This window comes from Tiliqua scincoides, chromosome 1, assembly GCF_035046505.1.
Source record: "Tiliqua scincoides isolate rTilSci1 chromosome 1, rTilSci1.hap2, whole genome shotgun sequence".
In the NCBI taxonomy this organism is placed as follows: domain Eukaryota; kingdom Metazoa; phylum Chordata; class Lepidosauria; order Squamata; family Scincidae; genus Tiliqua; species Tiliqua scincoides.
Window position 1 is genome coordinate 110777246 of NC_089821.1, and position 144179 is coordinate 110921424.

General features: G+C 43.2%; 1 protein-coding gene and 1 long non-coding RNA gene across 3 annotated transcripts; one reads left to right on the top strand and one right to left on the bottom strand.

Moving 5' to 3' along the window:
- Window positions 1-17681: 17681 nt before the first annotated feature.
- Window positions 17682-59087, bottom strand: CWC22 (CWC22 spliceosome associated protein homolog). 2 transcript variants are annotated; one of them, XM_066612358.1, is made up of 20 exons: window positions 59025-59087; window positions 54169-54293; window positions 52490-52557; window positions 51257-51373; window positions 50812-51042; window positions 49354-49482; window positions 43985-44153; window positions 42298-42351; window positions 41143-41278; window positions 40848-41054; window positions 39434-39496; window positions 38859-38963; window positions 34520-34601; window positions 33387-33447; window positions 27272-27349; window positions 25371-25523; window positions 24837-24964; window positions 22465-22566; window positions 21314-21489; window positions 17682-18415 (listed from the first exon to the last, which is right to left on the bottom strand). In XM_066612358.1, the coding sequence occupies exons 2-20, from the start codon at window positions 54193-54195 to the stop codon at window positions 17859-17861; spliced, it is 2643 nt and encodes an 880-aa protein (XP_066468455.1). In that variant the 5' UTR covers window positions 54196-54293; window positions 59025-59087; the 3' UTR covers window positions 17682-17858. The 2 variants fall into 2 exon arrangements, with proteins under 2 accessions (XP_066468455.1, XP_066468454.1); XM_066612357.1 differs by having other exon boundaries at window positions 21293-21489.
- An 8277-nt stretch (window positions 59088-67364) lies between these two features.
- LOC136639109 (uncharacterized) lies at window positions 67365-68549 on the top strand. Its single transcript, XR_010793649.1, has 3 exons — window positions 67365-67433; window positions 67750-67815; window positions 68436-68549. It is a non-coding gene; the product is annotated as an uncharacterized lncRNA (long non-coding RNA).
- Window positions 68550-144179: the final 75630 nt, after the last annotated feature.

Genomic DNA, 144179 nt, shown 5'->3' on the forward strand with positions numbered 1-144179 from the left:
TAGGGAGATGCTCTTTACACTCTCACATAATACCAGAACCAGGGGACATCCACTAAAATTGAGTGTTGGGCGGGTTAGGACAGACAAAAGAAAATATTTCTTTACTCAGCGCGTGGTCGGTCTGTGGAACTCCTTGCCACAGCATGTGGTGCTGGAGTCTAGCCTAGACGCCTTTAAAAGGGGATTGGACAAGTTTCTGGAGGAAAAATCCATTATGGGGTACAAGCCATGATGTGTATGCGCAACCTCCTGATTTTAGGAATGGGTTAAGTCAGAATGCCAGATGTAGGGGAGAGCACCAGGATGAGGTCTCTTGTTATCTGGTGTGCTCCCTGGGGCATTTGGTGGGCCGCTGTGAGATACAGGAAGCTGGACTAGATGGGCCTATGGCCTGATCCAGTGGGGCTGTTCTTATGTTCTTATGTTCTACCTTTCAGAACGGCAACCATCAGCCATTTTGTCCACCAGCAGCAGTTATCACAGCTTTAACGTCAAACTAAACCTTATTCTGTCATTAGTCAAAGCTACACCTCTTTTTACTAAGATGTTTATGTAAAGGTAATAACAAAGCTATTCAGGCTTTTAAAAAGTCTCCCTGTTCCCATAGCTTTGACTGATTCTATCCTGTTCCATCAGAAACCTTTTCTGATCCCAAGGCTTTCATCAGGCCCTTAAAGGACCTCCCTGAATTCACCAAGAAAATGATTTTCTGATCCCATTCTGCTGCATCAAAAAATTTCTCTTGATCCCATGGTTTAAATTCATCAGGAAAAAGATTTTTTTATCCCATTCTGTTTCATCAGAAAATGATTTTCTGGTCTCATTCTGTTCCATCAGAATCCCATAGTTTTAATCAAGCCCTTAAGGCCTTTCTGTTTTTATATACAAGTGACTAGCAGATAATAATATTTTAAATTAGTTGTAGTGGTTTAACTATATCAGAAAGGTTTACACAAAGTTATTTCCAGTTCAAAGTTCAGATTCTCACAGAGAGTGCAAAAAATAGCAGTTTAGCAACAGTTATGTTGCATTTCAAAGGCCAAAGGAAGTCATACAATAGTTATAAGAAATGAAGTCATTGTAATTAAAAGTGCAATGCCATTTGCTGACTGCAGGGAGTATGTGAATTGTATGTGAATTGTATGTGTAACAACAGAACAACAGAATTGTTTCCAGTAAAAAATGTATGTGTTTCAAGAAGAGAACCCCACATTATAATAACACACATACAAGCTTTTCTCTTCTTCTCACTTCTGATAATGTGCTTTCACCCCCCATGTGCTTTTACAGATAATTGCCGGACCCAGAGTAAAAAGGCAAGCTTCATTAATAACTTAGCAGCAAGATTCTGCTATTCTGTTTATTTTCACAGAAATGTTTTAAGTGTCAGCACAGTGCATGAAGATGCGTGGCACTAAAGTTTCCTGAAGACATCCAGTGAACCAAGAACCCCTAATAAAAAGTTCAATGTTGTTGTTCTTATGTTTGTTTTTGCTTTTTATAATTGCGTTAAAAGATAGTCATTTAGCACCCCCCTTAAGGGAGTGCATAGTATGTAACCAAGTTTTTAAACTTTCCCAATGTTTGCATAGCTCATGATGTATTGTCTTATAATGTAAATGTAATTCATGGTGAAATCCCAATGTCCATTTTGCATGGTGTCAAATGACCCCACAATGCCAAATGCTATCTCAAATTTAAATAAATAAAAAGGGGGACAATGTGGTGTTTTTAAGTGCTTAAGCAGAAGCACACAGAAAGCCTTGGTGATATGGCAACAGGCAAACCCTCCCTTGTTATGGCATGCCGACAGGGATGCTAGTTCCCAGGCTGAAGTGTGACAATAGCTGATACAGCACTCTGAGAGAAGAAGCACCCATTGTTCTCACCCCTGTATGAGATTCTAATGTGGCCTTATCTGATAACTGAATGTAGCTGTTAATGTGGCAAGTACAATAAAAACCCAAGAGGAGGCTAGTAGAATCAGCTTTCCTCTCTCTCTGCTTTGAATCTAAAAGTCTGTCTCTCGTCTCTTCCTTGGCTCCTTGATTCTTTCCTGCACTTATCCAGCAACCTAGCCTGGGGGCTTGGTTGCTCCCCCAAGGGTCACTGCAACAGAAAAGGCTTAGTGAACGAGAATGGGGTGATGGAATACAAACAACCAGATTGTGTACTTGGGATCAAAGGCAAAGATTAAAAAAAAAAAGGAACCAACTTCTGACTCAACTACCGTCTTGCAAGGTCATGTATGTCATACATGATATGACTGTATGATCAAGATGACTCAGCTTACTGCTCTCTTGGGTTGAGGGGGAGGGCACCTCAGGAATCAACCATGTCCTTTATGGACAGTGTGGAGTTTTTCCTGAGCTGACAGGAATTCTCCCACTCTGACCTCAAGTGGTTCCATTTGTCCCATTTTGAGCGAGGATGGCTCAGATCTCTCAACAAAGCAACCTGGTTTAAACTTTACAGACCCCCACATTTTCCTGCTTCCATGTCAGGAGGGTTGACTCTTAGTTCAGAGATAATGTGAGAATTAAATGCCATATGTTCAAGGTCAAATAGACTGATGTTCCTGCTACACATTCTAGGTAAAGCCTACCTTTGATAGGCGCAGCAGATATGTGCCGGCACAATGGTGAAAGTGAGAGGATGACTCAGAGTATGCTTATATTAGGTTGTCATTTAGGAGCTGGGTGCCTGAGAACCACGCAAAGCAATTTTTAAACTGCATGGAAGTCAATGTCAGGATTATTCTTAAGTACCAATGCTATGTAGTGTAGAACTGTTTGGAAAATGCTTATATCTATTTTGCAATAAAAAGGGTTATTAGGCTGCACTCCTATTCACATTTACCTGAGGTTAAGCCCCACTGAACACTGTGGGACTTACTTCTGAGTAAATTTGTATAGGATTGTACTGTTAAATTGTTACATTAAAAATCACTTTATTTTCTTTAGGAAATAAAAGTGAAAACCAGCATAGAAGGTGAACAAAGGTATTTATTATTTGGTCAATAAATACTATGCAAAATTTCTAATCGAAGTATTTGAACAGGATCTCAAACTAACTGCGTGACTAACAGGCTATTTAAGCTGCTGTTCTTGCATTTAAGCAGTTGTGTTGCACTGACTTCAGCAGAGCTAAGTATCTCTAAGCACAAATACTCCAGATGAAATAATTTGTGTATTGCTGACCTATAGTCTGATCCTGAAGAGCTGCTGTTGAAGCACATATTTCTTATAATAACCACTGCACCAATACTATGTTTACAGAACAGAAAGTTTCTGTAGCTCCGCAGTGGTGATGTTTAGAGACCTGTGAAGATGTGCTTCTTATAAGGGTGCAAGGTCCCAATATTCATGGCGCTGTGTGTGTTCAAAGAGTCTTATCTAGGTACGTATGTCACAATGATCTCAGTAAGTGTACATACAGGAGGTCTGCAGCATTGAAGTTAGTCCAGTTTAATGCTATTATATATGTCTGTCATACATTTATATATTTCTGTCATACAACAGTGGTGTAAGAGTTGAAATCTTGTCCTCACCCAACTGGAATGACTAGGGGCTAGGATTGCATTTAATGTTTTTTCTTCCATATTTAGCATTTTAATTAAGTTTTCAAGATACTGCACATTGTCTGACTTTGGAAATTCACCTGTTTACTCTGTAAGCCATTGTTTCTCAAACTGTGGGTCGGGACCTATAGGTGGGTTGTGAGCCAATTTCAGGTGGGTCCCCATTCATTTCAATATTTTATTTTTAGCATATTAGACTTGATGCCAACATAGCATGTGACTGCATTTGGGGAGATATGTACTATCAGCAGGTTACAGTGTATATATGCTTTTAACAATGATAGTGGGGCTTACTCCTGCATAAGTGTGGATAGGTCTGTTAAAAATTTTTCCTGGCTTGATGATGTCACTTCTGGCCATGGCATCACTTCCGGCGGGTCCCAACAAATTCACATTCTAAAAAGTGGGTCCTGGGCTAAAACGTTTGAGAACTACTGGTAAGCTATCCAGACTTTATTCCAGCTGTGAAGAGAGGGAGGTTTTCTCACACACACATACACAAAAGATGGTGATGGATCTCAGAAAACAGTAATTTTACAGGAGTGCTCTTTCAAGCAAAATCTAGGGACTATGCAAGGCACAGAGTTGAACACAATTAGACTCCAAACTGGAATTAAACTAGCCAGACAAATATCTAAGCTGTCTAGAGGATGCAGTTCTAAATGACAGGGAAAGAAGTACCATGCTTAATCCATTTTTGTTGTTGCTCAGCAGCAGAAAAGAAAAACACTTTAGCATTGATTGGATAACACCTCCATTGTACTTCAGTCTGTGCTCTTGGAAGATTGTAGTTCTACTTAATAGCATGAAAAATTACATCACTTGCTGTTTACAGTTCCATTTATAGCATGACATAAAAATCCCTCTTGCTTAAAGTTTATGGTGAAATATTTTATATGTTTGGCCTCCCTTCTGTTCTAAATTGAGATATAGCATTCTCACCCATTATATCCCCCTCCGCTGAAGCAATTGTGGTGTTGAAGATGGGGTATTGGTTTTGAATGCAAGAGACAGATGCTCAAATCCGCATTTTAGCCATGAAGCACATGGGTGGCCTTGCTCAAATCCCTTAGTCTAACCCTCTTCTTCAGATTATTGTGGAAAAAAATGAGATAATATATATAATAGACCACACTGATCACCAGCGGGGGGAGGAGGAGAGCATTCAGACACTGTCAATGTTAAGCAACCATGTGCTTTACTACCTGCAAACCTAAGAATGGTACCACTAACCCCTTATGGTTACTAGTGTATGAATGTTTTATAACCTTTGTGAGAAAAACACTACTGTAGTTGGTTACTTACCAATTCTTTTTTTCTTAGAATATTTAAAATACGTATTAGAAAGTCTACTTATGTTCATTATTCATTCAAAAGCACATACCTGACTGATATTTAGGCATATTTGACCTCCTTTGAGTTATTCTGTGTTTAAGTGTTATGCATGCAAGTTTAATGTATAAGTTGTGCAGGATCGAAAACCTGCATAACTGATTGGCCCAGTCTTATGGCTGGCCAATTGGGAAGTGGACTGAGATCCTACCCATCCAATTGGCCCTCTAGTTTAGCCTTGCCAATCAGGTGAACTGAGACTGATTCAACAGCACCAATAGTGGGGAATCTGGGTGGAGCTAAGGGATATAAAGCAAGGGGTGTTTGCCTTGTGTATTCATTGCTAGGTTCTGTTCTGAGGATGAAATAAATGTGTTGAGCTGTTATCTCTTGGCCTTCATTTATTAGCATGAACCCACTATTTAACATAAGTGTATTAACATTCCTTGTTTCTCCTTCATTGAATCTACAAAGATAAACTTACTGACAGCCCAGTCCTAACCTGCTCTGGCCCAGCGGGGCCATGGGGCCCTTGCTATATTTGGTGCCAGTTTGGAGAAAGCTGGAGGTCTCCTTGGGGTAAGGGGATATTTTCCCCATTAGGCCATGTAAAACTCCATCTGCTTTGAAAGCTAGCAATAAAAAGGAACATAAACTGCGGCAAAAGAAATGTAAGAAGGTGATAGGGGAGGCCAAGCGAGACTATGAGGAACGCATGGCCAGCAACATTAAGGGGAATAATAAAAGCTTCTTCAAATATGTTAGAAGCAGGAAACCCGCCAGAGAAGCGGTTGGCCCTCTGGATGGTGAGGGAGGGAAAGGGGAGATAAAAGGAGACTTAGAGATGGCAGAGAAATTAAATGAGTTCTTTGCATCTGTCTTCACGGCAGAAGACCTCGGGCAGATACCGCTGCCCGAACGGCCCCTCCTAACCGAGGAGTTAAGTCAGATAGAGGTTAAAAGAGAAGATGTTTCAGACCTCATTGATAAATTAAAGATCAATAAGTCACCGGGCCCTGATGGCATACACCCAAGGGTTATTAAGGAATTGAAGAATGAAGTTGCAGATCTCTTGACTAAGGTATGCAACTTGTCCCTCAAAACAGCCACGGTACCAGAAGATTGGAGGATAGCAAATGTCACGCCTATTTTTAAAAAGGTAAAGAGGGGGGACCCGGGAAACTATAGGCCGGTCAGCCTAACATCCATACCGGGTAAGATGGTGGAATGCCTCATCAAAGATAGGATCTCAAAACACATAGACGAACAGGCCTTGCTGAGGGAGAGTCAGCATGGCTTCTGTAAGGGTAAGTCTTGCCTCACAAACCTTATAGAATTCTTTGAAAAGGTCAACAGGCATGTGGATGCGGGAGAACCCGTGGACATTATATATCTGGACTTTCAGAAGGCGTTTGACACGGTCCCTCACCAAAGGCTACTGAAAAAACTCCACAGTCAGGGAATTAGAGGACAGGTCCTCTCCTGGATTGAGAACTGGTTGGAGGCCAGGAAGCAGAGAGTGGGTGTCAATGGGCAATTTTCACAATGGAGAGAGGTGAAAAGCGGTGTGCCCCAAGGATCTGTCCTGGGACCGGTGCTTTTCAACCTCTTCATAAATGACCTGGAGACAGGGTTGAGCAGTGAAGTGGCTAAGTTTGCAGACGACACCAAACTTTTCCAAGTGGTAAAGACCAGAAGTGATTGTGAGGAGCTCCAGAAGGATCTCTCCAGACTGGCAGAATGGGCAGCAAAATGGCAGATGCGCTTCAATGTCAGTAAGTGTAAAGTCATGCACATTGGGGCAAAAAATCAAAACTTTAGATATAGGCTGATGGGTTCTGAGCTGTCTGTGACAGATCAGGAGAGAGATCTTGGGGTGGTGGTGGACAGGTCGATGAAAGTGTCGACCCAATGTGCGGCGGCAGTGAAGAAGGCCAATTCTATGCTTGGGATCATTAGGAAGGGTATTGAGAACAAAACGGTTAGTATTATAATGCCGTTGTACAAATCTATGGTAAGGCCACACCTGGAGTATTGTGTCCAGTTCTGGTCGCCGCATCTCAAAAAAGACATAGTGGAAATGGAAAAGGTGCAAAAGAGAGCGACTAAGATGATTACGGGGCTGGGGCACCTTCCTTATGAGGAAAGGCTACGGCGTTTGGGCCTCTTCAGCCTAGAAAAGAGACGCTTGAGGGGGGACATGATTGAGACATACGAAATTATGCAGGGGATGGACAGAGTGGATAGGGAGATGCTCTTTACACTCTCACATAATACCAGAACCAGGGGACATCCACTAAAATTGAGTGTTGGGCGGGTTAGGACAGACAAAAGAAAATATTTCTTTACTCAGCGCGTGGTCGGTCTGTGGAACTCCTTGCCACAGGATGTGGTGCTGGCGTCTAGCCTAGACGCCTTTAAAAGGGGATTGGACAAGTTTCTGGAGGAAAAATCCATTATGGGGTACAAGCCATGATGTGTATGCGCAACCTCCTGATTTTAGGAATGGGTTAAGTCAGAATGCCAGATGTAGGGGAGAGCACCAGGATGAGGTCTCTTGTTATCTGGTGTGCTCCCTGGGGCATTTGGTGGGCCGCTGTGAGATACAGGAAGCTGGACTAGATGGGCCTATGGCCTGATCCAGTGGGGCTGTTCTTATGTTCTTATGTTAACCATTGTACTGATTTCTTGAGAAATGGCCCTTCTGTCCTGGTTGTTATTTATACAGTATTGTCAGTGTACACAATCCCCCACACAGGGTTGCACAGGCAAATTAAATAGGTCTGTCCCTGCATTCAAGCAGCTTACAATTGAAGACAGACAACAGGGCGAACAATGGGGGGGGGAATTCAGGTAACTGTAATTACATATGATTAAAGATTGCTTACAGTTCAAAATGATTACTAAGAGATAAACTATAGGCCACTTGGAATAGGAGGTTTTGAGGAGAGATTTGAAGGGAGAGACAGAGGTGGCACCATATGCATGTTCAAAGATGGAGTTTAATGCACACAGGGCAGTAAAGGAGGACCACCATTTAAGAAATTACTCCATCCATTTTAACCATGACCAAGCACAGAAGGCTATAACCTAATTCAGGACCACAGTGCAGGGGAAGTGTGTGTGTGTGTGTGTGGGGGGGGGGGGTAATCTCTTCACCCTTGCTATGATCTTGATGAAAATCACTCCACCAAAGCTGCTAGGGGAGGGACACTGCGATTGGCACAAATGATAGCACCCTATTCCACTAAGGCTGCAATTCTAATTTACTTGAAAATAAGGTGTGCTGTAACCAATGGAGCTCATCTCCAAATGAATGTCTTCATACCAGGATATCAGTTCATCTCTACATTCCACTTTTAAACCCATTGTTTCCTCTTCTGGTAGGGAAAAATGAACCTCAAAGATAGATAAAAATTTTATATACAATTTTTAATTTAGTGCACCAATTAATTTCTGCTCTCATTTGCACAAGCCTTTTACAAAACAGATTCCTAGCTTTTCTCCTTCTTTGTTCGCCTCTAACTCCTTTGTGAAGTAGGCCCTTTTCATTTGTTACATGCACATAGAAAGATGAAGAGTAGATAGGAGTGCCAGAAGGGCAGCAAGATCTGCACCCCATGCACTCATTCTCTGAAGTAATATTACGGTACATGTTCAAGTGAACAGGCACCGAGCTTTTCAGCCACCACCACAACCTATGCCCCCTCCTGAGCTGCGGAGCCCTGCATGAGCCTCCTCAGTTCTGCACCAGCTCAAATGACTTACTTGTCTGAAAACATACATATAATTGGGTTGCATACAGCAGCCAAATACCAGTAGATCCATGAGCTCAAGACATGGACATCTTAACTGTACATCCTTTGCAGAACGAGATTCAGCAGTTTGAGGATATGGCAGCACCATCTAAGTGGCTGCACTGCTACCTTTAGCACCCTTTTAGGCCACAAATAACACCAATGTTACCCTAGCTTTGTGCAGCTCTTAAACACATGTGTGTGCAAACATGTCTCAACACCAGTGCTGACATCACCATAGTATTATGTATTCTTGTTTTGCAGTAGAGTGCTGGTGCAATATTTGATATGCTGTGTAAAGATTTTGATTAGATTGGTGTACTACACTTGATTGCATCTCAGTAGATTTCTCTACTTCGCTTCCATCAGCTTTTGCTACTCAGGATTTTTTTTACTGCTGTGGGGGCAGAAAAAAGTGTTTTTTTCCTGAATGAATCTGAAACTGTTTTTGTAGAATACACAATTTTAAGATTGCTTCATTCCAATGTTGCTTCAGGTATACATTCAGAGCACATTCACTCCATCTCTTGCAGTGGAAAATACAAGCTTGTGGATAACAAGGGGTGAGTGTGGTTGCCCTGTCTATAGAAATGAATGGGCAACCTAATTGCAGGAGGCTCAGTGGACCCATGAGATTATGTACCAAATTTAGCAAATGTCCTATACCAGCGTTCCTCAGTGTTTGCCCCTTGCTGTACCACTTTGCATAGTCCACCTACTGAAAGTACCACCAGAAGCAAGTAATTGCCAGTTACTTCTGGATTGGGAGGCTAGTCATGATGTAACAAACACGGGTAAGATGCTCAGGGGAGATAGGAGAGTGCAAAAAACGCACGCTGGAGCTGCCCCTCCAAGTCTCCTCCTGTTACATTGCGTTACTGGTCTTGCTGCCAGGTGGCAGGGGTCTGAGAGTCCCTCATGTACCACTGGCCACCATCTTGAGCACCACTGGTTGAGAAATTCTGGTCTATACCATTCTCTAAACCTTATTTGATTCATTATGTTATCTACAGTCTGTTCAACCTTGTTCCCAACAGCAATGCTTATGCATACGTCTCTAGTTTCTACGTAGCAGTGATCACTTTACAAAGTTTCACTTGTTTCCAAACTTTTATTGTCATGGGCACCTGAAGCCTGATCTAGCTGATAATGCAGCTGATCTAGCTGATAATGCAAAAATGTAGTTTTTGATGAAGATTTGCCTTCCCCATCCACATTAAAAGATGCACTCATGCAGTTCACTGCGGCCTGGATAAGCATCAATATATGAAGAAGCATAAATGTATTCACATTATAACACATGCAAAAGTCAGGTTTTTTTTGCTGATTTGATGTGCACGTATAGAATCTCAACTCAAACGTGCAGATTTTGGCTCTTGGGTATTTTTTAAATAACCAGATGTCCTGGTAGTGTTGAGATTTCCAAGGATTTTTACCAGCATTAAAGAAACAACCTGCCAAATCTCCATCAGTTTCTGCTATAAATCTGGCTATATCAGTTCATCTATATTCTTGCCTAAGATATAATCTGGTACTTTAGATAGAACAATTTTTTCAAAACTCTAAGTAAAGCAATGATTTGTATTGATTTTTTTTGTGTGGATGTGATTTATGGTCTCGCATTCAGCTCTTAACTATCGTCCCTGTGCTCCAATTGATCTCCAGTAGATGAACTATTTGCTTCATTATTCTCTTTAACCAATTTAGAGGTATCATCTTATGCATTTGTGTTCAGTAGCTAGAACTGGACAAATTATTCATCGTTCATAATCCCCAATAGGGTAGTTAAAGTCAGCAGGCTGGGACTACACAAGAGTAAAGTCTGGTCCACACGCAACCCTTGTAAAACATGAGAAAGCACTGAAAAATCCTCCATGTGCCTGCCTCTGCTGCTCCCACTGCTATGTTTTGAACCGTGATCGTAATTAAGGTCTCCTGCGCATGTCTTGAGAACGATTGTGCCGGCACAAAACCAAATATTAGAAAGGTTTGCCGTCATGTTCATGTTGCAACTACGCTACAAATGTCAGCCAGGTTTAGATTACAGCAGCTTTAGCAGACAGGTTTTTCCCCATGTATGTAGTCATTTTGGGAAAGTGCTGACAACTATTATAAGTACTAGTAGTAGTGCAGGGTCATTGAGAATAAACTATGCAGGGTTAGTAGTGCAGGGTTGTTAATAAACTATGACACTTAAAAGTTCAGTTTCTCAGAACTAGATGATCACATAGCCATTTTAAAAAAACGTGTCTCGGTAAAGGGAGGGAGGCCGCTATATGCAAACAGCACGTACTGGGTTTGATTATTTAACATTTCACTACAAAAACAGAGCAATTGACACAATACACCTTGCTCCAAGCTGAATGCCATAGGTGGTGGTGGCTGCATGCAAATTTAAGCAGGCTTTTCAAGCTGTTCTCACACATGCCTGATGGTTGTGAGAATTGGCGCTCAGTGGGAGTGTAGCTATTCCTTCTTCAAACCAGCAACTATAGTACTTAGTTTCAAGCTATGATAAAAACACAGCAATATGATGAATTTATATCATTTGGATCACACACCTCCTCCAGTGTTTTTAGCCTAGAAATACTGAATGGTAAGAGATTCGGCTGGTAGAGACTTGCCCAAAGCTACCTAAGTGAGCTTCATGGTGACTGGACCTGGTCAGCCCCCTGTCCAAGCTCAGCGCTTGAACCATTGCACCACCCTGATGCAGGAAAATGAAAATAGCTGTTTGGGCATCAGTGAAGGAAAACTAAATTATAGGTTGAATCCGGTTGATGATATTCCATGACTTCTAGGGCTTGACTCATGGCTATGAGGTAGAAATAGTGTACTATTTCTGGCTGAACTTTTTTAGTTTTCTTCCAGATACAATGATCTGGCCAATGTCCTGCGACAGAACTATTTACCTCCAAGAGTTGGCTAATAAACAAACTAAAGCAATTGGTATTTAGTTTATGAAGTAGTTTATGAAGTTTAGTAGTTTATGAAGTAGTTTAGTTTATGAAGTAGTTTATGAAGCCTGGAAGGGAACCCCATTGCTTATAGGAGCGGTCCTGTTAATTTAGTTTAATTGTTTGTGGGCTTGTGCCAAATGGGCTATGTGTAAGTGAGGCTTGGCTACATACTTAACAGTTTTTAAGTGCCTCAGAGGAATGACACAGACCTTAAGATTGCATTGTGATTTGCTCAGGAACATGGCATCATGCTTCTCAGTTTGTTCGTCAATGAGACCAGTGCAGTGAGTTATGTTCACAGAACATGTCCAATGTTTGTTCTCAGGTTCAGTTTAAATGGTATGGCATGTGTGGAGAGCACCAATAAGCCCTACCCATCTCTGAGGTAAACGTAAGGAAACTTTTGAACATTATTTAGCAGTAACACGAGTTGCCCCAAGTTACACAAAGGACCTGCACACTGGTGTCCATATGGATATGAAGTCCTTTCATACAGATCACGTGACTGGGCAATGTATGGAATAAGGAGCATTTAAACCTTAGTATTTATATACCACTTTTCAGCAGAGTTCACAAAGCGGTTTACAGAGAAAATCAAATAACTAATGGAGCTAATGGCTCTTACCACTTACTTACACCTTCTGCTACTATGGACATTTCAATGACTCAAATGGAGTCATAAGACTAAAGTCAGCCATAAGTGCTCTTATGGCTGAGGAGAAGTGTCTTTGAATAAATTGAGACTGCATAAACCTAACAGCATCTTTGCAAAACATAACTATTAGTCTGTGTTAACTATGACATTTTAAACATGGTGCCATGTGTGGCATGACACAAATTGAACTTTTCAGACATATGGGCAGGAACTTGGTATGTTGGACCTATGCCAAAGACATTGCTGTATGGCTTTCTCCATGACAAAACTGCTAAGATCACCTCACGCCAAGGAAAACATGGCTGAAGACCAATGGAGATATTGTATTTAGGCCAGGGGGGCAGGAGCAATATTTGAAACACTGCCACTTTCATCAACAGATTCTGGCAGTGGAGGGAGTGTAAAATATTCTTGCTTATTCAGGTCCCATTCAGTTTAAAGAACAGGGGCAGGGTTGGAAGAGAAAGCCTGGCCTCATACTTCCTTGCTCTACCTGTGCCAACGCTTTCAATAGTGAATGGGAAGTGATGACTAGGAAATGTCTAGAACAGGGGTGTCAAACCCATTTCATATAATGGACTGAATAGCATTCATGGGACCTGCTGAGGGCTGTGACATCATTAAGGAGGAAGTGATGTCATTAAGCAGATGATGGCCAGAAATAAGAACTTTGTTCTGACATAGGAACTCATTAGCTGCAAATGACCGAAGAGAAATTGTGAAAATCATATTTTCAAGATATGAGCCCAATTATCATGCAGGCCACCCTTTTAGCTGTGCCGCTTCTTCTGCAGTAGCACTTTGTAGCTCGGCACTTTGAGAGGTGCTCTGCAAAGTGATGCCTAAACAGAAGCAGCACCGCTGAAAGGGTGACCGACATAATTAGGTTTTCCAAGCACCTTGGCTGTGCCTCCTTCTCTCATCCCTCTTGATCTGCCTGTTCCTCCATAGTGTTCCTTGCCTTCTGAGACCTCTTTCCATCTCTCCCTTCCAGAGCCTCAGCAGAAGTGGTGCTGCTGAAAGGGAGAGTTCAGTTATCATGGGGGCTGGATAAAGAGCTTCTGAGGGCTAGATGTGGCCTATGGGCCTTATGCTTGACACCCCTGGACTAGAATGTTCCATCCCTACCCAATCCATCAAACTTAATGGGCGATTAGAGAGATAGTAAAGAGTGCATAAAGTCATAGACAAGAATATATCCTAACCACTGAGTAACTCAACAAGAGCATCCATCTATATGGACCATGGTGTTAAGGTCTCCATGCATATTTTGCCTTGGTACTTCTTATTTTAGAAACAAATATACAGAAATAGTTTCTTCTTTGGAAGTTCTGGCCAGAGTTAAAGGTTGGCACTAATCTTACCCTTCCATAAATTAAATGACTATATGGATGACCTTGAAATTACTGCATTTCCACAGTGGCATACCATACAGCTAAATTCAACAATTTCTTCTTGTGCATGCATTTTCTTTTGCACAAAACTACAGCCACCGCAATTATGGAAATAAGGACTACTATAAATAGTGTGAAATTGAGACCAATTTAAATGACATAGGTACTCAAAATGAAGTAACCTCTAGTTATAATTTTCTGCCCTTTATACCCAAACCAATCATTACCTCTACCACGTTTGTGATTTTAAAAAAAGGTGGATTTACAGAATGCGACATACATCACTGTGGATACATGGGAGGCTAAACCTCATCTCAACGTGTACATCCACCTCCAATTAACTGTAGTCTTAGATTACTCCTGGACAGCACATAAAAATATCCGAAGGTAGCCAGAGACCACAGAGAGACAAATGCATTCTTTGCAAAAAGGCAACGTTATTATAAAGCCTCCCAAGCACTACAGCTGTCACTTAAAAACTGTTTTCCACTGCAATTACTTTCAGCACCACACTTTTAGGGCTACTCACAACTGTTCAGCTTTGGCTAACAGATATCAAAGCACATGGACCATTTGCAGAGTGCCTGGATACAAAAGCACGAAGTTCTGTATTTTTAAACATGGAATGCACCTAATCCCAAGTATCTAACTTAGATGAATGAAGTTAGCGGAGAATACACTTTCCTTTTTTTAAAAGTTTTCCCTACGTGCCAATCATATACATATCTGAAAGCAAACACTATCAATCCAACCATATAATACTAAAACCCAAAGCCACTTCCACATACAATGTCAAGGTTCAACATTTTTAAGCCTCTATGAAAACTGTGTTTACACCAAATCTTTCTAATTGAAGATAAATGAAGTGTGTTATAATGCCATTTAAAGGCTTGCTTGAAAATAAATTTCATTGAATAGAACTTTTTTCCAAACAATTTACAATCAGGAGCGCACATAGTAAACAGGCACTCATTTAACTAGATTAAAAGCACTTCCAAACATCCTGATAGAAAGTTTAGGCTAGTCACAATTGACATATAATGAACTCAGCTGATTCCTGAGTTTTGGGTGTAGTCACCCATAAAAGCAAGGAGAGTTAGCTGGAACAAGACAAGAACAATGCATCTGAAGAGGTCAAGAACTGGCACCATGGAATCAGGTTTGATGAAAAATGTGAACTCTGATTTTTTAAAAATGCCCTTAAATATGTGAACTACTGGTAAAAACAAAATCCAGTAAACATTATTTTGAACACCCACAACCTGACCAGCATTTTATCATCAAATGATTACATTGCAATTCCTATTGTAACTAGCTGAAGTCTGCTCCACATAGACTAGCAGCACAATCCTAGGCATGTCTACTCAGAAGTAAGCCCCATTGTGTACACTCACAAGTATGCATAGGATTGGAGTGTAAGCTGTAAGGAAGGGACTATGTCTCACCACCTACAAGTTATTTTGTATATAGTGTGGCGTTCTGCTCTGAGTCAGGCAGAAACCCAGATATTTACAACAGATCTTTAGAGATCGGAGATAGAACAAGAATTATACACCATGTATAAGAGGGAGGGGTTTGAGAACTCCCCTTCTATAGAAGAGAAGAGAGTTCAAAGATGCAATCACTGTCAAGATCATAGCACAACAAGCTATTTGAAAGAGGGCACACAGAACCTAACACTGGAACAAATGAAACTTGCTGATTCAGAGTCAGATAATTTTGCTTAATATTGTTAAATGGCAGCAGTTCTCTAGGGTTTCAGCAATTCTCTAGGGTTTCAGACAGGCATCTTTCTCTGCCCCACACAGAGATACCAGGGACTGAATGTGGGACCTTCTGCATGCAAAGCATGTTCTCTATCACTGAGCTACATTCCCTTCATAGGTCTGGCAAAGGTCTGTGATAGATCCTGCCATGGAAAAAGACAGTGGATGTTCCTATTAATTTTTCGTTGTGATAACATACAGAGTAAATAGAGGGAAATTACCCAGCAGCTGAAGTAGCAAAAGCTGAAAGGTTCTATAAGGAGACAAGAAATCTAACTGATTCCGTTGTGCAACACCAAACTTTGCGTTAAATTGTGAAACTGAAGTCTTAAACATGCTTACTTCCAAGTAAGTTCCAACAGCGATGCCAGAATCAATGCCCTGACAAATATTTTATATTCAACTGTAGGCATTAAAATAGTGGCTTTGACAAAGATAAAATAGTGGCTTTGACAAAGAGAAAGTCCAAGGTTGTACACAATTCACTTAGGAAAATTATAAACCTATAGTCCTTTGCTCAGGTTACACTTCATAACTGGAGTTAAGCCAATTTCATCCAACTGAATTGGAGCAATACGGTTGGACACCATTTAATAAGCACAAAACTCAAATACGGGCTGTTTCACAGATTTCACTCTTTCAAACTTCTACACTAAGGTTAGTTGCAGATTTTATAATGGAACTAATGAAATGCCCATCATTGGGGTCTAATATCAGAAATGATATCCTTCTAAACCAGGTGCGGTTACTTGAAATTCTTGTTCAGTGAATTAGAAATAAGGTCTATTTTGAGGCACAGTTGGCACATCAGGTACGTTCTACCTCCTTTGAGATATTTCCTCACAATGTGTTTTATAAAATCTATACATGGTTTTATTTTTTAAAGCAGAGAACTGAAACAATCCACAAGCTAGAAATAAATGATTATATTTGAAGAATCAGATTTTGAACAACTTAGTTGTATTCAACAGAAGCAAGCAAATAGCTGTTTCCAAGATGGCTTCAGTTTTGTCCTAACTCCGAAGTTGCTGAGTTAGAATTTGTACAGGTTGCACATGCGTTGATTCAACAAAACAGCCCATTATTTAGAGAAATTATAGAGCAATACCACTATTTGCATGGCCACCTGCCAGTTTTTCACTACTTTTAAAACATTTTTAAATTATGATTTTGATGCAATGGGTTCAAGTGCTTAGCCAAGCCCCATTAATAAAGGCAAAATGCAAAAACATGGGGTGTATGATCTTAATAAAGGAAGCACTGATAATATCAAGCCCTGAAAAAACAGTAGTTTTAAAGTACTGCCTGAAATCCAGTCTCATACATATAGATTTAAATACTTGTTTTGGGCAGAGGTGAGACAATTCTATAGAAAAACAGCTGTCAGGTTCTTTGCCAACACACTTTTTGAATGACTGCTAGCCATAAAATGGGCTAAGCTGGCAATCTTTGGTTCCTTCAGCTCCTATGCAAGCTAGGAGGGACATTTCCAATATCGTTTGTTTTCCTTTTGAAAGTGTAAGCATTTTATAAGAGCATTCTTGAAGTTATTGTCTCACCTAGAAGGGAACACTGATAGCTGCAACCACTGGGTTGCAGATTTTTAAAGCTCTGAAGAACACTGTAGATTTTATCAGTTCCATGGGTCACTTTATTATTGACAGCTGTTCACAACTGCTTTCAACCAAACTTGATCTATAAGCAAACATTCCACAGAGTTTATGCATTTCCTGCTTATCTTTCTAAGAACTGAAGCCTTGCATCAGATTTTTATTAAATTTATCTTCTCCAAACTTCAACAAAATTAAGTAGGAATTTGATATAACCAATACAATAATACTGTGGTAGACATCTGTAAAGATTTCAGTCCCAATCCGTAGTTCTCAGTGTTCCCTTCAAATTAAAAAAAAATAAGAAAACTATTTTCCTGCAACACTGTTCTTGTTCAGGCAATTATACAGTATTTATAATTTATGAAGGGAAACCTTTGAATAGCTGCACTGAATTCTCACTGTTCTGATATTCGAGTAGCAAACAAAAAATTAAGGAATGCTGAGCACTGCAAGAATATAAATAATATTTACAAAGGTATTTGTGATGATCCAGAATTCCTTGAAACACAAGTGTTCAACTGTTTTACTGACAAAACAAAAAGGATTTGATTCCCCTTGAATTCAAACACACTGAAGCATAGTAAAAGGCGTCAACATTTAATATTCATAAAAATACATGGTACTGAAAGCCTTGAAAGGTCCAAGGAAGTTTACAAATAAGCGCTTTGTACAAAAAGTCCTGCTAAAAATGGTTTAGTATGTTGTAAAAACAACGTTTTCACCAAAAGGGAAAAAATATGCATACTCCAGAAACCTGTCTACTAGCGTCCTTTGCGTCCATAGGGGGAGTCATCCCGGTGTCGTCGCTTGCCTTCCTCTTTCCTTGATTCTTTAAACTGGTCATTATACCGGCCCTGCTCCTCATCTTCTCTGGGACTGGGATAATTACGGGGTCTCTCTCTGGATTTTGACCTGTCCTTTCTTCTTCTGTGAAGTTCACTATCTTTAGTCCAATGCCTGTCCTTTCCTTCATTATCAGAACAAGAATTTCTTCTCTCTGCTCTTTTCTTTTTAGAATGACTAGTTTTGCTTTCCAAAGTCATGTTTCTATCCTGATCCCTGTCCTTTCCACTCCAGTAGTTGTTTTTGTCACTGGAATAATCTCTGTCATAAGAGGATTTCTTTGAGGCATCATCCCTCCTGCTCGGGTCTTTTGACTTTCTGTCAGCATTCCGCTCAGAGTCTCTCTCAGCACCGTTTTCCCTCTCAGACTGTCGTCTCCTCTCTTTCTTTTCAAGTTCTTTCTTTTTACTTGCTTGCCTTCTCTTTGTATCTTTGTCTGATGTTTTCTTCTTTTGTGGCTTCCTCCTTTTCATATCTGAAAGTAACAAAAACAGTTTTTAAAAAATTTAATGTATTCACTTTCCTTAACTTACACTTTGGCAGGGATCCAAAGATCATGTTGCGTGAGTAGAAGGATTTCCCCTCATGTCTCCTTAAAAAACTGTTGTGGAGGGTTTCCTGACCCTCAGGAACACCTCTCAGGGAAAAGGCTGCAGATCAAAAAACCAGCAGTCATGGCACTACAGCTGTGTGGAGCAGAAATGCTTTCCTGTATTGGACACAGAGACAACTAGTCTGACAAAACAAAAATCTGAGCAATACCAACATTGCTCTCACTATCACCTCCTACAGACTTCACTGCATGATTAAATCCTTCCAGCTGATAGCTGGACATTTCAACAGGCAGCAACTCGGCCCCCTTTAACTTTCAAGTAAGTTACTCTTCACCTCACTGAAAAGAATGTATGCACAGAACAGTTAAACAGATCTGATGCTAAATTAAGGGAATTAAACTTAACAACTTGTTCAGCACTGACAGCCAAATTAGAGTCACTTCATGGCAAGTCTCAGGTAATCTGCATATTGTACATAATTCACAGTTTGCATATCACTCTCTTGCACTCTGGACAAGGTCAAAATATAGTTGATGGCTAGTTCGAAACATTCTTAGGGTTGACTTCAAATTAAATTCCACCTATCAATTTGGCAGCAGTTCTCATCCCTAACACTGCAAACAAACAGAAGCTGACTCTTAATCACTTAAGCTGCACTTAATCACTTTAGTAATATTTGTTTGTGAAATCAAATTTTTTTTAAGAAGTATAGGTTAATTTACTTTGAGAACCTTTATTGGCATAAAAGACAGACATCTAGAAACAAACTAAAACAGTATAGTGCTGTCTCTATCAAAATGCCTCTTTACAGAATCTATTTTTCAATGAGGAAAGTACAAAAGTTAGACTAGAATGTACTAAATTAAAAACACACAGAATAAAATAAAATAAAAAATGTCATGCTCACACTAGCAGATTACAGACTCAGGTAAATTTGTCACCAAGAACTTGCCTCTTAGGTTCCCATCTAATCGCAGCTGTCTGTGCATAAGCCATCTGGGCTCTCTGCTGAAATGCCACATCTCTGACCCTGTTCCAGCATATCTTCCTTTAGTGATTGATTTGGTGTTACTGATGTATTAGATTTATAGTTAGAGGCAACACAAAGCAAATTTTCAATGGATTACAGAAGGCCTCTTTTTATCCTAATCTGCAGTATTTTTGTGAATCAGAAGACACTTGCTCTTTAAAGCACCATTTCATAAAATGTAATCAGCATGCTACCTAAATGCAGAAGGTCATGCTGGGTTATCATCTGCTCTCCAAACTGGACTAGCAGGCACCATTGGATTAACAATAATTTATTGTATTCATAAAAAAATATTTTTAAAATATTGACTCGTACTCAAGAACACTGATTTTAAATACAAAAATCATTGCATACTGTGCTACCAGCAAAAGAAACATGGATAGTACAGATGAAGCACAAAACAAGTTGAATTACAACCACATTATACTACTACTTAATATTCCTGCACCAGGAATCAGATATAAAGCGAAAGAGAAAGATGAGCATGTTCACACGACAAACACACAAGCAATGACTGAGGGGGATTTCTGTGGGATAGAACCTCTAGATGTTTTTGCTACATACACAACTTTGCTCACGATTATATCAGTATCTCACTGCTATACAGTTTACAACTTCCAAATTTAATCTCTTTTTACATACTCAAGGTATATGGCCATGTTATGGCTTTTGGTTACTTATTATCATGCTGGGCTGATACATGGAAACAACTGGGTGGAATTGGGGAATATCTCAGGTACCTCCTCCCCCTTTTCAGTTATTTAGTGTAAACGGAGAGTCTTCAGCCTTAACTTATTTCAAGATGAAAAGGTAGACTAAGGAGACCCATTTACGCAAGAGCTCTTACATCAGTGTGATTAATCCCCTAGTGGGGAAACAAGCCAAGAATAAATTAGATTAGGACTGTCAATTTAGCTACTCAAACAAGTAAGGGAAGATTTATGTGTCCTTAAACTGAGGTGATACAGATCATTCAGGGGATTGCACCTCATCACTTTTTACAAGTGGGGAACCATCTGAAAGCAACGTCACAGGTAAATTGCACCTTATGTGAAAAATGCAAATCAGAAAAAAGGCTAGTTTTGAAGATTTCTTTCTACCATGTACTCTTTTCAATTTCAAGCCAACAACTCTGCATGTGAAAACTCACAGTTCCTCATGTGAAGAACATGCCAAATCAATTAAGTATGTACAAATCTACTCTCCAGAAAGATGACCTTATTTACTCACATAATACTGGCCCAAAGTAAATTTGAAAACATTGGTGTTTGCCTAAATTAATAATCCATTTTATACAAATGATTCTAACTAAAATTATACAAATATTCCTGAAAGGAGGCATGCGCAAGCATTTATTATAACTGCAGACTGATCAATGATTGATTATTTTGTCAGCCTGCATTGTACGTGAGGGGTTATGTTCTTTTGTAAGTGTGTAAATTTAAAATTGTGTACAGTCGAAACACCCTTAAATTCCACAAATGCGTACTGTCTCTTTAAGAACTAAAAGCACCGTACAAGAGAAACAAGAGGGGACTGAAGGAACAGCAGCTTCATTCTCTCATTTCAGGAATGGAGGGCGGAATCATTTGCACTATTTTCACTTTTTTCAATGCCTTCGGAAAACGAGTGCGTATAATTGAATTCATGCAAGTCTGTCGTGTGTAAGGTGTGGGTCGACTGTATGTGATTAAATAACCAGCACTCTTTTTTTTTTTTGCATGCAGAGCACATTTTAAAAAAATGAGTTATAACTGGAGCTTAATACCCGAGTCAGCGCTGTGCTCACTATGAGAAGATGATTCACTCCCGCTGGAGGACCCTGAGCTTCCATTGCTGCTGGAGGCATCGTCCGACCCAGATGACTCTGACTCTGAAGATGAATCTGAATCCGATGATTCCACATCTTGTTTCTGTGTCATGATCATTTTTGGTGCATTTTTCAGATGTTCACGTAGCTCATCCCTAATTAAACAAATTTGACAGGTCTCAGTATGGTAGAAAACAAATATTAATTCAATTACTAGGATGAGGAGTTGAGTTTACCTTCTCTAAATTACATACCAAACCACAGTCTCAAAGAAAACAGTCTCAACCAATAGCCACTGAGCCAGTCTACATCTGCACTCTAAACTCCATTTTTCTGCAAGACTCAGGTGTGATACTAGAGAGCATAAGCAGATGCCTACACCAGATATGGCCCACATGCATGGTGGTGAGAATGTGGCTTTTCCCCCTCATCCAATCTAAAGCATGCCTGCTTCACCACCAATGTTTTGGGACAGCCACATGTCACTGTGACTCTCAACTGCGGCCTATGTACAAAGAATCATATTATGCAGGACCATATTTTTTCTTGCATATTAACTTTAGGATATGGATCTAGGTGCATGGGATTTTATGTTCACAGGCCATGCTTGAATATTACACCCCCAGTGTGGACATCTAGGGATGGAGATGGCTGTAAGGGTGTGGAAGGAAAATGTGCATTGAATTCCCACCACACACATCCGCCACAATTATGGATCTCCCTACAGGGGAATTAAGATCTACCCCCTCCCTCACGGTGTTTCAACAAGGGCTCAAAGCCTTTTTGTTTCATTTGGTATTTGGGGTCTGCCTCCTGTGCTTCCATTAACACTAATAGTTTTCCCACCTCCAAGTTGGTTTTTATTTTATTTATTTTTGAGTTTATTCATAGTTTTTAACAATTGTATTTATTTATTTATTCATTCTTTTCTTTTCTTTTCTTTAAATTGTAAGCCACCTTGGGCATCTGCTCCGGCAGAGGAATGGCAGGAGAAAAATCTTTTAAATTAAAAAGCAAAACAAAAAGAACAAAAAAAACCCACATCAAATTATGGACCATAATCAGTCATTTTGACCCTGCGACAAAACCCCAGTTCTGGTCTTTATGTATAACAAAATAGGTTTCCTTACGTCAGTCCTCCAAGACCAATAGAAGTGAAGAAATTGATTGCAAATCTAGTATTCCTTGGATTATCCCGAGGTAACAATCCTTCAAAGAATGGTAGCAGAGTTCTGTTAAAAGCAAACATAGTAATTATACCTTGATCTACAGATTGTAACAATAAAAGTAGATTCAGAATTACAAAATATACCTGTAAAAATTCTTCCAAACCATCTTAATACTGGTAGGAAACCAGAACAGGATGATTTACGTTGTCTAACCTCTGTTGATCCACGGATTATACATCCATGGCTATGGCTTAGCACGGGTCCCCAGGACTTGCACTGAGCCAGACTCAGCTCCACCTGAGTCCTCTGAACTGGACAGGAACCTACAGAGGGCTTTTGGAAGCCCAGAGAGGTGCAAAAATGCCTTCCAGGAGCTTCCCCCGGCCTTAGAATGCCTTAAAAGGCGAGAAAACATCACTTCTGCCTTCCTGCAGGAAACCAGAAGTGGCTTTTTTTGCCACTCTGGGCCATTCTGAAGCCTGGAGGAGCAGCGCGTGGACGCGTGCTGCCTCTCTGGGTCCGGGTGCAGCTCCAGTTCCCTTTGGAGGGGTTAATGGGACAAAGATCACAGATTTAAGTGTCCATGAAATTACGTATCAGTGGGGGGGGGTGTCAGAGAACAGATTCCCTGTGGATACTGAGGCCCCACCTATATTAGTATATTGAAAAATATTCATCTTTCTATAAATGGTTCAATAAATGATGATTCCTTATATATTTTGCCTCACTTTCTGGGACTAACAGTGTCAACAATGTTGTTAAAACATTATGAATCTATGACACTTTTAAAAAGACATCTTCATAATGAGCTCCTCCATGGTTATGCAATGATAATTTTGGATTATTGAGAATCTAGAGGGGAGGTGTGGACAGAGGAGAAGGAACTGAAAAACCAGATGATGGCATAGCAGGCAGGGTATGGTATGGGAGTGACAGGGTGGAGGGGGAGAAAGATGCTGTCATTTAACACAAGTTCAGTGGTAAACATCAACTACTTGTGATTTTAATTAAGGATGAAGCCAGTTTGAAGTCCTGCTGTGTCAGTGCTTATTCACTATCTGGCCATGGAGATGGCGAGCCAGCTGTAATATAATTTAGACATTGCTAGATTTTCATGATTAAGCACAAGATCATTATGGTTGGTATGGTTTGTGGCTCCTTCTCAAGTTGTTGTTGGTTCTCGGATGAAACCGATTTGGGAAGGGGGGCATAGTTTAATAGTATGAGTTCAATATATTGGTTCCAGTTTGATTCAAGGAATTATTTTCCATATATCACTACACATTATTTCATGATACCGAAGGACAGAAATGAGGAAGACTATTTTGCTGTGTCTGTTTTTTGACTAACAGAAGTATTTAGAGATTCAAATAGATCCACTGAGAAAAAATGACTAAGTCATTTCATTTTTTTTTTTTTTTGCATTACAGATAGGTAATTCAAGAAGTGTCAAAAAAAACCTGTCAAGATTTTTTGACTATCAAGATTTTACTCTTTTTTTGGACACTGGAAAATCCACAACACATTTAAATGATAACTACCCCACCAAAAGAGGTATACAGGTCCAGCCTATTTATACACGGATTTGACTCAACACGAATGGCCCCCTGCAAATGAGAAGGAATGTGCTGATCCCTGGAGAAGGGGAAAAATGCATCCCTTTAAAATCAGTTTAAAAAACTCAACAGTCCATTAATAATAGCCTCCTTAATGAGAGAGAGGGGGGGCAGCTGGCTGACAATCCATCAATCTTCTCTCCAGTGGACCCCTCCCCTCCCCTTCAGGTGAAAGAAAGGTGATCACTTTGCATTGGTAAAGGGAGAGGCTGAGTGAAGTGCCTTTCTAAGCCCGCTTAGAGGAGGACTGATTGATGGATTGTCTTCTTAAGGACTCTTATCTTACATCACAAAGGTCAGCAAGGCTGTTTTTAAATCACTGGAGCAAAGGAACTTAGTTTTTTTAATTGATTTGCTAAAGTGCGTTTTTTGCCATCCACGTGAGTGCTTGGAATGGAACTCACGCAAATAATGAGGCTCAACCTGTATTATGTGTGGACCTAATACACTGATATAACCAAAAGATAATTTAAAATGAGAGCAGAGTGGTAGTTTCTATTCACATGTACATAACAAAACACACACAGAGTCACAACTGACATTGTACATAGGCACACATATACTTGGCACTGTAAAACTGTGTTCAGAATGTGCAAAGAAGAATTAGTACATCATTTTAATTAGCAGCCTGAACATGAATAGGAAAATCAAATGACAAGACAGATGTGCTCAAATAAAAAAGGCACTGTAAAGCTAATTTGCAATACAGTTACTCACTCATCTTTCAACCTTGCATTAAGGTTAGGAAGTCCCATATATTCACTAAGCTCCTGGAAGAATATTTTAACAAAAATCCTACTGGAGGATGTTGTCGTTTCTTCGCTCAGTGTTATGCACTCAAGGACCTACAAATAGAAGTGACAGATTAATATCCAAACCCCACCTTTTCCCTTCAAAAGAATAAAATTTATTCTTTGACTCCAAAATAACATATGGGTTGTTTTAATTGTGACAAATTCATGCAAGTATCAAATGGGCTTAGTAACTACCATCTCAAAGCTTTTACTTAACTTAAAAGCAAAAGGCCAGAACATGAACAGTTTGTCTGAACTTGTTCTATTCCAAGGTCCAGCTGTCCGCTTCAAATTTCACGGCCCTTCTCAAGGCCAAAATTTCATGCTCATGAAATGTTTCATCTGATGCCATCTACCCTTTAAATATTTCAAAATTTTTTTAAAATGACAGATTTCATGCTTTTTGCCTTTTCTGAAACTAAATGCAGAATGCAAGGTTAGAAACTTTTCTACTTACACTCCATGGAAGCGAGTCTGTGTACAGAAGATGCGCAAACATCTTGGCAACATTCCTCAGCTTGTTTGTTTCCAACCGGTGTATAGTATCATACTGCTCTTTGAAAATGGCTTCAAATGATTCCATATATTCTTTTTTTAACATACAGAAGCGCTGGAAAAATCAGGGCACAGTTAAGAAACACATGTTAATCCATTTCCACTCAGCCCATAGGTGTACACATTTGATCCCTGTTGCCTATATGCAATGTTGAGCAGAAATGGTTTAAGAAAACCAAAATAAAGAAATGCTCGAGAATTAAGAATGTAAGACTCTGCTGAGTCAGACCAAAGGCCCATCAGGTCCAGCTTTCTGAATCTCACAGTGGTCCACCAGATGCCTCAGGGAGCACACAAGACAACAAGAGACCTGCATCCTGGTGCCACGCCCTTGCACCTGGCATTCTGAGGTAGCCTACTTTTAAACCAGGAGACTGCATATACCCATAACAGCTTGTAATCTGATGGAGTTTTCTTCCACAATTCTGTCTAAACCCTTTTTAAAGGCATCTAAGCCAGATGCCATTACCACATCCTGTGGCAAGGAGCTCCACAGACTAACTACACATGGAAACGTGGCAGAGAGTGCTTCCTCATTCAAGGTTACTCATTTCCTATTTTAGAAGGAGGCGGCCCTCACGCTCCTGAATGCTGCTCACAACCTGATGGTGTGGTCTTTGAGAGGTGGCATGCAGTATGCAGAGACTCCATACTCTTGCAACCTTTTGAATACTGGCTGTTATATTTTCTGGGCAACAATTAAAGAATGCAAATGAAGAGTGCCACTCCAGCTGTTTTGTTTCTTGTTCTGGACTCAATCTACACATTATTATTATTATTATTATACAAAAGGAGGTGGCAGAATTATGGACTGCTCCATTTCAGATCAGAATGCAGGTGAGGAGTGATATTTTAAAATGATTTTCCATGCAAAATCCCATCACACATTGTATGCAGCCACTTGAGCATAAGTCAATCTCACAGATAAGTAGAGGGCAGGGTTTGAACCCGAATCACGGAATTTTTTTATGACTCTCGTATAAGTCGGATAAACTTGGGGGGGGGGTATAGTTTTGTCTTATTTTAGCCGAGGTCAGATCCTAAAAAATAACCTACCAGTAATTGTTATCTAAGAACTGTACAGTCTCTAATTTATTAAAAGTAAAGTACAAGATCATAAGACACATTTTTATTCGTTAACTTTTTAAATGCTGGTCTTTATAACCTTTTTGTAAACACTAACAGAGTACGTGCACTGTAAAAACATACCAGTAGGACCATTAATCAAACCCTTCTTTAAGGTCCCTGATGTGTTAAGCCAGAGGCTCAAAGTATAACAACATATAAGGTTGCCCTGGAGACTAATTGCCCTCTTGCTCTCTTCTGGGCTTTTCCTGGCTACCGAAGTGCCTGATCAGCCCTGACCTCAAGTGATTTCGCAGATAAGGCAAGGAAATGATCTACATTTGATTTCACCTTACCAGTGAGTATCTATAAGTGAACATGCGCACTGAAGGCAAGTTTTAGGGAAGACCTCCCCCCTCGCCCAATATGCTGGCTTACTACATGCACAGTGTTTTTTGCATGCAGGAGAATTAAAACATACAAATCCCCACCTTTAGTCTGAAGTCAAACAGTCCAGAATTCTACTGCTTTACTCTTTGCAATGTGTAGATTGATTCACATAGGTGCCAACATTGCTTGATGACTATTCACTGAACGTGTGGGCTATTGAAAAGCTTTGACTGAGGTAACGAGGAATGTCATGAAAGTTTGTATGTAGCAGTGCCTCAGTCCAAGGTTAGACAGAATCACCCTCATGCTGAATAGGCATTTGTGAACCGGCCTTAGAAAGTCACTCACCCCTGCCAGCAAACCAAAGAATTTTTCATACGTTCTCTGTTGAGCACAACAGTCGAGAATCATGTTACACAGTTCTTTCTGTTAAGAGAAGAGTAAAGTCCATAAGAAAGATTTTGTATCAGTTGGTGTTAACTCTTCATCTTCTAGAATATAAAAATCTTTCACACTATGCATAGAAAATTTAATCATGGATTTACTTAGCATTAAAAAAAACTGGAAATTAGGTGAAACAGCTAAGAAAAATATACCATAAGCAATAAATTCAAAAGGTGAAATAAAGAAATTATGAAAAGGTATGTTTCAGATTCACCAGACACACGCAATGGCAGCCTACTGGTCCCGTATCCTTATTGACTAGTATCTTTTCAAGGACTGAAGCTCTTGTCCTAATCATACACACTGCCGACTCATGTAAGATTTTTTTGAAGTTATTTGTAACTTCACTTTGGCTACAGTGTAATCCATTTCCAAAAGGGGTTACTGTATTTGTCTATACATAGCAAAAACAAGAGTCCTGTGGTGCCTTAAAGACTAGCACTTATTTCAGCATACGCTTTTGTGGACTACAGTCTATGTCATCAGATGAAATCCTCAGCAGGCAGGCAAGGGTTACGCATAAACCCATCTTTAGATGAAAAAAACTTTGAAAAACAGATGAATTAAGGAGGAAATGAAGCAAGGCTGATCTGTAACAAGCTTAAAATTATGCAAGATAAGCACAGTGACAACTCACAATTAGTGATAACCATACAGCAATGTTAAAACCATTAACTCTAATTTGATAAGAATAGCAATTCGGATCCCCTTTTGTGATGGTGCCAAGTTTTATTATAAATTCTAATTCAGCTTCAGCACAATATGTGATCAAACACAAACCACAATAATTAGAGTAAACTTTTAAAGCCTGATGAACTTGGGGCAAGCATATTTACACCTTCTTCTGTATAATCTGGCTTGTCCTTTCTGGTTTTCAGAGAAGGCCATCTAAGATGTGCTACCCTCTGTGGAGTTAGAAGAATGGTGGCAAGAAATAAGGCCTTCTCTGTAGTGGCACCAACTTTATGGAATTTCTGCCCTTTTAGCTGATGAATTGTTCCACATTTAGAAGCTTTCTGTCGTGGCCTAAAAATGTTTGTTTTTAGATTAGCCTTCTGATTTTATTATGGTCATTTTAATACTGGATGTATTGCAGGTTTTATTGGTATGTTGAACGGTTATGCTTTATGTGGGGCTGCCCCTGAAGACGGTTCGGAAACTGCAATTAGTGCAGAATGCGGCGGCCCGTGTGGTCACTGGAGCTAGGCGGTTTGACTCTGTCAGTCCACTTCTCCGGGGGCTACATTGGCTGCCCATTCGTTTCCGGGCCCAATTCAAGGTGCTGGTCTTGACCTTTAAAGCCCTATACTGCTCTGGGCCAGGCTATCTTAGAGATCGCCTACTCCCATACAATCCGGCTCGTCCTCTCAGGTCATCAGAGAAGGCCTTTTTGCATGTGCCGCCGCCTAAAGAGGTACGTGGGGCGGCGGCAAGAAATAGGGCCTTCTCAGTAGTGGCCCCAATGTTATGGAACTCCCTTCCCCTTGACTTGAGAATGGCTCCCTCCCTTGAGACCTTTCGGCGAGGCCTGAAGACCGTGTTGTTTACACAAGCCTTCTGACTCTATGGCCTTTTTAACATCTTTTAGTTTCTTACAGGCGTGATTCCTCCTTGAACTGCTGTTTTATGCTCTTTTATTTCTGACTTTTATCTGATTACTGTTTTTATGGTTTCTCTTAATGTGTTTTTAATGTTTTTATCTGTTAAATTATGTTTTAATCTGTTGTTTTTTGTTTTTGTTTTTTTAATATGTTGTAAGCCGCCCTGGGTCCCTTTGGGGAGAAGGGCGGGATAAAAATAAAGTTTTATTATTATTTTTATTATTATTATGCATTTTATAGGTTTTGCCCTTCTACACATTACAGGGTGACTGCTGCTGCTTGTGTTTTAATTATTCATTATGTTTTGTTTTAATTGTTTTTAGTTATTTATAAATTGTTCTTATATGTGACTGTAAGTCACTTTCAGTGCCATCTGAGAGAAAAGCAGGATACAAACAGAACTTTAAAATTTTTTATTCAGGATGGAAAACAGTCAAGAAAAACCCTAATAACCAATATCTGTGCCTCCTTTATTACATTAGTTTGATGTATTAAAATGTATATTAACTTTTTATATGGTTCTATTATAAAAATGCTGCAGTCAATCAGTTTTCATACGAAGTGCTGATGCTGTAGCTAATGAAGGCAGCATGACTTGCAACACAATTTGCTTTTTGCCCTCTTCACTGAAGTTACAGTATTTTAATAATCCCCAGGGGTTAAAGTAATTAAATATTTTAGTATTACAGTGATTTCCAGCAGGCTATCTTGAGGAACCATGTGAAGGCAAACAGATTTGCCCATAAAAACACTCTTGCTGGTTTTTTTGAACAAGCAGATGTTAGACCTAGAAGCGTCTATTTCTAAACATTTAAAAGTTTAATTATTTTCTATAGCATATAGAACAGAAAACAAACAGCAGTTTTAACTGTGAACTGCCGCTTTGAAGCTCAATTGTATCCTTTGTTTCACTTGCTAAACCTTTTTGTCTGCACACGCTTTACTGAATCACTGGCAGAGCTGCATGCACTTTGAGTTAGAAATTTTTCTGACTTATGCCAAGGTAAACCACGTTCTGCTGTCTGCATAAAAACGATACAAATACATTTGCTGATGCTGCACAGTTTACTTCTGCTGGTCACACATAAAAGACAAAGAGCTATCTTTCAAAGTGCTCTCTTGCCATCCACCCCAAAAGCCAGACATTTCCACTTGGATTTCACTTTTTCTTCTGAGATTTCACAGACATTGCACATACTCTTTCAAGTCTATCTTGAAAACTTGCTTTAAAAAGAAAAAGAAAAAACCCAAGAGACATGAAAGCTGAGATCTTCAAGTCGGATGGAAATCTCTGGGCTTGTGTGGCAAAACTGCGGAGCACCCTGGTCACTGTCTGATATTTATATTTTCACAGACGGGTTATACAAAGAGATACTGCACCTGAGAAACTACTGGTTTCAGGGCAGACATGCTTCAGACTTTTCCCCCTGTACCACAAAGATGACAAGAGAAAAGGAAGCAAAGCAGTGAACACTAAGCCAAGTGTAGCCACTAGCTAGGGAAATCATTTCTATTTGCTTCTCCTCTTAGCGATACGTTTAGCAATTTAGCACTTGGAAGGATAAGCAACAATCTAACGGAGATTTCTTTTAGCTTCAGTCCCAGAGTGCAGCATCTTATACACCCAGCAGGCATAATGCTCCTAATCGCTAACCATAATTAAAAGATTGGGAATGAACCATGGATTGGGGACTATATTTTCTGTCCAAATTCCACTCTAACTGCTTCAAATGCTAACCAAGTCTCTTTTTAAAAATTCACAGTGGGAACCTTAGTGTTAATAGTGGTACAGATGTCAACTTTAATCATGATTAAAGTTATTGGGAGAGAAGCAGAAAGGAAATTTGAGCAGGAGAGGAAAAGGAACATGCAATCCCATAGTCCACTCTCACACTCTTAACCACACTGAGCTACATCTGTAGCTCTGCATTTTGCATCACAGCATACATTTTGCATTACAGCATTGCATCTGTACTGGACCACAAGTATGGTACCTTATCAGTCCACCCGAGAGGCGAGTATTGTACAGGCGTCTTCCCCGTATCTGCGGGGGATACCCTGTGGATACTGAAACAGTGGATAAAAGTGAACCCTATACTTACAGTGGTATACTCTATACCAAGCACTTGGTATAGGTATACCCTATACCAAGCACTCATCTCTCTCTTCCTTTGCAGCCTGTTACTGAGGAGGAATGCAAGAAGCAGTCAGCCAGAACTAATGGATGGTGACTAAGAAAATGCTAACCAGAAGCAGGAAGCTTCCTGGCTGACTGCTGTTTACATTTCTCCTATAGAGTCCTATACTAGACTGCAAAGGAAGAGAGATGAGTGCTTGGCGCCACAGTAAAGGAAAACAGTTAAGTAATGGGCACAGAGTCGGAGAACCGTGGGTAAGTGAACAGGCGGATGCCTGTAGTTGCTACATATGGATAAAAGTAAAATAAAATAAAAAAAAGAGGACTAGTCACTGAAACAGGTCCTTCATCTTAATGTAAATGACACTGAAACATCTAGGGAAGGAATACATTCTGAAAGACAGCGAGAAGAAATAAAGAATGTTTCAAAATTACTGATCTCTTGCTCTTTAATTTTTCTCCTTTAAACGAAAACCACCACCAACAGCTTCTCTTTACCCCAAAGCATTCAACCACCAGATCACTGGGCCTCTCAAAGCAGTAAGGATGCTCCTCAGATTAAAAGCAGATAAAAGTGTTGAAGATAGCATCTGGTTCCTTTACAGTGTTTGGCAGCTACTATGTTAGCATACCCTACTAACATACACTAGTAGTGTTAGTAGTGTATGCATACACTAGTAGCATACACTACTTCAGGGACTATCATGTGCTTCTTTCTGGAAACCATTCTCTTATAATACCATGCTTACTTAGAAGTAATTTTTATCTTTCTAATCTAATTTTGTATTTCAGACTAATTAGTGAAGAAAAGAACCTCCTTTCTTGTAACTGCAAGTCAGTCCTCTCATTTAGTAATTTAACAGGAGAATTATCTTTCATTTTGTTCAATCCAGAGTGGCAATACATTGTGGCTATATGAAAGCATTTTATTTACAGCATTCATATTTGAAATGTAAAGGAGAGGCAGAATCCTAACTGGCCACACTTATGCCCACAGAAAGGCACTGCTGAGAGCGTCACTTGTTTTATACTGGAGACAGTCTCAAGTTCAGACTATTTGTAAGTTTCAGAACTGCAAACATGTGACACAGCTATAGATTATCAAAATATTCAACATGTCCACCACTGTGGAACGTACTCCCAAAGAGAAGCAGAACATACGCAATTCCTTTCAACTTCCACCACATTACACACAAAAAAAGTTTTCCAGCTGCCACTTCACAGCTACGGTTATGCAATGGAACCTGCCACAGTTCTGGCAGCACTTGCTCTCTTCTGACCTTAACATCAGAAGAGCAAGCATCTGAGAACATATAATAATGCTTCATTATGCCGCCTGCCAGTTTTTGCTATCACTTTTCCAATATCAGCTCAAGACAAAGAGGACACAACCACCACAAAGTTGCTGCCAGCCAAGAAATTGGAGCACAGATGTATGGTGATGGTACACAAACCAGGCTCTGTGCCACCCTCTTCATCCATGAGGAGACAGTGTGCCTTTTCACTCGGTGGCCATTGTGCTTTAAGTGATAGAGTGCAAGAAGGTACTGACTATATTGGAAAAAGTGATTTTAAAAGCTTCCTTAAAAGAAAAAATGGTATAAATGGAAATGAGAAAAGTGAAAAGAAAGATTTCACACTGTCTGATCTCACTCACACACTCAAAAGGTCATATGGCCAAGGAAATACCATGCACTCCTCCTTTGTTAAACGGAAGGAGATGAACTTTCAAAGCTCCTGCTTTCATGCATAAACATGGCTCCCCTGTACTCCGGGGAAAGGAAAGACTAAGTGTGGACATGCTTCCACAGTGGAACTTTAAAAACTTTTGGTCAAAGACTTTTTTCACCAGGCAGGTGACTGTTTTGTAGCACCATTTAATACCAGCGTCAGCAGCACACGTAGCTTTCTGGCAAGGTTTTCCTTTGGCCTCCAAACTAGAATTGCTCAGCCTCAGTGTTTTTTTCACTTGTTACAAAACTATTTCAGCAGAGCAAACATTTTTAAACTCAGAGACACTGCATCATCTTCCAATATGCTATTTTGAGGACATGTTCCCGTAAGACCAAAAATCCACGAACACTATTTGATTTACTACTTTATTTTTTTTTAAAAGCATCATTCTGGAAATGATACAGCTCTAATTACAATCAAACTGATGTGCTGTGTATTAACCCATATACTACGTAATAAGATTAATTTTGTTACATTTTCTGTGTAAAAAAAGAAAAGATACCACTTCCAGAAAAAGAAAAGCAAAGTAGGAATTAGGGAGAATTACCGTTTGACTTTCAGGAAAATCCATCTTCAGCAATTTGTGAGCACATTCTTCAAAGTCTAAACTGTAAAGAAGGAAAAAAGTATATCTAGAACAGATTTTCAGCCACAACAGCTTAAGACACTCCAATGCTGACAACAATATTTTTAGAATTAGAAAGACAAAATGTTGAGGGACTGAAACAGACTTTGCTGAAATATACAAACACAGTCAGTTTTAGCTATGCTGCTAGACAAAGGGGAATTTAAATCAGCGATGTTCCAATGTCTCCGATGCTCAGATTTGCGAATTCCTTTTTTTAAAGCATGGGAACCCACCAAATCTCTCTCCACTCAGATTTCCCCACTGTACTTATCTGACATAAGCCCAGCACATTATCGCTACTTGATGAACTTTAAGGTCTGCTACAGTAAGCAATAAGCTCACATGGGCACTATTGCAAGAAGTTCATTAAGGAAAAAAAAAAAACCCCTACATAAATCAATACTGCCACTGCAGTTAATTGAAAATCCACCACAGTATTTTCATCTGACATTTCATTAAAAAGCATAAATAATTTAACAGGTTTTTTATAAAACCATGTTGAACAACAATTCCAAACAACATCTTTGCCATTTAACATCTACGGCCAAAACCAATAGATTTTCAGACAGACTAAAAACAAGATGACTGCCATTTATGAGTCACTATTGCTACAACATCATATTAAACAGAAACGTACAAAGTTGAGTAACTAAACAAATTAGAACATTATGCCTCCCTGCAAAATCTTAAATCTTGTTTCAGAATGTTTTCCCATGGAAAGTATTATCATCCATTACAAAGGAGACAATAAAACCTTTTAGAGAATTAACCGACTTTTTAAAAATCAAGCCTTTTGGTTCACTGTTCTTATAGCCACCCCCTCTCAGGATCACACCCTGTCACATTTCCCCCTCCACATCCTTTTCAACACCTAGGAATTCCTTTTAACAGCATTCCTAAGAGAGTAAGAGAAATTACACTTGCTGCTAAGGATTTAGAGCTAAGGATTTAAGTAAAATCAGAAATCAATTCATTTCATGCACTGGCTAGATTGTAAGGGTACTTGTAGTCATAGTGCAAGAGAATCTTGTAAATTACATATTTCATTTTACCTTGATTGGATTGCAAGGTAAATGGTTCGCCGAAATGAGACCAAGTTAATTTCTGTTTTATCATGGATGGTCACTTTTTGTCCTTCGAGAGGAAAAGAAGAATGGAATATTATAATAAAGCATTCAGAACTAGGTCAATATACAAAAGGTGCAATATACAAAAGATGCCTTAGTTGTAAGGTCATCTATGGTAAATCACTTTAATACCAATCTTTGCATAATTTCAAATTATAAAAGACATGTTAAGAAACTGAAGCACAATAGGCAAGCTTACCCACTGTCCCATCACAGACAATGTGTACAAGTATATCCTTTGTCATTCACAGAAACAAATATGCTACCACTGCAGCAGCCTGATGTTCACAGTTCATGGATAATCGTGTTAGTCATTTGTGCCCCCAGAAAGGAAAAAGAAGTCAAATCTATGCAATCTGCCAGGCTAGCAGTTAGCAATTTAAGCATGAACTGAGAACACCACACTGCCACGAATACTCTATGACCTGCATCAAGATGTTATGTCTTATCCCCAGCCTTTAACAGAAGTGCTTCTGGGCAGGGAGCCAGCTAGCCTTAGAAACAGCAGTTTGTGGCACTGTTTGGGGCTCACTGAAGATACTTTTCCCACCCTTCCCTTGTTGAGCTGAAAGGTGAAAAATGGCTCATAATCACTTTTTTGCTACATTGTGAGAGATGGCATTAACCATCCACCTCCATGTCACTTCTTATAACCTGTAAGAGGCTCAAGCACTCCAATGCTCTCCTGTTCCCCCTCTCCCCCCAAATACCCTCAACATTCTGTGGCTCAACTGTGCTTAGTGCTCCATAGGTTCTAGAAGCTCACACACCTTTGTTTGGTCATGTGCTCAATACACTGATAATTTAATTTACTAATGAATATACCATAGATACTCCCCTATAAGGCGAAAGATTCATGCCTTAAAATCCAGTGTGGATTGCCTCTTCGTCTTATCTCCGGGTCACTAATGAGCTTGGGAAGTTTAAGGGTATCGCAGCAGCTATCAGAAACCCAAAGGAGCTTCCCTCTGGCTTGCAGCACTCCTCCGTTTGCTGCTGTGCTTCTTTGGCTGCTAGAAACTGCAGCCTGTACTTGTGGGCATGACGGAAGCAAGTCATGGAGTCATGGAGCACTCTCTTTTGTTCTGCAAAAGAAACATGCTGCAGCCCCAACATGGACGCAAGCTGCAAAGCCTTGCTTTGCAAGACTTTGCAGGAGCGTGGGACTGGGAGCCCTGGGGGCTGGGGACAAGAATAGGCCCTCAGTTTGTCTGTACTTGTCGTAACAGGTGACTAAACAGCCACCAGGCAGATGAGGCTCGTCAGCCTGGGAAGGCAGCTCATCTGAGAGAAGGAAAACTCTGATCCCAAACCTCCACTGCCTTGTGGCTACATCCAGTTATGGAAAAGGCTTCAGGAGACAACCTCGAGGCAAAATCTGGAGCCAGAGTTCCTGAGGCAGTTCGCGGCTGTATACAGTCACGCTCTGGCAACTCCTACAATGCCGCTGGAACCAACCGTATTGGCCTCTGCCTTTCCATTGGACCATTTCAGCGACATGGAGAGGGAGGATTTGCTGCATGGGTAACAGTCTATCCTCCATATCTACATTACCCAGGCTACTCTGTTCCAGAACCACCATTCAGAGCGCGATACCATAGTCTTCCGAGACTGAAGGATGCCAACAGAGAGAGGGACTGGGAGCACCATGTGGACAGGCTTGCCTAAGGAGAAAGTGAGGAGCTACACATGGTAGCAGCAGTGGCTGCATTACAAATCTCTCCAATTTGTGCTTTCAGCTTGGAAGGCAGGGTATGGCAATCCCTTTTCCTTCCACTCAGTGTTCCTCCCTTGTGCTTTTGTTCTGGTTATTTGCACTGTAAAGATAAGATAAAGTCTATCTGCATTTTAAAGAGGTACATACCTATACTTTCCTGGGAGTAAGCCCCATTGACTATAATGGGACTTACTTCTGAGTAGACATACATAGGATTAGGCTCCAAGGGCCTTTGCACTGGTGTTGCTATGATGTTTATATATAGAGATCTTCCCTCCCCCACACCTTCCCCGTTTTTGCACTAGTATGTATGGAGATAACAACAACAACAACAACATTATTTTTACCCCGCCTTTCTCCCTGTAGGGACTCAAGGCGGCTTACAACATATTAAAAACATAATTTAAAAACAAATAAAAACATATTAACACATCATAAAAAACAGCAGTCAGAGTAAAAAATAGGTAAAAAGAGCATAGAGCAGCAGCAAGTCATAAAAGAATCAGGCCTGTAAAAAATATTAAAAGATGTTAAAAGATGTTAAAAGGCCGAGAACTCAGAAGGCTTGTTTAAACAGAAGGGTCTTCAGGCCTCGCCGAAAGGTCTCAAGAGAGGGAGCCATTCTTAAGTCAAGGGGAAGGGAGTTCCATAGCATTGGTGCCACTACTGAGAAGGCCCTATTTCTTGCAGCCGCCCCATGTACCTCCCTAGGCGGCGACACTTGTAAAAAGGCCTTCTCTGATGACCTAAGAGGACGAGCCGGATTGTACGGGAGTAGGCGATCTCTAAGATACCCTGGTCCAGAGCAGTACAGGGCAGATCTGCCCCCCCCACTTCCATTTGTTGGTTCTGAGTGTGCATGGGCTTTTGCCCTGGTGTTGCTGTGATGTCTATATAGAGATCTTCCTTCCTCCACACCTTCCCCATGTTTTTGCACTGGTCTGTATGGCGATCTGCCCCCCCCCTTCCATCTGTTGGTTCTGTGTGCAAGGGCTTTTGCACTGGTGTTGCTGTGATGTATATAGAGATCTTCCCTCCCCCACACCTTCTCCCTGTTTTTGCACTGGTCTGTATAGAGATCTGCCTCCCCCCACTTCCATGTACACAAATGTATTTTATGATCTTTTATTTTATTTTTAATAAATTAGATGGTACAGTTCTTAGATAACAATTACTGGGACATTTTTCAGGATCTGGCCTTGGGTAAAATCAGACAAAATTATAGTCAGACACCTCCCTAAGTTAACCCCCGGACTTATCCGAGGGTCATAGCAAATTCCATGATTTTGGGCTCAAAACCTGCCCTCATCTTATCTGTGAGATCGACTTATAGGCGGGAGTGTGCAGTACTTCTATTTGCTAAGGATGTCCTACAAATACCTAGGAGCCACTATACTTTGGGTAGCCCCACTTTACTTCCAAATGATAGGTACTGATGACTAAAGTTTATTATCAGAAGTAGTGATATAGGTAAGAACACCTCTGATGGCTTAAATTTCAGAAAACGTTGTGCTGGGGTGTATTTTTTTGTTTTAAATGCAGGCAATCTGGCTATATTTGCCAATTAAGAATAGCAATCATAGAAATAGCATAGCTCACTATGATACTTACTTACTTCAATGCTGAGGAGCATAGCTCACTGTGATATTTACTTCAATGTTTAACTTTCTCCCCCTTCACTCACAAACTATTCTAACACCCTGATGCAGGGATCCATGGATTTTTGTGCATGAATACAGCCCAAATAACTTCAATGGAGATATGATCTGCACGTGCAAATTTACATCTGTATTGAAACGGACAAGACTATTCTTTCTGACATGCTCCTATTTGACAAGAACGGATTGTGCATACACAAACTTCCTAAACTGATGGAATTTCTAGGAATCCCCCAGGACAATGAAGCTCAACTGAAGATGGATTCTGCCTATCAGCAGAGAGGAATTGGTCATGCTAATGGTACTGCATGAAATCATGACTTAACTAGCTGACTGAACCCAAACAGCTGTGGTGAAATTAATGTGCCCTACTTTTTATGGGAGTGACCTTCAATGTTTCCATATGAGCAATGGAATTGATGATAGGGTTCTGTCATTAACATATTATTCCAGAGTTTTAAAACAAAAGCTTATTTTCCTTTTCAAAATGTACTTCCGGCATTGCTGGAGGAAGTAAGCTGTGTCGACCGACTAGCTTTTAGCATTTGCAAAAATCTAACAGGACATCCATTTGACCAATAGTTAAAAAAAACAAAAAACTTTACTAGATAAACTTTTAACAAGAGTTTATCAGTAAGTTATGCTATGCTACCTTCCTTTGGCAAGTATACTTCCGTAGCATTTAAGATTAAAAATTTGCTTACAACAAATCAAGTAAACTTTTAAAGAAATGAGACACAAATGCTGTATTACAGAGCCCAATACAAAAAGCACATATTCACGTAAAGGTCTAAACACAATTCAGTTTGCTGCCTTGTCACACTGAACTGTCACAGCTTTAAAGAGGTAATAATTCTTTAAGAAATTTTTAATTTAAATTGCACCTTACCTTCCTCATCTACTTCCTCCTCATCCTCACCCTCATCTTCATCCTCCTCACTACTTCCACCATCTTGACCAGTTTCCGAGTCACTGTCACCTTCATCAAGAATTTCTACAGTAAAAATAAAATTTAAGTAAACACAAAGATCACACTTAGACTGTCAGTACAAGAGACCTTCAATATCAGGTTCCCACATTTTTTTTGGGGGGGGGGGGAGTGCTTCAAAATTACAACACACTGAAGACTTAGTTCCAGGAAAACTATAGGACATACCAACCATTAACATATATAAGACTGGAGGACTTGGACATGATAGCAATGGTTTCATAAAAAAAAAAAAAGGAAGGAAGCAAGGACTGACAATCACAATATTCTCCTTCACTTCTGACCACAACAGAAGTTTTAAGTTGCACAAGACAAACTTGCATGAGAAGTTAAAATCACCTGCTTTCTTTCACTACAAATTTATTTAATGGTTTGCTACAGTACTTCTCCCAAAGTACTATCCATAAAATGTTCACACGCATGAATTTCACTAGCAGTATAGCAGTGCAAAACTACAATAAGCTCAGCCTACATACCTTTTTTCAGAGCTTTGTACTTCTCTTCATTCTCCATAAAATCAGGATCCATCTTGAAGACATCTTCACAAAGAGAAAGTTACCAAAACCATAAAAGGCATTTTAAAAAAGTTACAAATGCAAACTGAAAATATTTGTGATGAATCCCATCCCCCTCCAATGTACTGACTATCTTCCCTTATTTTTGAACATTTCTAATCCCCCAGTAGCTTTACTGTAAGTTCAGCAGCCCTAAAGCGGCTAGACAACCTGCCGCAGCAGCCTTCGTCTAGAAGCCCCACTCCCAAACAGTCATTTGGCTGGATGCATACTGTTCTTCTCAATGTCTTGACTTTCCCCAGAGAAAACAGCCACTAGCTAAGCTCTCTTCCGACATGTGCCCACCAATCAAGGAGCCAAACTTGCTTTTCTGGGTAAAAGGGTGGGATGGAGAGGCCAGGTGGTTTCTCTCATCCATTCAGGTAAGCCTATACCTTCTTCCTCCTCCCTAGGTTTCTTAAGTTCAAGCACAGAGATGCTTCAGTGGGTTTTGCAAGGTTTGCCTTTGCAGTAAGTGCACTTTACAGTAAGTGCAGGGACTGGAATTTCTGAAACAACATAAGTGATCAACAGGGACTGTATTTCTAGCTAGATACATTTAGGATATTAAGGATACAATCCTAACCCAATTTCCAGCACTGACATAAGGGCAATGCAGCTCAGAGGTAAGGAAACAAACAATGCCTTACTTTGAGGAGCCCTGTGAGTGCCACCCAACTGCAGGATGCCAACTGGCACCGCTATGCCAGTGCTGGAAAGTTGGTTAGGATTTGGACCTAATTTTGTTGGTTCTTTGCACTCCGGGTTAGCCTGCCAACTGTACAGGTTCAGTGATACGTTGGGTTTGTGTGCTTTTGTTTTTCAGGAGCAACACGGCTCACTCCACTAGATGTTACTAATTACAGCAGTCGATTTGGTCAACTATTTGTGTCGATTTAGCCTGTTCTTTGTACTTTTCCTACTCTTCCACTTTCCCCTTTTGTATAATTCTTTTTCTTCTGAGTTTTTAATGAATTGGTTATACATTGACTCCTTGTCTGCCTAGTCCATATTCACTGATTATTCAGGGGCTGCCATGTCTGGGTTTGATCGCAACTGCAGTTTGATTTTAAACAATGGCACCCAGGTTCTGTGCTCTTCAGGAAGGGTGTTGTTTTCCAGATCGTCCTCCACCTGATCATCTCTGAGATAGTGGCAGTGGATAGGTCTACCTCTCCCTATGCTGACCCAGCAAACCCAGGAAGCAGAGAACACATGCAAGCATTAACCACTACACAGTACTGCTTGCTACTCCTCTTGGTCAGCCTGTGGCCTCTGGCTCTTTTCCAACAAGCTCATGCTTGTAACACCATGCAACAAGTAACACCATGCTTACTAAGAACATCTTCTGGATTATAATCATCTTCCAAAGGCAACATATGGGTAAACTGATCCTCCTCCTCCACAAGATCCAGGCCATCTGGAATAATTGGATGATCTTTGAAGCCATCTTTACGCACAGCAAACATGACTTCTATCATGTACTGAACCCGCTTGTCAGTTTCAGATTCGTGCAGAACGTGACGAAGACGGTCAAAAATGGCTGCAGTTTAAAAACAAACCAACTTTAAAATCAACATAATAAAAACCCACAGGTATCATGAAGGAAGTCATCAGAAGGGCATACATACCATTTATACCTCTAGGAGACACTTCTGTCAGCTTGAGGCCACATTCCTTTAGAAACCCAATTGCTACTTCAATGCTGTCATCTGTAGGTCTTTCCAGAAGCAATGTGAGCATTTCCAAACATAAAACCTCATGAGCCTTATTGGGGGTGGGGGGTGGGGGTAGAAAATACCACAAAAAATATCATTATGAACTACATTCCTCTGGCTTTTCATTCTGCATTTATCTGAAATATATGTACTCATAACAGGGTGGCAAAAACCAGCCACCAACTGAGAGATGGGTTCAAATGGCTCCCTGCACCAAGGGGTGTTTTGGACACACTTTTTAGCCCTGGATGGGGAATCATTTATTTGCTTACTCATGTAAAACACTAGAAACTACCCTAATCCCCAAACACATAGCTTGTAAAGATGGGGGAGGGGGAGTTACAAAATCAGTTTGATGTTGCCAAAGAATCTGCCATTCAAAGTCAAACATTCTGCAGGGCATTATGGCTGTGTAAGAAGTAGTTCTCTATATATCAATGGTTGGTTATTTACATGCTGAAGGGTCACCAATTGTGGTTGCGGCCATTAGGTTGGATACAAAGGCAAGATTATTATGTCATCTACTCCATTTAAACACCTTCAAAAGGGTAGACTTTATTATGTAGAGAATGAAGAATGTTTCAGTTTTTTCTCAATGTTAAACTAAGAGGGATAACTAGACCTAAGTTATTACCTGCATTCAGAAATGCAGACTCATTCTGTGGCACAATTAGGCAAAGAAGTCAACTGAATTAATACATTCAAGAACGAAGTCTGCAAATCAAATAAACTAATATGTGCAAGATTGGTAGAAAGCAAGACTATTGGTGACTGCCTGCTAGTGAAGAACCCAAACTATCTGAAGGTGTTTAGAAAAACTGCTGAAATGTAACACTTCATTAACCAAGGTTCCAATTTCATGATAATTACAAAGTCTGATTTACTGTGGAAGTGTACGGACAACAGATTGGCTAGGTGGGGAGTAAGCTCCAGAATCATACATTTAAAAAGAAATGTCTGTGATCCCCCGTTATTTGGGTAGCTGAGAGCAAAATTTCTTTCCAAGTCCTTTAATAAGCCAAACTAGAATGATTGCAAATATGTTACCAGCTATACAAAATACCTTACCACATTTTGATTCATAAGATGTGCAACGAACTTGGAAGCAGTCAGACAAAGTTGCTGCAAAACAAAGATGAAATTTCTGTCATTTTGATTTATCTCCTATTGAAGCAGATCCAAACATCTTATAAAAATATTCAAATTTTACATTAAAAGATGAAAAAAAGCTCTTCCCTTGGTGATGTTCTTCACTGAGGAAGATGTGCTACCTGCCAGCTGCCCTTCTTCCTTGGACTAGGGACTGTATTTGACTGTGCATTTAAGTGTGCTGTAACATGCATTCCAGGATCCAGATAATTAGTTTCTTCCCCGAATACCTGATAATGTTTATACTATTTTATGAGGTTACAAAGATTCACAATGAAATATGCTCACTAGTAACCAAGATTGGGACACACTTCAAGAATTTAGCTGCTGAATCTATAACAGTAAAGACCAGGAAATTTTTAGATGACTGATTGCGATTGGATCCTCACAACTCAGTGGGCCAACTGACTTATTTTGAAAGATAAAAGAGTTTTCCCTATTTATGCAATAAAATGTCTTATGAAAGTATAGTCAGTGCATACTGAACAGAAATAACAAAAGTTCAGAAAAATGCTTTTCTAGGAGGCTAGGATTGCAATTACAATGTCCTGATACATGGGATGCTTCCATAAAAACATTTTCATAAAACCATTTCTGCTGACAGAGATATCGCTATGCAGCAGCTTTTGACTTGGAAGACAGACATGTGAACTGGCCCAATGCCTACAAGAGATATCATAGGAGAAAATAATCCTTCCCAAAACCTCTAAATCTAAAAACAACTTCCTACAACGAAGAGAAAAACACAAGTGGGTATAAACTTCTCCAAAGAACAATTACAATAAATCAACTGCAGCAGTGATAAGTCAAACATGTGGCTGGTAATACTCTTTCCTGAGGACTTAAAGGCTCAAGGGAAGAAAATATACCACACAAAATTTACAAATCTGTAAATGACACCCATGTGCTGAAGTTCCAAACACGGTACAATGGTTAACACTATAACCTTTAAATCTAGCAATCCAAGAGGGAAGGAGGGGCAAAATATCTTAGTTCTTGACCACATGCTTTGTGTACAGAAGTTATAGGTTTGATTCACCAGCATATTCAGTTAAAGGATCTCAAGCGGTGGGGGTGGGAAAGAACTCAGACACCTTGGAGAATGGCCACCAGCCTTAGCCAGTCCGACTTGTATAAGGCAACTTCATGAAGTACGCAAGAGAAAAATACTATATAGCTTGTAGTACTTTTGGGGAAACGTGGAGTATGCACTCAGCACACACACACCCAGGGGAGATCCTGCTTTGAGGATCACAGCATTATTGTTGGAGATTAGCTGAGACTGTTATGATACACAAAACCACAACTAAGCCAAGAGCCTTAAAAAAGAAACTGGACTCAAAAATAAAACCTTTTTGAAGTTATTTTGCACCACCACCACCACACACAGATTATAAAAGATTCTGGGAGAAAGTCACAGATTTTCATGCTTACCCCACACGTCTTCTGAAGACAAGATAGTATGTTTAGGAGTTGGGTACACTTAACATGGAAGTCAATCTCACTAAATACAATGACACTAAATACACCTTTATTTCGGTGCAAGCAAGGTAGAGATACAATTAATCTTATGCTATCATTTTGTGGAGTAACTTTTCTTACATACCTTATCATTTCTTCTGTACCCTTTGCGAAAGTTCAAAATGAGCCTCTTGAGAATCAGTTCTCCAATATTTGGAAACTTTGAATTGATGATTGCTACAACTGCTGCATAAACATGAGTAAAGATTGGTGAAGCACCCTGGGCTTGCAAAATTGATCTTGACAATAATCCCCTGTAAATGAGAACATAGGCATGCTGAAGAAGTTTTATGAAAACCATTTCAATGTTTTATCTACAATATGATTTATATAGCAGCATATACCTCAATACCTTGAATATGTCCAGGGGCTCCTCAGATTGCATTAGTTTGGATTTCTACTGCAGTAACGCTAAGCTACATAATATTCATTAAAGACATATTTGACTTTTCTTTTTCCCCCACTCACAATACAAACCTATATTGCAACTATTAAGCCTTTCAAGAGCTCAGAAGTTATTCTTTTATCAGGCTTAGCTGACCAGGGTTCTTTTGAAAAGTAAACACTATTACTGCAATATCAACACATTATTATTCTTGCTCTACAAACTATCTTTGTATACTGTCCCTAACCAAAGTGACAAGTAAATCCAATTTTAAAACATTAACAGGTCACTCCTGATACCGCTCTCTTTCATGTGTCAGGAGTACATCAATGTTTTCATAGAGAAGATCAAGCTTGTGCCAAAACTGACTGTATTCTTCACAATACAATCCTAGTGGAGACAATCTCCAGCAATGCCACTATACGGTCTCTCCAGGGACCAGTGATAAGTTTAAAACATATTTAAAATTAAAGGTCATTAAAAGAACAAACTACTGTCCTTATGCTTTTAAACAAAAGAAATCATTAGGCTGCTATGGATCTACTGGAAGGATGGTAGAACTACAGCACAGAACACCTTCTCAGTGCCACGTGAACGCTAGGGACATGCTACAAAAGATGCATAGGTAATTACAAAAATAATTTGTCTCCTGATTTAACCATCAAGTAATTTTCATGACTACATTTAAGTCTTAAATATTTACAGAGTTGCTGACATAGTGAAGAAATGTGTTTACTGACAATCCATGTTTTAATTACAGTACTAAGGAAGCATGTCAAAAGAGGATCTTTGTGGATTAGAAGTTCATTGGATGCCACTGCTTATTCTTCAACAGAAGCAATAATTCTGCTTATGACAAGGCAGTTATTTCCCCTTACAGCTAATCTTGATTTAATATGAGCGGGGGGGGGGGGGAAGAGACAGATGATTGAGCAATTAACAATCATAAGTTACATAATAAGTTACAGAAGCAAATCAACTGCTATAGAACTTTGTCTTGTTTTCATTCAATTGCCATTAGCTGGAAAATGGAAATCAGTGAAATGACTCTAAAGAACACTAGAAAACCAATTTAATCACAAATTCTGACTAAACAGTCCTGAAAGCTTTTTAGTGTTCAAGCCTCCAAAGGTTTGAATCAGTGGTTTTTTTAGAATAATTTTTATTCCTTTTTGAAACTCAGGGTAGGTCCTATTGTTATCCTCTTCCTTTTTTTCCTCATAACCACCTTGTGAGTAAGTGTCATGACTAGTGAATAGATTTCAACATGGGCCAGCCAACACTCAAGGCTCTATACCAGACTAGCTCTTACTTACTTAAGAACTACACAGAGCCAATCTAAACATGCAGTACAGTAGTCCTGTAATTCAGTTAGAGCAGGAGTGTCCAAACATTTTGGCACGAGGGTCACATCATCTCTCTGACACTGTGTTGGCGCCCGGGGAAAAAATAATTGAAATTTGAATAAACTTACATAAACAAATTTATTAGAGATGGAACTTATATGAATGAATGGTCTTGCAGTAGCTCAAGGCCTATAAAAGGCCTTGCACAAAGTAAGGCCAGTTTTTCCTTTGCTGCCACTGCTGCAACACAGATGTGAAACAGCAGGTAGTGGAGGGAGCCCTTGTCCCACAGCTCAGGTGAGAGGTTGAACAGTCATCCTCATGCTGAGAGCAGCTGCGTTGAGCCAGCACAGGCTCCAGCAAGTCTCCAGAGGGTCAGAGGCTCACTGGAGACTGGGGACTCCCAGAGGTCTGAATTGGGAGCTCCTGAGGGCCGCAAGTGGTCCCTGGACTGGGGTTTGGGCATCCCTGAGTTAGAGCAGCGTTTCTCAACGTTTATCCCCCGCTGTACCACTTCACATGGTCCACCTAGTGAAAGTATCACCGGAAGTAACTGCCAATGATATATCACTAGTTACTTCCAGACTGGGAGGCCAGACACAATGTAATGCGACAAACAACAGTAACAGGCTCAGGGAAGACGGGAGGGCTTTTTCAAACATGCGAAAAGTGCATGCCGGAGCTCTGCCCCCCAAGCCAAGCCTCCCAATACTGCTTGTTGTGTTGCAGTGCTGGTCCCATGTGTACCACCAACCATCTTAAGTACCACTCATTGAGAAACACTGAGTCAGAGAGTTAGAGAAGCGTCCCAATTTATGAACATCACTTTCAGCCTTCACTTCCAGTTCACAGCTAGTGCTGCTGAGTAGGAAGCTACTCAGGAGCATTCTCAAGGCTCTGCGGTGAAACTGACAAGTCAAAGTGAAATTGACAACATCTGGAGTAAAAGACAAGGTTGGAAACTGACAAAACAGCAGAATGAATCCAACAACCAGAACAAAACTTACAGTATCAGGAGTGAAATTGACGGCTACAGCAACAGAGAGGGGACATTACTGGGCAATTTTCACAATGGAGAGAGGTGAAAAGCAGAGTGCCCCAAAGGATCTGTCCTGGGACCAGTGCTTTTCAACCTGTTCATAAATGACCTGCAGAAAGGGCTAAGCAGCGAGCTGGCCAAGTTTGCGGATGACACCAAACTTTTCCGAGTGGTAAAGACCAGAAGAGATTGTGAAGAGCTCCAGAAAGGTATTTCCAAACTGGCAGAATGGGCAGCAAAATGGCAGATGAGTTTCAATGTAAGTAAAAGTAAAGTCATGCACACTGAGGGAAAAAATCAACTTCATATATAGGCTAATGGGTTCTGAGCTGTCTGTGAGAGATCAGGAGAGAGATCTTGGGGTGCTTGTGGACAGCTCGATGAAAGTGTTGACCCAATGGATGGTGGCTGAGAAGAAGGCTAATTCCATACTTGGGATCATTAGAAAAGGTATTGAGAATAAGACAGCTAATATTATAACGCCAATGCACAAATCAATGGTAAGGCCACACTTGGAGTATTGTGTCCAGTTCTGGTCACATCTCAAAAAGGACATAGTGGAAATGGAAAAAGTGCAAAAGAGAGTGACCAAAATGATTACTGGGCTGGGACACCTTCCTTATGAGAAAAGGCTACAGCATTTGGGCCACTTCAGCCTAGAAAAGAGGCGTCTGAGGGGGGACATGATTGCGACATACAAAATTATGCAGGAGATGGATAGAGTGGATAGAGACACGCTCTTAGAGAGAACACTAGAACCAGGGGGCATTCACTAAAGTTGAGTGTTAGGAGAGTTAGGACAGACAAAAGAAAGTATTTCTTTACCCAGTATGTAATTAGTCTGTGGAACTCCTTGCCACAGGAAGTAATGACGACATCTTGCCTAGATGCCTTTAAGAGGGGTATGGACAAATTTCTGGAAGAAAAGCTCATCACAAATTACAAGTCATGGTAGGTATGTGCAAGCTCCTGATTTCAGAGGTAGGCTGCCTCTGATTGCCAGATGCAGGGGAGGGCACCACAACACAGATTGCGTCTGTTGTCTGATGTCCCTGAAGCATTTGGTGGACCGCTGTGAGATACAGGAAGCTGGACTAGATGGGCCTTTGGCCTGATCCAGAAAGGCTCTTCTTATGTTCTTATGTCCAGTGATTTCTTAGGTATCCATGGATTCTATCATTCACAGACGTCAAGCCTGCACTTCAGAAGGCATCCAGGATGCAACCAGAAGCCACTTCTGTTTGCATCAAGGAAGTGTTCTGAGAGGCGGGGAGGCTCATGGCCCACTCCATGGACCTCCCTGCACAACACCTCCCAGATATGAACATAAATGGTTTCCAATTGCATCCTGGAGGCCATCCAAGGAGCCCCATGGAGTTGGCTGCAGGCCCAGTGAAGCTAGTGTGGCCCTAACATAATTGCAGCGCAGCAACCTGGCTCCCCACAGACAGCATCCATGGATTTCGGTATCCATAGGGGACCTGGAACAGGACCCCATGAATACTAAGGGCCCACTGCAACAGATCTCTCATGGATACTAAGGGCCCACTGTATGAACAATACAACTTATTAATAGACCCCCTGAAACTAATGTGTTCGAAAACAGAGCTTCTGCATTTAAGAAACTTAGGCTAAAAGAAAAAATAGATCTGCACTTTTATATAAATACAAGTCAAAACCCTCCTACGTAGGAGCCTCTCCATCATTATCTCCTACTGCTCTCCCACTCGCACTTAGTTGATAAGCAGCCAACATGAAATGGTTCCAGTGGTGCTGAAGGTAGCCAGTAGGGAAAGAGGCACAAAGAGATTTTAAATTTTTTTTATTGTTTTGTTATTGCTTTCTACTGTTTTTATTATTTAAATTATTGTAAGATGCCCTGAGTGCCCATAATGGGAGAAAGGTAGAGTAAAAATCTGCTTTGGGTCCCCTCAGCGTCCCCAAGAAAGGCGGGATAACAATGCAGTAAACAAAAATTAATTAAAAACCATTAATACAAATTAAAAAGGATCAGAGCCACCAAACAAGCTGATCCAGAACAACCCATTAAATCTGCTAGTCTTATTTTATCTGACTGAAGTACGAGTGCTTATTGTTAATAGGATAAAGGTGGTTTCAAGGTGATAGGATCCAGCTATAACCAGTATAAAAATTATCCACTTTGCTGATTGTCTGCAGCAAGTAACAAATTGCTTCCAAGAGAACAAGCAGGGACGTGATTCATGTTGAGGACTTGTTTACAAGCTTCTATTTTCTTGATCTGAAAAAGCGATTTATACCCCAACATTTCAGGTTACTTAGCGGAGTTGGAAGGCTGATCACAAAGCTCAAGGAGGCTCATATGGACAAAGGTAGACCCAAGGTCTGGTTGCAGCTCTGAACTAATTTTGCCACTGAACTGCAATTTCATCAGAAATTACAATAACAACACACATTCAAAACCATGCATGCCCACTGAAGCCTTACTCCTAAATCAATGCACTCAGGAACTCAGCCGTAATCTTTTTTCTATACCTCAAACAAACAATGAACTCTAACATGCTATACCCAACCCTAAGCTATTCTTCTTTAAACAGAGAATCCAAATATTAGAAGCTGACTGACATGCTAGGAATTAATGCAATAAATCTCTTTATAGACTAAAAAATAGGCAAAAGATTGTCAAGGAGTCAAAATACACTTACCTTCCTCTGACAATATTTTCTTGAAGCAGTTCATGGATTATATTTTCAATATTGGAAACATTCACTTTATTAACAAGACCATTGATAGATTTCTTCAGTGCTTCCCAACTCATCCTCTGATATGCTAAACTGTTTACAAAATATTACAGATTTATTTAGACATTAAAATCAAAAGAACTAAGTAGACTACTATAAACCAAAGTTATAGCACTGGCTAGACAGCTTAAGTACTGAGCAGATGATGGCATTTTTCAGGCAATGTTTCCCAAGCATGACGTTTAAAACCTATCTACCTGCCTGTTATACTAAGCCAAATTACTTCATTGCCAAGAAATTACTTCAAATTGCATAGCAATTTGCCTGCATCCAGAGATAACAAGGAAGGGCAATTTTGCCCTACAGTTAAAACCCTAGCTTTCCTTACTTAACAGTTGCCAAGTCTGATACTGTCCAGGGGATCCTTGATGGTGGACAGCTGTGAAACAACATGCTGAGTGCAAAATGTTACATCACTGCTGCCTTCCAGGCACAACTGGCCAGAAAAAGGGCTCACACAAATCTCATGGGCATTCCTCCTGAATGTAGAAGTCCTTAGCTTGCCCAGCAGACTACCAGGCAGGGAAGCTAACAAAGGAGTATGGAGAAGAAATGTTGCAGGGAGAAGGGGCTGTTGAAGCACTTTACATGTAAGCAAGGCCTTTCCCCTATGGTTTGCCTCAGAGCCCAAAGCAACGTAATGCCACTTCGGCTCTGGATTTCCACTCTTATGGTTGGCACGTCAAAAACAAATCTAGGACTTCAAATTCTGATTTGGCATATAAGCACTCGACACCTATACAGCATTATCTTTCAGAGTTACCCAATTGCTAAAGTCACTGGTGTAGCTAGAAGGGGGTGGGGCACTAAGTTTTGCAGGGAGCCTCCCCGCAGCATGCAAGCGGCGCCTCCCCTTGGGAGCCATTCGCCTCCATTTTGCAACCCCCCCCAATGGCTCCAGAGGGGAGAAGCTGCTTGCACACTGCGGGGAGGCTCCCTGCAAAACTTAGTGTCATGCCCCCCCCCTAGCTACGCCAGTGGCTAAAGAAACTTAAGCCATTTCTGCCCAACATCACGTATCCACAACAGGGACCAAATGTGTACACCTGTGGGCTGGGCAGAAATGTGTTAAATAAAGACATACTGCACATACTTCAACAATGTCATACACTTTACAGGGCCAACACGCTCCTGTATCACTATACAGCTAAGATTTCTCTGGCACCAGCCATGCCAGGATGGTTCCCACTTTCTTCTCCATGAGCTTCTACATTCCCAGTTTCACCCTTTCCTACTAAAGATGAGAGCTTTTGACAAGTCAACCAGCACATGTTATTTCTGCATAAGAATTTAAGAACACCAGTTTCTGATTATAGCTTTTTATCAGCCAAAAGGTATGTAACGTGCTTACATTTGACCCACCTATTTTTATCAGTGATTTGTGCTTGCATCATCCTAAGTTTTGCTGGAGGAATGTAAGCACCTCCGGTGCGTGTAAGAATTGGATCCAGGTCCTCCTTTTTCTTCTTTGGAGGGGGTTCATCATGCAATCTTGATTGCTCTACAGTATTTTTCCTGTCAGGTGAAGGGGAACTTCTGTGCTTTCTCCAGTCAGGCTCCCTCTCTCTTTCCTTTTTCTCCCTCTCTCTTCCTCTGAAGATAAGAAAATATATTTCACACTTTTAAAGACTTATCAAGCAAGAAAATGCTAAATATGCTGCCAATAATGTGCATTCATTTGTATTATTCTTATATTTAGGCAAAAAACACATACCAAACTGCTGAGAGACAGCACATGAACATTGATATTCACTCTGATCTTCAGGAAAAGTGTTATATAAATCTTTTAAATGAAATAAATATTCACCTTGACTCTGTGCTTTTGTCACTATAATGGCCTTTTTCTGAACGTTCCCTGTCAGGCCTGCTGTGATCCAAGGAACGTTTACCTTCTGGCGTCCGAGACCTTCTATGTTCCATGTACCTATTCCACAAGAGTTCAAACCATTAGTAATCATTTTAAAAAATCAACACTGAATCACATGTCATAGCTTTTTGTGGGGGCTACCAACTCTGGAAAGTAAGCTTTGGTGTCAAATCTATAATCCTAGGAGACTCATGACTTCAACTTATATATACTCCATATTTTGAGACTCCTGGAAATTGCAGCAGTGACTGTTTAAGGTGAAAAAACTATAGAAAGAAAGGCTAGGCAGACCTAGACTTGCCAGCTTCAGCAAAGTGGCTATATCATTTACCCTCCAACCATATCCTGGAACATTTACAGGAGAGCAACTGCAAGGAGATGGGGGAGGGGACAACATGGGGAAAAAAGAGCAAGAAAGGAAGCAATGTTTAACAAGTGCCAGGAGAACAGTGTGCAGTACAATCCTATCCTGCGCTGGAACAGGCAAGCCATGAGGGTATCCAGCGTGAGATAGGGTGCCAAAGCGGCTCAGCCAACTCTTACCTTTACCTCCGAGTAAGCCACTGCAGCTCCTATGGGTCTCTCAGGAGTTCTGTCACCTCAGGAAGTGGTACAAGTGTGAAGAGAGCAGAGCTGCTTGAAGCCGCTCTGTGTTGCTCGGGGAATGGGGTTGGAATCTAGCATAACTGCAGGGTCCCAGCCCTGCATCCCACTCCCCCCACCTAACCGCCCCCAGGACCACCCTCCCCAGAACACCTCCCTCCCACCCACCCCAGATCCTTGCATCAGCCAAGCTTGACCGACGCAAGGCTTCTCAGAAGAGTCGACATGGAGGCTGGATGCAAGCTCTGCAGGCCGGCAGGCCTCCTTCAGCGAGCCCAGCCAACTCTTGAGGAGTCACAAACATGCCTTATGGCACATTTGCGACCCTCCTGGGCTGGCACAAGGGACTTGCGCCAGCCCAAGGGCGAGCTAGGATTGCGTCCTCATTGTGATAAGTTCAACATGCTTCAGATATGTGTCTAGAAGTCAGCACAAAAAGCATTCCTTACCCAATAATCCAACACCCAAATACTGCAACTTCATCTCAATTATAAACTAATGAAACATTCCCAAATGTATTGTTTATAATGAATTTTATCAACTATAAGTAATCATAAGAATAGCTTTTACCTGTCTTCTGGAGAGGAACTTCTCTGACGAGATTTATAAGTTTCTTTTCTTTCATAACTAGAACCAGACTTTAAAACACAAAAGTAATTGTCAAAAACAACAGAAAGAAAGGCTAGGCAGATCATACAGCCTTACTGTTGTAAAAATTAGCTATTTCAGAGAGTCTTCCACACTCCTGAGAGTCTTCCACACTCCTAATGAGGCTTTTCCAGCCTCCTTGCCACTGTAATCTCTTGCATCCCCTGCTCCTTGAGGGTGTGATTCTCCACAAGATATAATATGCACACCCACCATACATCTTGGCCCAACCATGTTATATGCAATAACAAATGTTCAGATAATACGTAAAGCTTGGATTCATGTTCATATGCTGCATTCTTTCATAAGTTCAAGAGTGCTTGACATATAGCAGTTTATCAACACATGCATATATAGGTAATAAGAGAAATATATACAAAGCTAAGTAGAAAAACAGCACATGTATGTGGGAGACACATTTACTTGGAAGTCACAGGGCAACAAATACATTGTCAACCTCCACAATCAGCACCATCAAACATTTTCTAGGGCAGTGTTTCTCAAACTGTGGGTTGGGACCCACTAGGTGGGTCGCAAGCCCATTTCAGGTGGGTCCCCATTCATTTCAATATTTTATTTTAATATATTAGACTTGATGCTACCATGGTATGTGACTGCATTTGGGGAATGTTACAGACCTGTACTTTTAACAAGCTTCTATGTATATTCTTTTAACAATGATAGTCAACAGGACTTACTCCTGGGTAAGTGTGGGAAAGACTGCAGCCTAGGATAGCTAAAAATTTTCCTGCTTGATGATGTCACTTCCGGTCATAGTATCACTTCCGGTGGGTCCTGACAGATGGGTTGGGACCCACTAGGTGGGTCGTGAGGCAATTTCAGGTGGGTTCCCATTCATTTAAATATTTTATTTTTAATATATTAGACTTGGTGCTACCATGATATGTGACTACATTTGGGGAAATGTTACAGACCTGTACTTTTAACAAACTACTACATATATTCTTTTAACAATGATAGTAAAGGAAATTTACTCCTGGGTAAGTGTGGATAGGACTACAGCCTAGATAGTCAAAATTTTTCCTGCTGGATGATGTCACTTCCGGTCATGACATCACTTCCGGTGGGTCCTGACAGAGTCTCATTCTGTCCTGGTGCTAAATGTGTGAGAACCACTGAGACAGAGCCTCCCAAACTCTGGCCCATGGGGCAGTAAGGGAGCATCTGCAGGCTGGACCCTCATCCTAAATCCAGAGTTCTTGTTTTCATGCAAAGGCTTCTAGCTTCCAGGGACAGAGTAGCTGGGCAGTCAGCATCTGCTCCTCCTCTTCCTGCATACCCTTTCACTCTGGCAGTGAGGAGCAATAGCAACTATCACCACTGACTGTTCACCCACATACCTTCTCTCTCTGGGTCTTTATTGTCACAAAGGGTTTGAGGCTCCCAAGATATGTAAATTATTGTGAGTAAATATAAACAATTAGCAGATTTTTTTAAAAGAATATAACATGAAAATTCTTCTGGCACAGCAAAAGCCCAAAGGGAGAGGCATGCCTCTGCTCCTCCTTCAGTCCCCACATTCTCTCTTGAGAAAAGCAGCTGTCACTGTTGCCATCACAGGTACTACTGAGGCCACTTACATTTACTTGTGTCACTCCACTTTTCATTTTTGTTCTTTATCGACTTAAAACTCTAAATTTCGGATTCCTGTATGTTGATAACAATCTGGAGCCCTTGATTATTCTTCCAACAAAGAACAGTTCATCTAAAAAGAAAAAAGACTGAAACAATATTTTGAACATAAAGTAGCAGTAACAAGCTAATTTCTATTTGTAGTTGTATATGTTCTGAACAACTAAGGGACTTGCAGCATAGTCCTAGCTGTGTCTAGTCAGAAGTACATTCCACTGTGTTCAATGGGTCTTACTTCCAGCCAGGCAGCCCAATCCTATCCTATGCTGGAACAGGCAAGCCAACTGGCCTGCACTGTATCCAGTGAGGGTAGGTGATGGCTGCCATGCAATTCGGAGTATGGGGATTTATTTTCCCCATGTCACATGGCAGCCACCCCAACTGGGCTACTCAGATCTGCACCACCAATTTCACTGGTGCAGATCTGAGTAGTACAGTATAATTCCAAACTGCTCGGGAGGAGGGTTAAAGATATGGCCTAGGTCACTCAGGACAGTCATAAGAACGTAAGAAGGGTCCTGCTGGATCAGGCCAAAAGCCCAACTAGTCCAGCTTCTTGTATCTCACAGTGGCCCACCACACTCACAGAGGCCAACCAGATGGGACCACTGGTGGTCCCACCCCATCTCAGGCCAGGTCTGCCCACTGGTCCGCCGCCCCCCTGAAATGCTGCCATTCTGTCCTCCCACTATCCTCCCTTGGCAAACTCTCCCTTCACCAGTCCAGACCCAGTGCAGGTTGGTGCAAGGGACCTGTGGCAGCTAAAGACCAGACTTGGATTGTGCCCCTAGTTTCTTTTCATTGCTCTTGCTAGAAACATCACAATTAGCATTATTACTTATCACTTTTTTTTGCAGAGTAAAGTCTAATAAATACCCTTGATAAGTAGGGAGAATTGTAGCAAGGGAGTTGGAGATTAATCTGCCAATAAGCACTTGCCAGGATAAACAGCCTGAGTGACAGGGTGCATTTGGCCACATATTTAATAGATACAATATCGCATTGTGCTCAGGTTCCTGTTCTGATAATCAGCATATATACTCAACTGAAAGCTGCAAATTGAGTGTGAATTATGACAAGCTTTTCCATATGCAGCACTATTTTTAAGTTACTTTACCATGTCACACTTTGGCAGCATCAAGGCCTACCTGTTTATGCTTCTCAATCCACAACTTTAAGCCTCCCCTATTTGTAAAAAACAGTTAAACTTTGCCATTGTGTACTATAAATGTACAGTCATCCTCCTGTATTCGCGGATACTACCATGGATACCCGAAACTGTGGATAGCAGTGAACCGTATGCTTACTGTCGCTCTGTATCAGCCCTCCGCTCTGCGTAAGTGCTCCAAACTGCTATGCTCCCGCTTGTTAGCACTTGCCCTCCAAGTGTAAAGAGGAAGCAGTTTGGAGGTCAAGCACTAAGCAGCAGGCATGAAGAGGTTCTGCACTAGCCCTTCAAACTGCTTCCTCTTCACATCTGCTTATTGAAACTTGCCTCCAAACTGCTATGTCTTTGTACCTGCTTATTAGCATTAACAAGTAGGTGAGAAGAGAATGGGTTTGGCGGAAGCAGTTAGCACTAACAAACAGGCGCGAAGAGGAATCAGTTTGGAGGGCTGCAAATAGGCAAACAAACAAAAACAAATGAGTGTGATGGGGGGAATTTGTGAACTGCGGATACCTGAAACAGCGGAAACCGAGTTTGAGGATATGCGGGAGCAACTGTAGCAGGAAAACCTTCAAATATGCACGCTGCCTCCAAACACAAAACAAAGTAGTGCTTCTCTCTCCCCATCAGACTCTTTTGGTTATAGCCCAACCAAGTATCATCTCATATGGTGAGAGTCATCCTTTTACTGGAACAGTCCTTATTTATACCACCACCGCACATACCACGATACATACTTTTTATTTCACTCACTCACACACCCTGCAATGGTGAACACAACAGCACCAGTATCCCAAATTTAGAAATGTTGTGAAGAACAGCCGTATTTTATGGATCTCGGCCCCAAAGTTGCTCTTGGTTTGTTATTGGAATCCCCATAGTTTTCAGGGTTTGATGGCTTGCAGTGGGGACAGAAAGTATTTGAACATTCGTTTCCCGGCCCAATTCAAGGTGCTGGTATTGACCTTTAAAGCCCTATACTGCTCTGGACCAAGGTATCTTAGAGATCGCCTACTCCCGTACAATCCGGCTCGTCCCCTTAGGTCATCAGAGAAGGCCTTTTTACAAGTGCCGCCGCCTAGGGAGGTACGTGGGGCGGCTGCAAGAAATAGGGCCTTCTCAGTAGTGGCACCAATGCTATGGAACTCCCTTCCCCTTGACTTAAGAATGGCTCCCTCTCTTGAGACCTTTCGGCGAGGCCTGAAGACCCTTCTGTTTAAACAAGCCTTCTGAGTTCTCGGCCTTTTAACATCTTTTAACATCTTTTAATATTTTTTACAGGCCTGATTCTTTTATGACTTGCTGCTGCTCTATGCTCTTTTTACCTATTTTTTACTCTGACTGCTGTTTTTTATGATGTGTTAATATGTTTTTATTTGTTTTTAAATTATGTTTTTAATATGTTGTAAGCCGCCTTGAGTCCCTTCGGGGAGAAAGGCGGGGTAAAAATAAAGTTATTATTATTATTATTATTATTATTATTATTATTAACAGTGGTGATGGGACAAATATTTGACAAATTCCAGTTCTCTAACACCCAAACTACATGTTGCATTTACCATGTGACAAGTAGTTAAATTCTACCCCTAACCCTTAAATTCTTAACTTACAACTCTTCTGTGCCCCCCCCCATTGGTGAGACATCTCACTTTTTTCATCTTGTTGGAAAGCAGCTGGTGGGCCAGACCTCTACCCCGTCCCCAAAATGGACTACCAGAAAGCTCCAATGCAATGATCGTCAGCTCCACATATCCCACCTCGAGATCAGTGTTTCTCAACCAGTGGTACTTGAGGTGATGTCCAGTGATGGGTGCTGGACTCCCAGACCCCTACTGCCTGGCAGCAAGACAGCAATGCAACATGACAAGCAGCAGTAGGAGACTTGGCAGACAGAGCTCCAGTATGCACTTTTCACATGCTCAAAAAAGCCCTCTCATCTGCCTCTTGCTGGTGTTTGTCACATTGTGTCTGGTCTCCCAATCTGGAAGTAACTGGTGATGGCATCATCACCAATTACTTCTGGTTGTACTTCCAATAGGTGGACCATGCAAGTGGTATGGTAGGGTACAAATGTGAGAAACACTGCTCTAGATCAGCAATTCACACTCATGCACACACTCTATGCGCACTATAAAAAAAGAAATCAATTTGCCCTCACAGCTGGACAAATCAAGAGAGGCCACCTTCCAGAGGAACAGATTGACAAGAAGCCCCATTTTGAACAAAGCTTTCTATTCAATAGCACTTGTGTTGCTGGCCTAACTTTCACTGAACAGCAAAACGCAGCATTGCCAAGATAAGTGATGAACAGTTAACTCTGAAATGACATATCTTTAGTTTTGTGTGTGTGTGTGTGTGTGTGTGTGTACACACATACCATCCCTGGCTAGCAATTAGTTCCATAGAATGAAAAAGAGGATAGTCAAGGAAAAAAAGGGGGGAGAACCTTTACAACTTCTAGGAGAAGCCTACTGCGGCAGGGAAGGGGAAGCTGGCAAAATGCAAAAAGGACCACTGATGTAGTAAGAACATAACAGCCTCGCTGGATCAGGCCATAGGCCCATCTGGTCCAGCTTCCTGTGTCTCACAGTGGCCTGCCAGATGCCTCAGCGAGCACACAAGACAACAGGAGGCCTGCATCCTGGTGCCTTCCTTGCATGAAGCAGCCTACTTCTAAAACCAGGAGGTTGCACATGCCCATCACGGTGTGTCAGCTGTGATGGGCTTTTCCTCTAGAAATCTGTCTGGTACAGTTTGGCATCCAAGCTAGAACTCATCAACACATCCTGTGGCAAGGAGTTCCACAGACTCATTACACTCTGGGTAAAGAAAGTAGCTCAGTAGCTGTGGCAGCCCATGCCAGCTGCCATCACCACATCCGGTGGCAAGCAGTTCCATAGGCAAAGTAAATGCTGGGTAAGGAAGGCAGCAGAGCAGCTGCGGCAGCCAGGCCAGCTGCCATCACCATGTCTGGTGGCCAAGAGTTCCACACACTAAGCACACGCTGGGTTAAGAAGTGTTTCCTTTGCCTGTCCTGACGCTCGGTGTTAGTGGCTGTCCCTGGTGTGGCATGAGAGGGGAAAGGGCAAAACTTGTCCATTCCCTGCATAGTTTCGTTACAGGGCTGGACCACCGCCTGGGAGACGGGTTCAGATCCTCACCCAGCCGTGACGCTCCCCAGGTGACGGGCCAGTCACCCATCTCCCAGCACTGCCTGCCTCACAGGGTTGTTGTGAGGGGCTGGAGGACGGAGGTGGCGCGCAGAAAGCAGTTTCTGAGCCCTCGGGAGGGAGGGCGGGATGACGGCGCCACGACTAGAGCAAGTCCGGCGGCGCCGCGTTCCCCGACTGCGTGTGAACGCGCAGACACGTGTTGCCCAGAGCAGCCTCTTGAGGAGGGGGCCGCCTCCCCTCACAGCCCTTCTCTGCGACGCGGGGGAAAGACGAGGAGCCGGGCGGCGCCCGCTCAGGCAGGGCTCTCCCTACGAGGCCGCTGCCCAGTCGCCAGGCTCATGACGAACGGGAGGGGGCAGCCGCCGCGCGCCTCCCTCCTTAGCGGAAGGATGGAATGCTGAGGACCCGAACGTTCCGGGGAGGGAAGGGGGGGCAGGCTGACAACCCCCCCCACGCCACTCACCTGCCCAGCTCCGCCATTGCGCTCTTCCGCTGAGGCGAACGAGGACGGCGCTTCCGCTCCCCGGCGGCCCAATCAGAGTAAAGCGGAGAGGCGGGACTTCCGGTAGGAAGTGGTCTGGGGGCCCCTCCCTCCTGGTATGCGAAACGTTCTCGCCCCTCCCCCCGCGATAGCCGTTGAGGCAGAGGAAGGGGTTTGCCTGGGGGCGGAGCGCTGACAACTGCAGTTCCCAGTCGCCTGCCTGCGTTGTTTTTACTGAGCGTCTATCATAGCTGGGATACAGAGCCCAATCCTGAGCATGTCTACTCAGAAGTAAGTCCCGTTGTGTTCAATGGGGCTTACTCCCAGGAAAGAGTGCAGAGCATTGCAGCCTCACAGGCCAATCCTATGCATGTCTACTCAGAAGCAAGTTCCATTAGAGTCAATGGGGCTTACACATTATGATAGTGTGCATAGGATTGTAGCTTTAGGCTGCAATCCTATCCACTCTTACCTGGGAGTAAGCCCCATTGACTCCAATGGGGACTGCTGCGGAGTAGACATGCATAGCATTGGGCTGTGAGGCTACAATCCTCTCTACACTTATAAGGATAAGCCCAGTAAGTGTGGATAGGATTGCAACCTTAGGGCCCAATCCTATGGGCCTTTTATGACAGTAGGGTAGTGCAGCTGCTGGCAGAAAGGGCCAGCAGCTCCAGGCATGCACCAGACTTGGCTGGATGCTCCAATGGTCTTACTTTTTTTCTCTCTCCTGGTACGCAAAATATACATTGGAACCATTCATCCACCGCAAGCCAGGTACACACATTTAATTGTTGGGACTGAAGCATTGATGAAAGGGTATCTTTGATATACATTATTGTTGATGTCTCTGTTCTTTTACAATATACCTTTAATCTGTTTGATTGGAGGCTCACTCTCTTTCAGTCTATTCTACCTGCACTGCGCTAATCTGTAACAATTTCAAAGCTTCTTTATCAGTGAGCTGCTTTATTTTGCCTTAGGTACACTATTTGCTTGGAAGGGGCAAGACTGATCATCCTGTATTATTATTAAATACTCATATTAAATAATAATTCCCCATGCTAAATGACTGTGGCTTAGATCAGCTAGTCACGGAGCCCACCAGAGGACAGGTGACTCTGGATTTAATTTTGTGCGGTACGCAGGACCTGGTTAGAGATGTAAACGTTACTGAGCCATTGGGGAACAGTGATCATGCTGCGATCCGTTTTGACGTGCACGTTGGGGGAAGAATACCAGGCAAATCTCTAACAAAAACCCTTGACTTCCGACAGGCGGACTTCCCTCAAATGAGGAGGCTGGTTAGAAGGAGGTTCAAAGGGAGAGTAAAAAGAGTCCAGTCTCTCCAGAGTGCATGGAGGCTGCTTAAAACAACAGTAATAGAGGCCCAGCAGAGGTGTATACCGCAAAGAAAGAAGGGTTCCACTAAATCCAGGAGAGTGCCCGCATGGCTAACCAGCCAAGTTAGAGAGGCTGTGAAGGGCAAGGAAGCTTCCTTCCGTAAATGGAAGTCTTGCCCTAATGAAGAGAATAAAAAGGAACATAAACTGTGGCAAAAGAAATGTAAGAAGGTGATAGGGGAGGCCAAGCGAGACTATGAGGAACGCATGGCCAGCAACATTAAGGGGAATAATAAAAGCTTCTTCAAATTTGTTAGAAGCAGGAAACCCGCCAGAGAAGCGGTTGGCCCTCTGGATGGTGAGGGAGGGAAAGGGGAGATAAAAGGAGACTTAGAGATGGCAGAGAAATTAAATGAGTTCTTTGCATCTGTCTTCACGGCAGAAGACCTCGGGCAGATACCGCTGCCCGAACGGCCCCTCCTGACCGAGGAGTTAAGTCAGATAGAGGTTAAAAGAGAAGATGTTTCAGACCTCATTGATAAATTAAAGATCAATAAGTCACCGGGCCCTGATGGCATACACCCAAGGGTTATTAAGGAATTGAAGAATGAAGTTGCAGATCTCTTGACTAAGGTATGCAACTTGTCCCTCAAAACGGCCACGGTGCCAGAAGATTGGAGGATAGCAAATGTCACGCCTATTTTTAAAAAGGGAAAGAGGGGGGACCCGGGAAACTATAGGCCGGTCAGCCTAACATCCATACCGGGTAAGATGGTGGAATGCCTCATCAAAGATAGGATCTCAAAACACATAGACAAACAGGCCTTGCTGAGGGAGAGTCAGCATGGCTTCTGTAAGGGTAAGTCTTGCCTCACAAACCTTATAGAATTCTTTGAAAAGGTCAACAGGCATGTGGATGCGGGAGAACCCGTGGACATTATATATCTGGACTTTCAGAAGGCGTTTGACACGGTCCCTCACCAAAGGCTACTGAAAAAACTCCACAGTCAGGGAATTAGAGGACAGGTCCTCTCGTGGATTGAGAACTGGTTGGAGGCCAGGAAGCAGAGAGTGGGTGTCAATGGGCAATTTTCACAATGGAGAGAGGTGAAAAGCGGTGTGCCCCAAGGATCTGTCCTGGGACCGGTGCTTTTCAACCTCTTCATAAATGACCTGGAGACAGGGTTGAGCAGTGAAGTGGCTAAGTTTGCAGACGACACCAAACTTTTCAGAGTGGTAAAGACCAGAAGTGATTGTGAGGAGCTCCAGAAGGATCTCTCCAGACTGGCAGAATGGGCAGCAAAATGGCAGATGCGCTTCAATGTCAGTAAGTGTAAAGTCATGCACATTGGGGCAAAAAATCAAAACTTTAGATATAGGCTGATGGGTTCTGAGCTGTCTGTGACAGATCAGGAGAGAGATCTTGGGGTGGTGGTGGACAGGTCGATGAAAGTGTCGACCCAATGTGCGGCAGCAGTGAAGAAGGCCAATTCTTTGCTTGGGATCATTAGGAAGGGTATTGAGAACAAAACGGTTAGTATTATAATGCCGTTGTACAAATCGATGGTAAGGCCACACCTGGAGTACTGTGTCCAGTTCTGGTCGCCGCATCTCAAAAAAGACATAGTGGAAATGGAAAAGGTGCAAAAGAGAGCGACTAAGATGATTATGGGGCTGGGGCACCTTCCTTATGAGGAAAGGCTACGGCGTTTGGGCCTCTTCAGCCTAGAAAAGAGACGCTTGAGGGGGGACATGATTGAGACATACAAAATTATGCAGGGGATGGACAGAGTGGATAGGGAGATGCTCTTTACACTCTCACATAATACCAGAACCAGGGGACATCCACTAAAATTGAGTGTTGGGCGGGTTAGGACAGACAAAAGAAAATATTTCTTTACTCAGCGCGTGGTCGGTCTGTGGAACTCCTTGCCACAGCATGTGGTGCTGGCGTCTAGCCTAGACGCCTTTAAAAGGGGATTGGACGAGTTTCTGGAGGAAAAATCCATTATGGGGTACAAGCCATGATGTGTATGCGCAACCTCCTGATTTTAGAAATGGGTTATGTCAGAATGCCAGATGCAAGGGAGGGCACCAGGATGAGGTCTCTTGTTATCTGGTGTGCTCCCTGGGGCATTTGGTGGGCCGCTGTGAGATACAGGAAGCTGGACTAGATGGGCCTATGGCCTGATCCAGTGGGGCTGTTCTTATGTTCTTATGCTGTTCCCCTGATAACAGGAACCCTCCCCCGCCACTAGGAATGAGCAATACAGTAAGAGGCACCATCACTAAGCATGGGGAGATGCCCCAACAATACCCCCCAACTCAGCACAAAGATGCCCCTCCCCATCTCCTAACAGAGCTAATGTGGCATCAGCAACAAAGAGGTAAAAGCTAAGAACTGCTAGAATCCACAGGTTCAGATCCCCATATTCCCCCCCCCCCCGCCACACACACACACCAAGGAATGCCTTTTAGAGCAGTTCAAGTGTAGAAAGCTTCTTTGGAAAAGGGCAGCCATGTGGCACAAATAAACAAGCCCCACCATGGCAAGGGTTCAAATCCCACTGGGGGCATCCACCATCTGGAAGAAACCCTTTTGCCAAATGAAGGACTGGGATAAGTCACAAGGGGAACCTCAACAACAGCCACTGGCAGAGCTGTTGTGCTGGTGTACATGGAGATATGCTTGTTTATGTCAGTTAGGACTGGGCTTAAACATATATAACAGCTGCTAAAGTATAATTATACCAAATTCATAACACAAGGAATAAATTTCCTAGAATCAAACTCTGCATTCCAAAATATCCATCTTCCCATTCCTCCTGTTGTGCTGAAAAATTAAAGCCAGAATATCCAAATCAATGTTAGTTCCTAAATTTTCAGATTTTATTTCTTTGTTTTTACTACATATATTTTTCTTATTTTTAATGCAATAGTTAAAAGGTCATACAACCACTGGGTGAGAGGGTGGAGAAAGCCTAAATTTCATCTAAAACAAAGATGCCACAGGAATATACAAGTATAATACTAGCACAGGGCGCAATCCTATCCAACTTTCCAGTGCGGATACAGCTGCAATGTAGTCCTAAGGTAAGGGAATAAACGTTCTGTTACTTTGAGGAGGCCTCTATGACTGAATCCCCACCACCACATGACGCAGCACAAGCCTGTTGGCACTGCTGCGTCAGTGCTGGGAAGTTGGATAAGATTCGGTTCACAGTAATGCAAAAGCATCATGTCCTTTAAAGCAGCAGTTTTTCAGGCAAATCTGGTTTGTGGAGGGGATACTGTGCTGCATATAACACAGGCCTATAAAATTGAGGGTCAGAAAAGTTTTTCCCAAACTTTATGGTGGTTAGATATGAATGTGGGGTGCCAATTCCACAAATGGCATCCGTTTTGCCCTATCACGTCTAGTTTTGGAGATATAGTATTGCCTCATTAGTGAATGGTTCAAGCAGCTTCCTCATGAGGAAGCCATGGTGTAGGCTTCCTCATGAGGAAGCTGCTTGAACACTAATGAGTCTATACTATATCTCAAAAACTAGACATGATAGGACAAAACGGATGCCATTTGTGGAATCAGCACCCCAAATATACCCAGGAATTGGTGTAACATTTAAGGAAGCAAAATGTGTGTTGGCCTGTGTAATTAGCATTTTTTTATCAGAACACACAGTGAGATATTGTTGCAATTGTCATCATTCTGCAGTCTTGCAGAAACTAAGCACTAAGTATAACTCCTATCTCATATGCAGAGGAAATATAACACTTATCTCCTAGGATGCTGTAGTCATAAACCACTTTGCTGATGAAGCAACAAGGCACTTTCGCCACAAAAATGCTACACTTTGCATTTTCTTTCTGAAAGGTGAGATCAGAGTTGCCATGGTATACTGAAACCATGTTTGGAAATCTAGCTAAGGAATAGAAGGAAGAGATTTGTTCACAAAATTCCTTTAGAGAAGCAGGTGGCTTAAAATCTACCTTTCCTTTCACTCTACTCCAAAATCCTCCAGTTATTTTGCTAGTATAAATAAGATTCATTTCCCTGAGGTAAGACTCAGTAAAGCATTCCACACCAAAGAGCTGGTGAGTTGAAGGGTACAAAACCCAGGTTCACTCACTTCCTTACCCATGTATTGAGTTGTATCCAATGAGTCATGACCATGTAACCAAACATTCCCTTCTAATACATGAATTAGGGCCCAGTCCTATCCAACTCCCCAGCACTGGTACAGCCGCAATGCAGCCCCAGGGTAAGGGAACAAATGTTCCCATACCTTGAGGAGGCCTTTGTGACTGCTTCCCCAACACAGGAAGCAGTGCATACCCCATTGGTACAGCAGCACCAGCACTGGAAAATTGGACAGGATTGGGCCCTTAGTCCCTGGGGCCTATTGCAGTTGGTTAGAACCTGGCCAAGCCTGGAAGCCAGGCGTGCCTAAACCAAGGAACACTGGGAAGAAAGAGAAATCCTCACTTGCAGTGCAAATGTCTTGATTTTCTTGGATTCTCTCTCTACCCATAATCCAATCAAGCAAAGGTGTATCTATGATTTCCTGGTACACTAGCCGCGCAGTTATGAGCTGCACTTGTGCCAGCCCAGGAGGGTCATAATGGGGGCACTTTCCAAGTCGCTGAGTCACTCCTCTACTCCATAGGATTCAAGTCACCCGCCCCCCTTTTAAAAAGCCTACAGTGGAAAAAACCGGGCTGCTGCCAAGGGGTGTGTGTGTGTCAGAGTTCTCTTTGAAAGCTTCCCTGCTGTCCCCGCCCAACTGTAAACAAGGCAGGAGGGACTGACCGCAAGAGAAAAGGGACAGCAGTAGTGGGAGGGAGGAGGGTCACATGCAGCAGCTGTGAGACTTACCAGGATGACCTAATCCTTTGAAGCTCTACTAAGAAGTAGTCCCACCGCAGTAGTCCCACTGCAGATCATTCAACATGTGTTTCCCCAACCCAAGTAACAACTTGGCCCATAGAAGCCACAAGGTTGGAAAGCGTGATTGCTATGAACCACTTCCCCCCCTGCTTTCCCACCTCCTTTTCCCCCCTCCAGCCTATCCTTTGGGCTCCTGTTCTCCCATCCTGTCCAATGATCATGGATTCCTTCCTTTCTGTCATGGGCAAAACAGCTCACTCCTGACTCCCCCTTTCTGCATGGATTAATTAACCCTTCCCTGCCTTGTGGCTGGAACCTCCCTGCTGTTCGCCTGGTCAGAATGATGACTGCACAAGGTGTTTAACACCACAAAAAAAGTAAGCAAGCAGACAAATACAGGCAGATTTGAGTCAGCATGCATGAATGAGTGTCAGAGGGCCCCTGACTTGAGTGTCTTTCAGTCTTCCATGCAACTCACAAGTCAATGAATCACCAAAAATGTGCATTTTTGCGACTGGAGTCCAAGTCACTGACTTGTGTTCCCAACCTCATCAAGGGCACATACTTATGAGAGAGCCCATCCAGCTGATCCCTGAAAACCCAATACCTGGTGGCACCAGCAAGGGGTTGGGCCCAGGCCTGTGAGGCTTTGTCCCTGGGCCCAGAGCAACCTGGCATCAGTACTGCTTTATTGTCACAAGTGTGTGTATGAATCATATCTTTAAATAAACATTTTTTTCACATTAACAAACATTGACAGTGCTGGATCCAGAGACCAGATGTTTTTCCATTCCTCTGGTAGTGGTGGTGGGGAATTTATATACAACCATCTGTATTCCAAGCTGTGTAACTGGCAGTCCTTTGTATCTAAGACTACATTTTGAGTTTTGTCTTATACATTTGCTGATATTTTGTTTCATCATAAGGTTGCTCCTCTCCACTCGTTTCTTGTGTCGACAGAGTGACTTATTAATTCTAACAGCGCAAGCCTATGCATGTCTCCTCAGAAGTAAGCCCCATTGAATTCAGTGGCACGTACCCTCCAGTAATTATGTATAGGATTGCAACCCGAGTCAACCATCTACAGTGATTTTCAACCAGTGTGCCATGGCACATTGGTGTGCCATGAATGGTCCACAGGTATGCTGTGGGAGATTGCGGAGGTCATTTATTAATATTATTTTTTATTTATTAACCATTTATTTTTAACCTATTACAATAATTGAAAAAAATCCAATTAAAGTTATATTTCAAAGCCTAACAAGTGCAGTCTTATGCATGTCTACTCAGAAGTAAGCACCACTGAATTCAATGGAACTTACTCCCAGGTAAGTGTGGGAGTAAGGTTTGCAGAGTTAGTATAGATGCTTTTTCATTGTTATCAGAAATGACTATCTTTAATATTTTGTCTACTTCATGACAACCAATATTGACTCAAAAATAAATAAATAAAAATGAACAGGTTTGTTGTTACTACTCAGACCCACTGATTAAAATTTATTCCCAAATTCTACACCCACTGATTATACCACAAGCTTTCATTGAGTTATCTACAAATGAAACTCTTCAGAACTTGCAGCCCTGTTAATATACAGTAGTCCCTTGGTAACTAAGGGGGATTGGATCCAGCCCCCCCCCCCATGGATGCTGGAGCCCAGCATTACAATAGCTTACATGAGGGTTGCACCAGGCCCTCTAGAGGATGTACTGGCTTGCATCCCACTCAATGGGCCTCCACGGGCCTCGGAACACCACCTGAACGCAACTGGAAGTTGTGAACGCAAACTAGAAGTTTCATTCAGACATATCCAGGAGGTGTAGTGAGGACCAGGGAGGTCCACAGAGCGGGCCAGGACCTCCCTGGGTCTCAAAACATCTTCCTAGCTAGCTAGCTAGCAACTGAACCCCATTCAGTATCTGGGAAGAAAGCGCAACCATAGTCATTTTTATCTGTACTCATGCTGGTACAATGTTTCCATTATCTAGCATCCCCTTGAATGAGATGAGGGGGACGAATATTTTATTAAACTGTGATCACTATTCTGACCTACGGAGCCACTATTTATACCCTTTTAAAAAATCTTTTAACAGATCTGGAATTGATGTGGTTAGATATTTACTAACCAGAAGAAATGAGATTTTAACGATCATCATGGCAAAGTACGTACTTTTATTGTATATACTCAAGAATTGTCTCAAGAAGTAGAGTCTACTGTGCATGGATAAATTTTTGTTGAACATCCTGGTTTTATTGCTAATACCATTAAAGGTTTTTGAATTTGAATCTAGCATCCAAATGGTTTGCTTACCGTGTGGGTGATTTTAGTATATATAAAGTCTACTGGGTGAAGAAACAGGAGCTCTTTCTGTGGCATACATCTGGGATAGAAATTTAGTCACTTCTAATGTGGTGATGTTTCGGATGGTACAGGGAGTACACATGCATTTACCTGTGTCTTCATTCTGCCTGATGTAGAACTGCCACACTCCCCTGTTCTGGAAATGTGCAAGCAAGTAACAGATGTAGAGCCAGATGCACCAGGTAAGAGGGCATATGAGAGTTCTATCTGGGGCATAGTCAAGATGCAGAAGAACAGTGTACCATGCACATGCTTCCTATTCCCCACAGATTTGCACCATTATCAAGCCCAGTATTGTCCTTACGTGGTACCAGAAAAGTGCTTTGATACCCAATGCTCACATGCTTCCTCAGAAGAGAAACAGAAATGCCTTAATATAGAATTCACCATGCTAACCTAATTAAATCATGTTGTGTTAAGTTGTGTTTGTTCCCACCACCTGGTAGTGTGTCATGTCAAATCAAATATATGCACAGGGCATAATGTTCCTCAGCAGAGCCAGATGTTTTTAGAACAGATGAAAAGGCAAGTAATGTTCTGTAACATAACATAAAGTGTTGCTGCTACTTTGCATCTCAGTATTTTAATGTGATGTTTCAAGTGAATTTAAAACAAAACAAACATGACTTTGCTTGCCCTTAAAGGAACATCAGGTCACTCCCATGGGCTGGCTGAACAGCAATTAGGTGGTTAATGGTCTCATTTTGAAATGGTGCCCTGGAACAAAATGGTTGTCTAGTTTATCCTTTGACTCATCTAATTCTGATGTTTCTGACCTTGCTTTCTGCTGATTTTGTATCAGAGCAGCTCTAGTGGCTTATCGGAATATTACCCCTGATTTATGCTGATGTAATTGAAGACAGAATTGGATTGTGCATTTTGGAAAGGAAGAAGAATGCTTTAGTGCAATTTTAAAATAGCATTGGCTGGCTGATTGACAACAGTCTATTAGCAAGCAGGAAACTTGCCGTTCTCCATCTGTAAAATGGGAAATCCCATATGCTACAGTGTTGTGAGGAAGAACATGATAATGATTCCATATGAATAAATAAATATTCTACACAACAGGCTCAGATTTGTTGAATTAAATGGTACCTTGTGCACGTATGGATCACAGATATGGGTCCTAGGATGCTGAAGGTCCTAAGGCAGACTCCTACATGGATCTTCCAATGTTCTATCCGGCTCCAATAGCCCCCAGGTTCACTCGCAGCAGGTGATGAGCAATGGGCAGAAGCACTTCCTCCCATCCTCTCCACTGGTCAATGGGAACATCCCCTGGAGCATTGGTTCAGAAAAAAGAAAACCAAACACACTCCTAAGTCTCTAAAAAATTTTAAATATAGAAAAAAATCATTGTGGAAAATTGGATCATATTGAGGCTCACACTAGAATGGAAAGTGTCCTGTCTGTACCAAAATGTACTTCTGCAGCAGCTGTAGTGCCACAGCTGTGTCCTTGATACACTCCTTCATGGTAAGCAGATCCACAAACCAAAGAGCTACTGTAGCAGGCCAGTTTCCTCCAAGATTTGACAATGTTCAAGTGTGTCATGTTTGCATTCCTTGGCCCAGTACATATGGCTTGCAGCAACCACAGCCACTGTGCACCCAGCATCCCACACAGGCAGCAAGTCCGGGTGAGATTGGAAAATATGGTTGGCAACTTTCAGTCTCGAAAGGCTATGGTATAAGCCTACAGCACCTGGTATTCCCAGGCAGTCTCCCATCCAAGTACTAACCAGGCCTGACCCTGCTTAGCTTCCAAGATCAGACAAGATTGGGCAGATCCCAGGAAATTTCTGGGGGCCCTCCTTTGGCTCGTGGACTCCCTTTTCAATCATGGGCCCAGGTATAAATTACTCCTCTGTATCTCTTCTCATGGGCCTTGCATGCAATCCCCACCCCTTCACACAAAAAAAATACCATTAAATTTGTAATAATTAGATTTATGAGATGTATTATTTATAGTGAATATTTGTGGGTTGCTACTTTTGTTACTGACTTTGGGCAGTTCATTCTCTGCCTTCTCTGGTAGTCTGTGGGAGAGCATGCTAGAAGCAATCAAAGGCAATTATTTTTTCTTAGACTTCATGGACTACTTCTCAGAGTCTTGTGGACCACCTGTTGTCCTTGGACCACAGGTTGGGAACTAGTGCCCTAGAGGTTCTGTGAAGACACAGGGGCTTCTAGTGGCACTTTCATTTGCAATGAGGGTATTGGATGCAGTGGTGGGAGTCTTTCAGCAGACTCACACTTCTGCTACCACTGGAACTGGGTGTTTCAGGCACCGACCTGGCTGTGTGTGCTCTCTGATGAGTGTGCTCTAGTGGCTTGTTGGAATATTACCCCGGTCAATCCCGATCACTCTCAACTAGACATTCCTTTGGTGCAGCAGCACTAAAGGAACTGTTCCACTAGCAGACCAGGACCAGCCACAGCCTCTTATGCAGCAGCAATTTAAGAAGTATTGGAATAATCCAAGATGGTATGTGCCAGCACAGCAATGTACCTCTATTGGTACATTGGTATAGGTGGGAGTGGCTAGTCCCATCTACGAGGCAAGGTGATGCGAGCTCCATCAGTGGCAGATTGCACAGGGGCAGGTAGCGGATTTAGGGTGCACTTCATCCTTTGTCTGATGACTTTGCCTTCCCACAGCCCACTTTGGATGCCAGCTGCATCGGTCCACTTTCTGCCTGCTACGTACAAGCAGATCATCTGTCACCTTACTGTGCTCCTTGTGTGGTTTCCTCAAAGCTGGAAGTGTGGAACTTTGGGTTTTGTTTATAGGCAACATGCAAATGAAGGAGCTCCTTTGTGTGACCTTTTTCAATAAAATTGGAATTCCTGCACTTTGAGGTTTGCAAAACTCTTATGAAAACAGCTTTCATCCCCTTCTCCCGGGTAAGGGAAGTAGCCCCACAATGGGTAAAGTTGTTTGTGTAGGGCACCAAGTCCCACACAAACGGACAGGAACTGGTGGAGCAGAGCTCCACTGGACCCACCTCCCTCCCTGCTCCCTCCCCCAGCATGCCTCCCACCTGCCTTCTCCCCACCTTCCCGTCACACCTCCTCCCCGTCCCCACTTACTGTACTATGGAACAGTACAGAACGCCCAGAACGCCTCCTTCTCACCTACCCCCCGTCCCCACTTACTGTACTATGGTTTGGCAGTCTGTGCGACCGCTGAGCGGCAGAGGCCAGGTGCCTGCCCGGCGCTAGCTCAGCGCTGGGCTAGCATGGGTGCTCGCCCGGCGGTAAGGCTCGCAAACGTGCCTTATGGCACATTTGCGACGGTGCATGCCAGCGGTAAGTCGGTGTGTCGAGCCCAGGGTTGGGCTCTAAGGCAGCAATTTTCAACCACTGTGCCATGGCACATTGGTGTGCCACAAATGGTCTGCAGGTGTGCCGCAGGAATTTGGGTCATATATTAATAGGAATGTTGGGGGATGTGAGCTCCTGGCAGGCAGAGCAGTGTGCCTTGTCAGTTGTAAAGTAAACGGATGGTGTGCCTTGACAATAATAGTGCCTTCTCAGTGTGCTGTGAAAAGGAAAAGGTTGAAAATTGATGCTGTAAGGTATTATTATGTCTCCATACTGCAGTAGGGGAGTGGAAGCTGAGAGGGAGCAGCTTGGCTAAGGTTGCCTGGCGTGTTCATGGCAGAGACAGGATTTAAACAATGGAAACCCAGATTAGCAGCTCAGTCTCACAGCCACTGCACTATACAGAACATTGTCCACAAACGTAAAGGGAAACAAAGCTGTCGGGACATTTGGAAGGAAGCAAGCCTGCTCCAATCTGAACACAGAGAACAAAGCAGACATGTCAACAGTATTGCCTTTTGTCCATTGAGCACTTTATATTTAAGTAACTGGGCAGTGTGTGAGGAAAAGACTGATGTTTATGTTGTGTTGTCTTTGTATATTTTTGTTTTGTTTTGTTCTGTTTTGTTCTTTCTCTGTATTTTATGCCAATAAAGGTCTTACTGAACTGAATATTTAAGTTCAAAATATTCAATGTGTAATTCAAAAAATGTGTATTTCAAAATTGTCAATTAAGGGCCCAATCCTATCCAATTTTCCAGTGCCATGGGGCATGCACTGCATCTTGTGGTGTGGAGACAGTCACAGAGGTCCCCTCAAGGTATGGGAATATTTGTTCCTTTACCCTGGGGCTGCATTGCCACTGCACTGGTGCTGGAAAGTTGGATAGGATTGGGCCCTAAATTGCTAAAACAGGCTGAATATGAAGTTGCTTGAATTTAGACACTACAGTTGGCTTAACAGCTTTGATGTGATGCTTCATGCTCTCACCACAGTACAAAACTCCCTTGCTGGCAGCAGCAAATGCTCCAATATTATCAGTCATACTTCCCTTTTCCACAACACACTGTGAACAGGTGCCTGCAAATAAAGAAACATATGGGTTGTCACTGAGGCAATCTCATTTCTCAAGAAGGACTTCCTGATTTGGGAGTGAAACATAGCATGTTGCCCAGCTGTCCATTCAACAACAATGGCAAAGAGGTAGAAGGAGAAAGGTCAAACAGTCTCTATGAAAACACAACAACAAGGGTGAGAGACCAAAAGTTCACTAGCCCAGATTGTTGTACTGTATTGAGAGTGATAAAAGAATTATACATACCCTGTTCTTCCTTTAGAAATGGCTTGCATGGCTCTCTCAGGGTCTCCAGTTTAGGCAGTGATGAGTTTAGCCCAGGGGAAGGAAATGGAGGTGCATAACCCAAGTCTGATTCTATCAAGGTTTTGTTAGAAAAATTTAACCTTGATTCCTGCTTATCAACCAAACTAGAAGATGCTTTTATCCCCTTTTTTTAATGGGCAGGTTCAAAGGCAAAAATGGACTGGAATTGAATCTTGGACAGCCTCGGAAGAAGGCCTGATTTGGTGCAGGAGCACAGCACACTGCAAGAGAGGGCTTAGCCCATTTCTCTCCACTGTTTGTGCATTGAAAATCCTCCCCAGTGGCAATTTCTACTTGTGTACTGTAGTTTTTGAAGCTTTTGTAGTTATAACTGTTGTGTGACTGACAGATTAGAAATGAAACAGTAGGGCTCTTATCACGAAAATGCAGTGATGGGGAACCTCCACCAATTGGTTTTCTAAGAGAGCAATCCTAACCAACTTTCCAGCACTGGCATAGCTATGCCAATGGGGCGTGTGCTGCATCCTGCAGTTGCAGGGCATTCATGGAGGCCTCCTCAAGGTAAGGCAATGTTTGGTCCCTTACTTTGGAGTTGCATTGCCCTTATCTTCATGCTGGAAAGTTGGTTAGGACTGCGCCCTAATTATCATACTGGTTTTGGAGGCAAAAGAGTCCGATGGAGAAAAGGTGGTCATCTAAACCAGGGGTCTCCAAACCCCAGCCCGGGGGCCAGATGTGGCCCGCAGTGAGCCTCTATCTGGCCCATGGCCAGCCTCTTGTCCCCTGAAAGCCTCTGGCCCACTTAACTGAACATGATCAGAGCTGTGCTCTGATTGCATCTGGAGGGTGTTGAGAGCCGAATAGGCTGAGTGAATGAGCCCACTCATTCATTTATTCATTCATCTAAGTTCCATCTCTAATTTATTTATTTAAATTTTATATTTACATTTTTTTTCCGGCCCTCAGCACTGTGCCAGATATTTCATGCGGCCCTCTGGCCAAAAAGTTTGGAGACCCCTGTTCTAAACTGTTCCATACAGCACGTACATTTGTAGAGCTGACTTGGACACAACTCATGTCTGCTTTGTGTCTGCATGTTTCTTCACTTCTGCCAGATGAACAAGAAGAAGCAAGGCCAATGACGAGAGTTGAAAAGTACGATACACTACAATATATTGTGAAGTGCAGATGTATGAATTGGTCTTCCTTGTATCAGTCAGAGCTCACAATTTTTTTGATTCTACATTTTGATCACAGCTGAATGCCAACAGCGTTTCCTCTGTAGTTCAGACAGTTCCCTCTGTAGTTTCCCTTCGGTAGGTCAGATGCCCACTGGGACCTGGAAGTAGTAAGTACCCTGACAAGTGGCAGGGATGCGCTCCGGGGCATGGGGAGGGTGGCAGGGAGGTGGTGTTTGTGGGAGGAATAGGGTGGACCGGGGGGGCAGTTCAGGCCTGGGATGGTAGCAGAGGAATGGTAGCAGAGGCTGCCATCACATATTATTCCCTCTCCCGGGCCTCAGAGCCCTACATGCTTCTCCTTGGTTCTGTGCCAGCAATTGAGCTGGCACGGATCCCAGTAGATCCATAGGGGCTGCTAGGGTTCAACACAGGGTAAGGGAACTGAATTTCCCTTACCACAATGAGACCTCCGGTTAACTCCCTGGCCAAGTAGGATTCAGCAGTGGGCATTTCAGTGCTGCTGAACCACAGGGCGGCAGCCTGGATAGAATTGGACTGTAAATGGAATTATTCTTCCTCAAAAACCATGGAACTAAACAACACACATATGACATGGGCGGCCATGGTTATTTTATACCTTTCCATATCAGGTTCTGGTAATAATTTTCTGTTCTCTAGGAATTATTCTAACAAGAATAATTCATTGAGTAAAAACTGGAACATTGTTTCTAATTAGTAACAGAAGAGAGTTTCAAGCTTTGTTATGTGTCCATTTGCAAAGGCAAACACACAAGTCTAGTCAGACGTTAGGTTAAGTAAACTTTCAGGGTGCTTTTTGTTGGGAGGGAAGCATAGATCTGAAGACACCTTCTATCACTAATGTGCACTCCCTTTTTATGGCAGCTTATAGAACAGCATTCGCCAATCTGGCCATTCGCCAATCTGGCAACGCCGAATCCCTCCCCATTGTGAGCAGGTCTTAACATTCTGCCATGCTGCTCACAATCATCCTCTTCATCCAACCTCTTCAGCGTGATCCTCTGTGCAGACACATCTGCCCAGAAATGTGAGTGCAAAGCCTGCTGGGGCAGTGGGCTACAGACACAACTGCCCAGAGTGTCACACTGAAGAGATCGGGTAGGTTGATTACGAGCAGCATAGCAGAACGGTAAGTGCTGGTTCGAAGCGAGACTGCTTTTTTGCTCTACAGCGGTCACGGATTTGGTGACTGCTGGTATAGAATGTACATTATTATTGATGAATAATATTTATATTTTCAATAAAATGAGTACAATCCAATAAAATAAAGCATTTAAATTACAGCAAACAGATAATGCCTAAAGCAGAAGTACAAAATAAAGCAACTTCAGCCCACTACTTCAAAGGCTTTCTGAAACAGCCAGGTTTTAACAGCCTTTTGAGAGAAAGACTCAACGACAATAGGCCTCCTTCAAGAGAGAATTTTCCAGAGAAAATGAAGAGACACTTTTTCAAGTGGGTGCTCCTCTTTTTAGCAGGGGGAGAGTAACTGGCCCACCTCACCCCAGCAGTGTCTTTTCTAGTGGCTGTCTGCTGATGTTCTTTTGTATCTTTTTAGTGAGCCCTTTTGGGACAGGGAACCATTAGTCATTTGATTTTTCTCTGTAAACCGCTTTGTGAACTTTTAGTTGAAAAGCGGTATATAAATAATAATAATATCTGAAAAAGGTCCAGGTCTTCTCATTTTGGAACACTTCCCAGTAATTTGCTATCAGATATGATAAAGAGCATGTTTTCTGGATGTTCCTCTCAGGACTGATTCACCCATGAATGCACACACTCAAGGTCCTATCATTCATTCATTCATTCATTCATTCATTCATTCATTCATTCATCTTTTTAGTCATTCCCTGTGCCCAGATGCATTCAAGGCAGTGTATAACATACTAATTTGCAATAAAGCTCTAAAGCAGACATTTAAAAATGCAGTTCTAAGATTAGTAAATTTTAAGGGCAATTAGCAGCATTAGATATATAATCCAGAAATAGCAGCTGTATTTAACTTGTCAGTATCACACATTTGTAACAGCTTTCCTAAACAGAAATGTTTTCACCCGAAGGGAAGGAGATGGCCAAGCAGATTTCTTTTGGTACACTATCTGATGACTTGTCACTCAGAATTGTTTTATATTAAACATTAGCAGCTCACATCAAAGCTGCTGAAAACTATGCCCAGCACTCCTCACTGGCAATGTTGAGGAAGCTTGTTCCACATGGTCAGGCTAATTAACATGGTAAGAAGGTTATAAACATCAGGCCCCCCTCCCCTAAAAGTGGAGTTGCAATACAGAAATGACTTTTGGTCGCCTCCTGAATTAAACGTTTAAATTGGCCCCATGTCAGTGCTTTTCACATTTTCCATATTCTGTGAAACTTTCCCACAATGACTCATAGCTGCCAAGGAGCCTCTACACATCTCCCAAGGAAACCCAGTGCATTTCAGATTATTCTAAGCAGTGTTTTAGGGATGCATTTAATTCACTTGGAGCACTGATTGAGGAAGACAAATATAGTAGTTGTAGACAAATTGACTTTCAGAGACCCAGGTGCCCTGTATTATCTCTCCCTTTTTTTTTCCTCTTGTGACTATCATAGAATTTCATTCTATATTTGAAAACCACCACACTGTCCCAAACTTTTGGTTTGGGTGGCACAGGTGCAGCCTATTTATCCATGGATTTTTTATCTGCTGATTTGTCTCAACTCAAATGGGGTGGAGGGAACTGAAAGTCACACACACCTTTGCCCTGCGATGGCTCCATTTCTAGGCAGTCCAAAACACTGCAAAAAGGCTCTGCCTTGCCCAGGCAGGAAATAGCACTGCAGCCCTGTAAGAGGTTCTCCTTGGGAAGGAACAGTAAGACTCCTGGAGCCCCTGTGCCAGCAAAGAGGCTGAAGGGGGACAGAAAACCTCTGTAGCCAGAACACATGCAGGTGGAGCGCTTGCTCTCCCTCTCTCACACACACAGGGGCAGGGGAGCGAGTAATTGAGGGGATTGCTTTAAAAAGCCCAGGGAGTGTTTGCCGAATTCCCCTCCCCCCTGAGATGGTGCAGGCAATCACAGACACAAGCAAGCCTTCCCAGCAAGCAAAGCATGAGATTTAGGCTACAATCCTCTCCACACTTTTCTGGGAGTAAGCCCCATTGATTGCAATGGGGCTTATTTCTGAGTAGAAACACATAGGGCTAGACTCTTAAAAGCTCAGCATCCCACTTGTGAACGAAGTGGGACAGCTGGCAACGGAAGGGCTGAATATGGAGGGGAGGGAATTGATAACAGCTGCCTTAGTTTCCTTCCATCCCCAAGTGTAAGGCTGCAGCATATTTGCTTAACTCTATGGAATTTAGCACAACGTGTTTTTTGTTAATCACAAGGAGTCACAGAACGGAAATAATGCAGATAAATAGGCTCCACCTGTCATTCCCAAACTTTTTTGAATGGAGGTTCCCTTGACCTACTGAGCCATTGGCTGTGGTTCCTCTTTAGGACTAAAATTCTATACCAGGGATGCTCAAACTTTCAATTTTAGGGATGCTAGACCTTTAACAAGTGTATAGAAGAGAATTTCAGCAGGTGCAACTTGTCATCCCACAGATCACAAGCTGCACCTGCTGAAATTATCTCTCCTACACAATTTTAAAGGTGCAGGATCCCTAAAGTTGAAAGTTTGAGCACCCCTGTTCTATACACTGTATAGAGCAGTGAGTTTTTCACGAGGATTTCACAGCTCCCCTGGCTGGTTTCTGTAGCTCCCTGGGAAGCCATGGCTCACAGTTAGGGCAACTAAAATATGTTAAACCTGTCATTCAAGTCCTTCCCAGTCATTCTAATGTCCATGTTAAGGGGGGTGGGCTGAGAGAGAGCCAGTAACCCCATCCCTGTCCAAGTGAACATCTCCCCGCACATTGACAAACTGTATTTCAAATATCCAGATACTTAAAATATCTTACATAAAACCTTGTCAACATTTTTTAAGTGGTAGAATTCATGAACCCTTTGTTGCAGGATAGAAAGAAGGTAACTCAAGAAATCTTGGTACTCAGGAGCGAAAGTTTGCAGGCTTTATTTCATTGCAAGCAATGGGCATCTCAAGGGACTCATGTCCAAAGCATTGAAAGCAATTTCTCAATATTAACTGGGCCCTTGATACCATTCTGGGTCCTTTGTTTGAAAATTTGAACTTCCCATTGGCTGAAGTTTGACATTCATAGATGAGGCAGACTCCTAATAGGCTATAGATAACTTTAGAGACACCTGATAGGCTTGTTTCAGGTTACAGTTTGACATTCATAGATGAATTTGACTATGACTATGAACGTGGAGCGAAGCGGAAGTAGAGCGCGATCGCTCTGCATCTACTGTCACTGCTGCGGGGAGCCCTGTTGCAGGTCACGCCAGGCTCCCTGCACCCCTGGGAGGCTGCAGGGGCTTGGGTATGTATACCCAAGCCCCTGCAGCCCCCCTGAGCGGCGCAAACCTCAGGATCGCGCTGCTGCTTCCTCCCTGCCTCCAGGCTGCCCCCACCCCTTAAGGGGGCAGGGGCCAGGGCCCACAGGCTGGGGCGTCATGATGCCCCAGTTTGAAAAGCCCTGGTATCGGGTCACTTGGTCTCCATATGTATACTTTTGCTCCTAAAGCATTACAGTAAAAGCTACAGGGATGCAGGCATTTAATTAGTGAATGAATGTTTTTGCCAAGACATCTCTGCCTGTCAAGGTCGTCTGCCCAAAACTGGTATTTGCTTATCTGAGTTACACTCCAGACTCTGAGGCCCATGCATCTTTAGTCAGACTAGCCTTATTGCTTTTAATAAAATCAAGCAGCTCTTTACCATTCTGTGTGTTTCCATGCTTTAGTCAGACTTTTAATCAGACTTGCAAAATGATTCTTTCTTATGTGTTGCTATGCTTATACTGGGCTATCCATCCAGTGGCCTCCACGTGTGGGTTACAGTCTGGGGTCAAACGTCACCCTGCCTCACCTTTACTGCTTTAAAAAATTTTTTTTTTTTTGCCAGTTAATCTATGTGCTTGCTTTCTGCTGTTCTCAGATGCATTTTGTAGGGTGCACTGAGTTTTTACTGTCCTTGCAAAGTACAAAATATCTTCTCCCATGCAGAGTGAAGATAATTTCAAGTAAGCCTTTGGCAACATTTCTGAACAAAACTGAGATCAGGGTAGAAATAAATCGGCTTTACATCTGAAGTCTCTATGGAACTTAGAAAAAAATGATGATTCAGCAGATAAAACTAGGTTAAGTCAAGGACAGCTTGCTTCTTTAATTAAAAGGAGGCCTGAATGTACGAATGGCCTCGTAAAACAAAACAAAAACAAATCTGTGGCATAGGGTTCATATAAAGGTTGATGTTTACATTCTTATAATAGACATACATACACTGTAATGAGTTAATGATGCAATCCTGCCAAGTGACATTAGAAGCAAAGGCAAGGTCTGGGTTCTTATGTATTTATGAGAAAATTTTTTTTATTAACCTTGGCTGAACCCTCAGGCTAAAGCAATTCTTCTACTTGATGGGAGTACTACCTACATCCAATTTTAAGCAAATTCAGTCTACTGCTATAGCAATTATGTGTTCCTTTATAAGCCTGCCATTCCCTACAAGGAACTGAGTGGCAAACAGAGGTTCTCCCACGCCTTCTCCTATCCAAGCTAGCTTCAGAGGGCAAACAATATTACACACTTTCAGACTGTTCTTTTGATGTCTCATGCTAAATTTACTTAAGGGTGCAATCCTAACCAACTTTCCAGCATTGAGGTAAGGACAATGCTGCTCTGAGGTGAGTGAACAAACATTCCATTACCTTGAGGAGGCCTCTGTGACTGCCACCCAACTGTAGGATGTAGCACATGACCCATTGGCACAGCTATGTCAGTGCTGGAAAGTTGGTTAGGATTTGGGCTTAAATCTTTAATCAGGGCAGTCCAAGCTGATCCACCACTCCCAAATTTCAATGCCTCCTTTTCAGCCCTCATGTGTGATAGTGCGCAACACTGCCTGCTCTACCACCAACACACAACTCGTCATGTTTGTCCTGCTGCTCCAGTTCTCCTCTTGCTTTTTGTACAGCGGCCCAGCAAGAAAAATCCTGGGAGCAGAATCTCTCCACTCTCAGCATTCTCTCTGCCAGCCAGTTTATAAGAAACACTAACAGAGCTGCAAGAGAAGGAGGAGAGATCTACCCATCTGTCTTGTATTCTCTAAGAGCACAGGGCAGAGGGATGAAGTGGCAAGGAATCCGCTAACAGCTTGTCATCTCCCCCAGCCTTCCACCTGAAGCAAGGGTTCAGCAGGCCTCATGGCAAAGCTGTCCCTGCCTTTAATTGAACCTAAGGCTGTAATCCAAAACACATTTAGCCAAGAGACAGTGCAGTGCAGTAGAATGGTTAGATTATTGAACAAAGACTAAGGAAATGTGGGTTCAAATTTCATTTCATTTATTTATTTAAAGCATTTATACCCAACCTTTCCCTAAGCTCAGTTTCTATTTAATCATTCAGCTCAGGGGTGCCCAAACCCCGGCCCTGGGGCCACATGTGGCCTCGAAGCCTCTCAATGTGGCCCTCGGGGAACCCCCAGTCTCCAATGAGCCTCTGGCCCTCCGGAGATTTGTTGGCGCCCACACTGGCCTGACGCAACTGCTCTCAGCGTGAGGGTGACTGTTTGACCTCTTGCATGAGCTGTGGGATGAGGGCTCCCTCCACTGCTTGTTGTTTCATGTCTGTGATGCAACAGCGGCAGCAAAGGAAAGGCCAGCCTTGCTTTGTGCAAGGCCTTTTATAGGCCTTGAGCTATTGCAAGACCGTCATTCATTCATATAAGTTCATCTTTAATATATTCATTTATGTAAACTTATGTAAATTTATTCAAATTTTAAATGAAAATTAATTATTTTCTTCCCCTGCCCCTAACACAGTGTCAGGGAGATGATGTGGCCCTCCTGCTAAAAACTTTGGACACCCCTGATTTAGCTGATTGGTACCCTTACATGCCATTTCCAGGGATGAGCTGATGGGCTTCTACATAAGGGAGCACTAGCCAGGAAAACTCTGCCAATGAAGGAAGAAACCTGACAGGTTTTGGGTTGAACCACTTTTTCTGTTGTGCAACCCCACTCCCATCTTACATTTTCTGAGTTGGTGTATGATAAAAAAGCTGTTGAATTTCCCTGCTAGTGAGAGGCATGGCATGGCATTCACCAATCTGTTTGAAACAGAATTGTCCCCTTGAAGGGAGGGTGAGGATGCCAGCATGGTCATATAACCATTAACATTTTCAATAACCGCACCCACACAGAGTCCCCCTACTGCAGGTGCTTCTCCTTTTCTAGAAGTCACCTTGTCACATGAAATCTTTAAATCTGCCTTCATTCCTTGCGTTTTTCTGGGTGCCAGAAACACACATATCTAGGCAAGCTATGAAGAGAAAATTCTTTTTATTAGGTGTCAGAGGAACAGATCACCCCAGAGCATAGATCATACAGTGCACATGTTCAGTGGCCACCCCTAGAATTACCGCAGATACCAACCCTAGAAGAACTTCATGTGGCCCTGGACTCCCTTGCCTTTGGCAAGGCACCTGGAAAAGACAGCATCCCTGCTGAAGTCCTAAAATGCTGCAAAGAGATCATCGTCACTGAGCTGCATGAAATCCTCTGTCTCTGCTGGAGAGAAGGTGGAGTACCTCAAGACATGAGGGATGCAAACATCATCACGCTGTACAAGAACAAAGGTGACAGGGGTGACTGCAACAACTACCGCGGCATCTCTCTCCTTAGCGTTGTAGGAAAGCTGTTTGCCCGAGTTGTACTAAAGAGGCTCCAGGTACTTGCAGAGAGCGTCTATCCAGAATCGCAGTGTGGATTCCGAGCCAACAGGTCCACCACTGATATGGTATTCTCCCTTAGACAACTGCAGGAGAAATGCAGGGAACAACGACAGCCACTCTTTATAGCCTTCATAGATCTCACGAAGGCTTTCGACCTGGTCAGCAGAGACGGCCTCTTCAAGATTCTCCCCAAGATTGGATGTCCACCCAGGCTCCTCAGCATCATCAGATCCTTCCACAAGGACATGAAGGGCACTGTTGTCTTCGATGGCTCCACATCACACCCCTTTGACATCCGAAGCGGAGTGAAGCAGGGCTGTGTTCTTGCACCAACCTTGTTTGGGATTTTCTTCGCTGTCTTGCTGAAGCAGGCCTTTGGAACTGCAACAGAAGGCATCTATCTCCGGACCAGATCAGACGGAAAGCTCTTCAACCTCTCCAGACTGAGAGCAAAATCCAAAGTCCAGCTGAAATGTCTGCGTGACTTCCTCTTTGCCGACGATGCAGCTGTCACTACCCACTCTGCCAAAGATCTCCAGCAGCTCATGGATCGTTTTAGCAAGGCCTGCCAAGATTTTGGACTGACAATCAGCCTGAAGAAAACACAGGTCATGGTTCAGGATGTGGACTCACCTCCCTGCATTACAGTCTCTGAGCATGAACTGGAGGTTGTCCATGACTTTGTGTACCTTGGCTCAACGATCTCCGACACTCTTTCTCTCGATACCGAGCTAAACAAGCGCATCGGTAAAGCAGCTACCACGTTTTCCAGACTCACAAAGAGAGTCTGGTCCAACAAGAAGCTGACGGAACATACCAAGATCCAGGTCTACAGAGCTTGCGTCCTGAGTACACTTCTGTACTGCAGTGAGTCATGGACTCTTCGCTCACAACAGGAGAGGAAACTGAGCGCTTTCCACATGCGCTGCCTCCGACGCATCCTCGGCATCACCTGGCAGGACAAAGTTCCAAACAACACAGTCCTGGAACGTGCTGGAATCCCTAGCATGTATTCACTGCTGAAACAGAGACGCCTGCGTTGGCTTGGTCATGTCGTGAGAATGGATGATGGCCGGATCCCAAAGGATCTCCTCTATGGAGAACTCGTGCAAGGAAAGCGCCCTACAGGTAGACCACAGCTGCGATACAAGGACATCTGCAAGAGGGATCTGAAGGCCTTAGGGATGGACCTCAACAAGTGGGAAACCCTGGCCTCTGAGCGGCCCGCTTGGAGGCAGGCTGTGCAGCATGGCCTTTCCCAGTTTGAAGAGACACTTTGCAAACAGTCTGAGGCTAAGAGGCAAAGAAGGAAGGCCCATAGCCAGGGAGACAGACCAGGGACAGACTGCACTTGCTCCCGGTGTGGAAGGGATTGTCACTCCCGGATTGGCCTTTTCAGCCACACTAGACGCTGTGCCAGAACCACCTTTCAGAGCGCGATACCATAGTCTTTCGAGACTGAAGGTTGCCAATACATACTCGCCTATAAGCCGATAACATGACTTATAAGTCGATCGCCTATAAGTCAATAACATGACTTATCAGTCAATAAGATCAGACTTATAAGTCAATAACATGACAATAACCACGGAATTTTCTATGACCCTCAGATAAGTCGGGGGTTAAACTTAGGGGGGTGTCTGACTATAGTTTTGTCTGATTTTACCCGAAGCCAGATCCTGAAAAATAACCTACCACTAATTGTTACTTAAGAACTGTAGTCTCCAATTTATTAAAAACATAGTAGAAGATCATAAGATACATTTTTATTCTTTTTTAAATTCTGGTCTTCACTACCTTTTTGTAAACGCTATCAGAGTAAGTGCACTGTAAACTACATACCAGTAAAACAGTGGTTCCCAACCTGGTATTCACGTACTCCCAGGGTCACTCAACAGGACCTTTAGGGGTAATTGAAAAAGAATGAAATAACGGCAGAAAAAGGCAGGCCATGCTCCAGAATGCCTTGCAAAGACCAGCAAGGCAGGAAAGGAGGTAGCCAGTTGGCTGTGAAAGCCCCACCAACAGCTAGTTTTTGGTCATCAATTCATCTTTGAACCAGTGATTGAAAACCATCACAGTAAAAAAGCTGAAACATAATATGGAAAGTGATCAATCACCCAGAATTTCTCAGCACACTTCTGGTGCAAAACAGTGCAAAGGCAGAGTCTTCTGTTCTTCAAATAGATGAAAAGAGAAAATATGTGATGAATACATGAAGTCTGGGCTTTCATATGGAGGAGATGAAGGCTTGTATTATTAATTACAAATATATTGCTAATGGGAAGGGTACAATTTATGGAAATGGGCTGCCAAGGGATATGCAAGTGAAAAGGGTTGGGAACCACTGCAGTACATCCATGAATCAAATCCACCTTTAAGGTGTCTGGTGTGTTAAGCCAGAAGCTCTACATATAACATACAACCCATAACACATAACTGAGAGTGTGCAATTCAATTCACAGCAGAGAGATGAAATATTTGCAGCCCTTTTTACTCAGAAGTAGACCCACTGCTTTCCATGGGTGTAATGGTGCACTGAATTGTAGCCTGGTGTTTCCAAAAACAGACCTGCTTTGCAAGCATTTGCCAAGCGGAACCAGGCTGCAGCAGAAGGAAGGAGAAGAAAAGGTCAGCTTTGGCTGGAATGTCCCTGGAAAGGAACTGTAGCAACTAAGGAGGTGCCTGCCTGAGCTGAGCAACAGCTAACTCAGCTGAGAAAGGAAATTGTTCAGAGTTGAAAGGCTCTGCCCTCTGATTGACCGGGAGATCAGGCAAAGTGAGAATTGGAGCTTGATTACTTGGCTCACCAAAGTCTAGTTTGACTACCATTTGAAAACCTGTTTAGAAGCAGTACTTTTCATGTATAGTTCTACTTACAAAGCATACTTTTGAAGTTTGTTAGGTGATAAGCTTGGGGGGGGGGTGCACAGAGCAGAAAGTAGAGAATTTAAGTCACACCATGTCACAAGCCTTAAATGTTAGTGTTCCCAGCACTAGGGAACCCTGAAATATTTCAATTTGCCATAGGAGAACATGGAAGACAGGTGGAACAGTAGAAATTAAGCTACTATCCCCAATCTACTTGCTCTTCCTTTTTTCTCCTTATTTGTCCCTACTTGCTCTCTCGCTGGTCTTGCAATGGTCTTGTCTGTGACTGACAGCAGGCTTAAAATTTTATTTTCTGCATAAGAACAGATGTGGAGTGTCTTTCTCCCAATACAGGCACTGCATCTAGAGAAATGCTGCCCTCATGTGCTTCCACATAAATGGGATGGCTCAGAGACTTTAATTACATAAGAACATAAGAACATAAGAACAGCCCCACTGGATCAGGCCATAGGCCCATCTAGTCCAGCTTCCTGTATCTCACAGCGGCCCACCAAATGCCCCAGGGAGCACACCAGATAACAAGAGACCTCATCCTGGTGCTCTCCCCTACATCTGGCATTCTGACTTAACCCATTCCTAAAATCAGGAGGTTGCGCATACACATCATGGCTTGTACCCCATAATGGATTTTTCCTCCAGAAACTCGTCCAATCCCCTTTTAAAGGCATCTAGGCTAGACGCCAGCACCACATCCTGTGGCAAGGAGTTCCACAGACCGACCACGCGCTGAGTAAAGAAATATTTTCTTTTGTCTGTCCTAACCCGCCCAACACTCAATTTTAGTGGATGTCCCCTGGTTCTGGTATTATGTGAGAGTGTAAAGAGCATCTCCCTATCCACTCTGTCCATCCCCTGCATAATTTTGTATGTCTCAATCATGTCCCCCCTCAAGCGTCTCTTTTCTAGGCTGAAGAGGCCCAAACGCCGTAGCCTTTCCTCATAAGGAAGGTGCCCCAGCCCCGTAATCATCTTAGTCGCTCTCTTTTGCACCTTTTCCATTTCCACTATGTCTTTTTTGAGATGCGGCGACCAGAACTGGACACAATACTCCAGGTGTGGCCTTACCATAGATTTGTACAACGGCATTATAATACTAGCCGTTTTGTTCTCAATACCCTTCCTAATGATCCCAAGCATAGAATTGGCCTTCTTCACTGCCGCCGCACATTGGGTCGACACTTTCATCGACCTGTCCACCACCACCCCAAGATCTCTCTCCTGATCTGTCACAGACAGCTCAGAACCCATCAGCCTATATGTGAAGTTTTGATTTTTTGCCCCAATGTGCATGACTTTACACTTACTGACATTGAAGCGCATCTGCCATTTTGCTGCCCATTCTGCCAGTCTGGAGAGATCCAGACATTGGAGATAATTCTCTCCAATCAGACAAGACAGAATTGCAGTGTATATAATACTTGAAGTATTTCTCTGTTTCGCTGTTACTGAACACATTTCAGTGTACAGTGGCACATTTTGAAGTGGAGAAGCTCGTCTTGAGAACCCCAATAGCCATGCTCCGATCACACCACAGGGGAGAGGTACCCAGAAATACCCGGCATTTCATTAAAAAAAAAAAGAAAAAAGATTTAGGAGCATGCAACTCAGGCAATCTTCTGTGAGACTGTGGCTGCAATTCTAACCACACTTTCCTGAGAGTAAGCCCCATTGAACAAAATAGGACTTCTGAGTGGACCTGGTTAGGATTGTGCCCTCAGATGCCAGGCTCATGGGGGGAGGGGAGCGGAACCAGCACAGGTTTTATTTTATTTATTCAATTTATCTTAAAATAGGCAGTATAGTATATCTCTGAATACCAATTGCAGGCCAGCAGCAGTGGAAGAAGAGGGCTGCAGTCTTCATGTTCCATTTGTAGGCTTACTAGATGGGGCTCCAGCCAGGATAAATTGCTATTCACTCACAATGAATACTGCAATTGCAATAATTTACTCCAGCCATCCCGTAGGTGTGCATAAAATAGACTCTGCACAAGCTCAAGAGCACTGTGGCCTCACCATTTACTTCAAGTGTTCCAAAGAGAGCATGAAGTCCCACTAGGTTCAATGGGGCTGGCTCCCGAGGAAGTGCACACAGTGACCCAAGATAGCAAAAGAGCAGAATAAGCATCATCCAGCAGGAATCCGCTCCTCCATCAGCACCCCTGAGGATCTGGTTTGGGGTAATGGCCAAATCAGTTCTAATTGCCAAGCGTGAATAGAAATTTTCTCCCCTGTTCCTGATGTCTCTAATATAATACAATGCAAAAAGAGACAGAAAGATGGAAACTTGCCACAATCTCTCCTGGAGGCTGCTGCAAATTAGAGCTGTGAGATAAATGTCTCTGCTTCTTCTCCTGCCCACCAGCTACCCAGTCATCGCCCTGCTGCAGCTCCAAGTCCTGGAGTTGTATTTTTAGAGATGCAGCTGCATACTCAGCTGGCATGGGAAGGAAAGGCAGTGGCTTAAGAGGAACCAGGAAAAAACCAGCATGAGGCCTGGCCTGGACACCTGCCCTTTCAGCACTCGCCACTTCCTTTGGAAAGACACACATCCCAGATACACAGCATATGTGCAATATCTCTGCTTCACCTTTGCTTCTTGTGTGTGTTGTGGGAAGGTTGTCGGTGTGCAGGCTCTGCTAGGGCAGTGGTTCCCAAACTGTGGATTGGGACCCACTGGTGGGTCACAACCTGTGTTTTGGTGGGTCAACCAAGGGTGATGGAAAGATCAGATAACTAATTGCCTCAAGCCCTGAGGCTATTCAAAAATCAGATACTGTAGCTGCTGGTTACCCTGCAAAGAACTCAGCTCCTGCAGTTTGCAAGCATGTGTAAATATAAAGAGATAAATCTTTGAGGGTCTTTTTTTGGTTATTATTACTATAATTATAAATAAATAATTTCTATATCTCATTTTTAAAAAGTCTGTTAAACTTACATTGGTCCAGATAGTTTTAAAAACTGGGTCTTGGTGCTAAAAAGTTTGGGAACCACTGAGTTAGAATCTTGCCTGAGTGTGGTGCCACCCAATGGTGACTGGGGAGATTGCAGGCTCTCTTTAAAAAAAAAAAATTATCCATTCGGATTGCCTGGAACCAATGAAGGGTGAGTGATGTCATCGTTCCCCTGCCTTAGTAGTAAAGGATCTGCGTTCTGGCAGGATTGAACCCCTGCCATATCTACGCCAGATAAAGATATTCCTAAAGATAAACAATAAGCCTCATTCTGTGAGTTTCCATATTCACAAACAGTTCAGAAGTAAGGCTATGGCCCTTGCAACAGAAGTACAGGATGCTAATAGGGAATTCTAATCCTTGTCATTAGGGTGGTGCTGCAGAGGACTGGGGGGCTCAAGCAATTTGTAGGGAAGGGAAGATTTGCTATCATCTATTGTCTGTACCTTTTTGCATTCTATCTTCTGCAGTATGAATGTCTCATAGAATCAGTGGGGTAGCTACAGGGGGGTGGTGCAGTAAGTATTGCAGGTACTGCAATACCATGTAAACAACCCCTCTTGCACTTGCCATCAGATACATTCTGGGCAGTTCCTGCATGCTGCCATCACTGCCCAGAATGGCTCCTGTAGTACTTAATGCACCACTCCCCTGTAGCTACGCCACTGCATAGAATTCCTCCATGTTTATGAAAGAACAAGCTGGGAGCAACTATGGCTTTGGCTGGGGGCCACCTGCTAACTTGTGCTGATTTTAAAGCAGGCTGACAGCACAGAACCAGCTGTCCCTGCCCTGACTCAGAGTGTTGCAAATATGCTGTAAAGCATATCTGTAGCTACTTGTGAGCTAGCCTTGGCCGAACAGCCTGTGCCAGCCTGCCAGTGCTGCATCCAAGAGCAGCACTGACTGGAATAGGTAGGGTTGCTCCAGGCAGTGCAGATGTGTGGGGAGGGTGGCTGGGAAGGGGTGTTTCTGGGTGAGAGGAGGGCGGAACAGGCACTGGAGAGGGCAGGATTGGCGGAGTCCTTCTCTGCTGTATCCTAACTCTCTTCTTGGGCCAGACAGCTCTACTTGGAGCTTCCCGGATTTGTGCTAGCTAAAGATCTGGCACAGATCCAAGAACCCCGGGTACTCAGCCTAAGGGGAAATATATCCCTTTACTCAAGGAGACCTCCATCTGCCTCCTAACCTGTGCTGGATACAGCACAGATCATACGGCCTGGCTATGCCAGCGCAGGTTAGGATTGGGCTGTGAGTGTTCTGTCCACAATGGCCTTTTGAAAAATAAGACTTGAATGTGCAAAGAATGTTATGAAGACAAAGTTTCCAATAGATGGCGCTACAACACCAGAAACCAAGGTCTTCATTGCTTTCTGATGATTTTGTGCAGAGTAACAGAGTGCTTTTTTATTGCCCATTCAGATTAATATTAAAACACACACACACACATGATAATTCTTGCAGTGTACTTAGGTAAACTCATCCTGTTTCTAATATACATAAACAATGAACCTTTGGAACTTCCACAAGTTGCATCAAAAACTATTTAAATAGACTCTTATTTAAATATGTTATTGCCAGAAAATTATGGCCAGGTGAATATTTCCCTCAAGCAATGGATGAATGTCAGCATCCTCCCCTGCTATTGGTCCCCTGCACATAGCACTCAGTGACGTACTGCCCCTGCATGTAGAGTTTAAGTGCAGCCATCATGGTTAATAACCACTGATATAGACTACAGTCCATCATGAATGGTTAGAATCCACTCTAAAAGTCATCTAAGCCAGTGGCCAACAACACCCAACTTCCAACCAGTGACATCACTAGGGTTGGTGTCATCTGGTAAGGTAACTCATGGTGTCAGTCCCATTAATTAATTAATTAAGTTTACTATAGAATAGTACAGGTCACCCAGCCAATCAGTAACCAGCAACAACAACAACAAAACTTAATGACACTCACACAACTGAATAGGAGTCTGAGTATTAGCCCTGATACATGGAAAAGGGAGCTGACTTATAACAACATCTTATTGGTTCCATGCTGTGTTATCATAACACCTCATTAGCAGGACACTCAGACTCATGGGTCAATTCTGAGTTAAGGAAATCCACTTTATTACAGGTCAGTGATATTTTTCTGGTTATGTGGCTATAACTTTTGATAAAACACAGATAGTTCAATGTGGTTTGTTTCATTGCATTCTGCTATAAATTACACATGGAATGATATATAACATTTTAGCAATGTTAGCAAATTTGGTCCTTAGTTGTGTCACCCCCCCCAAGGGTGGTACCCGGGGTGGCCCCTCCCCCCCTGCTATCTATGCCACTGATTCTAAGTATTACTTGAAAGTATTATTATCTTGTCTTTCCCTTACAAATGCTCCAGGTGGTTTAGCATGCAAACTGCAAAACAAAACAATGATCAGACTCAAAATACAACAATCCAAAGAGAGAAGTGTCAGCAGATAGCAATAGTCCAAACTATATCTGAGAGGTGAAAATGAAACAATTCAAGGAGATTAACATTGTGGAAGGCCAAACGCATGCCAGACAAGGAACATCAGACAGATTGATGGTGGTTGTTCTCTTTGTCATCTTCTCTGCTTCCCCTTGTCATTGATTGAAAGCAGGCATGATAAGAAAAGAGAGATCACTGTGAGCATGCTTGCAAATTCATCTCCACAACAGAATTATCAGGTGGGTTTAACAGTGCATCAGGTTTGCTCCTCTTTGTTCCATTGTGCATTACTCTGCCTTTCTCCCAACCCACTGCTGCCCTCTCCGCCACCACTGCTACACCACTTCCGCCACAACCAGCTGAAGAAGCTAACAAAGCAGCCAATGTGCAGTTATGCTTGTCTGCTACTTCTGTTGTGAAGGCGAGCTCAGAACATGGCTGAAGCACAAGTCTGTGAGCCCCTTTTTCTATGACATCAGCCTCAGAGAGAGATTTCATCAGAGGACAACGGCACAGCATCCAAGGCCGGCACGTTCAAACATCCTGCCGTGCCAAACTACTGAATAATGTTCTTTTAATCATGTGTCTGCCTATTGACTTTATCTTTAATATATAGCTTATTACAGCCACAGGAGACAGATTCTGTTGAGAAAATACTCGGAACAGTGTCCTAGCCTCATTAACAAAATGGAAAATAAACTTGGTTATTCATAGGGGGCCCGATGGGCCTTTGATTCTGGTTATGTCCATCTCAGTCATGTCCACATATAAAGCCAGAGATACCACTGTCATAGGGAAAGGTTGGTTGGTTGGCAACCTTTCGTCTCGAAAGACTATGGTATAAGCCTACAGCACCCAGTATTCCTAGGCGGCCTCCCATCCAAGTACTAACCAGGCCTGACCCTGCTTAGCTTCTGAGATCAGACAAGATTGGGCATGTGCAGGGTAACAGTTGATGCATGGAGGCATTCTGACTGCATCTGCACCTTGTGCCTCTCTGGTCTACTTATGGGGAGCTCCACTGCCTTAAAGCAAGTCAGAGCAGTGTTTTAGCTTTGTACCACCTATGTAGCCCAGTACCACTCTCCAAGCTTCCTGGTGGACAACTTTCTCAGACTGGCTGTTGAGAACTTTTAACCAAAGTTGCTGTGGATTGACCCATAAATATTAGTTACTAAAAGTGCTCTACCATAAATCTCTCTCTTTATGCTTAATGTGGAATGTGCAACTCCTAAATGCTTCTTGTGTCTGTTCTCTATAGATGGTATTTGAACTTCTGGGAATGGATTTCCACAGGTATGCATCTCACTAGGTCCCTTCCTAATCCCTTGCAGCTGAATAAGAGCATAAGAACATAAGAGCAGCCCCACTGGATCAGGCCAAAGGCCCTTCTAGTCCAGCTTCCTGTATCTCACAATAGCTCACCACATGCTTCAGGGAGCACAAAAGAGTGGGTGAACTGTGCTGTATTGGAGGTGTTGATATCTGGTGACAGGAAAGGTCTGTAGTTTGTGATCTGAGATTACTAGTGTCCCTGCCATGCAGATGATCCTCCTTCTGCACCTTTGTTCAATTAATGCATGGGTGGGGAGAGGAAAATCACACCACCAGCCATGATCCTGCCATTGGTATGATTGTTGGCCTCCTGACTGCAATCATGCATTGTTTCTGTTAGTGGAAGCTATGCATGTACAGGGAGGGTAATCAGGGAGCTTGGTCATATGGAAGAGCCTACACTACATTTGTGGGTGAGCATGTGGATGTTGGGAGGTGTTCGGAGACCCTCCTGCCTTCCTGGTCTGCAGCCTTAAAAGATAAGAGAGGTGTGCATCAAAAAAAGTTCAACGTGTGAAGCAGTCCTCATTCCTGTGTTCTTGGTGTGCACACTCTGGATATGGCTGCTGGAAAGCATTGTGTTTTCTCAGCTAGCAGGTGTCTTGCTCCGTCACTTTCTCTTCTCAGGCTGCTTACAGAAAAGAGGCAAAAGCCCTTGTTGTGGCTGTGGCTTTCTGTGATGCGACTGTAAAACCCACATCGGCTGCAATATATTATCCCACATTAGGAGCAATCACACATTTCGCAAGAGAGGCTCAAATGTGCTCTTAAGTGTTTTGTGTAAAAACACTCTCAGCTTCAGGGGAGCAGCACAGAAAGCAGAAGGCAAAACGGTTGGCATTTACTCCTATTCTTCAGCTGGTAGAGCCTCTTGAACATGGTCCCTCATCAAACCCTTGCGAAAAATGACACTGACACAGCTCATCTTTAAAGCGCAACACAATACCCTTGGCAGGACTTAAATGAATGCTGCAATCATTTCTCATGAGGCACAAGGGTTGCCTGTCATGCTGGGCCTATTCCAAAAGATGGCAGTGATTTCTATAAACAAAGCCCGGGAACAAATATCTATTCCTCATGCCTTCCTGGTTACAATATAATTTATTTTCCTGACACCTCTGCATTTTTGGGGGTTGGCAAAAACTGCCTCAGGTTGTGTTTACACGCAAAGGCTGCGGCTTGGAGCAAGCTGCATTTGGCGCTGTCATGACCTGAAAAGTGTCAGGGAACCACTCTCTGCTTGCACCCACTCCCTGCTTATGGAAAAAACAGGAAGCCTTGATCTGGATTTGTTTTGCAGCAGGTAGCGCAAGCAACACGTCTCTCCAGATCTAAAAACGCTCAATATATATATATATATGAGGGAGAAAACACATTTTGTTAAGCTTTCAGGCTGTTACGAAAATCCATTCAGATTATAAATGTGACATTTCATCTCCACACTCAAGGGTTTGTGGCTGGAAGGTATGTTCTCACTGTTGTCATTTGGGAAGGCATCAAGTATGAAATCTCATGAGCTGCCAGCTGCACTGCATGTCAACCATAAACGGCAATCAATACTGTTGCATGTCATCTCTCAAATACTAATACCATTACCTGTCAGCTTCCAAATACTCTCAAATACCCAATGCCAAAGTTAAAAATCAATGGTCTGGATTAGGTGATATGTCACCCAGTTTGGACCCACACATGTGAAGGGGAGCAAAGCATGCCCGTCCTCCATGCCTGCACTGCCCCTGATCCCAACGTCCCTGGACACAGACAATCCAACAATGTTTTTGTTACAGTTGTATTCTATTCTTGTATACCTGTAAGCCACCTTGATTGCCTTGCAATGAAAAGTGGGGCGTAATTTTAGTAAATAAATAACTGAGGGCACAATCCTAACCTGTGCTGGAACAGGCAGGCTGATTGACACCCCCCTCCCCGCTCTATCTCAAACATCTGCAGGCTGGTCATTACTCAGTGATGAGGGAAATTTATTTTGCACATGTTCAAAGGTTCCGTTTTAGTGTCACTTCACACCGGTTAGAGCTGGTCATGGTATTCAAAACAGATTACATATGAACATGCCTTAAAGAGAGAGTCAGGTCACTAATTCATCCAGCTCAGTGTTGTCTAGTGGCAGCTCTCCAGGGTTTCAGACAGGAATCATTCCTAGGCCTGCCTGGAGATGCCAGGGATTGAACATGGGATCTTTTTTGCATGCAAAGCATTAGCTCTACTACTGAGCTATGGCCCATTCTTGTGGATCTACAGCTGACCCCTTATTCAAGTTAGGCTTTGGTTTTGGTGTGGGGCATTTTTTTTTCTTAGGATGGGCTGTGATGGTGGTAAATGACATAATGTTTGCAGTTCTATGATCATACAAGCGTTGCTATCCTTGTGTAGAAGTTTCTCCATTATATCTATCTCAGACATAGGCCTACTATTCATACTGAACTTAGCAAAAATACAATACACATGCTACAAGACCAAGATACTACTACTACTACTACTACTACTACTACTACTACTACTACTACATAAATACATACAACATAAATAAATACAACATAAATAATGTGATTCAAGAGTAAGGAACACAAAAGACTAACAGCCCAATCCAATGTAACTCCCCCAGCTCGTAATAGCTCTATGTCAACAGGACACTCACTGCATCCCACGGGAGAGTTTCAAGTCCTGGAGGCCTTCCTGAGGTAAGGGAACATTTTTTCCCTTGCCCTGGGACAAGCCTCCACTGCCCCAATGAGTCTATTCAGACCTGCACCAGCTATTTTGCTGATGCAAGTCCAAGTGGACCCACGTAGGTAAATCAAGGACAGGAAAGAGGGATAGAATATTAGTGGAGCTACTACGGCTGATAACTGCCCCTTTCCTGTCCTGGACACACTCCCATTCCTGCCCCAGTCCTTGCCACATTCTCCCCCCCATCCTGTTCCCCCCCCCTGCCCCCTGAGCCAATGTAACTCTGCTGGGCATCTGCAGTGGCTGTTATCACATAGGTGTGGCTGTTCACCGTATGTGGCTGAGGCCAGGCTATGACACCTCACTGACTGACGATGGCTGTAAAACACACTGCAGGGCTGGAGCACACATTCTGGCCACACAGAGGCCCAATAGGATTGGGCTATAAGGCTGCCAACGAAGTGACAATTAAACACACCAGAATTTCCTTGATGCACGTGCTGCTTGAAATTGGGGACTGTAAGAATTCTGACTGCTCTCAGAGGGAGAATTATACATGGTGTAAGTGTAATGGAAAGAGTGCTGAGAGATACAATAGCGTTAGAGAATAAAGAAATTGTAGACTCCTGGAGGATTTAGGACAAATGAACCCTGAGTCCCAGATAACTATGGAAAGCAGGTTAGGGAAGGGACTCTGGGAGCACAGAAGTAGCTATAAAAGAGTTTTTTTTTCTTTTTCTAAATAATCTGGAAAAAGTTGGAAATGCAGGTGGTGACAGTTTTGGATCTGAAAGGAGAAAAGCAAAAGACAGCTGGATATGAACCGTGATGTTAGATTACATGAAGTAAGAAGAAGTTTTTAGAAAGAAGCAGCTACTGGAGATGCCAGAGGCTGAGGAGAAGGGTGAGTGACATCAGAACCTCCTATTGTTTCAGAACCAGCAGCCCTTGGTAGGTCACTTCTGTCACTGGAAGAGGAAGCGTTTGGAGCCATGAACAGAAGTAAGGTTGATGAGTCATGACACTGGGCAATTGGGCAGCTGAGTGACAGAAGAAGTTATTGGTAGTTGCTATTCATGATGTTACTCCCACAGCTCTTCTGTCTAGGTTTACATATCAGTCCTCAGCATTCAGGTGTGTTACGGTACTGACACAGAGGACAGTTGATGGAATGTAGTGAGCTGTGACCTGTGGAAAATCTGTGGTTCATGAACTTCATAGGTTATCTTACACAAGCAACTGTTTCTCAAGCTTAGCCCCCAATTTAAAAAAAAAACACAACCCATTTTGTACGGTAGTTGCGCTGTACCCATTTTGTACCACAGTTGCATTGAGCAATGTTTGTAAGAGGTGAAGGTTAAAAAAAAACTGCACTCACCAAGTCTTCAAATTTTTTTCTGTGTCAAGTGGAGAGATGAAAGACTTTTTTTTTTTTTTTTTTTTTGGCAGAATGTTACAGTAACCCACTTTTATGTACCAGGAGGGCAAAGATTACTGTTTTAGGGAAATTTGGGCGCAGGAATTTTTTGCAGGGTATTCCCCCCCCCCCCACTGTAATTAAAAATGAAACTTCAGCACACTTTTTATGGTAAAAGTCTAGACTTTGGAATCCACTTGGGTTGCAGCCCCTCAGTTAATAGGTAATATCTGCAAACAGCTATGCAACCTTTAAAAAAAAAAAAAAAAATCCCCACCTCTTACAAATATAGTTCAGTGCAACTGTGGTACAAAATGGGGAGGGCGTAGTAAAATTGAACATTCTTAAAGGGTTATGGTAGATGTTTCTTAGGCCAAATTCATACATTATGAGCAGAAGAGCCCCTGGGGTGTGATAGGGAAGATCTTGGTTTCATATAATGCTATATTAAATGTTGTGTGAAATCTCCATTGTTTTAATTCCGCTTGCAGCAAATTGCAGTGCCTCTGCATCATAAAAGGCTCTACAGCAAGCCCATGGGTCCACAGACAAGATCTGGCTTTTGGCAAAAGCCCTTTCCCCGTGACCAGCACTTACTGTTCTGCCGTGCCGCCACTTCTCTGTTCAGCTGATCTGGGCATAGGGATGCTCTGGGCTGTCATGCGTGCCTGAAAATCCTGGTGCAAAGCCTGCTGGGGTTATGGGCAACAGATGCAACTACCCAGAGCATCCCTATACCCAGATTGGGTGAACAGAGAACTAGCAACACAGTGGCACAGTGATGCTTGGGATGGAATGGGCTTTTTTGGTGTGCACTGGTCTCCGGTTTGGAGACTGCTGTTCTAGAGTGAAGCACCCCTAGATCAGAAAATGAAAGAAATTTGATCAATTAATGCAGAATTTAAACTCTGAGAATTAAAATGCCCTGTTGAAATCAAAATGACTGAATCCAGCTTTATCTGAAATAGTCTAATCAACTCATTTATGTAATTACATTTTGGTTAGACTTTAGCGATTGTTTCAATGGAATCTATTTTCTCTCATTTTATTGAGTTGGCATGGCTTGTTACATTACATTTTAAAGACACAGGGTGGCATATGCCAATCATTGTGGTAACTGCACAAATATCTCCTCCCAGTGATAAAGAAGTGTGACTGGCTCCAGGCCAGGCTCTGAATTACAAGTCACACATGCGATATTGTGCTTCACAGTGCTGGCTAGGAGAAGCCTTTTTTTTTTCTTGCATGCATACACAGCAAAAACAATGACCACACTGTGAAGCGATAAATCTGGAAATGAAGGTTCTATGAGTTTGTTGTAGAAAAGTAATTGTAAAACTCCATTTAAAAAAATGGGTTTGATGATAGCCTGCCTGTGTGAACTGCCTTGAGTCAGTAAGACTCTCAAAGTCCAGTCTTGAGCTCCCCATTGTGCCAGGGCTGTTGCGACTCCTAGGGGAAAGGGGACTTTTGTAAGGCAAGCAGGCCCACAATGGGGCTACTTGATTCTATGGCAGCCCTTGGGCTGCCATAGAATCAAGAGCCTCCATTGGGCTGGTGGCCTGACATAGAGGCTCTGGATGTGGAGTAGTGTTGCTCCTCTGGTCCCGCTTCCCTCCTGCCCCACTTCCTCCAACCGACACACCTCCCTCTACCCTCTTCCTGTCCTCTCCCTACCTCTCCCCACCCCAGTACACCTCCTCCCTGCTTTCCCCCACACTCCACTTACCTTTCTGCCGCCCGGTGGTTCAGGCCAACGTGGAGCAGTGGAGAAGTGGCAGTCCACTGCTGCTAGCCCAGTGCCAGCCAGCGCTGAGTTAGCACCAGCGCCGGACTGGTGCTGAGGGCTGCAAACATGCCTTACAGTATTGTCTGCTCAGCTAGAACTCCCCTAAGAGCTCTCTGGAAAGGAGGACAAGTTACTAGACGCCATACCAAAGATCATGAACCCCTGACCTAAGGCAGTTTATTCTCTGAGGGGCCCCAGCAGAGGCCACAATCCAAAGTCATTCAGTGGACACCACAACATGTGGCTATATGCCAGAATGCAACCCTTGTCGATTCTCTATGCAGCTTTACCAGAGGGGTCGGGTTCTGGCAATTATCAGACCCTCCTGGGATATATATTATACTGAAACCAGTGTGATGTACTGTCTCACACTGTGTAGAGTTGGACTTTGGCTGGGGAGGTCAGGGTTCAAATGAATGAAGCCATGAAGCTCACTTGAATATCAGGACCCAGTCCTATCCAACTTTCCAACCCTGATGCAACCACAATGCAACCCAAAGGTAAGGGAATAAATGTTCCCTTACATTGAGGAAGTCTCCATGACTCTGCAGGATGCAGCACATGCCCCAATGGCATGGCTGTATCAGTGCTGGAAAGTTGGATAGGATTGGGCCCTAACTCTCCTTCTGCCCAACCTACCTCATAGGTTGTTGTAGGGATGTTGCGAGTGGCAGAACAACATGTATGTACACCTGAGCTTATTGGAGAAAGGGTAGAATACAAATGTAGTTGAACAAAACAACAACAGCAGCAACAACATATGTTTTTAGTTAAGAGAACTGAGAAGGAGGGAGGCGGAGGAGGCAAGGATGACAACAGAGGCTGCCACCAGATCCTACCTCCCTCCTGGACATGAAAGCCCTGCACGGGGTACTCAGTTCTTTGCCAGTGATTTCACTGATGTGAATCCATGTAGACCTACAGTGGCTGCTGGGGTTTGATATGGGGTAAGGGAACAAATGTTCCCTTACCTCGAAGAGACTTCCAGCTGCCTCTCAGCACACATGGGATACAGTGGCAGTTGTTTTGGCGCTGCTGCAGAAGTCCAATTCAGATTGGGCTATCCATTACCCCCAAATGGCAGCATAACTAGCTGTTCATATAAAACAGAAGTGTTATTTTCATTGTGATATATTGACAAGGGACATTTACAGGGTCACAGCCAAGTCATGTAAAAGGTTTTAGATAATCCTCCGGATAGTATCGCTTCTACACAGCTCCCTCTGCACAGCTAGAGGGAGATTCTCCCCCCCCCCCAATGTCTCCAGAATGTTACAAACTAGTTGTTAAAAATGTGACCCTTTTCTGTTGAAGAGCGGCATGCATCAGCTCTCAAAGTTATGCAATATTCAGAATAGGAGACTCTACTGGAGGAGGAAAAAAAAATCAACTTGGCTAAATTAAAAATTTAATCAATCATCTTAATAGATTCCCACTGAGGAGTCTTTGTGACTCTGAGATATAGTCTGCCTAAGATAAGGCTGTCTTCTCCCATTTCATCATTGCGCTGCCACTTGACTGGTTGGCAGTTAAAATACTGGCAGCTTAATCCTAATTTCTAAAGCAGTGTCAACAACTATTTTTTTCTTTGGAAATGATACGACAGGGCCATGGCTGATTTACAGCTCTGAATACCTCTCCACTCTCTATTGTACACATTGTGAACCTTAAAAAACAAAAACAACCCAACACAAACAAAACCCAGCAGCAGCATCTCCTGCAGAGTAGTAGCGTCCTTCATGGTAATGATAGAAACACTTTCCTAATTAATGTGGGTGCATCTTAAAAGTCAGCGAAACTCATGCCTGCTCAAACGTTTGTACAGTTCTTCTGAGGACACTATATGAAGACTGGGTCCTCACTGAAGTTTCTGGGCTGCAACTGTTTTTAATTACTCCCCCATAATTGCTCCAGATGCTCTGCTAGAACTTATGACTTGATTCAGTAGCCCAGTTCATAGGCTTATTACAGGTTAGTGATCTCATTCTTATGGTCAATGTATTTTATTATATATATTTAATATATAACAAAATCTGATACATTACTTATAAGGTAATGGTAGTCTCCCATGGATACCTGTGTATGGAAAGGTTCAATTCACACAAGTCTTCTCCCACAAAAAAGGAGAAAGATAATAAGACTCAGGTGTGAGTGTGTACTGACCTCTCTGTGGAGGATCAATCTCTCTCTCTCTCTCTCTCTCTCTCTCTCTCTCTCACACACACACACACACACACACACATTCTACCTATAGTCCATCAACTACAACAAGTACAAATAGTATCGGTTTTCTATGTGTGTTCATGCAAGGGGGACATAAGAACATAAGAACATAAGAACAGCCCCACTGGATCAGGCCATATGCCCATCTAGTCCAGCTTCCTGTATCTCACAGCGGCCCACCAAATGCCCCAGGGAGCACACCAGATAACAAGAGACCTCATCCTGGTGCCCTCCCTTGCATCTGGCATTCTGACATAACCCATTTCTAAAATCAGGAGGTTGCGCATACACATCATGGCTTGTACCCCATAATGGATTTTTCCTCCAGAAACTCATCCAATCCCCTTTTAAAGGCATCTAGGCTAGACGCCAGCACCACATCCTGTGGCAAGGAGTTCCACAGACCGACCACGCGCTGAGTAAAGAAATATTTTCTTTTGTCTGTCCTAACCTGCCCAACACTCAATTTTAGTGGATGTCCCCTGGTTCTGGTATTATGTGAGAGTGTAAAGAGCATCTCCCTATCCACTCTGTCCATCCCCTGCATAATTTTGTATGTCTCAATCATGTCCCCCCTCAAGCGTCTCTTTTCTAGGCTGAAGAGGCCCAAACGCCGTAGCCTTTCCTCATAAGGAAGGTGCCCCAGCCCCGTAATCATCTTAGTCGCTCTCTTTTGCACCTTTTCCATTTCCACTATGTCTTTTTTGAGATGCAGCGACCAGAACTGGACACAGTACTCCAGGTGTGGCCTTACCATCGATTTGTACAATGGCATTATAATACTAGCCGTTTTGTTCTCAATACCCTTCCTAATGATCCCAAGCATAGAATTGGCCTTCTTCACTGCCGCTGCACATTGGGTCGACACTTTCATCGACCTGTCCACCACCACCCCAAGATCTCTCTCCTGATCTGTCACAGACAGGTCAGAACCCATCAGCCTATATCTAAAGTTTTGATTTTTTGCCCCAATGTGCATGACTTTACACTTACTGACATTGAAGCGCATCTGCCATTTTGCTGCCCATTCTGCCAGTCTGGAGAGATCCTTCTGGAGCTCCTCACAATCACTTCTGGTCTTTACCACTCGGAAAAGTTTGGTGTCATCTGCAAACTTAGCCACTTCACTGCTCAACCCTGTCTCCAGGTCATTTATGAAGAGGTTGAAAAGCACCGGTCCCAGGACAGATCCTTGGGGCACACCGCTTTTCACCTCTCTCCATTGTGAAAATTGCCCATTGACACCCACTCTCTGCTTCCTGGCCTCCAACCAGTTCTCAAGCCACGAGAGGACCTGTCCTCTAATTCCCTGACTGTGGAGTTTTTTCAGTAGCCTTTGGTGAGGGACCGTGTCAAACGCCTTCTGAAAGTCCAGATATATAATGTCCATGGGTTCTCCCGCATCCACATGCCTGTTGACCTTTTCAAAGAATTCTGTAAGGTTTGTGAGGCAAGACTTACCCTTACAGAAGCCATGCTGACTCTCCCTCAGCAAGGCCTGTTCGTCTATGTGTTTTGAGATCCTATCTTTGATGAGGCATTCCACCATCTTACCCGGTATGGATGTTAGGCTGACCGGCCTATAGTTTCCCGGGTCCCCCCTCTTTCCCTTTTTAAAAATAGGCGTGATATTTGCTATCCTCCAATCTTCTGGCACCGTGGCCGTTTTGAGGGACAAGTTGCATACCTTAGTCAAGAGATCTGCAACTTCATTCTTCAATTCCTTAATAACCCTTGGGTGGATGCCATCAGGGCCCGGTGACTTATTGATCTTTAATTTATCAATGAGGTCTGAAACATCTTCTCTTTTAACCTCTATCTGACTTAACTCCTTGGTCAGGAGGGGCCGTTCGGGCAGCGGTATCTGCCCGAGGTCTTCTGCCGTGAAGACAGATGCAAAGAACTCATTTAATTTCTCTGCCATCTCTAAGTCTCCTTTTATCTCCCCTTTCCCTCCCTCACCATCCAGAGGGCCAACCGCTTCTCTGGCGGGTTTCCTGCTTCTAACATATTTGAAGAAGCTTTTATTATTCCCCTTAATGTTGCCGGCCATGCGTTCCTCATAGTCTCGCTTGGCCTCCAGTATCACCTTCTTACATTTCTTTTGCCACAGTTTATGTTCCTTTTTATTCTCCTCATTAGGGCAAGACTTCCATTTATGGAAGGAAGCTTCCTTGCCCTTCACAGCCTCTCTAACTTGGCTGGTTAGCCATGTGGGCACCCTCCTGGATTTAGTGGAACCCTTCTTTCTTTAGCCACAGTGAAGGGCTGCTCTGCCATGCGTACATGTGGAAAAATACAGTTGGACCTCTGGGGTCTTTTCCCGGACCCCTCATGGATACTGAAACCCACAGATAAGTGAATCCACAGGTTGAGTCCAATCGGACCGCCAGATGCGACTGGAGGTGTCCTTTGGTCATATCTGGAGGTGCCACGCTCTGCAGGCCTCAGAAACACCCTCTGAGGTGTTGAAAAGACACTTCTAGATTTCATAAAACCCACTGATCAAAGGGCTGGACCTGCAGAGGTGTGTGTGTGTGTGTGTGTGTGTGTGTGTGTGTGTGTGTGTGTGTGTGTGTGTGTGAGAGAGAGAGAGAGAGAGAGAGAGAGAGAGATTCTGCAAGGCTCATTGCAGGGAAGTTGCCATAGCTTAGTAGTATTGCACATCTGCTGCATACAAAAGTCCTCATGTTTAATCTCTGGTATCTTCAGGTAGGTCTGGAAAAGACCCATGTCTGAATCCCTGGAGAGCTGCTGTCAGTCAACATATCCAGCTAGACAGCTCATTGCTCAGACTCTGTATAAGACCTGCCTCTGTGTTCACACCATTTCATACATGGTGAGATTGACATCTGTGTAAAAAAACATTTCACCTCATGTGAAGCACACCTCTCAATTCATGATGTGATCCTGGTGCCAAATGGGAGACAACCCAAGGCACTTTATTGGGCACATCTCTATATTCTTAATTTACACATAAGTAACAAGCCTGTACATGCTCGGAATGTGTAGCCTTTACCCACATTTATGTTGCAAGTTCCTCATGCTAAAAAATGTTTTCCGTTGTCATAGCACAATTGCTTTGTCTTGTTTCCAAGAGATTTCCCTGCCAAGTTCATTACCACTGAGATCACTGAGTTCTTTTTTTAAAATCCTACTATGAAAACTGTTTCCCCCCCCCCTTGAATGAAGTGCCACATTACATGGTACTGTGATTTCAAGTGTTTAGTGATTCTTTCATGCTATTGTAAATCCAGGAAAGAAGATTAAATGTGTGTGTGTTCTTTTCCCTCTCACACTTTTCATTTCATGTTCTGAAAGTGCATAAAGCATAACACTGGGGCACTGAAGACCCTACTGGAGGATCTACAATACTGAATAGCCAATTTCTTAGTCCAACAAGTCACCCAGTATAGCAAAATTATCCAAGACACTAACAACTCAAGCCTAGGGATGCCTACTCAGAAGTAAGCCCTATTGAGTTCAATTGAACCTACTCCCAGGTGAGTGCGTATGGTCCCATTGGCTGCAAGGCAATTCAAAGTAAGGTCAGGAAGCAATGCCTTTGCTCTGAACGGGTGCTGGGAAGGGAGCCAAGCTGTAAACACTTTTGGCTGTGTTCACAGCCCACCCCCTCCAAAGCCGCAAGCAGAGAGATGTTTCACAGGCGTGAAAATGTTCATGAAGCTCAAGCTGTTTTGTCTTACCAGTACTCTTAGTGCTGACTTTGGGCTCGCAGTCCCATGAGCTATTTGACTGCTGATCAGAACAGTTAAACGTATTCCCAGATCAGTAGTGTAGCTGGGGGAGGGCACAGGAAGTTCTGCAGGTGCCGCAATGCGCCATGTAAATGGCCCCTTTTACTCGCCATTGGAACCATTCCAGGCAGCGACAGCAACACACAGGAGACACCATTTGATTTGGCGAGTGTCTGTGTGTTGCCTTCGCTGTCCAGAACGGTTCCGATGGCGAGTGGGAGGAGCCGCTTACATGGTGGTTGTGGCGCCTGCAGTGCTAACCATCCCCCCATCCCCGATAGCATTTTGACAGCTGATTACACCTTTTTACAAGCTATGAGTTGGACTGATTCAAAGCTCAAACCATACTGCACGTCAGTGTAATCTGAGTTCTGAACCATTTTAACAGTGACTGTTGAGTTTTGAACCACTTCAGGGGTGGCAGTTGCACAAGCACTTCAGTTCATTGAAGTGCAGGTATCTGAAGTCAGTTGAGGTGACTAAAAAACTGCCACGGTGGGGCTGATGCAGCCTTGTGTGTGGTCCTGAGTAACTTCCTTGGGCCTTTTTTGAGAACCTGAAAACAGTGACACAATGTGAAGTAATACAAGGTGTACGACTCAGAGATAGATACAAACAGGAGCAGTGCAAGGCAATCCACCACTTGAATCTATCCCAAAATTCTGCCCTCCACCCTCTGCCAGTGTGCCTCCCCCCCACCATGCACTCGCCTCACCATCTTTGTACAAGGATAGGGCAACTATTTGAAGCTATTGGGTATTGCTGTGGACCAGAACAGGTAGCAGACTGGGAGAAATAGTGGGTGAACACAGGGTGTAGTCACCTCCAAACAGCTTGTTGCCTCCCCAGCCTGGCGCCAGAGGCGATGGGTTAAGTCACCTTTACGGTTGACTCAATCCTATATACAAACATGGAGCTAGCTCAAGTTAGTAATTTTAGGGCCCAATCCCATCCAACTTTACAGTACCAATGCAGCTGCAATGCAGTCCCAAGGCAAGGGAACAGATGTTCCCTTACCCTGAGGAGGCCTCTGTGTCTGCTTCCCCCACCGTAGGATGCAGCGTACACCCTGTTGTTATGGCTGCATCAGTGCTGGAAAGTTGGATAGGATTTGGCCCTTATTCAGTTTGGGGCACAACCCTAATCAACTTTCCAGCACGGAGTAAGGGCAGTGCAACTCTAAGGGAAGCAAACAAACATTCCCTTATCTTGAAGAGGCCTCCATGACTGCCACCCAACTGCAGGATGCCGTACATGCCCCTTTGGCACAACTGTGCCAGTGCTGGGGTTGGTTAGGATTTGGGCCTTAGAGTAGCGAGGCTCTTAATTTATACAGTAAAGATGTACTTGCAATGGAAATGGGTTTGTTTGAGTCTGTAAGGTTTGAGAACAGGGATCCCACTCCTTATATACTGTCTCTTGCCTTCCAATCTATTCCCACTGCCTGGAAAGAGTATAAAGTTGGACTGCAGAATGCCAGAGAATGGCTTGGGCAGTTGGAAGTTGTGCATGGGGAATGCTGTGGTCCCGTTTTTCAACCTCGTTTGCAAAGCTAGTTTGGAAATCTGGGTTTCTCTTCTTTATCCTAAGTCACATATGTAGCCCTACGAATAGGAAAGAGAGTCTAACATTCTTAAATTCAATGACTCAGTTGGTTCATACTTATCAGGTTAGTAATCCTTTTTACTTAGTGCCTTTCATGGTTATGTGAATGAGGAAATTTTAGGGGACAATGCTTATTTGATCCCTGCATGACAAACTGCACCTTCTGAACTTCCTCTTTCTTCCTTACCATTGAAGGTACAGGAGCTCTAATGTAGAAAGTCTGGCCCTGAGTGATCTGGAGTTACATTTTTATATACTCCCAAATCATGGTTTTCAATGTCCATTTGGAAAGAGACATGCTTGGATTCTGGGTTATTTATTTTCAGATTTAATTTTACTTTCTGCTTAATGTAGTTTGGTGAATTTGTTCTTATGGAGACACATCCCTCTGTAGAGACAGAGGATCTGTGCTATAGGGCCTTCATTTGTAGAAAGGCAAGAGCTGTGTTATGCAGATAACATCACCACTCTGTTCTCCATTTTCACACCTGAAATATTAGGTCACATAATATATTTGCTGTCAGAAGTGAAAGCAGCAGGTACTCACTTTAATTGATTTTCCCTTTACTCTTTCAGACCTGTTATATTACATTTAGGACTACTTGTTGCCATTGATCAGAATCCAACAACATGTTCCATGCTTGGGAAAAAATGACAATTTAAAAATCAATGAGCACTGTAGCAAAGAACCAGATGTTAATCTTACACTATATGTAACCTATTTCTGTAGCAAGGCTTCCCAAATGCTTTCTAACTATCTTGTACAAAGAGCTTTACTGAATAGAACCATATTCTGGGGATAATCAGCCAATAGGAAGCATGCTGTACATCCTCAGGTAAAATGAAACACTGTACCTGGTCTTCCCATGAGGCTTGGACAATTTAATAGAGAATGTTCTCCTCTCTGTTGGACTTAAAATGCATTAACAGAGATGATTCTTTCTCATACAGGAATAATATAAGAAATATACAGGTAAGGAATTTCATGAAGAACAATACCTCTTCCTTATTTTTAACAGTTTCACTGAGTTTTAGCAGTAGGGATACTGCTAGCTGGTGTTCTGTTCAGTGATTTCTAGATCAATAAGTTTATTAAGCTTCCAGAAATTTCTGCTGGTTCTGTCTCTGTTTAGAAGAAGATGACCTTTTCATATTAGAGAACACACTGACTGAAATTCCATAAATATAATATTTCTGCTCCATCTCTTGGACCCAATCATCAAGGCAATAATTATTCAAAACAATATATCATTGTACAATAAAACCACCAGTTTTAAAACACAGTGGAACACAACCATGAAAGTCACATATAAAGTCCAACCTGATAATAACAGGAGCACATAACTCAGTGAATGAAAGCTAGAAGCCCTCAGTGTGGGTGTTGGGAGGATAAATGCAGGGCGAGAGTTTCACAGGCATGGTGTCACCACAGAAAGGCTTTGTTCCTGGTAGCCATGAACCTAGATAGGGGTGCTCACAGCAGCGGTATCACCCTGAATGCTGCCCAATGCTGCCTCTGGTCTGCTGTCTCTACTCAGTTAAAAAAAAACAAAAAAACTTCTCTTGGTTTTCTTCAGTTGTGGAATTGCAGGATTTCCACATTTGATTTAAAGGGATCACACAAATGAAGGAACTCTTTCATTTGCATAGACCCTGTGAATCAAACTGGAAGTCCTATACTTCTGTGTTTAATGAAACCGTGCAAGGAGCACAGGTGGGTGATCGACTTTCTGCTTGCTTTTAGCAGGTAGGAAGCTGATCAGTGTGAGTTGCATCTGCAGTGGGTTGGAGGGAGGCTGTGGCAGTGGGAGACTAGAGTTGAAGGGCATTTCAAACCAGCCACCGTCTCGCCCCTGTGCAATGTGGCATTGATGCAACCCGCAACAGCCCACCTAATGGATGGGCCACGACTGGGTACTCAGAGCAAGGGCTTCTGATTGGCAAACAGACGAGCTTGTATGGGAGTGGGTGGTCCTTCAGATAGACTGACCTGTAGGAAGAACAGAGTGGAGAGCAAGGAAGGAAGTGCACTGTACTTGTTTGCCTTCTCTGTCTTTTTTCCATTGCTGTTCCTTCTCTTTGAGAAGAGCAGTGTGATGAGGCCAATAGTGCTGATGCCACTATGGAGATGGCAGAGGGTGGGGGGGGGGGTGTGAGTAAACATGGTGCACTTCATGTGCCAAAAAAGTGAATTGGGGGGGGATGAGTGGCATTAGAGTAGGTCAGACCCAGAAAGAGCTACAGAGGCCTTTTAACAAAGCCTTTTAACAAAGCTGTCAGTAAGAAGAATTAAGAGAGAGAGAGAAAACTTTTCTGCTTTCCTTGATGTAGCCTATTAACTCTGTTTGCAGAGAGGGTTTTTTGCAGTGCTTCTGAGCACAAGTCTGATCACCCCTCTGTGGCTACGTTCCTGCAGTACGGTGAAAACATATGGAGAAATAGTCAGTTTCCATACAAAGATAAATTGTGCTTATTATACCCAAGACAGATTAGAACCTAACAGCAGCTTAAAAAGTGGAATGGAGATTTATAGCATGGTGCTGCAGCTGCATTGCTCCCCTGTAGCCCAAGTACAAATACACTTCTCTTTATTTTGGGTGGAGTGGAGGCAGGGCTGCTTATGGCCACTGCCATAGGATCACAGAAGGCATTAGAACAGCAGCCAAAGTTCTCCATCACCGTGTCTGAAACGTAGCAGTTTTAAGGAAATTTTAGCCTACTGTCGACTATAGTAGAAGTACTAAATAGTACTGAATAACAGCAGTAGTACTAATAATAGTAGTAGTTCTAAAATAGTAAAACAGCACCAAAATATATAAATAATACATTGGGTCCCTGAATTATGGGTGTCCTGACTTACTGATGGCTGCATCAGTCCATCTGGTCTTGTGCTTTTGTGCAGGTGCGATAGTGCTCTTCTGGCTTTACACCCTTTCTGACTTCTGGACAAACATCCGAATGGAATCAGGATGCAAGCTGAGGATTTACAGCCTGTGCAGGTCTACTAAGATGCAAGTTCCATTATGTTCAATAAAGCTTACTCCCAGGAATGTGTGTATAGGATTGCAGACTTATGGCCCAATCCTATCCTCTGTTGGCCTGTAGGGTGCAGTGACACTAATGCAGCCTCCTCTGCTTCCTGCTGGCTGGCCGGGGACCATAGTGCAACAGAGAGGTAGGTACACAAAATCCTTACTTACCTATTCTGCCATACCATGGCTCTCAAAGTAGTCTACTAGGACTACTACTAGGAGTCTACTACCAGCTCTGTGGCTGATGTGAGACCAGGCAGGGTTAATTGCTGCTGATAGCTGCCCCCTGCCCTCCCCCAACACACTTCCTGCAGCTCCAATACCCCCCCCCCCATCCTCCTCCTCCAGGCCAACAGCCCAACCTGTATGCAACTCATGTCCTCCAGCTGGGTGCTCCGGTGGTGCATGTGGGGGGTTGCCAGCCTTTCACACTGGCACTTTGTATGTTGTTGCTGTAGCTACAGTGTCAACAGAGTGGGCCTTTCACTGACGAAACACTTATTCCAGCAGCAGAAGGTACCCATAGTATTGGACTATTAGTGTATTAGTTAAGATGACATCATTAAAATAAATTACAATTTAAACAAATAGCACAGGCACAGAAAGTCCACCAAAGCAGCAACTTCGGCTGACAGTGTTCAGTTAGCGTAGTATATGAAAAAGTTGCCAGGAGAAAACAATTTGGACCTCATAGTGAATAACCACTAGTGAGGGTGAAAAAATGGACCATGTTGGGGAGGGAGTCCCATCACTTTGGCTTTGTAACCCTTATCCTGTCTCCATCTCCATCAACATCTCCATCTTTGAACTGGTAACTTGATATTTGGAGTTTTAAAAAATTTCCTATGATGCTGCAGTTCTAAGTGGAACTTAGCCTAGAAAGAGCTGAAATGTTGAGTTTAAGTGATCAGGACCCTAATTTCAAATATTGGGACTTATAGTTGAGTCTGGCTGGATTTTGTGCTCTTCAGTATGGTTTCCTAACTGCAAAATACCCTTGTGCTCCCTTATCACATGGAGGGCGCAGGGCACTAGAGTCAAAAGTGGAGGAACCAGAAATGGACAGGGCAATTAAAACAAACACAGGATGATGCTTGGATCAGTCGTGGGGGAGTTATGTGAGGACTGGCCTGCAAATAGTTTCTTCCTAAACATCCTTTCAGGTGCAAAGACAGCACATGATTTTTCTGTTGTTGATTCCCACAGTACTTTGCAGCTCTTGATACTTTTACACCTCTCCCTCTCAATCTAGTTTTCATTTCATATTAATTTATTTAAAGGCTTTCTACCTCACTTTCCTCTCTAAAATATAGGTCACCCAAAGAGTTATTGAATGAACCAGGAAACAGAGGGCCCCCTTCCCCCACCAGTCAGTCTAATATGGCTGGCTACGTGGGTAGCCATGTGTGGGACTCTGGTGCCACTGGTGGGGTCATGTGGTCCATGAGAGCCTTGCCCTACTGGCTGGGGAGTTCCATGATGCCTGAGGATGATGTCTTCCCCAGCTGCCCCAGAACCAGCCAGTGTCAGAGGCAGCTGGCATGGAACTAAACTTGTAAGGCCATGAGATCGTCTAGGCAGGCAATATTGGGTTGGGAGTGTGAATGGAGGGGCCTAGGGAGTACAGGATTGGGTTCACAGTAATGGACTGTAAGTCACAACATATCTTTTCTTCAAAGGGAAATGAAAATGACTGGCTCCTAACCTGTACCGTGAAGTATAATTTTCCAGACATGACTCATAATTTGTGGACCTGGAGTCAGTCATCTTTTGTTATGAGAGGGAGGAGACATTTGTGCCCTCTGATGGGTATGGGCCTCACCTAGTCAATCTCTGATGCCACCCATCTCCCCATGTACACTATTTACTTCCCTGCAGCCCTCCTCTCCAAGTGATTTTGCCCCACTGGGGTCATTTTTGGTAGCAGAGATGAGCCATTCAGCAAAAGAGTCCTCCTCCTCCTCTTCCTGCATTGAGAAGTGTTTGCATTCCTCATCTGTCCTCTTTCCTGTCAAAATTGTACATCCACCCTGTTTCTGTGGCACAGGGGCACTTCCACAAGGAACTGCTGGAATTATGTCTAGTTTGTCCAACCGAGTGAAATAAGAGCACCCCCAATGGCACCGATGCTGCGATAAGAGGATCAGGGAGTGGAATGAGAGATGATGTGCGGTGTATTACCAGTAATGGTAAGAGGTATATTCCTTACAATTCTTTTAAGCAGAAGAAGGCTCACAGTGCTGATATGTTCGGCTTATGAAGCAGCGTGAAGTGGGATAAATCACACTGTCAATTTAATAGTTTGGCATTTGCTACTGCTGTATTATAAGCAAGATAATTCTTCCTATTCAGACAAAACGGTTAGGAATATATAAAAGAGATTCAAAGAATTTTTTAAAAACCACAACACACAAACACACACGCCAGAGTCTTTTGTCATCCTGTTGCACAGGCTGACACAAGGTACACAAAACAACTGGCATGCTTTTATTATGATGATGCATTAGAATGTAATGTCGCTTTCTGTCACTGGGAAACATTCAAACAACATTCCTGTGTTTGAAAAACGGTTCCATGTCAAAAAGGTAATAGTAAGTGAAGTAACATCAGTGTGGCTGTTCTCTAAGGAGAACTCCTATAAAGGAACAGCAGGGCTGTTCACATAGGTGGAGAAAATCAGCTGCATTGTATTTTTTGCATGCAAAATGTCGCCACTGGATCAGCCAATTGTTTGTTATGCAATTGCAAAAGGCATCATGACAAAGCTTATTATTGTGGAATAATTATAATAATCAGTGCACAAATCTATGAGGCTAGATATATGTCAGATCTGCAATGATAACATAGACCATATACCCTGAGAATTCAGCACAAAGATAAATCATATTTTGAAAATTTCAGAACCACCAAAAGCACTGCAATTGAAATAAATAATCACAGGCACAATCCAGGCAAAGTTTAGCATTTTACAGCTAGATCTGTCAACTGGGGAGAGTTAAGTAGCGCTCAATCTCACAGTGAGATAATGTGCTGCTCTCTTAGGGTAGAAATACATATTGTACTGATATATATGGAACAAGATTACAATGGCTGCTTTACTCAGGGAAAATGAGCTCTGAGTGGAGGGTTTGGAGTAGAGAAGTGTTCATGTGGCAGGGATGCCTCACACTCCTCCCCCACTTCCCCAAATCAACCCAACAGCCATTTTCTGCAGGAATTTTGTGATTGGAGATGAAAACCTGCAGTGACATGTAATTTGGTCCTAATACCGTGATTGTACCAGTATATTTACAATTACCTAACCACACTTATTAAGAACGAAACTAGATATGACTTCATTAAACCTTATTGAGAACCAATGCCACTGACCTTTGGTTTTTGCCATGGGTTTGGTTCCCCCCCTCCTAAATAGCATGTGTGGCTATTCTCCCCTCCCTATACTCTTTGCCCTTGAAAGAAAAAAATCCATTGGAACTAATTTAAAATTTTGAATACATCATTTTATGCTACTGTTTATATTTTAAGGGTTCCTTTTTTTGTAGTTTCTAGCAAAATTGTCATAAGACTGTATGTGAGTTAGCTGTTTTTTCCCCTTGCAATCCTCAGTATCTGAAACACTATACTTTACTGTGGATCCTTCATGAGTGATTTCCCCATTCATTTCAAAGAAAGGGAAGTTCTGAATATGCTTTTTGTATATCTGCTCCTTCTGATGTTCCTCTATCAGAATCTTATTTGCATTTGCATGCAGCTCAATTATTATGGGAGTGGAACTATTGCTTCCCTAGTTATTGTGTGGCTTTGATCTATTGTTTCCATCCTTCTCCTGGCTTCTTTCCACCTCTTTTTAAACATCTCTGTTGGAAATTGCTCAGTTGCACATTTGAGGTATTGATCCCTTTTTTCTTTTTTCCACTTTATCTCACTTGTGAACTCAGCTGTCCACGGCCAAGATTCAAAAAATTTTCCATGTGTGTGCAGGGGCTTTTCTGCTCTTATCATCAAGGAAAGATTGGGGGGGGGGCAGCCTCAGGACCAGTACACCATGAAGCAAGAGGGACCTCTGTTAGTAGGTTCAACTGACACCTGCATGGACACAGACCAGCCTTTCTTGATCCTAGCCACTGACAACCCAGTCCTAACCAACTTTCCAGACTGATGCAGTTTCAATGCAGGCCAGAGGTAAGGGAACCAACATTCCCTCTGTGATTGCCCCTCCAGCACAGAATTCAGTGTGTACCCACTGGCCCAGCTGCATTTGTGCTGGAAAGATAATTAGGATTGGGTCATTAGTCAGGTGGGTGGTGGCAGGGGGAGGAGCTAGATAACTTTTTGTTTCTTCCAGCACACTTGGGTCATGTTCTTTTTTTTAACATGCTAGCCGTGCTGGAATTTCTCCCAGTGAGCTCAGAGCTAGAAAACATAGCCATCACCATGCATATGTCACTTCTGCCTATTTTCCTATCTAAAGAAAGGAGGAACTTGTCAAAAACATGGTGGCCCCCACAGTGTATGGAACTTATGGAAACAACATGGTGACCTCCATACAACTGATTTCAATGAGGAGACACCATTTTGTCATTTTTAAATTAACCACACTGGAAGCATGATAGTAGCATGCTGGAAACATCATTCTGCCAATTCTCCTTTCTAAAAAAAGAAAACAGCCTAAGTCCAGTGGGACTTACTGGAAGATGGGCATACTGGAACATTTTGTTGTGGGACCCCTCTAGCTGTGTAAAATTCTCCAACCTAATAGAGATTCATCTCCATCTTCTCGTCCTTCAGAAAAGTGAAAAATGTACAGCTTGTTAGTTCAAAGAGGCTTATACAAGTGTGTTTTATTTATTAATGAAGTGTTTGTAGATGTATTTAATCTATAATTGAATAAAAGATTTAATTATTTAGCAAAGCGAGTAGAGCCAGTTTACCAGGAATTTGTGTGAACAGCATTGGCGTCCTCTGCTAGCTTCCAAAAAGTACAAAGCTTGTAGCATGTCCTAATAATTAACTCATTGTTTTATTTTCAGGGGGAAAAAAATCACTTTTGAGATTTCCTTGTTTAGAGACCTTTTAAATAATATCTCATGCATTTGATCAACAGTGAACATTTGTTAGTTTTCAAATAGTTGAAATAAATCAAGGGCTTTGTTCTTTTGTTTTTCATTGTAGTGATTAGATACAGCCTGAACTATGAATGCATCCACAAACCACCTATTGTAGTCTAGCCACATTGACCTTACCGATGGGAAGCCTGGATACCTACTGACAAGTAGCAGTCCAATCCTAAACATATTACTTAGAAGTAAGTCACACTGGTTTTGATGGCATTTCCGCCCAAGTAAGAGTGACCAGGCTTGCAAAAGTAGTTATCCCCTTGTTGTATTAAAATGTAAAATCTGAAATTCAAGGTAATCTATTTCTAAATATTCGATTTCAAGGAAATCCCCAAGATATTGCCACCCTCCTCAACAAGTTTCCCTAAAATATGTATCTAAACTATTTTATGTAACATTTTACAAAGAACGTTGCAATTTTTTTCTTCAAAATTTGGGTCACATGCAATAAGTGGCAGTCGTTTTAAATGTGCTGCCACAACCTGTAGTAACACAGGAGGCCCGTTGGCTGGACCAGCACAGATAAGTCAATGGCGGAGGGAGCAGAATAGGATGGGGAGGGGGAGGAATGTGGGTCACTCTGGGTGGGATGGAGGGCAGGGAGGGAAGTGAACAGGGGACAGCATTTGTAGTGCTCACACATGCTGGTATCTTAACCCCGTTCGTCTTTCTTACTGCTGCCTTCTTACTGCTGCCATTACACACCTCAGACTAATGCTTGTTAAATGTAGACACAGGAGACCGATGGTGGCAGTGGAGGCTTTCCATGGGGCACAGGTACCCTGAGGAGACCTTTCTAACTGCCCCCCTGCGGATAAAGTGCATGCTCTGTTGGTGCGGCTGCATCACGGAGGTGGGGGGAGATTTAGATAGGATTGGCTGAGAGAGAGGCAACTTTTTCTTTATTGTGTTCATCCTCCATAATAGAAAACTTTTATAAATTTATTATCCTGTCATTTCAAATTAGAAGGACTAGCTTATGAAAGAAAAGCCTCATGGCAACAGCACCCCTAACAGAGGAACAAAACTGCGCTGTGCGAGGCAAACTGTAATTCTTATCCAATTAAGCTCATTACGTTATCTGAAGTTTACAGCAGTACAGAAGAACATAATTGTGCCGTTTAAACTAATTTGCAGTACTTATTTAGACGGTATAGTTTTAATGCTGTAATGAATATACAATAAGCCAGTAAACAATTGGCCTTTTATTTTCTGTAATATCTATTATTTATAGGGACATGCATTCAGAACTAGCTCAGATAGTTGTTAATTTTATTTATTTATTTGTATAGAGAGAGTATATGGCGCTTTACACAGAATGAGAAAGGTTGCTGCTCCTAGGGACATATCACCTACAATGACACATTTCTCCAACTTTCTAGCACTGGCACATTTGTGCTAACGGAGCATGTGCTGCCTCCTGCAGTTGGGGGACAGTCACGGAGGCCTCCTCAAGGTAAGGCAATGTTTGTTCCCTTACCTTAGAGCTGCATTACCCTTACCTCAGTGCTAGAAAGTGGTTAGGATTGCGCCCTTAAGTAGTTGGATGGTGTCACACCAGAGTTTTCCCAAGCATGGAATTAGCCCTCTTCACTGCCATCACACATTGGGTTGACACTTTCATCGAGCTGTCCACAAGGACCCCAAGATCTCTCTCCTGATCTGTCTCAGACAGCTCAGAACCCATTAGCCTATATGTAAAGTTTTGATTCTTTGCCCCATTGTGCATGACTTTACACTTACTTACATTGAAATGCTTCTGCCATTTTGCTTTTATGACATTAAGGGCACAATCCAGAGCACTGCTTCATCTGGCCCAAGTCCCTTGCGCCGACTGAAGAGTGTCGCAAAAAGCACTTTCACGCCAGTCTCAGAATAGATAGGCCAGCACGCTGACATGCGCTGGCCTCCCCATGCTCATGCGAACCCAGTAAGGTTGCCCCTGCTGAGCTTGGCCAGTAAGGGGGTCTGGGTATGGTATGGGTATGGTGGGGAGAACATAAGAACATAAGAAGAGCCCCACTGGAACAGGTCATAGGCCCATCTAGTCCAGCTTCCTGTATCTCACAGCGGCCCACCAAATGCCCCAGGGAGCACACCTGATAACAAGAGACCTCATCCTGGTGCCCTCCCTTGCATCTGGCATTCTGACACAGCCCATTTCTAAAATCAAGAGGTTGCAAATGCACATCACGGCTGGTAACCCATAAAGGATTTTTCCTCCAGAAACGTGTCCAATCCCCTTTTAAAGGTATCCAGGCCTGTCACCACATCCTGTGGCAAGGAGTTCCACAGACTGACCACACGCTGAGTAAAGAAATATTTTCTTTTGTCTGTCCTAACCCTCTCAACTCTCAATTTTAGTGGATGTCCCAGTGGTGTTGCTAGGGGTGTGCAGTTCGCATCGGGTGATGCGCACGGGGGGGGGGTGGTGACGCGCACTGGGGGAGTGACATGCTAAAATCGCGGTGGTTAGGATTAACCCCATCATATTATATACCGTTGGATGTGGAATTTCGAATGGAAGGCAATGCAAAAAACCTGGATGAAATATCTCCTTTCTAGCAAAAGTTATGGCCAAAAGACTGGAGAACAAAAATGCATGGATCTGTATGGAAAGTGAAAGTGAGCTGTATCGCACGTGAGTAGGCGAACTTGCCTTAGTACTTTGGAAAGGGCAGGCTGAGAGGAATCCAAAAACACCAGAATGGTCCTGATCCATTGAATGCAGCCCCCAAAAACACCTGAAAAGGAAGTCCCTCCCTCCAAGCAGATGAATGTATTGAGCCCTATGGAAAGCGAAACTAAGCCTCACAGTTGCGTTTACTTGTGAGTAAGTAAACGTGCCTTGTCTGGTATGGAAGATCAGGTGAAGGAGAGTGCAAGGCTACCAGAATGGTCCTGATCCTATGCACCTGGAGCTTAACAAGTGCTCCAGAAGGCAGCTTCCCCCACCACTAAAAAGGATCAAAAGAGGCTTCAGCTGATAAGGTGAACCTTTTTGAGACTTGCAAAGCCAGGTGGATCCTGACAGTGATCTGGTTTAAACAGAAGTTCTTAAATTGAACTGGGTACTGGGTAGGGCTGAAAACCTTACTGGTTTTGGAGGGGGGGTGTTATTGCAGGCAGGCTACAGAGGAAATTCACTTGGTGGAACAGGGATGGCTTCTGCTTATTTAATTATTTGTTTTACTTTAATTATTTATACTTATTTATTTTAATTTGCCTGATGATGTCACTTCCACCATGACATCACTTGGTTCTTGGACAGATTGTCATTCTAAAAAGTGGGTCCCATGCTAAAAGTTTGACAACTGCTGCAATAAGGTGTTAGTATATTGACACCCTTGGGGGGAGTGTGACACCACTAGTGACCAAAATCACAGTTTGGAAGAATAATACCATCACGTTATATATCAATCAATGCGTAATTTCATGCAGAATGTGTTCTATCTTGGTTCTATCAAAAGGTACAGCCAAAAAACCAGTGGGGGCGGAGTGATGGTACATCACCATGCCCACCACCTGGGGTGTTGCCCCACCCACTGCATGGGAGGGTGATGTGCTGGCATCCCACACCGGGTGATGCAAACCCTAGTGACACTACTGGGATGTCCCCTGGTTCTGGTGTTATGTGAGAATGTAAAGGGCATCTTTCCGTGATCAAGCAGAAAAGCAGTTAGTTTAGGATGCCAACAGCAAACTTAAATTCTACCAGGTGAGCAGTTTTCCTACAACTACCCTCTCTGCTGCCCACTTGAAAGAAATGGAAGAAATGAAATGATTGAAAGAAATGAAAGCTGGTTCTCTATACAGCTGGTTTGTTATTTGTTCATTTATTTCTTGCTTTATACACACGTTGCATGCATTCTAGGGGCTCACAGATCAAGAAGAGAGAGCACGCTTATGGTGTCAACAACAGAAGAAATTCAGATATCAACTGGCTCTGCCTAATTGACCAGCTGACCCCAGCCATGCCAAGGTGCCCTTGCATTGGCAGGCTGCTGCCAGCCAGCCAACACAGAGAAACAGCTGCATGTGTGTGTGGGTGGGTTTATGTATGTTTGTGCAAAAGCAGGGAATGTTTGCAGGGAGGACATTTTTTTTAGTTACTGAATTCCTCCCCCCTTCTGAAGGTGGGTCCTGATGCATTGCTGCCAGCCCACTCACAGACCTGTTCTCTGTCTTATTCTCTGTCAGGACTGCTGAGAGAGTGACAGACGCAATATTGGGAACCGGCTATTATGTAGAAAGATTATGGCACATTATACTGTATGGCTTTCTATGATATATGATGGAGTCCACAAAGGAGTAAATCAAAGCTCAAACTATTTGAATTTGAAGTGGCCCGATGGTGATTAACTGTGTTATGATGGCCAGTTATTTACACATGTGAGCTTTAAACACTGCTGGAATTATTTGTAAGAAATAAATTCAACAGATCTATTTATAAAATCATCTTGCTTTGAACAACAAAGAGGAAAATGGTTATTACAAAGAATCTATAACCTGCTGTGAATGTGGGGTTTTTTGTTTTTTGTTTGGTCTATTCAATATGCTCTGTTTTGTAAGAAGTCTATAAAGAGAAAATATGATCAAATAAATCAAAACTGAAGTTTACCTAAAGGAAATGAAATGAATGGGAAAGCAAAGGAGCTCAGGGAAAAAAGGTAATGTTGCAACTTGGGAGAAACACATCAACAAATTATACTAATCATAAGAACATAAGAACAGCCCCACTGGATCAGGCCATAGGCTCATCTAGTCCAGCTTCCTGTATCTCACAGCAGCCCACCAAATGCCCCAGGGAGCACACCAGATAACAAGAGACCTGCATCCTGGTGCCCTCCCTTGCATCTGACATAGCCCATTTCTAAAATCAGGAGGTTGCACATACACATCATGTCTTGTAACCCGTAGTTGCTGCCATCCATCATCAGTAGTTGTAATGCCCCCATCATCCTGCATGGGCAGTGAGTCTGGGTGAGATTGGAAAATGTAAGCTCCCAGGAAATTTCTAGTCCCTCTCCTTTGGTTCCTGAGCCCCCTTTCTGACCCTGGGCCCGTTTACAAATTACCCTCTTAGCACCCTCTCCTAGGACATAAGAACATAAGAACAGCCCCACTGGATCAGGCCATAGGCTCATCTAGTCCAGCTTCCTGTATCTCACAGCAGCCCACCAAATGCCCCAGGGAGCACACCAGACAAGACAAACAAGACAATATTCTTCCTTGTATGGCCCAATCCTATTGAGGGCCTGTGCAGGTTGAACACATGTTCCACCGGCGTGTGCTGTCACAAAAGCGCCGTAAAACACTTTTTGACAGCATAAGGTCCATCAGTGTGCCAATGGGAAGGGAAGAACCTTCTCGGTGGTGCTGGCAGTCATCAGCAGGCCCACCAGGGAGGCCCACCAGATCAGGTAAGTCCAGCGCAGGGGGAGGTGGAAGGTGGCGAGAGGGTTGAACGGGATGAGGGAGGCTGGAACTTGGTAAAGGCAGGATGGGCAGATTGGGCCCGGGAGGAGGACAGGATCAGTGACACTGACATGTGCCATATCAAACTCCCCTGATCCATCTGCATGCATTGGACTTGCACCAGTGATATCATTGGCACAAGTCCAAGTTGACCTGTTACAGCTGCTAGGGGTTACCCTGGGTGAAGGGACAAATGTCTCCTAACCCCAAGATCTCCAGCAGCCCAAAATCCCCCATGGCATAAAGTAGAAGCTGCACCAGTACTGCTGCATCTCTATGTGGGATTTAGTTAGGACTGGAATGATAGTTGTAAAATTCTTCTAAATTATGCATTTTCAACTGCACTAACTAAAGGCAAGTAAGTTCTCCTTTAAGCCCTGGAGTGTGATAACACCTTGAAATTAGCTTCTTTACACTCTGCAGAATGTATTCCTTAGAAAATAAAATGCTGCATTTTGGAGGATGAAAAAATCCATTACATGAAGTGTGTAAAAAGTAATCCTGTTTTGAACGAGTGACCTGAGGCTGGTGATTGTATTAAACATGAATTACAAGATAATTTTGCTTTAGCCTGGATGAAATTAGCAGAGATGGAGAGTGTTCAGGGCACAAGTATGGATAAGTGATTTAAGAAGAAGGAAGGAAGGAAAGAGGTGAACTTTAAATGGGGGTTGCATTGTGGGCAACTTGCTGATATTGAAAACGCATATCAGCCGGAGACGTTTCAAAGCTGTTAGCTAAGGCAAGACTCCATATTTCTGTGGCAAACTATTAAGATACAGCTTAATCCAAGCTCCCAGATTGGACAAATTCACACTGGGAGCAGACACTATGCCGGTTAGGAGGAAGGAGAGAAGTCTGAACAAGTAAGTGATGCTGTTTCTCCAAGTAAATAAATATAAAATTGTTTTCATCAATATGAGAGAGTTTTGGAATAAAGCAAAAACAAGTGGAAATGCATAAAGTCTCAGAATTAAACCATTTACTGCTGTATTTTAAATTCAGTGCTCTTCCTCTTGCCTCCCCGCTTGCCTCATCGCCTCTAGGTCCTTGTGCTGAATGTTTCTAAAATTCTGCCTTCTCAGGAATAAACTTTCCATGATATCACAGCAACTTCAAGCAATGACAAGCAAGAACTTGCAAACTCACAGTTGAAAATTCAATTTATGTTTACTTTAGATCTTTTTCCTTATGTTCCTTAGACCCTTTCCCTGACAAACTGGCAAACACTTGGTCCACAAATCCATGTGCTCCTTTAATTTAACATCTTGGTCCTATGCAGATGTTACTTGAAGTGCATTTATGAATGTGTGATTAGAGGAATCCAGCAGAGATGGGAAAAACCAGCAGGGCTCGACTTGAGTCGAGTCACTGAGTCACCCCCCCCAAGACTCAGCTTGAAAAAGAGTCATAACGGGGGCACTTCCCAAGTCTCTAAGTCACCCTTTAGTGACTCTAATGGACTTGAGTCAAGTCACCCACCCTTTAAAAAGCCTGCTGTGGAAAAAACGGGGCTGCTGCCGGGGTGTGTGTCAGTTCTCTTTTAACACCTCCTAATGTCCCAATCCCATCTGTAAACAGGTCAGGAAGTAGTTGAACAGCATGAGTGGGGAAGGAAGTGGCAAGAGGGTCACATGCAGCAGCTGCAAGGTTTACCAGGATGACCCATTCCTTGCAGCTCTACTCATAAGTAGTCCCTCTGTAGCTGGTCATTCAATGAGAGTCCCCCTTTCCAAGTAACAACAGAGCCATGCTGTGCAAAGTGTGATCACTATGAACTCCTCCCCTGCCTCCTCTCTGTCCCTGAACTGAGTTGCCCCCTTTAAAAAGCCAGCCATGGGATAAATGGGGCTGCTGCCAGGCTCTTTGTTTGCCTTAACTACTCCCCTTCCATCTGTAAACAGGGTGACAGGGGGTGGGAGGGACAGTGAGAGCTGGGATAGAAGCAGCGAGAGGGAGGAGGGTCACGAGCAGCAGCTGGGAGGCTTGCCAGGATGACCCAATCCTTGGCAGCCCTTCTCAGAAGTAGTCCCACTTTAACCGGTCATTCAGTGAGGGTTGCCCCTCCTCACAAGCCATGCTGGCCCTTCCTCCTGTCCTCCCTGAATGGAAATATGAGAATGCCCATCCTTTGTCCAATGATCATATGTTCCCTCCTTCCTATCAGAGATGGGAAGGAGAGCCCAGTTCCACCTCCCCTCTCTTACTCACATTAACCCTTTCCTGCATCCCAGCTGGAACTTCCCAGCTGCTCGCCCCATTGGAATGCTTCCCCCATGAGGTTTTCCATGCTGCAAGCAAGCACTCCCAGACACAAGTAGACTCAAGTCAGCATGCGTGGGGATGAGTGCCAAGTCAGGGGGCCCCTGACTAGAGTCTTTTTCAGTCTTCCATGTGCACGACTCACAAGTTGCTGAGTCAGCAAAAATCACGCATTTTTGCGAGTTGAGTCCAAGTCAGCTGACTTGAGTTCCCAACACTGGACTCCAGCACTAGTCAGTAAGCTCTGATAGGTCTTGTAATTTCATTGGCACAAGTCCGCGTGGACCTGGGTTGAGGGATTGAGGCTGGGAAGGGGGAGGATATCAGTTTTCTGATCCAGTTTTCCAGTTTTCTGTTTGAAGCAGGAAAGTAGGGAGGAAAAGGATAAGATAAATAAACATGGAAAGGAGAGAAGAGGTGGGAAGGGTAAGATGTGAAGATGGGCTAAGTTTTTGGGTGTCAGCTGAGCCAGGTCACAATTCAGATTGCCAGGCCACAATGATTGTTGTTTAGGGAAATCTCACACTACAGTGGTTCCCAAACTTGCCACTACCATGGCGCCCTTGGTTCATGGCATTCTGTCAAGGCAGTGCCATTTTGTGAGACCTTGCACAATTGCACAAGATTTTGCGTGATGTTGGCCTGGTGAGCTGGGAAGAAGAGGCCACGCCGCGCCCCTGTGAGTGTACCCCAGTGCCACTGCGGCACACAGTTTGGGAACCATTGCCATACACCAGGGGTGTCCAAAGTTTTTGGCAGGAGGGCCACATCATCTCTCTGACACTGTGTCAGGGGCCGGGGAAAAAAATAATTAATTTACATTTGAAATTTGAATAAATTTACATAAGTTTACATAAATGAATATATTAAAAATGAACTTATATGAATGAATGAAGGTCTTGCAATAGCTCAAGACCTATAAAAGGTCTTGCACAAAGCAAGGCTGGCCTTTCCTTTGCTGCTGCTACTGCATCACAGATGTGAAACAGCAAGCAGTGGAGAAGTCAAACAGCTCACTTGAGGTCATCCCACAGCTCACGTGAGAGGTCAAACAGTTGCCTTCATGCTGAGAGCAGTTGCATCGGGCCAGTGCGGGCTCCAACAAATCTCCGGAGGGCCAGAGGCTCATCTGAGACTGGGGGCTCCCTCAGGGCCGCATTGAGAGGCCTCGAGAGCCACATGTGGCCCCAGGGCCGGGGTTTGGGCATCCCTGCTATACACTATTAAATTTGTACAAGGTATTCCTTTGCATAGATGTGATTCGTACTTTAGATGCCAATTTTAGGAGTTCTGCTATTCCGTTTCCAATACCAGACTAGGAGTGCGTTTTCTGTACTTCAACAGCTTTCATCTGTTTTGGCTTTTTAAAATGCCAGAATTTGTGATTCTCAAAATTCTTCTCCCAATGTTTGTTCATCTTGGCCACAAGAGGACAAGATACACCAACCTGCTTCTCTCCACTGGAGAAAGTACACTAAGTAAAGGGTCAGGAGCATCATTCCAGGTGTCATGAAACTGTTATTTCATGTAGGTCTTTACTTTCCTTCCATTGGTGTTAGACTAGCTGGGATTCCTCAGGTGTAAAGGATCCAGGTGAGAAGGGTTGGACCTATTAGTACAGAGAATAAAACTCTGTAGAGAAGAGAACTTTGTTGCCTCCTTGGTGGATGGGATCTGGTGGAGAATTAGCTTTATCTTGGTACTGAGAGTTAAAGAAATTAAACTACTTCTGGCTAGTCAGAAAAAAAAGGGTTAGACTGTGTTACGGTCTTTAATCTTTTCTTTGCAGTTGTTTTTCTTGGCAAGTTCATAAAGGTTTTGTGGGGGAAGTACTGCAGGTTTAGGAGCATCCTTTTTTGTAGTGCTTTAGTTAACTGCATATTGGATTTAAATTAAAGCTTTTTATTTGTTAATGGATCTGAATAAACCCTGTGTTCTACATTCCTTTTTGTTTGGGTCTTATTGAGAGGCCTGAGATTTACTCCCTTCTTTTAGAGCAGTGCTATTCAAACTGGGGCGTCGCGATGCCCCAGCCTGAAGGCCCTGGTCTCTGCCTGCTTAAGGGGTGGGGGCAGCCTAGAGGCGGGGGGAAGGCAGCAGCGTGATCCCCAGGATTGTGCTGCTCAGGGGGCTGCAGGGGCTTGGGTGCATTTACCCCAGCCTCCCTGGGGTGTGGGGAGCCCGGCGCAACTTCTGGCAGGGCTCCCCGCAGCAGGGAAAGTGGATGCAGAGCGATCAGCCCCTGCCCCCACTAAAGCGGAAATGGAGTGCGATCACTCCGCATCCACTTTCCCTACTGCGGGGAGCTCTGTTAGAAGTCGCGCAGGGCTCCCTGCACCCCAGGGAGGCTGCAGGAGGCTTGGGTAAGTGCACCCAAGCCCCTGCAGCCCCCTGAGCAGTGTGATCCCAGGGATCATGCCGCTGCCTCCTCCCCGCCCCCGCTGCCTCCTCCCCCCACCCCTGTAAAGTTTGCAAACTCTGGGAGAGTTTGAGAACCACTGTTTTAGAGGGTAAAAGAGAGGAACCAATGTGAACCCTGACACCAGGATACCACAATCACATGAGCTAGTGTTTTGCCTCATGTTTTACAGTACAGGTATAACCTAATTATCTGTGAATTTTTCACCCTGGTTTTATCTCAATGTGATGAGAATGACCCTTTAAATTAAAGGAAAAACATCCTTTAACAATAGCCCCACTTACCATTGTAACCCTGGTAGACAATCAATCAAATTCTCTTTCTCCAGGCACTTAGAACAGCTTCACTCTGAGGCAAGTGACCCCTCCCTTCACCATGAGCACATGAAAGAATGCAAAGTGGAAGTTATTATCATGGGTTTGCTGCCTTGGAGTGAAGCCTTCTAAGTGCCTGGAGAGAGACTTATTAATTGATTGTCTGCCTGCTGCCTCAATCGTGCATTACAAAGTCAAGCAAGGTTATTTTTAAATTGTTGAGCAAAGAGATGTTTTTTTAAATGGATTTCCTTTAATGTGATTTTTTGTCATTTTTGGGGTTCTGGGAATGAAAACCTCATGGATACTGAGATTCAACTTGTGTTCATCTCAGCTGAAAGCTTGTTTTTTGTGCTTCATGTCTGGATGAGAAGACTGTGTGTCCCCTGCCAAGTTGTACTTTTGCTGTAATAAGTTCCATACATTCAGTGAGCAGGACTGTGCCTGACTGCCTTACCCTGTCAGCCATGGATTTGGTATTTTTGTACACCGGGCCTATGCCTTGCACAGAAATGGCAAACTCACAGACACTGGGGGCATGGCCTGCAGGAGCATGTTTACTGAATGTGTGAAGGGGAATGAGAGAATGGGGTTTTGGATGAAACCACTAAGAAAGAAGCTTCTTGCTCTTCCAGAGTCAGTCACACCTTCCTCTAATTAAGAGTGCATGTAAAAGGTTTCTAGCCTTCTAGAAACCAAGCTTAGGGCACAATCCTAACCCTTTATGTTGGTGCTTTCCAGCACTGACATAAGGGCAATGCAGCTCTGAGGTAAGGGAACAAACATTCCCTTACTTTGAGGAGGCCTCCGTGAGTGACACCCAACTGCAGGATGCAGCACACGTCCCATTGGCACTGCTATGCCAGTGCTGGTTAGGTGGGGTTAGGATTGTGCCCTTAGTTTTCCACATCACAGGGACGTCTGTAGGTCACAAACTACTCAGATGGGGTGGAAGGTTAAACATCTCAAAACATGGTCACTACACACATGGACACCTGTTTGCTCATACTTAAACATGTCGTTTGTTTGTGTATGTATGTGAGTAGATAGGTTCAGAGAGAAAAGAAGGTCAAGGTTTAATGCCTTTTTTTTTTTTTTAAAGAGCAATATAAATTCTGTACACAGCCAAAATTCCAACATATAGTGAAGTAAAAATCTTCCTTCCCTGATATTATAAGCTGTTTTGTAATAGAACTTGGCCAATGCCATTTTATCTGCTCATATGCCTTTGGTTCTTTTCCAATACTAGCTATTAATTATTTTACAAAACTTCTACTGCTTGTGTACAGGTCGCATTTCACAAAACTAGTGTAGAATCTTCCTTTCAGAATTAATCACATGCAATCCTCCATATAAGAGCAAAGAGTCAATTGTGAGGCCTTTTTTTAAAGCAGTATGATTCTGGATTTATTTTAATTTGCCTTACAGCTAATGGCCACATTCTTCACCTATTACCATCATTAGTATCAATGGGAGTAACTGCCTAGTGAAGGAATTGTGTAAAAAGGAAAAAAAAAAGAAACCAGTTGAACATTTTAATATGAAAATGACCTTCTAATTATTTTCCATTTTGCTTAAATTTAAATACCAAGCACATTGAATACACTTTGCCCAGTGCCTTAAGGCAGTATAACAATTTCTCGGTTTCCATTAGGAGTGAATGGGGCAGTTGATTATCTTTATGTTCATTTAGCACTGTATCATCACAAAACCATCAGCAGATACTGCTGCTGCACCTAGCCTGGGTGGTGGCTTCCTCTTATGGCACATGGCAAATCTGGAGGAGGGCAAAGCCTCCCAAGCTGCTGCTTCACACTGCTGCTTTTAGCAACTCAGACGTTTGGTGACGGCTTGATTGATGTCATCGCTGAACATCCAGCACCTTTGCTGAAAAGGTTGCTGCTCTCAGCTCTAGAGAAACTCAGTCAAGAGTCTTCCTGAGGTCCATTCCATGGTGTATAAAAGAAGTAAGATGGGCAAGGAGGTGGAATGTGCAGAGGTGGGCTGGGAGGGATCTGTGCTCTGGTTGGTTTTCCATATCACATCCATTCCATTTCTTCAGGATTTACTTGTTTCATTCAACAGGAAGCTTCAATAGTTACAAATTGCAAAGTTGGGTCAGATACACGCTTCAAAATTTACCAAGTGAAGGAGCTGCAGCAGCAGTCACCCCTGTTTGTGGCAAGGAGATATGTCATTGGTCTTTTTTTCACCTGTGAAAATTAAATAGCCTTTAAGCCAGTTGTCTTGTATAATTTATCTTAGTGTCTGATTATGTTCATGTGGAAGAGAAAGGAGAGGAGAAGCAACTGTAGTGTGAATGAGATTCAGACGAATGTAGGGTACACATTTGCTTTGGAGATCTGACTGAAGCAGGAGCTGCTTTAAGCTTCATGTGTGAAAGCTATCATCCTTTTCAGGGTCATTTCTAAGGGCAGAGTAGGGGGAAGAGGCAAATTTGTCCAGATGTAGAGTATGTTTCCTAACTCTTAATATGAAATCCTGATGTAACTACTGTGAAAATGACCTCTGAGGAGAAGGAGAGTGAGTTTGTGGGAGAAAAGTGGAAAAAGCAAGAAAGAGGAGGATCCAGGGGGGCAAGTGGGGGCTTCTTTCCCATTCTAGGGGGGGGGAGCGTTTGAATGCTCCCTGACAGAGATTACAAGTGGAGCTTGAATGGCCTTAACTGGGACAGCAGGAGATGCTGGAGAGTGCCTGGCTATCACACACTCTCTCCTCATGCCTGAGTGCCTCCACCACTGACTGGTCACCTGCAGATGAAAATAGGCTATCCCTGAAAGGAAGCAACATCACTGGTGATCCAGGCTAAAATGGAAACTTTTTATCCTGCCTTTGTTCCGTCCTCCAAGTTGGAGGCATGTCAGGGTTGTCTGGCAGTAGGAAGTACCTAAGTGATGATGGAAGCAGCTTTGACTAGGCTATAGGAGATGGTGCCTGGCTATCATGCTCTCCTTTTCTTGCCCTCTGCTGCTCCACACCCGTGTTTTTTCTTAATGGTGTCCTGTGTCACACAGAACTATGTGGGTAAAGGTGTTGCTATGTTGCATTGGTCATGTGACTCTGCAGCATGCTATCAGTGTGCTTTCACTTCTTGTTTGGTCTTTTCATTGTGAAAGTGGTGTGGATGTTGTGAGCTTTCTCTGTGGACATTTAAGTCTTGCTTTTCTCTGTCAGGTCCTTGAGGACTTTACCTGGGCGTTCTGAGGTCTGCATGTCAACATAAAACCCTGTTTGAGTTTTGTACTTACAGTCCATATTTCTTCAGAAGTGGCTGAGATGAAATATGCTACACCAAACTGCACAGTTGATTCATTTTTAATCACATTCACTAGGATGCCTGCCTTAATTGAGACTTCTGGTTTTTACCAGGGATGGGAACTTGAGTCAGGTGACTCGAGTCTGACTTGTGGAAATTAGCATTTTTCACTGACTCATTTACACTCAAGTCACACATGTAGAACACTTGGCAAAGCACTCGAGTCAAAAGCCCCTCGACTCAACACTCGTCCCCATGCATGCAGACTCAAGTCTGCCTGAGTCTGGGTGTACTTGTTTACTGTTTTTGTGCCATGAAAAACCTCATGGGGCAATCATTCAGACCAGGCGAGCAGCAGGGAAGTTCCAGCCAGGAGGCAGGGAAGGGTTAATGTTTGGTTTTGCATCTGAGCAGGAAGGAGGGAGGCGGGAGTGGGTTCTTTTGCCCATTTCTGAAAAGTGATCATTGGATGCAGGGTGGAAGCTTCTTTGGCTGAGGTAGGGCAGGAGGAGGAGCCCAAGGGGGTTCTTGCCTTATGGTTGGCTGGAGAAGCGGGGGAGGGGGAGAGGAGGCAGGGAAGCTGGCGGGGGGAGGCGGTTTGCAGCAATCACGCTTGCCAAATGCATGGCTCCATTGTTACTTGGGAGGAGGGAGCTTCACTGAATGACTGGCTGCAATGGGACTATTTCTGAGTAGAGCTGCAAAGGATCAGGTAATCCTGATAAGCCTCACAGCTGCTGCGTGTGACCCTTCTTCCTTTCCCACTCTCATACTGTCCCACCCCTTCCTGGTCTGTTTACAGATGAGATGGGAACATTAGGGGAGTGTTGAAAGAGAACTCCGATGGACACACACCTCGGCAGCAGCCCCATTTTTTTTTTCCACAGCAGGCTTTTTAAAGGAAACGACTTGACTCAAGTCCTTTAGAGTCGTGAAAGGGTGACTTGGCAACTTGGAAAGTGTCCCCATTAGGACTCAACCCCATTAGGTTTTTGAGTCAAGTCATGGGCGGAAGAGACTTGTGACTTGACTCAAGTCAAGCCATGCTGGATTTGCCCATCCCTAGTTTTGACCAAAAGGAAAACAAGAGTATAACATCAACCTCTGCTACCTTCATTTCTCTTCCAGCATCCTTACAAGTACAAGTTATGCTGAATTTAGCAATAAAGTTTCATTTGATAGCCTGCCACGAGATTTTCCCCAGCATGAACTTGTAATGTACTATCGGGGGTGGGGGGGAAGCTTATCTAGCTTATGGTGGTCTGTAGAAGGTAGCCAGTTTCATTTCAGAATATACACTGAGGCAGTTCAGATAATAGAAAAGGGAAAGGTTGCAATAAATATTATTTTTCCTCTCTTTAAAAAAAAAAAATATAATAGCCTGTAAGGCTAAGCATCTTTATACAATGCAATTTTACAACCAATGTTCAGAAATAGAAAATACCACTTGCTTGGTGATTTTTGTTAGCAAGGCACATTTCTACCAGCCAAAAAGAACTAACACAAATGCCACGTTGAAACAGCTCCACCAGCTGTATATAAAGTAATACTATAAAGACAACATGGAGTGAAACCTAATTAGCACACTTATGTGGAAACAAATTGGTTGAAACCAATGCGGTTAGTTCCAAAGTGTAATTAATTTCTGTGTTTGCAGAGTGTGTGTGCGCGCACACATGTGTGGGTTCTAAACTGATGCAAAATTGTGAAGGGGGAGTTATTTGGTATAGAAAGAAAAAGACTACGTGATCACCTTCATTTGTCCACTTCACCTACCAGAAATTTGCTTTGATCTTACAATCATCACCAATGTCTTCTTGACACAAACATCACCCATTTTGTGCATAATTTGGAGGAACTCGTCAGCCTGGGAAGGCAGCTCATCTGAGAGAAGGAAAACTCTGATCCCAAACCTCCACTGCCTTGTGGCTACATCCAGTTATGGAAAAGGCTTCAGGAGTCAACCTCGAGGCAAAATCCGGAGCCGGAGTCCCTGAGGCAGTTCATGGCTGAACACAGTCACGTTCTGGCAACTCCTGCGACGCCGCTGGAACCAACCGTATTGGCTTCTGCCTTTCCATTGGACCATTTCAGTGACATGGAGAGGGGGGATTTGCTGCATGGGTAACAGCCTATCCTCCATAGCTGCTTTACCCAGGCTTCACGCACTGGAGAGTGCACTCTGGTCCAGAACCACCATTCAGAGCGTGACACCATAGTCTTCCAAGACTGAAGGATGCCAACAACCATGCTGTGATATGTAACCAATCAAAAGTCTCTTTTCCTGAGGTTCTCATTCCATTATGTCTATAGCAAACAACACTTTTCTAAGTAGCAATCTCTTACTTGGCCATTTCTAACTTGCAGACATGCATACAATCACGTGTGCCTTGTGTACCACCTTAGAAGACAGTGCACACTGTCTCCTCTGTACGGGTGGATTAATGCTAATGGATTGGGTATAGAGAAACTTACAGCCAAACCAACCTTAATCCTCCCCTCACTGATGCAGGCATGCCAAGGAACCATGAGCTGCATCCTATGGTGGAGGGGAACTTTAATTCTCCCCTCATTGATGCAGGTGTGCCATGGAGGCATTAGCTGCATCCTATAGTGAGGGTGGGGCAGATGGAAAGGTCTACTCGGGGTAATTGAACTCTTGTTCACTTGCCCTGAGGAAAGTTCCCATAACACCAATCTACCTACCCTGAAGGCAGAATGAAACATTCCCAGCGATTAGCAGAATCTGCTATTTAGTGTTTTGTGTTCTCCTTACATGCTTGCCACCACACATTCTTCTTATGCCATTGACACCTTCACAAGCTTCTTACATCTCTAGGGTATTGTAACTGAAACAACTTGAAACTGCTTTGAAGGCATTTGGCAATTCCATTTGGATCCCATGTTGAATGAAATATGCAAGACTAGTGAAAATGGCAGGTCATAGATTTTGGAAAGAAAACTCAATTGAGTTCTTCCAGAATCTTACAAATATTTTTGCTGTGTCGTTCCCCCCCTCCCAGCAAAACCGGCTGTTTCATATGCCTTGCATCCCGTTGTGTGTCTATGTCAAGTTAAACATTTTGTAACAATTAAATGAATGTTGTTTTTCACTGATGGGGTTGGTTGAAGACTGGGCTGCTGGCATTTCTTGTGCTACAGCTGATCTCATTTAGCATCTCCAGCTGTACATTTGTGATCTAACATATTCAGCTGGTGTAACTATATAATTTATCCCATGTGTACATGGAATGTATGCATGGCTAACAGTTTTCAGCTTAATCAAACAAAAGAATGAGCTCGTGTTGGTACTCTTGGAAGAAGAAAGGCAGGAACACACCTTTTGCCATGAGATTCCTAGTTTTTCACTGGATTAATTTAAGACCAGATTTCTAATTTTTCTAGAAGAAAATATTTATTTATTTTTCAAATGTATATGCTACTGTTTCTGGCTGAACAGGCCCTCAGAGTAACTTACAAGAAAATGTTTTAGATTTTGTCAGTTGATTTGACTTTTAATTCAGCCATATATAGGCATCCTCCCATATCCACTATTTCCCTTACCTGTGGTTCTTAAATTAGCCCCCCACCATCATGCTCATGACTTACCTCTCTTCATTTGCAAACATGTTGCAAAGGGAAGCTTTATTCCCTTTTGCTTTGGAAAAGGAAGCAAGCAGCAAAAACCTAGATCAGCGATTTTCAGCCTTTTTCACCTCATGGTACACTGCCAAGGCCCTAAAATTGTCAAGGCACACCGTCAGTTTTTTGACAATTGACAAGGCACACCCATTGACAGCAGGGGCTCACATCCCCCAGTGACCCTACTAACAAATGATCCTCCCCCATACTCCGCCACACACTAGTGTGCCATGGCACAGTGGCTGAAAATGGCTGACCAAGATACATAGCTGCTAGAGGAAAGCTAGAGGTGGCGACTGTGAGCCTGCTAACAGGAAGCGGGCAGCAGAGGCAGCAGACAGACAGGCACAGCTACTAGAGAAATACTAGAGGAGGCGACAGTGAGAACACTAACGGGAAGCAGAGTCTAGCATTCTCACTGTCTGTCTGCTCTCTCTGCTGTCTGCTTCTTGTTACCATTCTTCCTGACACCTCCTCCAGCATTCTTCTAGCACAGGGGTCTCCAAAGTTTTTGGCCAGAGGGCCGCATCAAATATCAGGCATGATGTTGTGGGCCAGAAAAATAAACAAGTTTTAAATATAAAATTTAAATAAATACATTAGTGATGGAACTTAGACGAATGAATAAATGAATGAATGGGCTCTAAGTTCCAGGATTTCTCCAAGTACCAACACACGTCATCACAGAAATAAAGCACAAACTGAAATGGACTTCCATTCCCCCACCCCACAAGCAGCTTACAGGGTGACCCAAAAAAAACCCAGAACCCACAAATCTTTGAATAAAACTGTTAATTTTAATTTTTCTTCTTTTTTCTTTCAGGGTATACAAGTCGACTTTGTGCATGAAATATTGGAACAATAATTGTCCTCAAACTCAATAAGTTTGAGTCCAGTAAGTTTTTTGAAATTTACTGGACCTTTGTAGGATTTAATAAAATTTTTATGAGTTCTGTTTTTTTAGGAATAAGTACCTCAGAACTAGCAGATCACAGGAAACACTTGAAGCATGTTCTGAGGGCTGTGGAGGCCTCCCTGACCCTCAGAAAGCCTAAGTCCTTCAGAGGGCCCAAAAACATTTCTGGTTTTTTGGGGGGAAAACCAGGAAGTGATGTTTTTAGGCCTTTACAAGGCGTTCTGAAGTGTGGCCTCTGAAGCTCTCAGAACACCCTCCATACGTGACTGGAACACAGCTCTGGTCGCATTCAGTCAAGTGGGCCAGAGGCTTGCAGGGAACCAGAAGCTTGTCGCGGGCTGGATAGAGGCTCACCAAGGGTAGCATATGATTCCTGGGCTGGGGTTTGGAGACCCCTGCTCTAGCATCTACGAGTCCAGGTTCTTGCTGTTAGTTTACTTCCTTTTCCAAAGAGTTCCAAAGAAAAAGGAAGAAAAAGCTGCCCTTTGCAAAGCATTTGCAAATGAAGAGAAGTGGGTTATGAGTGCGATGGGGGGGAGGGATTTGAGTAGGATTTGTTACTGTCTGTGGTTTCGGGTATCCGCAGTAGCAGTAGGAACTTATTCTCCATGGATACTGGGGGACATTGTTGATCCTCTATATCAAATAGATGTACAAAGCCTACATGGCTTACAAGAATACCCATTTGTGACCTGGAGGACTAATCCAGCCCTAGTATTGGGCACAGACTGTAATAGAACATCTTGGATTTCTACCTAAAATCATTCATCCAAGGAAAAAAGCAAGAAGGGAAGACACTACTGTGGCCATAGGCTTAGGTATGTTGTTCCTTTCCCCTTTTGCTGCTTCTCTAGTTATCAGAGCAGTTTCAGTGGGGTGTTTGATAGCTATTAAATAGATACTATTCAAACATTCATAATATTAAACTTGGATTGTCAACATCTACAAAATTTTGAACTGTCATGGTAGCATTTATTCCTGTGGGAATGTATGGTTAAGTTGCTCTGAGACAGGCCAAGAAAGCCATGAGACTGACAGAAGGTGAGAAGTATATAATGTAGTACAATCCAGTGAAGGGCAATTAATACATTATTTTCTATATTTAAAATAAATATCTGGGGATGTAGTGTCATCTTTCAGTGATAGCCACAGAATTCTCAATTACAGCCCTGACAGATAAAACTCCTTTCCTTTCGCATTTAACTCAGCCAGGCCACAATGTGACAGGGTTCGGTGAGAGCAAATAATGAATTACAGTGAAACGCATGTCAACCTTTGTATGCGAATTCTAATCAGATGTCAAGGTGTCGTCGGGAGCAACACGTCTCCGATAAAAGGTGACACTTAACCATTCATTGTGCACCACAGTTTTGACATATGCATTAAGGAGGCTGAAGAAATCATGACAACATAATATGCTTGTGCGCCGAGAAAATATGTAGGGAAAAAATGGTCACTCTTTTTCTCCTGTGGTCCATAGATTCTCTTACTCACTAAGATTTCAGTCCCACAGTCAACTAAAATCAGTACTTCCCTTTATAAATGGAGCTAATTCTCTGCTGATATAGTCCAGCACAATACAAGGAGGCATGTTATCTTGCGGAAGATTGAATCCATAGTATTATGGTTAATTTTTCAAGATTCCCTCGTACTGCTGTCTCTCAGTACTCATACACACACCAGTGAAACTACCAGCAATAGTATTCTGAACAACTTCTAATAGATTCTTGAAGGAGATGTTTGAAATCCAGGTGCTTCACTTTGGAAGATGTAGAACGCAACAAAGTGGCACAAACTTTATGAATATGCCAACGGGGCTGCATTGAACTGTTTAAACAAATGTAGAGGAATAAATGTATTTTTTAAGATGAATGGGTTGTTTGCAACTGATGAACATTACAGCCCAATCCTATCCCCTGCCACTAGCACCAAAGCAGCTGTATCAAAAAGGCATGCAGTGCATCCTGTGTGGCAGTGGGGGCATTGGGAAGCCTTCAGAAGGAAAATGAAAACATTTTGCACTTACCTTCTGGAAGGGTATCCGATCACCACTGGAACTCTTTAGACACACACCGCCTGTTTTGGTGGGCTATGTCCAAAGGAAAAAAAGGGGGTGGAGAGGTTTTTAAAAAGGGAATTAAGATCCGGTGTGTGCCGATGCCACCAGATCCACCCCTCCCACTGCCTCAACTCCTCTGGTTCCTCCCCCCTCCCTGTGCAGAAACGCTCCTGGTCCTCTCACTGTCTCACCCTCCCCACCATTGCCTCACCCTGCCTCTGACTTACCAGTACTGGGTGCTCTAGGGAAGCCGCTGCCATGCGACCCGCATCACTCATCATTTCTAGCAGCAGCCCAGTTGCGTGCTACAGGGTGTCGCATTTTGTGATGCAGAAAGTCAGGCTGCGCTGCTGGAACATGACTTCCATGTGCTGGCATTCCTAATATTTCATTTATTTCCAAATTTGCTTGTTCCTTTCCTATTTATAAAGACCTGAAACAATAGTTGCAGTTCCTATTTATAAAGACCTGAAACAATTAATTGTTCTTAACAATTAACTAATGTACAAATACAAACAAATGTAAAAAAGAAGGAGACTTACTGAAGAAATGTCCTGTGGCTGGGCTATATGTTATATCTCTGTGAATGACATCAGTTACAAATATGGCTCGGTCATAATCAAAACATTTACAAAAATTAAGATACTTTATTATTTTTTAAAGGAAAGGCCATGTTATTGCAGCTGCCAGAAGAGGGCAGAACCCCCCCCCCCCCGTCAAAGAACTTTCTGTTCTTTAGTGCTCTTGGAAGAACTGTTTGATGATGGGGAAGAGAGGGAGAGAAGGCATTGTGTGATGGTGACACACAAAAGAGAAGCCTTCCCCTCCTGTAATACTTGACTTGGTGCAGGCAAAGCAGAGGATAGAGGAGTCCACCTCTTTTGAAATGTGATAGAATGTGTAAAAATTCCAATGAGTCTGGAAGATTTATGGGACATAAATCTACCTGGACAAGACATGATCAAACTCAATGGTTTCTCAATGGTTTCTCAATGGTTTCCAAGGGAGCCAGGATTGTGTAGTACTTCAAGAGTTGGACTTAGATCTGGAAGATCCAGGTTCAAATAGCTACTTAGCCATGAAGCTTCCTGGGTGACCTTGGGCCAGTCACTATCTCTCAGCCTCATCTACCTCACAGGGTTGTTGTGAGAACAAAAGGAAGGTGAGCTCCTTGGAGGAAGGGCAGTATAAAAATGTGAAACATAAACATATGAAGCTGCTGCTCCATCTGCCTCTGCTGGTCTGCTCTGCCTGACGCTAAGCCTTCTAAGCACCAGGCTTATTTCCCAGCATTGCTACTAGAGATGTCAAATGTTGATCCCAGGACTTTCTTCATGAACTATAACCATATCGTGCGCATTTTCCCCCAGATACACTGCAGGTTTTTTTTGCTTCCTGAGAGCCACTTTGCATCATAGAAACGCCCCCCAAATTGTGCATGGGATCCTGTGAAGTTCTAAATATGAACATACATAGATTGTCACTTGGTGACTATGGGGCTATCTTTTCTGCTGCGTCTGCTGGAGAATTGCGATCAGTCACAATTTTCAGCTGTATGCTATTTGGGGGAAAAATTGGCTTTATTTTGAGATACTTTTTATTAACCTGTAACATAAAATCCAAGGGCATAAGGATCTCCCCCCCACGCACATCAATTCATAATAAATTGAGATACTGATTTGTCTAGATGGCCTTCTGGGTTTGTTGAATTAATGGCAAGGTATCCTGTGCTTGTCTTGTTCTGTTTATCAAGGCCTTGATAAATCAGATCTTTAAGATAGTTACAGGTGGTTACCAGTCTTAAAAAAAGGTTGATGCTTGGAATGACTGGGTATATTATATCAAAAGACATTTGGTCGAGGACATTTGGTGCAAGCAGCTCAATATGCAGCTGCTTTTAAAAGGGCTCACTTGGAACACAATGCCTATTGACAGCCAAAGCGGTGTTCACAAAATTCAGATGCTCAGCCTGTGTTTAAATAATAATTGGAGGCAATAGAGAGCCTGACCTAAGCAAATCAATAATGTCAAATAAAGATTGCGTTTCAATGAGTGAAACACAGTTATAACTAGGAAATGTAATCAAGTCGAGGGCATGACATTGCTCCAGTTAAGTATTAAGAGTATCACTCCAAAGCAAGGCTGTAAAATGCCTGGATACTTAATGAATGACCCGGGGTACTAAGCCAATATACCGCAGAAAGGAAATAGCTGTGGTGACCTAATTAACGTCCTCCATTCATACCTCAAGTTACAGGTGGAAGCTGCTCAATTATACAGCAAACCATGCACTAAGCTGGTAATTACAGGAGTTATTCTTGCCGTTGAAACTGGAGTGAAGCATCTCAATGGCTTTTACAAAGGATGTGAAGTCGCACATCTTTTCAGTGCACACATAAAGATTTCATTCAATTCAGCTGATTTCATTTTACTGTGGTTTCCTCTATTGGTTTATTGTATTCTGTTTTTCAGTCTCTTCCAGCTGCTTCTTTAAACTAGCTCAGTACTTATGTTTCCTGAATTAGTAATATTCGAAAGTATCATAATAAATTACACAGAATGTGGAAATTTAATGAACAGATTTCATAGTTGGAGATCAAATACAATTTTTGTCTGAAGAAGCCAATCAATTAGAATTGGGTAGGGGAAGGGGCTCGTCTTCTCCGCGTAGCCAAAACCCAGGCACAAAACGTGCATAACTGCCCTGATCAGTTAAATCAGGGGTGTTCAAACCTGGGAACTAAATCTGATCCTCAGGAGGATTTTATCTGGCTCCTGAGGTTCCCCGGCCTCTCAGGGCTAAAAATAATTCAAAAGATGCATTTCCAGGTATATACCGCATTCAGCTACCGCATTCAGTAATGCCAAATGTAATACAATGTAATAGAAAGAAATTATTCCATTCCATTGCATTACATTCAGCACTTCTAGTGGATGAATGAGAGACCAGGATTATAAATATAAATATAATATAAAACTTAAAACAGAGCAGAAACGGAGACAAAAAAAGTTTCTGATTTGCGTCGTAGGTTGCTCGATGCTTTTTCAAAATCCATTCCTCTCTCTTTCCATGCAAATCAGTTTTGCCCTCTGCTTCCCCCAATCCTTTTTAAAAATCCATTGCCCCTTCTTCCTGTGCAAGTCAATTTTGCCTTCTGCTTCCCTCCTCCTTCCACCCCCACCCAATTTTTGTATTCAATCAAACTCTCAGCACATCTGTCCTCCATGTATTTATTACTTATTTATTTTCTGGCCCTCAACACTGTGTCAGATATGCGATGAGACCCTTGTGCCAAAAAGTTTGAACACCCCTGAATTAAACAAACAAATTGTGATGGGGTGAGATGGTGACAGCTGAAAAGAATTTGTTTTTTTTCTAAACTGTGGAAGTAATGGAGAAATATGCAGCAAAAGCCCTAGTCAGGCAGTTTAATGGCAAGTACCTGCAAAACTGCTAAAAGAATCCACTTTAAGGGAAAATAGAAAACAAATGACAAATAACTAGATGTACAAGCAAAAGAATTCCATTTATGCCTAAAAGAATCGGCTGGAAATAACAGATGTGAAGGCAATAGAAACAGCATAATCAAGATCCTCTTTGCAATGGATGTGTTTCAGCACTGAATAGTTCAAGTTGAAAAGAAATCATTGTTTTGAATTTGCTCATTTTACAGACATGGTTGAATTGATGTATATTGATCTTGCGCTTAAAGTCATTTCAAGATCAGTCTGCGTCTTGTTAAAGAGAGTAGAAGGCTAAGGGCCTCTTCACACATCAGATGTGGTCTCACGAAAGTTAAACAGTTTTCAGTCCCATTGGTTTCAATGGGAGTGTTAAATAGAAAGCTTTCTCATTAAAATCTGTGGGACTTAAAAATGGTAAAATCTCATTTATTTTGAGGGCTCTTGCTCTACATTTAGGAGGTGTACACGAAGTAGACATTTTAGAAAGTGTGAATAAGGGTGTTTGAAAATACATGCATCATGCGTGTGCACTCCTCAGAAAGTCAGGATTGGCTGTGGCTGCCTGTGGGTATGTGCACTCAATGGCAAGCCCAGGCTTGATGCTGTGAAATATGGGAAACAGTCATGTGAATGTATACTAATGCAGACCATTCTGAAGCAAGGAGGAACGCAAATCACTCAACCATCAAGCAACAAGTTTGAATTCACCCCTAAGATTTCTATCTGAAAGGAAGTTCTCATGTCTCTGAAAATTCCTTTCTTTGATTGTAGTATAACAGCCCAGTCCTATCTAAATCCCCTACCACTGATGTAGCCACCCACTAGAGTGCTGCATCCTGTTGAAGAGCAGTCATGGAGAACTCTTTGTTCCTATGCCTCAGAGTAAGCCTCCACTGCCCTGATAGGTCTACTGTGATTTGGCTGGAGCAAGTCAGAGTGGACCTAGGTAGCTGGATCAAGGCCAGGAAGGTGGATAAGATAATGATGAAGCTGCTGCCACAGATACCACCCCATTCCTGTTCACTGATACACACTCCCTGTCTGCTCCTTCCCCCACTCTGTTCTGCCCACCTCTGTCCACAGCCTGCCCCCCTGTGCCAAATAATTGGCACTGTGTCCCTGGCTGTGGCTGCTGTGATTGCGACCCACTTCCAGGTTGTGATCGTGAAACCGGAAGTGGGTCGCAATAGCAATGCTCACTTTTTACAAGCTGCAGGGAGCCCTGCAGAGCACTCCGCGGACCCTGGCAGGAGATTAACAAAGCCCCCCTGCCCCTGCAGTGGCGTGATCCTAGGGGTTGTGCCCACAAAGACTTATCTTGGGAGGTTTCCTCCAGAGAAGTATGAGAACTCCTGCATTAAGCCATTTCTGCCCAGCGTTGCATATACACTACAGGGATCAAAAGTGTACACCTGTGGGGCTGGGCAGAAATGGTTCCGAGCACCCACTGAACTGGCCTTGAGCCTTTGCTTGAGCCAAGCACTTAGGATTTGCAAAGAAGCACACACAAGAAACTGTCATAATCAGAAATGTAAATGAATCTATAGAACCTGTAAGAAGCTAATTGCAGGGCTGAAAAACCATGTAGTAATTAATTAATTCCATTAGATCTCTGGAACAAGAAGGAAAAGCAGTTTTTTCTTTCTGTGGAAAGAAAGATGCCAGGTGAGTCAGACTGATACTTGAATTTAGAAAATTACATGACAAAAGGTAGCAATTATAACCTAAATATAGCTCTCTCTTTCCTCTCTCTTTGTGTGTGTGTGTGTTGCTTACATGGAGACTGAAAGAACACAGCCTTAATACAATCAAGAAAGTACATTAATTGATGTCTATTTTAAGTACAAGTATACCATCAACTACCTCCTTAGACTATTCTTTTACCATGCACACACATTTACCATTTCACCTTACAAATTGGTGCTATTCTAAATTTTACAATAGCCCAGGAAAGTTCATTAGCTGTTTCTCAAAAACAATAGCATGGTACCAGGGTAGTGTCAGCAGTTTGAGGAGCCACAGGTATCAGAGAGCCCTCCTGGCCAGGGCAACACCTGTACCCTCAGTACTGGTGTCAGTGATAGCACCCAATGTGTTGCCAGGGGGAGAGCTGAAATTCCATAGGGATCCAGTGCAGAGCTTTGCTTCAGAGCCCCTAGTCAGCTAACACCAACCCCAGTACCCCCCATTTACTAGGGAGCAAGCTCCACTGGACCCTGTGGGACTTACAGCCCAATCCTGAGCTTCCCAGAGCTGTGGAACCCGGTGGCTACACAAAGGGCTCCCGCTGGATCCAGCGCCTCCCGCACTACTGCGGGAGGCCCCTTGGGAGAAGGGGATGGTCGTCCCCTTCCCCCGAGTAAGGGAAGCAGTCCTGAAATGGGACTACTCACTTTAGTGGTGACCAATTGGTCTCCACTAAAGTGAAGGCACTCGTGTAGGGCACGCAGCCCTGCCCGAGCACCCTGGATCCTGCAGAGCTCGGCTCCGCGGATCCACCTCTTCCCCACCCCCGACACACCTCCCCCATGCCCCCAGCCATGCCTCCCCTCTCCCCAGAACGCCTCCCCCATGCCCCCAGACACGCCCCCATTTCCCGTTCCACAGCCTGGCAGTCACAGACACCAGCGAGCCATGGAATGTGGGCAGTTGCCGTGTGCTGGCTCTGCGCCAGCTGGCGCTGAGCCAGCTCCTGCGGGAGCCCAGCGGTAAGCCCCGCAAACATGCCTTACGGCACGTTTGCAACTGTGGTCTGTGCCACGGAGGCACTGTTCTGGTTGGGGAGGAAATCACTCCATTGTCTTTAACAGATCATTTCCTGGTAGGATTTTCACTAACTGTGGACTCTTACTTTGGCTGCCTGAATAAAAATCCAAGTTGCAAGCAGATTGCCCCACACTAAGAGCTGTGGCAGGGTCTGATGACTACCTTATCCCTCTCTCCTAGTCACAATCCAGTCTCCAGTCCCAAATTTCTTAATAGCTTAATAGCTCACCTACCCTTGTCCCAAACAAAGAAATTGGGAAAGGTAGGGTGATGGGATGTGATAGACGGTTTGGCACAATGAGAGGATGCGGGGACAAAGGAGCGAATAAGCAGCCCATCCTGGGGCATTCCTTGTATAAATGCTTTTATGCGAATGCCCGAAGTCTACGAGCAAAGGTGGGAGAACTGGAATGTCTGGTGACAAGGGAAAATATTGACATAGTGGGCATAACGGAAACCTGGTGGAATGCGGAGAATCAGTGGGATACCGCAATCCCGGGCTATAAACTCTACAGGAGGGACAGGCAGGGGCGTGTTGGAGGTGGGGTGGCCCTTTATGTTAAGGAAGGGATAGAATCCAGCAAAGTAGAGATTGAAGGTGGGTCCGACTCCACCGTAGAATCTCTGTGGGTTAAATTACCAGGCTTGTGCAGCGATGTAATACTGGGGGTGTGCTATCGTCCTCCAGACCAGAAATCTGATGGGGACTTTGAAATGAGGAAACAGATCAGGGAGGTGACAAGGAGGGACAGGGTTGTAATCATGGGGGACTTCAATTATCCTCATATTGACTGGGTCAATTTGTGTTCTGGTCACGATAAGGAAACCGGATTTCTTGACGTGCTAAATGACTGTGGCTTAGATCAGCTAGTCACGGAGCCCACCAGAGGACAGGTGACTCTGGATTTAATTTTGTGCGGTACGCAGGACCTGGTTAGAGATGTAAACGTTACTGAGCCATTGGGGAACAGTGATCATGCTGCGATCCATTTTGACGTGCACGTTGGGGGAAGAATACCAGGCAAATCTCTAACAAAAACCCTTGACTTCCGACGGGCGGACTTCCCTCAAATGAGGAGGCTGGTTAGAAGGAGGTTGAAAGGGAGGGTAAAAAGAGTCCAATCTCTCCAGAGTGCATGGAGGCTGCTTAAAACAACAGTAATAGAGGCCCAGCAGAGGTGTATACCGCAAAGAAAGAAGGGTTCCACTAAATCCAGGAGGGTGCCCGCATGGCTAACCAGCCAAGTTAGAGAGGCTGTGAAGGGCAAGGAAGCTTCCTTCCGTAAATGGAAGTCTTGCCCTAATGAGGAGAATAAAAAGGAACATAAACTGTGGCAAAAGAAATGTAAGAAGGTGATATGGGAGGCCAAGCGAGACTATGAGGAACGCATGGCCAGCAACATTAAGGGGAACAATAAAAGCTTCTTCAAATATGTTAGAAGCAGGAAACCCGCCAGAGAAGCAGTTGGCCCTCTGGATGGTGAGGGAGGGAAAGGGGAGATAAAAGGAGACTTAGAGATGGCAGAGAAATTAAATGAGTTCTTTGCATCTGTCTTCACGGCAGAAGACCTCGGGCAGATACCGCTGCCCGAACGGCCCCTCCTGACCGAGGAGTTAAGTCAGATAGAGGTTAAAAGAGAAGATGTTTCAGACCTCATTGAGAAATTAAAGATCAATAAGTCACCGGGCCCTGATGGCATCCACCCAAGGGTTATTAAGGAATTGAAGAATGAAGTTGCAGATCTGTTGACTAAGGTATGCAACTTGTCCCTCAAAACGGCCATGGTGCCAGAAGATTGGAGGATAGCAAATGTCACGCCTATTTTTAAAAAGGGAAAGAGGGGGGACCCGGGAAACTATAGGCCGGTCAGCCTAACATCCATACCGGGTAAGATGGTGGAATGCCTCATCAAAGATAGGATCTCAAAACACATAGACGAACAGGCCTTGCTGAGGGAGAGTCAGCATGGCTTCTGTAAGGGTAAGTCTTGCCTCACGAACCTTATAGAATTCTTTGAAAAACTCAACAGGCATGTGGATGCGGGAGAACCTGTGGACATTATATATCTGGACTTTCAGAAGGCGTTTGACACGGTCCCTCACCAAAGGCTACTGAAAAAACTCCACAGTCAGGGAATTAGAGGACAGGTCCTCTCGTGGATTGAGAACTGGTTGGAGGCCAGGAAGCAGAGAGTGGGTGTCAATGGGCAATTTTCACAATGGAGAGAGGTGAAAAGCGGTGTGCCCCAAGGATCTGTCCTGGGACCGGTGCTTTTCAACCTCTTCATAAATGACCTGGAGACAGGGTTGAGCAGTGAAGTGGCTAAGTTTGCAGACGACACCAAACTTTTCCGAGTGGTAAAGACCAGAAGTGATTGTGAGGAGCTCCAGAAGGATCTCTCCAGACTGGCAGAATGGGCAGCAAAATGGCAGATGCGCTTCAATGTCAGTAAGTGTAAAGTCATGCACATTGGGGCAAAAAATCAAAACTTTAGATATAGGCTGATGGGTTCTGAGCTGTCTGTGACAGATCAGGAGAGAGATCTTGGGGTGGTGGTGGACAGGTCGATGAAAGTGTCGACCCAATGTGCGGCGGCAGTGAAGAAGGCCAGTTCTATGCTTGGGATCATTAGGAAGGGTATTGAGAACAAAATGGCTAGTATTATAATGCCGTTGTACAAATCGATGGTAAGGCCACACCTGGAGTATTGTGTCCAGTTCTGGTCGCCGCATCTCAAAAAAGACATAGTGGAAATGGAAAAGGTGCAAAAGAGAACGACTAAGATGATTACGGGGCTGGGGCACCTTCCTTATGAGGAAAGGCTACGGCGTTTGGGCCTCTTCAGCCTAGAAAAGAGACGCTTGAGGGGGGACATGATTGAGACATACAAAATTATGCAGGGGATGGACAGAGTGGATAGGGAGATGCTCTTTACACTCTCACATAATACCAGAACCAAGGGATATCCACTAAAATTGAGTGTTGGGCGGGTTAGGACAGACAAAAGAAAATATTTCTTTACTCAGCGCGTGGTCGGTCTGTGGAACTCCTTGCCACAGGATGTGGTGCTGGCATCTAGCCTAGACGCCTTTAAAAGGGGATTGGATGAGTTTCTGGAGGAAAAATCCATTATGGGGTACAAGCCATGATGTGTATGCGCAACCTCCTGATTTTAGAAATGGGTTATGTCAGAATGCCAGATGCAAGGGAGGGCACCAGGATGCAGGTCTCTTGTTATCTGGTGTGCTCCCTGGGGCATTTGGTGGGCCGCTGTGAGATACAGGAAGCTGGACTAGATGGGCCCATGGCCTGATCCTGTGGGACTGTTCTTATGTTCTTATGTACCCACATACACATAAACATAGAGAGAGAGAGAGAGAGAGAGAGAGAGAGAGAGAGAGAGAGAAATTTACCTGATTTGTTGTGTGTTATCTGAAATTCCTCACGTAGCTTCCCCCCCCCCCCCGTGAGAACCCTGCTTTCCATTTCACTGGCACTAATCTTTCCTGATGTCTACTGAAGACCTCTGCTTCCTGCAGTAATAGGTTTTACTGAGCTTTAACTCTGAGGTGCGGTGGGCACTTAGACAGGGTGCAATGAATAAACAAAGAGTTAGCAGCCTTTTGTCAGCCTAAAATACTCCCTTAGATCTGTGTTTGATAAAATAACAATAATTACAGTGAAGGCTGAGACTTGCCACCAAAAACCAGCAATTTTAAACAGATGCAGCTCCCAACTATGACAGCTACTAGGATAGATTTAACACACACACACACACACACACACACACACACACACACACACACACACACACACACACACACAGAGCACTCAGTGTATTTCCTACACTTTTTCAATTTACTTTTAGTATGCGAGGTAGATGAACCAAGATACACACTGGCGTTAATGGCGTTAATCCATTTCCAAATCTGGATTCTTAGTTGTGGTTGGTAACATGGTTTGTGTAGTGCCTGTAATTATGTCAATCAAAACTATGCCAAAACTTCTGGGATCAGCCCTTCAAGGAGGAACCAAATCTCCACAGTGAACTCCAACCCAAACAACCTATGCATGTCTACTCATAAGACAATAAGCCCTTTTCAGTTTCATGGAACTTATTTCCAGCTAAGCACTTATAAGATTGCAGCCTCTGTTAATTCACTGTATATGATTTAGGGCGGAATCCTAACCCCTCATGTCAGTGCTTTCCAGCACTGGCATAGCGATGCCAATGGGACATGTGCTACACCCTGCAGTTGGGTGTCACTCATGGAGGTCTCCTCAAAGTAAGGGAATATTTGCTCCCTTACTTCAGAGCTGCATTGCCCTTATGCCAGTGCTGGAAAGCACTGACATAAGGGGGTTCGGATTGCGCCCTTAGTTGATTATTAGTTAAATAACTATTTGATTAAATGTGAATTTGACAAACACATTATAGTTCTAAAGCCAAAAGCTTATTTTAATATGATGGACATATTTCTTTATTCATCCTACTTTTCTGCCTCCAAAGAGGTACTCAAAATAGCTTACAACATTTTAGAAATGCAATACAATGTAGTAAATGATTGCATTTCTCAGGCCAGTGCTGCTTTCAATGGGAGATGATGTTATAAGCTCCTTCTGGATTCACTACGTCTTCCTCTCCCCTCAGGGCACACAGATCTTCAGTAGTTCCCTTGGGGAGACACAGGTGAAAAAGAAGAGGAGATGCCTACTTTAAGATGGTACTGGCCAACCGTCGTTTTTATAATTCCTTGCATCAAAGATAATTTAAAAGAAAGGCAACTTTTTAGTAATCAAAAGGGTTTCTGATCAATCAAACGAAGCTACTAATTAAACAGTGTAACCTTAGTGTATATACATAGAAAATGGCAGCGTTAGGTTCTGCTTATGGTCCCATGGCAATTCAATCAGAGAAGATTACTTAATAACTGACCCT

Excerpts from the sequence above, each read along its gene's own strand:
- CWC22 (XM_066612357.1), bottom strand. The coding sequence starts at position 54,195 with ATGAAAAGTGGAGTGACACAAGTAAAT. Across the intron at positions 44,154-49,353 it reads GAAAATATTGTCAGAGGAAG|GGGATTATTGTCAAGATCAA; the intron begins GTAAGTGTATTT and ends TCTCATTTACAG. Across the intron at positions 22,567-24,836 it reads AATGCAAGGTTGAAAGATGA|AACTCTGCTACCATTCTTTG; the intron begins GTGAGTAACTGT and ends TGCTTTTAACAG.